Source organism: Chroicocephalus ridibundus, chromosome 6, assembly GCF_963924245.1.
Source record: "Chroicocephalus ridibundus chromosome 6, bChrRid1.1, whole genome shotgun sequence".
NCBI lineage: Eukaryota > Metazoa > Chordata > Aves > Charadriiformes > Laridae > Chroicocephalus > Chroicocephalus ridibundus.
Genome location: NC_086289.1, coordinates 11,971,874 through 12,094,892, shown reverse-complemented (window position 1 = coordinate 12,094,892; position 123,019 = coordinate 11,971,874). Strand labels below are relative to the sequence as shown.

Genomic DNA, 123,019 nt, shown 5'->3' with positions numbered 1-123,019 from the left:
TGTGTGCAACTGCGGTGAAGCCTGGCCGTTTGCCATGTGTGCTCCCTCCCGAAAGTACCTTCAGCCCCTCTCCTCAGCCCCTGGCGGCGCTTTGCAGGTGGGCTTTAAGTCAACCCTGTTGACAAAAACGTGAGGCTGCCACATAACGGCAAAAACGAGACGATCACCACCAAGAGAGGCTACAACAAAAGCAAAACAAAAGCTGCTTTGTGACTGCCTCCAGGCCGGAGGGGTGTGCTTGGGACCCCAGGGACCCTCCGGCAAGGCTGCAGCCACCCCTCCTCCGTGGGGTTCCTCACTGCACCCAGTGTCACCGTGACTCTGCAGAGGATGAATAGAGGAGGAAAAAGTGGTGCTCAGTGGGACCCACCGTAGTTCAGGGCCTCCCCACACATCCTGGGGACCCAGGCGAGGTGGGGGTTGGTCTCTTCTCCCAAGTAACAGGCAATAGGACAAGAGGAAACGGCCTCAAGTTGCGCCAGGGGAGGTTTAGATTAGACGGTAGGAAAAATTTTTACACTGAAAGGGTTATGAAGCATTGGAACAGGCTGCCCAGCGAAGTGGTGGAATCGCCATCCCTGGAGTTATTTAAAAGATGGGTAGATGTAGTGGTGAGGCACATTGTTTACAAGTATCTAAAGGGTAGGTTTAAGGAGGACGGAGCCAGGCTGCTTTCAATGGTTCCCAGCGACAGGACAAGGGGCAATCGGCACAAGCTAGAACATAGGAAGTTCCGTTCAAATACACGGAAAAACTTCTTTACAGTGAGGGTGACAGAGCACTGGAACAGGCTGCCCAGGGAGGTTGTGGAGTCCCCTTCTCTGGAGATTTTCAAGACCCGCCTGGATGCAGCCCTGAGGGATGTGGTTTAGGCAATCCTGCTCTAGCAGGGGAGTTGGACTAGATGATCTCTAGAGGTCCCTTCCAACTCTGAAGATTCCGTGATTCCGTGATTGTTTAGTGGTGGTTTCTGTCAGTGTTAGGTCGATGATTGGACTTGATGATCTGAAAGGTCCCTTCCAACCTAGACAATTCTATGATTCTATGACTTGTTAGGAGAAGAGATGCTTGGCTGGCTGCATGGTGCTCGGGACCAGGCCCATAAAGATGCACAGGCTGGGCGCTGGACCTGGCATCCTGCTGGTAAAGCAGCCTCTGGGGGTACGTGGCCAGCTCATGTCCCTGGGTCCCTGGTCCCTCAGTCTGCATGCATTTTTACAGAAGAGAAAAAGTACAGCCAGCAGCTACTCTGCCCTTCCTCCTTCCACTCCCTCGGTCCACATCAATGCTGTAGCCTGCAGAGCTTTACCCACAAACTGCCAAATGTTTGCTGCTGCATCTACCCTGCCAACACAAGCCAGGCTTTTACCACACCACCTGGGCCTCCCTGACTATTCATTTATTTCCAGGGGAAGCATGAAGCAAAAACAGGATGAGAGAAATGTAGAATAATTCAGGGGAGAAGAGGCTTTTGGAGGTCTCTCATCTAAGCCCCTGCTAAAAGCAGGGCCAGCTTCAAAGCTAGAGCAGGTTGCTTAGGGACTGTCCTGATGGGTTTTGAGTACCTCCAAAAGAGGAGAAGAACAGGCTCCTTGGGCAGCTTGTGCTAGTGCTGACCACCCTGAAGCAAAAAGGTTTATTATTCCCTGTATCCAAGCAGAATTTCCTCATTGCAGCTTGCCCCTTGCCCTTCTGCTGTGCACATCTGGAAAAGGTCTGGCTCCCTCTTCTCTCTGACCGTTCTTCAAGCTCAGCAATTCCAGCTTCTCCACCATCCCCAAATTCTGCAGCCAGCCCTGGCCAGCAACTGCCACCTTCTGTGGCTGTCCACATTGTGAAGGTCTATCTCATACATTTCTGGAGTAAAATCTAGGGCATAACACAGCACAGCAAAGCTGGCAATCCAACAGAAAAGAATAAAAGGTCTGTCCTGCAACCAGCATCCCGGCATTGGGAAGGGTCCTTGGATGGTGATGGGGCTGCAGGCTGTCCCTGAGGAGGGATGGGAGAGAGAGGAGGGGGAGGCTGGTAACCACAACCATTATAACAGGAAGACTTTTCTTTCCTCATTAATCTCCTTGGGTGAAGCTGATTCCTGTTTCCCAAATATTGTCACCCCATCTTCCAGCCCTGCCCACAAGGGACCTATAGAATCCCATCAGTCTGGGCTGGAAAAGCATCATCACATCACTGTCCCCCTCAGGCTAAACTACAGCCGTGTTTTGCATTTGTGTTACAGACCACACTATGCTCACCCTGCAGAATATTTGCTGAGAAGATTCATTTCTTGGAAACCAGCCAGAATCCAGCGATGCTCATACTGAAGCACATGTCAGGATATTTTAAAAGCACTGCAACATTGGCACAATGATTACGGAGATCATTTGCCAATGGTGAACTCTGCATCTGAATCCAATCACGGTTGTGAAATGGTCCTTTCAGCCTCCTCTGACTCATAATAATAATTCGGGGTTAGATTCTGCATTTGGCTGCGGCTCTTAATAAAGGGTTGTGGAGAGCTGCACCTGCTGGAGCTCTGTGGTGGCCCGGGGAAAGGGGATGGATTGATCTGAAACATTTCAAATGTTCGTCACGTGCCTTTCCAGCTCACCGAGCAGTGCTGCACTGCAGGGATGCCTTTTCCTCCCCTGTGCTTCCCAGCTTGTGCACGTGGTACCCAAGGGAACAGAAGACTCACACCCCGCCTTGGCTTGGTCCACATGCTCCACACTGTCTTCCCAGGGTGGCGCTAAGGGTGTCCGTCCTTGTCCCTTCCTGCTCTGCAGAGCTTTCCGTTTGGCTGAATTTAGCACAGGGGCTAAACGCGAAGATAATGTTAATGCCTGTGCTAGTGAAATTGTTTGTTTGATTATTTTTTGCCAGTGAATCATTATTAAATCAGTTTGGGTTAGCTAACGGACCGTGGGAGCAGTGGCCATCAAATACAGGGAGGAAAGAAAATACATCTCCTGTGTGGGAGTATGACTTGGGGAGTGTCCACAGCGTGAAATTACCAGGCTGCTCACAGAGCCCAGCATACCAGGGGAAGGACAGGGCAGGGGAAAGCTCAGCATCTCCATCAAACTTGCCTCATTAATTGCTCCAGGTCTGGAGATGCCATCCTGCCTGTCAGGAGCCGGTCCAGGGAGACCATCTACAGCGTGAGAACAGATCTGTCCTACCTCCTCTTGTTACCCTACAGCCCCAGAGCAAGAGGGGAGCAAACCAGGAGGATTGAATTTGATTAACTTTCTCTAATTCAGTCCCAGCTCAGAGCAGAAATAACAAGCGCTGCTCCGGACAGACTATCAATGTGATATTGACGTCTCTCTGTACTTTAAAATGAAATAAATTAAGACACCACTGAAAACACCATACTACTATTTTGGTGACCAAAATGTGTCCCCATTCTGTCTTCCCAATCAAGATCAAGATCAGGAAGACAGATTAAAGGTTAAAAAAAAAAGTCTGCATTCCCATCTCCCAAAAATGTGCTAAAGGAGGCAGAAAATAGAAGGGTAAATATTGATGTTTGCAAGATCTTAGTTGCTATTGAGTGCCTGGTATTTCAGAGCCATGTTGTGAGGGCTTCTGTACCCAGAGGTGACTTCTAACTGGTTTTGACTCATTCAGCACTAAAATTTAGACTAATTTCCTTTCCTTCCTGGTAAAATTAGTAACAACAAACTGATGGGTATTCTGCATAGGAACCTCATTCCAGAAGAGGAATGGTCTTGTAAGAAAAGGTGTATTTGGGCCAGAAAGTATTTTGCACACATCTCCTGGTTATGCTCGTGACAAGTCCTCTGCAGTAAACAGCCACCTTACAGGTAGAGGTGTGACAGTGCCATATGGGCTGGTGTCCCGTCTGTCTGCAGAGACCTAGATCTAAACACTGCGAGCATCCCAGTACCACCAGTGGCCTGACCCAGCAGGACCGTGTCAAGCCCATGGATGAGCCCTGGAGGGGTCTGGGTTGCATGGGGGACTGGTGCTGAGACGTGGTCCATGTGGAGGCTGGTGGATGCCCAGGCTGAACAAGCCAGCAGAGGATTGCTGCTATAGGCTTTGCCCGGATGAGCACGGGAGGCAGCACTATTTATTTCGTTTGAATAATACATGACTAATAAGTTAAATAAGAGAAAGTGGAATGAGCTTTCCGGTTAAGCCAAAATGTTTGATGCATGTTTCCTGGGTATTTTGGGTCTCTGAGAAGCTTTGAAGTGGCCCTAATGAACTTGCCAATGTAGATAATGTAAAATACTTTAATAATTAATTTAGCAGGCAGTGCTGTCTATGATATATAATCTGAAATGCTTAAAGAGATGAAACTGTCCTTTCTAAGCACCTTTTGATCTCAACTAAAATGGTGCAAGTTCTGTTGCAAAGACGTTTTATGAAAGCACTTCAATATACCTTGCTTTTAATTAAATTGTCCTAATTGGGCTATCTTTTATGTTCTTATAGTGCTGTATTTGCATCAGATTACAAAAGAGAGGGGAGACAAGTAGCAACCAAAATTGCCTGAGACCATCCTCACCAAGTGACAGAGCCATTAACTTCGTCGTAATCTTGATCCGTATCAAGCGATCAAGGCCAGGAAATAAGCCATAAAAGAACACCTGTTATCTTATCAGCCTCCCTCTACCCATGATACCTTTATTGCAGTTGTAACTTGCATTTTGTTCACCTTCTCTTGTTGGGCACCTGTGAAATTTAGACTCCTGTTTTGCAATCTAATCTCCCGAGATGCCCCCTGCCCGCAGGGCAAGCCCACAGCCTTTTCATGGCAGGAGCTGTTCGGTGCCTCGGTGAGAACACGGCGTTGGAGGCCAACCCAGGGAGCAATCTGCAACCGGGACACATCTTTCTTCCCCCCAGAGCATTGTTCACGGTGCAGGGTGCTGTGAGAGACAGCAATAGGAAACAGGGATTTGTAGCAGGGGGCTGAGCCTCTGCACAGCTCTCACCGAGGACACGGGATGCTGTGGCTCAACTTTTGGACCACAGCATCCTGCCAGTGGCTTGGGACATCTTCTGGACACCGGACAGGTGAAAGGATGCTCTCAGCCCCACTTTCCCACCACAGGGACTGGGGATGCCAGCACTGTTGGGCTCTCCCATTGCCATGGTCTCACAGCAGCCCCAGCACTGCTTACAAGCCAGGGAACACCTTTAGGAGACCCATGGGGTGTTAGAGTCAGGGAGGGGGATCACTTTCCCTGGAGCAGAGGGAAAACACGCTTTTACAAGGTTGCACACCTGGCCAAACTGCCCTGTCCATCCATGTGACAGTGCCGGGATCACCCAGACAACCACTTGTATTTGTGTTTGGCACGGGCTGTCCTGCAACTTGTCACGTTCACGTTATTTTACTCACAAAAGCCCGGCAGTGAGTTTGGTGGCGGTCATGCCTCTGCGCTGGCTCGTCAAGGTCACATCCTCCCAGCCCGGAGGCACGCCTGTGTCCACGTGGGAGAGAGCAAGTCTTTTAACTACGGTTTTCTTCCTATTTCCACCTTAGAAAATTACCTAACAACTAATGCCAGCATTTTGGTAGTATATAACAGCAGCACTGTAACTTGCCAAGGCAAGGAAAGGGTCTGAGAACAGTTCAGCAGAAAATTGCTTTTATTTTAAGCTCTCAGCTCCGAGTTAAATGGAGGTTTCAAACACGTGGCACAAGTCCTTTTGGATCACATTTTAAATAAATTTTGTGTGTTTGGAAACACTGAAACTAGAAACTGCAACAACAAATGGTGTGTTTGGGGGAAAAGATAGCAGGGAAAGAAGGAACAAGCATATCTTGAGATCTTATCTTAGTTTTTCTTGGGAGGACAATTTATCCAGCCAGCACTGGAAGTTGATCATGGTTGGGTGGTTCCCAGCAGCTGCATTTGGAAAGGAAAGGGAGGCAGCAGCAGGCCAGGTAGATATCGGAGTACTTCCACGTCTGCTCTTTTCAGTTAAATACCAGATGTTAGGACTTTGCTTGTAAACCTTTAATGACAAGGATGAAAATGAAATGTTTGCTGAGTTCCCTGCCTGGCTCTGTTTCACACTAAACAATGCACACACATCCCTGCTCACCTGTACTTGCCTGTTTGCAAGTGAAACGTGAGCCTTGCGGCGGTTTCCAAGACTTCTTAGCTTTCCCTTGTCTGCTCTAGCAGGAAAAAATATGGGAAAAGCCAGCTCTCATGGATGGAAAAGAGACCACAGTTGTCACTGGTGCCCTGTTAGGTGCTTTAGGAGATCATTTGTTCAGCTTGCATAAAAATTCGTGCTGCTAAGGAAGTATAACCTGATGAATTGGATATATTTATGGCTATTTAAATATGAAAATCATGCTTCTTGCACAACACAGGCTTTTATTCAGTTCATATGATGCCATTCTTCCTCAAAGTCTTCACTAGCACAAACGTTAACAGCGTGCAGTGGCCTGTTAACCTGTGCTTTGGCCTGACACCTGGGAAGCATTTCTATTACACAAGGTTTCCTTATCTGCTCCGGCAATAAAACTAATGGAGCCAGGTGTCTTCACACACATGGCCTGGATCCAGGGTCTCCGCTTTCCAACTCGCTGCTGGGTCCCACTGCTCTCCCCGTCCCCTTGGGGGGCAAGCGGGAGCCCTGCGAGCTCCTGCCAGGGCTTGGGTTAGTAGCACGTCTCCTCTGGGAAACGCTGACCCGAGTCTCTCTCCATTGTCGGTCCTGCTGCCAGGCTTGGCTGGGGCTGTTTCAGGGGGTCAGGAGTCTCTGTGGAAGTGGTGATGGACAAATGGATATGGGTAACGCGCACAACCTCATTTCCTTAGGAAGCCCGTTACCACCCAGCCATATAGTTAATTTTGCATCGCCACACCTTTGAGATGCATCTGGCATTGCCAGTGAGGGACCAGATGTGGATTTTTTTTCTAATTAACATTTGCAGTATAGCAGAGATTTATTTGTAAATACATATATATACATATATATATAAAGGCCACACTTTACAAGCCCCAACTCCCACCCGAAGTCACCGCCCCTGTAAGCGAGGCCCGCTCACCTGCCCAAAAATCCCTTGGGCCTGAACGTGTTGAAACAATTTGACGTCCCATGCTGCGCAATATAATAAACGAATCACAGTACAAGAAACAGATGTTTATTCCAGTGGGTACAGGAGTCCAGACACAAAGTATTGGGTTACTGTCTGTCTCAGATAACGGGACAAAGCGGAAAAGTTGGGATTAAACACTCTACATATGTCCCACGTAGAAACTGTAAACCTTAAAAATGTAGCCCAGATCCTGCACTGGCCTTATGGGAGCGAACCCCACAGTCTCCGCGTGGCTGTCCCAGGCTGCAGCATGCCTGGCATGTTACACTGAAATCTCAGGCTGTTTGAGTGCTTCAGTTCGGTGCCTGGCCACATTTTTTAACTCCCATTCCCAAGGGAAGGTGGTCTGTAGCCCATGTCCATGAGAGGTTTGAGGCCATCTGAGACCCCATTTATGATATTTCAGGTCTATAGGCGCTGCCACCCCAAGATCTAACTGCAGAACTGAGCCCTGGGCTTTTCAAATGAGCTGTTTTCCTTAAAACAAAGGCTCGTTATGTTTGATTGGTTGTTTTTATATGTGAAACCAGAATTCTAGATTAGGAGTCAGAAAAAACAGGCTGAATTTTTTTCCAAATGAAACATGAAATGTGAGGAGCTTCAGAGAAGTTTGTGGGCTGGGGCATCCCTGTCAGGTCAGCTCCTTGGCTCATAGCAACTCAGTTCGGGTAAAGTTTACTCAAAACTCAGTGCAGGAGAAAGCATGAGCCTGAAAAAGCAAATGAAGCAATGCAAAGGGTTCCTGTAGAAAGATGGTGCATATCCAGGGATGCCCCTTCCCTGCAACTTTTCTGCCATGCACTAATTCTGTTACCATCAGCTGGAAATCATTACCCATAAGGGTCCTGTTTCGTCATCTCTAAATGACCTGGGGGTCTGGGCAGTGCTCTGTGCTCATGGTCCTTGGGGGATCGCAGCCCCTGGCCCCCAGCGTGGCAGGTCACTGGGAAGCAGAGTGAGACCAGACCTCCAGCTAAATACCCCTGGTTTAGACCCACTGTTCCTGCCACCTGCAACCACTGTCCTTCAGCTGGCAGCAATGGTGAGAAATGAAAAGGACCATTTTTACATTTTAAAATGTGTCTAAACAAACAGCCCTTTGCTCAGGCAGAGCTCTGCCTCCTCTTGCATCTCCCCAAGTGCAGTATCACCGCAAGTGCTTCCTGGCTGCCGGAGCTGAGCTTCACTCATAAAGGAGGAAAGATCTGCTGCTTCTTTCCTGTTCCTGTTTGCATCCCTCACCGCGCTTGAAATGTGCTGTATCCTGAGTTATTCTTAAACAAGCCTTCCTATTGTTCGACTCGCTGGTTACGAATTCTGTCCCTTTGAAGAAATACGACCCGTGCTATGGAAAAGTGAGAATGATGTTAAGTCTGCACGAGATACTCATGGCCGTGACATACAGGAAAAGGATGAGTGCTTTGCACTGTCCACATGAATGAAGGCACAGGAAGGAGGTGTGACAGGGCAGGGGCAAGCTGCTGGGAAACTTCCACGGTTCCTGGTGCTGCACTGGCTTGATTTACATCATCACCCCCCTGCATTTCCATTGACTGAAAATGTTCCTCATTAATTAAAGGGCTCCTCCTTGTCTCTGCTAAGAGATTTATTTTTTTTAATACCTAACACCAGTAATTCAGACATGTTTGTGACATTTGTGTCGTGACGTCCTGTTCTGAGCAGGGCTGGATGACATGGGGACAGTCATTGGTCCCTTGCACGTCTCTCCACGCTAGCACTGCTACTTTATTCTCGTCAGTAATGCCAGCTGACTATTAGCAGGAGTGGGACAAAACACTTGAGCTGAGAGAGACCTAAAGTGCCTCTCTGGTGGCTGCAGCCTCCTCCCCAGGATGCTGTTAACCAGCCGTGCAGGGTGTATTTTGCTGTAGCAGGGGAAAAATCAAAATGCCGCAGCTGAAAGCCTGGTGTGGATGGGCGCTGCACATCGCCAGGCGCAGCCTGCAGTCCAGAGCGTGTGGGGTTTGCTGCTGGGGCTCTGTGCCCCGCATTGTCCCTGCGGTCACTCAGCCTTTTGTTCACGCAGTCCCGCTCTCGGCACCGGCAGCGCCCACGCTCGCTCATGGCCGAGCTCCTTCCCGCGCCTCGGCGCCTGGCTCCCGGAGGCTGCCGTCGTGCAAAAAGGAAGAAGAAGACAAAACAAGCACAGCCAGGATTCACATAATGTTGCCGCAGCTCTGCCAGGAAACAGACTGTAAAAGTTCCTGCATTTAAAGCTGGGAGATGAGTTTTATTGTTAGTAGTTGTTATAGCAACCTGAGGTGCCGGAGAGTAATACATGCTCAGCGCGTTGCAACAGACTCTGACAAGTTCAAGGCTGTTGCCTTGCTGCTAAATCTTGTTGCCAAGGCAATGCAACATAAGGCAAGAGCCTAGAGAAATGAACACTGCTGACAGCTCGTGCCAGCAGGCTCGGTCTGATTAAAACGGAACTTTTGAAAGTCATGTTAACTTAAACAGCGCAGCAGCAGCAGAAGTGAAAGGGGAGCACGGCGATGGAGGAGAGGATCCGGAGGAGGAGCAGTGGGTTAATGTCAAGCAACAGGTAAAGGAAAGTGTTTGATTAGAAAGCAATGTGGCTGAATAGGATGTCTTAGCCTGTAATGCAAGAAAGACACCACATTTTTGGAGGGAGTTAAAAAAAAAAGTAAATCACAAAATTCTAATTTTTTACATTTGTTTAACTTGGGTAGTACCGGTGTAACTTGACTGGGAACTTTGGCTTTTTCCCAATAGTGTTGACAGCAAAAATTGTTTTCTCAGTACATTTGTTCTGCAAGGCAGGTATTATTGCTGCTAGAGTAAAAACCATAAAGTAGCTCAGTTAATTTTCAATTTTGTGTTCATTTCCAGCCTTTTTAAACATGGCAAAATGTTAGCTGGAAAAGAGATGAGGCTGCAAGTTGATTATTCTCTCCTGACTATGATTCACTGTTAATGATGACAGCATGGTCTGAGTTGAAGGAAGAGTACTACCCCAAGGACCACAGAGTCAAAACAGATGATCAATGCTGAAGAAATCAGGTAATCAAGTTAATTTCAACTACCAATACAATATTTTGACATGTGCTATGGGATACTAGGGTACTAAAATGGAAGTACTACTGAAGTGCCTCAAAAAGATACACAACGATCTCAGATGAACTTGTTGACTTGTCTATTGATTCACCAGTGAAAGCATAATATTTCTTAAATAATTACTATAGCAGTATTCTGATCCACTCCTACATGCGTCCCATCCATTTTACATTTTCACGGGCTATCGATAGCTAAAAATGACCTCACGTTTTCCTGTTTAAGGACTATTTCAGCAGGTGCATCTTGCAGTACAGCAGCAGCATACAGAGCTGAGCATACCTGAGACCACCAAATGGCCCATGGTGGAGTTTGTTCCTCTGGCACCTGCTGTGGGTGGTGGAAAAGTTGTCAGCTCTGCGAGTACTTTGTACTATTTAAAAATGGGAAGCTAAATCATGGGAAGTGATTTGCCGACTGTGCTTGAGATTTTTTTTGTGTGCAATCACGGGCAGAGACATCTCTATTGACCTTTGTAAAAGTAAGGCTTTTTATTAACTGTGAAATATTTTTGTACTAATTTGAAGTTCTTAAGCCACAGGCTGGGAAGCAGGCACGTGACTGGTCATATGCTTATAACCATAATTTGTTTTTCAGCAGCTAAATTGTATTCAAAGAAACTAGCAATGTGTTACTTGCAACCTTACAGCTGTTAACTGGCATTTTTTCACAGTCGCTATAGCTAGCTGTAAAAGAGATATTATATGATCAGAAAGAAGAGAAAACCTGGTTCAGGCAGTTGTGAAGGGAACATGACATTGCCCCAGAGGATGCTTTTATTTGAAGACTGTCCATTAGATAAAGAAACATGAGAATCCTAGAACTGGGCATTAGCATTTTTTTGAATATGAAAGCAAAAGGAAACTCTATTTTCAGTCTCAGTTGAATTTCTCTGCTGGTAATTCCACACATGGTGTTACTTCTTAATATATCCAGAAGGAGATTTCAAAGCCATCCAGAATATCCTTCCTTTTTCTGAAGAGATGCACACACAGAAGTCTGGCCAGTAAAAAGGCAGAACCATATGGGCAGGTCACGCAGCAACATCGACACTTACTTGATCTGCAGGATCCTAAAGCATTTCCAAGACCTGGCTCTCCTATCTGCAGGTCCCATCTGCCCTTGACGCCTGTGACGGTAGGACCCTTCTTGGAAGGTTTCTAGACCATCTTTACCACCCCTAGCGTGTTGTGTGATGTCTCCTCCAGGACAGATGGGACGCAGAGGGGAAGCTCAGACCCCCCCAGAGGAAACCGCTGCTGAATCACGCTGCAGCTAAGTGCACCTTGGCACACACTCCATAACACGGGGGCACAACCCAAGGGCATCCCCCTCTGCTTTGTTCTGCCTCCTACCCCTCTCCCCGGCTGTGCACCTATTTAGTCACTCGAGAGCCACCCCCAGAGAGCAGGGAAGCAATGTGGAGCCGGGACAGTGTGTCATCAAGATAGCTACTGATAGCAGAGTAGACAGAGCTATTTCCAGAATGATTAATGCTATTAGCACATGCTGAAGCTTAAGGCTGAACATAAGCTTTAGAGGAATGGATTTTGATGTAAAAAGTGAATAAATGAGACAACTGTCAGAACAATGAGTGGTGAACCAAGTAAAGATCCTTAGCGTAGGAGAAGCAAAGCACTGCCTGCTGGCCTGTTTTTGCTGAAGCTGCTGGTAAAATTCCTGTTGCCCTTCAGGCTGGAGAAATAGCCCAGCAATGGCGTGTGGCACAGAGGCAACCAAACTAGCAGGCAGCAAGGCTACTTCCACAACTAATTAGCTGCACAGCATTTTAGCAGGAGGATAGGTATGGTAACACCAGGGAGCCAAGGAACTGCTCCCCCCAAGTCCCGCATCACCACTCCTGGAGCCTGTTCGGGGGATCTTTGTACTGCCCTTTACTACACATACCCTGAGTGCTTGCAAGAGTCCCAGTCTGAGGGCTCGGCCTGTTGCTGAATAAAAAGCACGTGTTAAAAGGGCCGTCTGATTTATACTATCTGCTCATAATCCCCACTCCAGAGGTCCCAAATGCCATAATTGAAAACCCGCTGTTCATCTTCTGAAAGTCAGGTTTAACCTCCTGTAGGCAGCTCCCAGAAGGACAGTATTTTGCATAATCAGTTACTTTGCAGGGAATACATTTAGCTTTTCTCTGTTTTTCTTTTCCTGACGCTTCTCTCACAGGAGAGCAGGCAAACAAAATACAGTCACAGCTGTGGAATATCCTCTTCCCCAATTCCTTTTTTTTTTAACCCCAACCACCAGGGCTACTTGTTTTCTGAAGAATATTGCACAGTATGGGCAGTTTTTAATTTCCTTCTTGAAATTTCCTCCTTCTTACGTGAGACATCTTGACAATAGATGTCTTGAATGGATTCACCAAAATCTGGTGGGTTTCATTACCTTAGATCTGTGTCTGCAAATAAGTCACGTGCTCAGGGTGTTTCTCTGAAGAAGCTAATTCAGCTTGGACCGAGCCACATGATCCCCTTCTCCAGCCTTGCCTTATGGCCTCTGAGGAATGTTGCATTGGCTGCGAGGGAATTACTAGGTCTTGGCAAGACATGTTAATATCCTCGCAAAGACTTGTTAGGGACCAAGACTTCAGCCTCCAACTATTTCCTCTGATAAAGCAGAGTATTCACAGCAGTTTGTCAGTCTTGAGTCACCAGTTTTATTTTGTTTGAGAGAAATGAAAGTTCACCACAAACCAGGACTCTGCAAGTAAAGCTGGCTTCGAAACAGAAGCACAAAGTATCAGAGGAAAAAAAAAATTGGAGAAATTGGAGACATCAGTGGGTCAAAACACTTCAGTCAAGGGCTGGGAAAATAAACACCCGAGTGGATGAGCGGTTATGAATTATGGCAACACCTGCTGCACTGTGATTTGAAAGACAATATATTAAGTCCATCAGGACATCTGAAAACTTGGACTCTCAAATATGCAGATGCAAATTTGATGTTTTCGCCCAAAGACCTGCCATGTTCATACACAAAGTTTGTAGCAGCAACAGAACTACAGTCCCATTTTATTACATCTGTTGTTTTGGGTTTTTTTTTAACACTCAGTGTTATCTTTCCTTTATCGTCCAAAATTACACTGATAATCCTTGAAAGCACCAGAGCGTGAGTATCATATCTGCAGCTGGATCTCTCCGCTAGGAAGCTAGTTACACAGCATGGAAAGTATTTTTGCTATCTCATTTTGAATCATTGATAACAACATCACAAGTGAAGGGATCGTATTGTTCCTTCATGAGATAGGGAGGAACCACTCCCGCAGCTCCAGCACGTTGCTGTCCCAAGCGCCTGCTTGCAGGGCAGAGAGGGAAGGTCCAAGTTACACGTTTGTCGTGGTTTGTAAACCAGGAGCAGTTTTCTCAAAATGTGGGGAGCACAGCACCGGCATGAGTGACAGAATGCGGGTCCCTCCACGATGGCTGTCCAAAGCACCCATGTCACTGAGCTGAGCTTCAGAGGAAACCATTAACTGAGCCATTTCCCTGAGAGCTGACCCCCATCAGCAGCAGCCAGTCCCAGCCCCGGTTCGATCCAAGTAAGGGTATCAGTCAGATGCTACGAAACTCCCAGCTGACTCATGTCCCCATTCCTTGGCTGCGTGCTGGCCTCTTTACACCTCTGCTGTTGGAAAAGGAAGTGAAACAGCCGGTTCTCATGTATACGTTCAACAGCTTTGAAAAGCCCCCCGATTGTAGAAAAACAGAGCAGAGCTGCGAGGTCTGGAGCTGGTTTCCTACCCAAAAGGCAGGCAGGATGCTGGATCTGTAGCTGCAGTTTGGCTTGACTCCAACACCGCCATTCTCATTCTGCTTTAATGTTGGCTGTAACGTTCATGTGCCATTTTCCCACCCAGCACCATCCAAGCCTATACCAAAGACTGAAGTCCCCCCAGCTTTCTGTGAAGCGGTGCCACAAATTGCAGTCTTGTTCAGTGCCATTTGCTGTCACCCAGTTCACATATTTGACACTGGGATACAAATCAGGACCCCGGTTCAGCAGCTACACAAGGACATGTCTCATCCCAGCCTCCCTTGGGGTCTGTGCATATCCTCAGGCACATGTTTAAATAACCCACTACAGCCATGCTTAAGCCTTGAGAAAAAGTATCCCAGCAGAAGGACAGAGGACCGGCTCATTCAACCATATGCAACGAGATGTGTTCAAGCCAGCTAATGGGTAATCCTGTGTGTACGTACCACAAATCCACAACATAACTCACTGTCCTGCTTGGCAAAAGAGTGTTATTGCCTCTTGGGAAACAAGCATTCCTGATCAAAGACTATCCTTGCAGAACAAATAATCAAACCAAACTAATGCGTGTGTATGTGTATACATATAGTTCACATGGATTTATATGACATGTTGCATATACTAATGTCAGTTCATCTGAGGGGGTAGAAACTGGTGGGGAAGCTGTAGCTACATGGAAAGAACGGGAATTTTCCGGTGAACCTCATCATGGCAGAGAGACTGTTCTCAGAGGTCGTAAAAGACTTCTGCAGCCTGCTAATTATACACTACCCAAATCTTATTACAAACAAGTAATAAGTATAGGCACGTTTGTTAGTTTTGCTAATGACATTAATGTCTTTTTGATGATTTGCAGAGCTACAGGGGGCCAGAGACTCAATTTGTACTGATGTATTTCCCACTCTGAAGCCTAGGGAACCCTGTTATGTTTGATATCTTTTCACCATCTATCTTTAGACAATTCAAGGTCTGTTCTCTGCACAGTAGTTTGAGCTGCTGCTTCTGCTGTGTAACACGCACATTCAAAACTCTACTTAGATAGTGGATTTATGTATTATTTTCCGGTATATAAGTGATGGTACGTAGAATTACACATTACAGTTGTTAAAGGAATTTGTGCTTTTACTCCTCCACAGTTTTCTTATCTCCCTTAGCAAAATGTCTGTGGCACTGAAGTCTGCTGTGTATATTCATTTATCGTTCCCCCACGGAGTCCCAGAGAGTTCAGATACCCCGGTTAAAACCACTGACTTTGCAATTTATGGTAAGTCATCAGCAGGGAAAGAGACAGACTTGGAGCTGGCTGAAACATATTATGAAGAATCACCAGGATTTGCCAGGCAAAGACAAGCAAAGGTTTTTCTCTCACACACTATCCACGAACCTTTGCGACTGATTTGTTTTGAGTTTCCAATGTCTGTTTGCACAGACCCGATCATTGCTCCCGCTGCCCTTCTCCGCTTCCTGTTGGAGAACAAACCGAGACAGTCAGCAGAAGCAATCTCACGTCCTTTAGTATGAAAACCACTGAACACCGTTTGTCCCGCCAGAGAAATCAGTGCTTTAAGTATGTGAGCAATCCACTGACTTCATAGGAATACCTCTGGATGGCTTTCTTAAGCGTTCTCTCGATGGCTGCAGCGACCGAAGGACACTGCTCTGAGCACTTGCTTGCAGGCTGCAGGGAGCTCCACGTAGCTGCTGCCGGCCCTGGCAGCTCTTTGGGGAGCCCTGCCGTGCTGGGGCAACGAGCTCCTGCCCCCCGCTTTCGATCCGGCCGTTCCTAGCATTACGCATCCCTGGGAATACACTCAGAAACTACAGATGAAGTCATTCCCAAGGGTCTGCTTAGGTATTTGGGGCCCTGGACACTGAGAGGAGCTAAAATCTTATGCTCTATGAATGGTTTTTAAAGGGAAAGTGGAACTCTTTTTATAGTACCTTAGCCGTTTGTTAATCTTGAATTGGTAAATGATTGACTCCTCTACAATTTGTTTATCCTTATCGTTAGAGATTGCGCTAACATATGTTCTTCAATCTTATTTGCTTCAAAAGAGGCTTTGGGAGTAACAATTACCTATGCAGAATCCAAAATCAAACATTATTCGCGAATTAATATAGTTTATGCATATTAACAAATTTGAGGCTGATTTCATCTCTGTGCTGTCCTTTCAAGTGATCCATCAAATCGTAAAGGCAAGAGTTTGCCCAAAAGGCCCTGAATTTGACTCGATGCTCTAAACTTCAAAACTTCTGCCCAGGAAATTACGCCACATGCTCCTCTGCAGGTCCAGAGTTAGAACAACAAGCACAGCGTGCAAAGATACATCACCACTGAGGGCAGGGGGTGACTCTAGCTTTGTGCTATGTCCAATTTGTCTTGGGATAATGAAGAAGAGAGTGGCAGCTTACCCCAGAGCCCAGGACAGGTACAGAAAGCTACTGAATCAACACTCACATCCCCCAGACCATGACCTTATGCTCCTGTACTTCCATGCTCCTCTCCCCCAGGCAGTTGTACTGGGCTCCCCACCAGGTGTGGGTCAGGTGACAGAGGTGGCAGTTCAGCTTCAAGTCACAGTTAATGTGCTGACAAAGAATTCACAACTTGTTGTTCAACCAACATAAACCTTTTGCCCAAGTGTAGTTAGGGCTGAGCCAACAAACGTGGGTTTCTTGATGCAAAAGGTTGTGCTGTGCTCCAAACGCATCATCAGAATCACAGATTAGAGATGTCTTTTTAAAAATGTGCTCTGAACACGAGTTTTTGCTTCCAAAAATAACTTGTATTTTGCTCATATTAGAAGAGCAGGATGTTCTTTCCTGTCCTGAAGGGATAAGGAGGAAATGAGAACTATGGGTTTTTTATATGATATGAGCTACTATTCTTCTGGACTAGTGCTGTGAATCTGCATTTTTTTTCCCCCCAGCCTTAGCATTTTATTCCCCATGGACCTCATTTTGCTTCCATTCATGCTGATGTTACCCCAGCGAAGCTCTCTCTGATTTCAAAGGAATTCCTCCATATTTACAACCTCTCCCATCCTGAGGCAGTAGGCATTAGAAGGGAGGCAAACTACTGAAGACAGCAAATGCTGAATGTCTCAAATCCCTTTTCAAATGAGATAAAGTCAGTTGGGAGACACGAGTGGGGGCATAAAGCATCCTTTCCTGTCCTCTGCGTTTGAAGGAAAGAGACGGCTGTTTGGAGGAAATGTGAACGTAATGGACTGTACATTCGTGTCCCATTGTACTGAGATCTGACAGGAAACACTTGGGGTTTGATTCAGGAAAAAGTAAATAGTATTCCTTTATAATACTCCCATAACCTCAGTTATCCTGCAGTATTTGACTACACCCCTGTCTTTAATGTATATATTCTCACAGCTCTCTCCAAAAGACCAGAAGGAAATCTGGCCACTGGGGAGCAGGGGAGGCATGGGAAGAGATCGTGCAGCATTTTCCAGCCGATGGCTCTCCTAAGTGACAGCAAAACTCCGGTGGCTCTCTCCCTTTTAAACCAAAGGGACACCGGAGCAGCTGCCATTACTGACTGCCACCATGGCGGTTCCTTATGGGAGGAGAGCTGCAAATACTGAACTTTGGGTAATTTCTGAACAGACTCCGCCAAGCCCATCTCCATCGGCTCTCACCGTAACGTATAGGTGGCTGTGGCGAGGTCTCCCCCCACATGCGCAGGGCTGCAGACTCCTCAGCAGGCACTGGGGAATCCTTTGGCTGGAGGTTCACCCTGCAGCAGCATGGAAAAGGCTCCAGCCCTCAGCATTTAGCAACTTTGTTCCTCATACAGCCAGCTGAAGCTGAAGTGGTCTGCAGGATCGGTGCTGGCCCCTGGAAATGCCTTTCATGGCTCCTGAGGGAGCCTGCCCCCCAGCATGACGGGAGTCGGGGAGCTGTTACGGTCCTTTGTCCGCGGGGAACATGCAGTACCACCAGTGTTTGGCGTTTTGCTGTGTGGCTCTCGAAGCTGCAAAGATTGCAAAAGAAACCAAAAACCCCCACACATAACCCAGAAAAGACGGATTGAGGACACAATGCCCTTGATTGAAAAAGGAGGCACCCAGGAAACATTGTGGTATATATATTTTTTTTAACTAGAGCTAAAGTAATTTGGCATGCACGTCCCCTGAGCTGCTTCCTAAACCACAGCTGCACAAGGAATTATCTAGCTTTTAGCTGAAGTAACTCCTTAAAAAAACCCCCAACATGTAGGTCATTAAAGTGCTAATAAAAAATGTTGATGAATCTCTGAGCAGTGCTGTGATTATCTCTCTGTGGGGAATGAAGAACTCATTAACATGAGCTCCATGCCACTCCCTCCTCCTTTCTCAGAGTTTGGCATAAAGCAAGGAAACAAATGTTTGTGGTTTGGCCAAGTTTCTAATGAGTAGCTCAGCTAGGTCCACTGATTAGACACATGGCTTTATGGAGGGTGAAAAGGCTGCAGTGCTGTGTAAAGCTGCAAAGTATTTCTGCCAGACTGGGTCCTCAAAAACAAAACGCTTTACCTGTTGTGTGGATTTTTTGCAATGTATCTAGCAGGAAATGTACAGAGAGGGGGTTTCATTGACATGGCAGACAGGGAGCAATGCTGTGAGGTCCAGAGAGAGTAACAGCTGGATGTTATGTCTGAGGATCCACACTCCAAAAATGCGATGCTGTGATAGCTTGCTAGGGGGTTGGTTTCACTTTTTAAGTGTTCGTTTTTTTTTAAATACTATGCTACAGTCTGACCCCAAAAGAACAGTCCTGGCTATTATCTGTCCTCCCTGCTCTAGATGTTACCTCTGCTGTTCCACAGAAGGAGGTCTATGCAGCAGCCCCCAGGCACAGCAGGAGCCCGCAGGCAGGCAGCACAGGCAGAGATCTCCATTTGCTGCTTCATCTGCAGGAGCTGCAGCATGGAGACCTGCCTAACTAGAACAGGCCGAGGCCAGCAACTCTCCAGCAGCACCTGGCAGTCCCTTCGAAGGAGGAACAAAACCTCCAGAACTAATAGGAGAAGCATCTCCCATGCAGGAAAGTTTCTTCCTGATCCTGCTTGTAATCCACACATGGCCTGAATCATGAGACTTGTCATCTCCATAATCTTTCCAGGAGTAAAGTAAAACTCATCCACATGCCCAGGAGAAGAAAACTCACCCTACAATAAACACGAAAGGCATCTTCGCATGCCTGAAAGCATTCTGCTGGGACAAACAACAGCTGCCTCTGAAATTCAGATCTCAAGGTGTGTGATCAATGTCATGCAGCAACTTGGTGCTCAAGTCGAGCTCCTGAGACATCCAGTCTGTCCCCTCCCGTTGCAGACAATGCATCGTATAATGACTTTAATAAACTTCATCTCAAAAGCAGTGAGATTTTTCCACTCCCAACACTCCCCCTGGAAAAGGTGGAATTTGATTGCTCTCATCATTAACAACCCTCCTCTAATTTCCAGCTTAAATTTGTGTGTGGCCAGTTCATACCCAATTACTCTTGTGCCAACACCATCTCCAGCTAAGCAGTTGTCTGGGCCAGAGCGCAGAAGTCCCAACCCACTAATTTCATTGCAGCATCACACTCACTTTCAAAACCACACCTGAAGTTTGTAATTTCTTTGCCTTTTCAGGTTAAAAGTTTATTAAAACATGATACAGCTGTAATTTTTTCTAAAAGGAAATAGAAGGGATGAACATGCAAGGAACAGCCCTACCAATTCCATGAGTTTTATACTGACTAAATATGCAAATTGGAGAAAGCCAATTGCTTCAACCTTCATAGCGCACTCTGCATGTAGGTATATATTCTTCCTGGGCCCAAGGTAAATTTTAATTTCCTGCAACCACCATATAGTTAGAGGTCTTGTATTATAACATCTAAATAACAGATGCTGTACCATCTCATCCCATTATTACTGGCCGGTGTCTACAGGTTTCCACAGCGCTGGTCCAGTCAGGTGGAGCCATCTCAGCGCTGGGTATAAATTTGCAAAGTTAGAACATGTTCTGCATCCTCTCCCTATCCAAATCAAACAACCCGTGGCCGGATAGTTTGGTTCCTCAACCAGATTTTTCTCCTAAGACCTCTCTTGCTCCCAAGGGGCCTTGCTTGCCTTTCTGTGTGGTGGACGTGCAGCTCCTATACTGGTGTGGTGGCACCAGCCAGCAGAGCTGGAGCCTCTTTGGTGGTTCCATCAGAAGAGGGCCCCGGGCAGGCGGTGTCTTCACCCTACCCTTGCTCCAGCCCAGCTCATTTCCCCGTGATCACAGTCCCCAAGGGGATCTTTAAAAGACAGCAGTACGCAGAATAAAAACGTTTTGTCCCCGAACCTTTGCGCAAGTGAAGCTAGTTGCGCAAGTAATTTTACACCTGTAAGCAGTATTGCTGATGTCAAAGGGAACTTTTAAGACTTCCGAGCATATTTTAGACGACTTCTGAGTTTTAGAAATAATTAAAAATGTAATTAAAATATAGACTTTTTTGCATATAAAGGACAGCTATCACCCAGGGCTTCTGTAACTTTGGATGGCTGGTCAGAACGGCTCAGAGGTGAGCAGACCAGCCCCGAAACCGAGAAACCAGTAACTTTGGGTGGGGAACCAAGACGGAGATGACTTCAGCTGCAAAGCAGAACAATTACAGAAAGCCAAAAAAAAAAAAAAAAAAAAAAAGGACAGTTTTTTTTTTTTAGCCAGGGCTGCTTTTCTCCCTGCAGATGGGGCGAGAGCCTTCTCCTCAGCAGCCCCAAGCCATCTGGAGAAGCCTTCTGCCGCCTTTCAGCCCCAAAGGATGTTTAAATCTCTCAAAAATTCACCTCAAAGCTGGGTTGGTTTTTTTTTTTTTTGGGGGGGGGGAGGTGTTTAGTCACTATTCCCACATGCACCTCATTTTATCCCCCTCTCCCTCCTCAGCTGTGCCCTGGGCATTGCAGGCTCCATCTCCTCAACAATGGAGGGCGGCCGGGAGGAGGACACTGGCGCTGCCGTCGCCGCCCCTCGGCCAAGTTGGAAGCCGGGGCGAGGGTGAGGGGGGGCGGCGGCCGCCGCCCCCCCTCACCCTCGCCCCGGCTTCCAACTTGGCCGAGGGGCGACCGCAGAAGGCGGGCGGGCGAGTCCCCCTCGCTCAGCTGCTAGATAGTGAGCCACAGCGGGCGGGCGGGCGCGGGAGGAGGAGCCCAGGTGTCCCTTCCTGCCACATAGTGCGCCGCCCCCTTTCCCCCCCCCCCGCCGCCCTCCCTCCGCGGTGGTGCTGGGGCTCCCGCCGCCGGCCAGGAGGGATGGACTGAAGCACAAAGGCGCCGGCCCGCTGAGGTAACGCTCCCGCCGTGTGGGGAGAGGAAGAAGGAGAAGGGGGATCCTCTCCTTTCCCCCCTGAAGGCGGTTATGGCCGAGCCGTTGGGGAAAGGAGGGGTGGCTGGAGGCCTGGCGCGCTTCGTCCCCCCCCCCGCCTCCCCCGTCCCCTCAGCCGCCTTACGGCCCTGAGGCGAGCGCGGGCTGAGGCGGTGTGTGGGGCGAGCGAGGGGGGGGACGACGCTGCGGTCGCCATGGGGCTGAGGCGATGTGTGGGGCGAGTGTGTGTGTGTGTGTGGGGCACTGCGGTCGCCGTGGGGCTGAGGAGGGGAACTTCTCCGTGGGTTGTACGCCAGCTCCGGGGTGGGGGGGGGGGGAGATGCTGCAGTGCTGCCTTTCTGCCTCGGAAAAGGAGCAGGGCTTTAAATAATGCGCCCGCTGCTCGGTAACTCTGCTAATCAAATAAAACCTTGGGAGTAATTATTATCATTACGGACTGCCCTTGCTCCATCGCGAGGCTCCGGAGTCCCTGTGAGTCTCGGGGAACTTCTTAAAATCCGTGTTCTTGAGGATTTCTGGGGGTTTTTTTCCTGCGTTGAATCGCGCAGGGCTCCACCTTCGCCGCGGGTAGCGGTGCGGGGAGCCCCGGAATGCTGTTTCCCGGGAATGCGGTTTCCCGGTGGAGGCGCGGGAATGCTGGTCACGGCGGGGCCAACCTGGCCGGCGTCTGCCCCGCTCCTGCGGCGTTCGCTCCCGCTCCGGGGTTATTTTCATTGCGCCTTTATATTAGCCAGGACGAAATTCAACCATTGCTGCCCCTGAACTTCAGGCTCCAGAAATGAGGGTTACGACAGGCCTTTTGGGAGTTTGCGCCTCCGTTCTGGTCTCAACCCAAGGCAGTTTTCATCTCGCGTTAAAAAGCTTATTTAGGAATTCGTAGCGGATTTATCCGTCGGTGTTCGTCCCGTACTTCAGGGCAGGTGGGCAGGGTCTGCGAGGCTGAACGACATGAATTTAGCAGGGAAGCCTTGGACTGGCTCTGTAAGGAGTGCAGAGCATGCCTCAAAAGCAGCAACTGCCGGTCACGGAGGTGGGTTGCTTCTGTTTCTGCCTTCTCAGCATTGTTATGTTACAGGTGGGTTGAGGCTGTGTCTGCTGGTTTTCATCCATTGGTCCTGGATTCGTGGCTGGAGGGTAGTGATGTGATACCAAGCAGAGGAAAAATGTGTAGGATTATGCCTCATCTGTGTGGTGCCACTATGTGGAGGAGTTACGTTTTAAATAGATAATAGATAAAATCAATGGCAGTGAATATCTGGGCAAAAAATAATTGGCCAAGGGTTATAAAAACATGACTGCATGAAATTGCTGAATTACTAGTTGTGCGGGAGAAGTTGTTGCTTAAATCGGCTTTGGTACCACAGGGAATGAAGCTGATAAATGTGACCTTAGCCTTTAAAAAAGGGCTTTGGTGTGCCTGGGGCAGCTTCAGGCTGTCTCACCTGCCTCCTGGTCTAGTTGCTGGTGACTAGAGTAAAGCAGAGGTGTGGTGGGCGTATGGCTGTGTGTGATCTGCTGGGAAGGAGCAGTGGTGGCTTTGGGGGGAGCAGCGGGAGCCGGGGCAGTCCTGCACGTGGCTGCTTTGGCAGCAGATCCGCTGTGAAAGGCTCGTTTTTGCCTCCCTGCCAGGCTTTGCCAGCATGTCTCACATACCAGGGAGTTCTTTGGTCTGCACACCCTGTCACGTAAGTGGCCTGGCTGAAGACAGCATGTGAACTCCTCATTGGAGCTTCCTTGGTGGTATCCAGTACTTGCAGGGAAGGAAGGTGTGAACTCTGGGAATGCTGTGGACTCTTGGGCCGTTATTGGAGGAGCTCCTCAATGCTACTTTGAGTAAGGAGTGCACGTGCTCCTCAGTGAAACAAAATGATAGTGGTGTGATTAATAGCATAGACCAGTTTTAACTTTAGAAATTTTCACGTTAACACTTCTAATGATACTCACATTATTTTTCAGAAGACATTACTTGCTTTGAGTTTTCACTGGGAGAATGTGAAGCCCTAAGCAGGGAGGAAGGGGTGGGCTTTTCAGGGCCTGAGTGTTTAATGATCAAGGTTAGTGCACGATGATGATGATGAAGCATGTCCTTAATTCTTGACCAATAGATGGAGTGCTGCTACGCTTTAGGATATCTGGGGGTTTAATGGTCTCTTGGTTAAATCAGTCATTATCTTTGAATCTTGCCTGAGGATTGAGGCAGATGACATTTTTATTTAAGGAAGTGATGATTTTAGGGTGGTGCAGTCCAGCTGTTGTGTGTGCTGTGATCATCTAACCCTAAGAGGAGGTCCAGGTGGTGCCTCTCACATCAGAGACTTTGTATTGCTTGTAGAGTGGGTGGACGTGAGTGATCTGGGTGAATGGGGATGTTGCAGGTGTACTGCAGCTCTTCTGTCGAACCTTTGCTGGTTATGAAATGAGCATCAGTCATTCGACAGGGCTGGATGAACCGAGCTGGGTTCAGTGTAACTGTGCTGGAACTGCCCCTGTTGCATGTGATGTTAGAGGTGACATTGCATGCAGGGCTGCCTGCTTTTGTTCAGCTCAACTGGTTAGAGGCCAAATGACCTGGCATAAGACAATATTTGCTGTGAAAATCATCAGAAATTAACACCTGTTAAGAGACAAAAAATGAAAAATATTTTAAGACAGGCCAATGTTAGTTTGTTTCCTTTTGTAAGTGGAATGTTTTACAGATCAAAACTTGAAATGAACGAAGGCAGAAGGCTGTTAGTTTTTTCTCTTGTTAAAATCATTGCTGCTGGTTAAAACTGCAACAAATGTCCTTGCCGCACTGTGGATGGTGTTGGAATGGTAATGCTTTAAAAAAAAAAAAAAAATTAATATAGGAGAATAACTTGTGTGACTTTCAGCTGGTGCATAAAATCACCTTTGCTAGCTTTTGTTAAACTGGATAAAAATTATTGTTTCTTTAAAAATGTTCTATAACTTCAGCAGCCATAGCAACCTCTAGCTATTATTTCCCTTGTAAATCAATTTTGCATTTTCATAGTGCTGCTGTTTGAAAAACTGAGTCGGTCATTGTTTTGGTATTGACTTAGAAGAATGCAATCTGTATTATTTAATAACATTGCTTCCCATTACATCACAGGCTTTTCTTCAAGCTATGTTTTGAAATGCTGGTTGCCATATGAGGGATGGTGGCATGGCTTCTAGTAGGGTTCTTGGGGGGTGGTTGTCTTTTTTGTAGCATTTCTTGGCAGATTAAGATGAATAAAAGCTAGTTGAGTTGACCCTTAGGGAATAAGCAGTAACTTAGTCATTGTGTGTTAATGTTAGATCTGTTTGCCACAGAGTCTATTCTGCTTCCTATATTAACTTTGAGTCACTTGGCATATGGGGGAACACTTTTGTTTCTTTTCTGTATTCAAGATAACCCAAGTTGTACGTCACTGCAGATGACATTTTGAGGTGTTTCTTTTAAAGATATCCTAGCAAGGATGTGGCGATTTTGTGGATAACTTGTGGTCTGGATTATATAGTTAAGACAAACCAATTTTTATTAAAAGTGGTTGGATAAGAAAGTATCTTTACTTATGGCATGCTGTTCGTCTAGGCTATGGGAGGGGCGTATCACTTCAAAATCATCAGTGAACTGGAAAATGTTTACTACTAAAAAATTGAGGTTTCCTTTGGATTAATTGAAGTTAGACAGTGAAAGAAGGCTTCAGAGCTTCAAACCTCAGTGTGAGTTGGTTGGGTTTTTCACCCTGGATCTTCACAGTTTGGCAAATGTGATGTAGGTATCTATTTAGTTAGGACTCTGGGTGCATATTAAATGTCGTATGTGTCTTATGGTAGTAATATCAATTCTGCTTGACAAGGAAGCAATCAGCTGTTACAAAGTGCTAATTAGGGAAATAAATAATAAATAGCCTCATTCATTGTTCCAGTCTCTTAAACTGTTCTGGTCTTAGCTGGGCAAAGAAACTCTCTTCTCGCCTTGTATTGTTTAACGTGTTAAAACCCTAGTGATGTCAAATCAGCAGGTAGTTTTCATGTGAGTTAGCAGGTTGAGGTGAAGATCAGTAAACTGCAGCTTGCTTTGTAGCTTTTCATGTTGTGTTGTCTTGACCCACAGCAGCTAACAGCTGGTAAATCCCTTTTCCCTTGTGCAGTCCATACCTCCTGAAGTTATTTCTCCAGCTGAAGTACGTGGCAGTCTTGAATACCATAGAGTTGATGGCAGCTTGCTGCTGCTCTTATTGTCACTGTGCTGCCCTGAATTAGTGGGTAACCTAGCACAGTGTTGGTGTTAATAGTAGCTGGCATTTCAGCCAAGAGCTAAACTGTCTGCTGCGTTGACCAAAGTAAGAGGATTCTGTTGAATTGCTTTGAAAATCTGTTCTTGCTGTCTTCATCTATACCTGTCATAACTGGTCTCAAGATAGTATTTTTTTTATTGTTGCATGTATTCAATTATTACATGATATGGGTTGTGGTTTGTTTTTTTGTTTGGGGTTTTTTTTTTGTAGAAAACAAGCATTCCTATGCATATTGTCCATAGCTATTACATTAAAGATGACATAGTTTAGAGGCCAGTTGAATCTGCATCTTGTGTTTGCTGATGCACAGTAAATGTTAGTTCTGGAAATAGGGTGTTTACCACCCAACCAAGCATTGGTAAATAGAATGCAAAATAGGGTAGTTTACTTATTGGCTAAAGTTGCTTTACTTGTTCTAATACAGTAAAAACAAGAAAGGAAAAATATAACTTGAAATATCCACCACTCCACACCCCCCAAATGGGGACTGTCTTTCATTAAAGAAATGCTTTTTTTAACAGCTCTAGAAGTCGTGACAGAATGCAGTGGAAGCGATTTGGTACTGAAGTTGTCTGTGTGATTCAAATAAATCATTTCTAGATCAATGAAAATTATAAGTTGGCTGGGTTCAGAGAGATTGCTGATATAACATAAATTGTTTCATATAATCTAGTATGCTGGTACTTTCTTAGCAACCCATATGACATTTTAGTCTTTATGGATTTATATACAAAAACCTCTGTATTTATAAAGAGCATCAGTAAGGCCACAAAGTCAAGTATTTGAAAGCTGAGTAGTGCTTTCCAAAGAAGATATTCTGGATTTAAAAATGAAAATTAAACTATAGCCTTGGAAAGCATACTTATTAGCCTTTTTGTCAGGAAGAGTAGAAGTGTTTTGTCTCAAGTGCTTCAGATCTAGCAGACACTTGGTAGAGGCAACCTTCAGCCTAATAAATGAAAAATTAGGTGAAATTGAAAATAGGATTTTGGGATGGAAACAGCAGACAATACTGGGCAGTGCATCCAGCTCTGTCTAGAACTGAATACAATGACACAAAAGTAGTGACCTCGCAAGTACCTTTGTGTTTTCCTCACTCAGATACACAACCATTTTTAGGAGTGCTAATGAATTGCTTAACACTTTCTCCAGGCTCCTGGTCAGTGCTAAAACAGGAGTAAAGCACAATTCAAGCCAGCTCTCTTTTAATATATCAGTTATTGCTACACACCAGCCAGCCTACCATATCTGCTGGGCATCCTAAACCACCAAAACTAAACTAAAAGACTTAATTCTTAGAACATACAAATTCTATTTGGACATTGCATGATATAGTAGCCTATACAGTGGAAGTTAAGATCGAGTATTCTCTTGTGACTGTTTTCACAAGTATTATCTGCAATTTCTATGATGGTACTGAAATTCAGGGTGCAAGAAGCTGTATATGAAATTAATACCTGGCACTCCCATGTTAACTGAATACAATATTAGCCCTACTGATGTAGTATTACTGCCATAATAAATGAATAACTAGTCAATAGATATTTTTGTTATCATGATTAAATTGTGATGGTGCCCACAACAAGCCCATCGTCCTGTTTCAGATCTTGATTGCATATGAAACATTGTACTAAATGCCCAGTTAAGGAGTAATTTTTTTTTGTAATTTCACAGTTAATCTGTACAACTTTTGGATTTCAATGGCAGCTGGCTTTAAATGCCTGTTTGTCTAGAAGTATATGCAAAGGCAAAACTCTTCTGGTGACTCAAATTTTTTTTGACCCAGCTGTCAGGGTAGAGAGCAGAAGATGTTCATGGTGTTTAATTCATTTACGAAACAAAAGCTGTTGTGTCTTAGGGCAAACTGTGTATTCTTACGCCAAAGGTTGTGTAATTTTCTAATTCCTAAAGTTGAGGTTGTAAAAGAATCTGTAGGTATGTGTTGACTTTATTTTTTCTTTTTCCATTCCCATCGATGGGCACAATACTGAATACAAATTAGATTTCTTATTGACGTGCTGATTGTTATGGATTGACTATCCAGAGCTATTTGTCTTTGATGCGTAGCTGACTTGGCACTCAAAGGACGCGTGCATGTTCTGTGTTAAATGGCTTAAGGACTGGAGTGACACAATCAGAGAGCTTGGCAGATAACTCTGCATGCACATGATTTGGAACAAAAAAACTCCCATCTTATAAGACTAAGTGTCCAAAGTAGATCACTCACTCAAATTTTCATAAATATTTTTATTGCAAAGATTTAATCCTGAGCAGCTGAGGAAGAAAAATGAAGTTGTGATACATGCTTTAATAATGGCTAGTGCAATGTTTTGTAAAGCAAAGCATGCCTGTAACCAGCAAAGCCCTCTTTATATGCCTTGTTTCTTATCAACCTGACCAAAATCAGAGTTCTGGTATCAAGCAAAAAAATAAGAAATATGCAGAAGAAGTTGCAAATACATTGAGATTTGTTTGGTTGGGTTTTTTTTAAATAAAACAAAAAAAACCCCAACAACCAAACCCAAACCAGAAACCAAACCCAGGGGTCTGGCAGTCAGGTTCTCTCCTCCTTTTTTTTTTACTCTGTTTTGAACTTAGTTTAAATAGTTTTGCAGCATGCAAAGAGATTGAATACATCTGTGTAGTGCTAGCATGAGTGAGTCTGTACTCAAAAACAGGTTAGTTCAAAAAAAAAAAAAGATAACTCTTGAAATGAATCCAGGTAGCTTCCTAGTTAAAACATATCAAATAACATAAAGCATGTGAACTCCAGACAACTCAGTTTAACTATATAAAACGTTTAAGCTGTAAAACATCAGGAGGTTTTTTTTTTTATAGGTGCCTGGATAATTTGCCTGTAGGTGGCACAGGGGCAGTGTGGGTTCCCTTTTTACATCAGATGTTTTCCTGTGAGCCAAGCACTTGGGGAAAAACTGAAATACTGCTTCCTCTTTAAGTGGTTGTTGCATACATGTTAAGCTCTTTGTATGTGTTCACTTAAGCTTAGGTGTTTTTAAACAGCAGTGTCCCTAATTTTACATGCTCTAAGACAACTCCTGGTTAAAGGCTAGATTTCAAAGGCTGCTTAGTTCTTCTCAAACACTGCACCATTCAAAATGGAAATTTTTGCTGTCTGGTCAGCAGAAAATGTTCTTTTTCTTGCCAATCCTAATGTGAGTGTTTTATTGCATGTCAGTGCTTCTAATCAAATCAAGTGACTTGTAATGTATTGCCAGGTAAGATCCCATGGCCTTCAAAATATCTTAAATCTGAAAGTGTCCAGTTGCCTGGATCAAGACACCGTCTCTTCAGCGATGGACACAAAGTGTCCAATGGAGACTTAAGTGTGGTGGGATGTCTTCTACACCAGAGAAGTGCCATCCAGCAACGGCAGTCAACATTTCAGTCCTATGCTTCGTGAAATCTTTGCTTAGATGTGAAGATTGGCAGTCTCTCCTCAGATGGCAAACACATACAACATAACTTGGAGTGAAAAGGAGAGAGAAGTCCGAGTGGAGACACAGGAGGTAGGAGCGCTCTGCTCCATAGACAAGGTGAGCAGAAGCTCAAGCTCACCCAGTGGTTCCAGTGCCAGGAGCTTCGGCTGCCTGGTCTTTTCTTTTAGCTGGAAAAATAGACTGCATAGCCCATATGTATCTACAGAGCAATATCAAGCAATATTAATATGGGGAACATTTTCCAAGAACCTTACTTGCTATACGGCACTTCTCACAGACCCAAGCTTTAGAAACCTGTTTCACAGGAGCCCACAAGACACAACAAAGTACAGTAGTCTTATTGACCGAATACTTGTGTTAGGAGAACCTATCTTTCTGTTGGAAAAATTCTGTTTCCTTGTTGAAAAAGGTTCATTGAAATCCTCTCCTTTAGGGAGAAAATAATAAAAACTTTTAAAAATCAGGTGTATTTCTCCCTTTCCTATTAATATTGTTGCATAAGGCTCTGCTGTATGTGCAATATTGAATAAAAAGAATTAGCTAATGGTGGGAGTAAGAATAACAATGTCATATTTATAACCTGGGCTAGCCTTTAACAAGAAAAAATAGCTCGAGGTATACCATGTAACACCAGTGTCTGGCTACTATCAAACATGCTGCAAACGTATAGTAACAGGTATTGTGTGCAGTAAATCTATCTTTGTAGTAGAAACTTGATGTTGTTGCTATTCCCAGGGGGTAAGTTGAATTACATTATTACTGAGGCTGAGCTAACAGAGCTTTGCTTATAGTATATATAGAGACAAGATGGTTCTTCACAGAGAGGTGACCTTTGCTGTATTTTGGTTTCAGATTTCACAGGGACCTATTTCAAAGTTTTTAGCTTCAGTCCACACCCTGCTGGTAGTTAGCTATAAAAATCTCTTTGAAGAAAGTTTAAAAAAAAAAAAGGAAAGTCTACACTTTATTACTTTGTTAAAGTTAGATAAAGGTCATTTGTTTGTTCCTTTTGTAATATACACTGCTGCTGCTGTTACTTGTCAATATAACTGATAGTTCAAGGATTAAATTAAAGCTACAGAATTACTGGTTACAATGTGCAAATGCATAGTGTAAGTAATTCTTTTTTATGACTCTTCTGTTTATTAGTTAACTCGAAGAATGTGTACTAGCATATATTTGTCCTGGGGAAGCTATTATGGTTTACATGGTATAATGTAGTGTACTCCTTCCAAGGTTATTCCATCCTCTCTCTAAACTTTTTTTGGGTTCTCTAAAACTAATTTAAAGAAATAAATTAAAGCCCTGTAATCCTATTTAAGAACTCGGGCAAATAAGAAGTCTGTGTGTTCCAATAAATATAATCACCTCTTTAATACAGTCACTCCTCTCTAGAACTCTGATTTCCATCAGATTAAAATATTTGGTTTGTACATTACAACTAAGCTAAAGGGGATATCCTGCTTTTCGCTCCTGGCCCTGTTGTCCTGCCCCATCCTCTCTTGTGTAAGCCCTGCTGCTCGCTGAACTTCTGCAATTCACTATAAATTGCAGCAAAATACTTCCTCTCCCCTCCACTTCTGCATTAACTCTCTTTAATAAGTTGAATTAGCTCAAGAGATGGTTGAGCGAGCACTGGAGTGGGTGCAAGGTGTCGAAGGCAACAGTAAGAAGCTGCGGGGAAAGGGAGGAATAGGGAGATGGGGGACTGTCAGTGCCGAGCTCCAGGTTGACTCTAGCCCTTAATCCTTCGGTGGTGACAGTCTGCAGGGTCGTGCCTGCAGTACTGCGAGGCAATGCGAAAATGTAACTGGAAGGTGTTTGTGAGTTGAGCCTTCTGCAAGGGGACTTGTTTGTAGGAAAGTAAGAATGAAAAAGCTGTTTCTCTAAGCTTGGAGATATGAGGGAGCAGCCACTAAGTTACAAGGTTCCCCTCTACCCTCCCAGTACTCTCAAAATCTGAGGGGGAATGGTCTTAATTAAGGGGAGGCTTTTCGAGTTAAACACAATGTTTTGGAGAAACTATGTAGACCTTTAAATTATTTTAACTGAAATAATTTCAGCATGCTGGGCTGAGCTGCTCTTTGGCTCACGTGTCATGCACCCATATTCCAGCTCTGTGAAGCTGCCAGTGAGTGACAGTCCTGACTGGTGTGGAGGTGTTGGGTGCTTGGGGTTGCCTTCTGTAACAGCATTCCCTTGTCTCCAGCGCCTGTGGTATACGTGCACAGCACAAGACGCACCCCTAAATTTTCTGTTGTAAAATAAAAAGGTTTTCATTGCTGAACAGCACGTGCCACTGCTGCTCTAACTTTTTGGTTCTATTTCATAGTTATGTATAAGAAATTGAGGTTAAATATTGCCATAGGAAAACTTCATTGTGTCAGGTAGACCACAGTGTCTATATGTTTAGGAACATATAGAACAAATAGAACAAATTATTTCTCTGGTGAGAGAAAAGGATGGGGTTGCACATTACTGGACGTAATGAACTTATGCATATGTTTACAAGACAACTTCATATACATAAAGAAGTAAGAATTACATTGAGGAAAATGCATACAAATAAGTTGTTTAGTGTAGCTCAGCCTGCCTCCCAAAACATTAACTATGACTTGCAGTCTCTTACATCCCTTTGAAAATGGTATTGGCTCTCTTCTCTTTCCATCCAGATTTTCATCAGTTAAATGATGTGTAAGAAAACCTAGTGTTGCTACCAAAAATTTGGCAGAAGAATTGTTTTAGAAATGTAATGCTGAGTTTCCAACAGCAGAAAGCTGTTTGCTGTTTAAGTTGACTGAAATCGTTCCAGTTAGTTTTTGTGCAGGTGGGGAATGATACAAATTCACAGTGTGAATAGTGGTCCTGCAGATGCACTTCATGGTCTTCGGTGCTGGGTCCTCCTAGCTTTTTCCTGCACCTCTCCTTTTTCTTTTTTCTCTTTTCCTAGCTGCAGTGAAGCATCCATTGTCTTCAAAAGTTTGTATTTTGTTTGATGTGATGTGCAGGCTTCAGTGCAGATACTTAAGGAGTCTTACCAAAGTAATACTGGCTCAGTCAGAGTAAAGATGCTTTAGTTAAATAGACTATGGCTATGTTTAAAAATAACAGCTCTGTCTGTGTCAGCGTGTTGGACGACCTGATAGTGACTTTCAACAGAAAGAGCTTCTGAAAATTACTTTGCCCCCAATTACGGATTGCCCCCAGTGTGATCTTGTTTTCTTTTGGTAACATTTTGGTGTTAGATGAACCAAAACAGCCCCTGAATTCTAAATGTGATTCTCCAAACAGCTTCAAAGAGAGCTTGTTGTACTGGACACCTTTTATATGCACAAACAGTAATAGCAGCACTTCTGCTCTTCTTCAGGTTGTCAAAACAGTGGTGTCTGGGGTTGGGTGCACACACTATCCTCATCTAAGCTTAGTAGTTTTGGGTTCTCAGCCATTTGATTTCTGTAGGAAAAAAAGTGGTGCGTGTACTCTACCAGCCCGGGCTCTGTCTGTGTGTGACTGCCATGCTTGTATACGTGTAGGCTGTTGCTTTCTCGTAATAGTAAAGTGCATGGAGGAGCTCATTAGTAATTCCCATGTAATTGTCTTGTCTCACCCCAACCTTGGTTCGTCTCTGATTTCTGCTGCCTTTCTGAAGACTCATTTCAAGCACTGGTATTCTTAAAAGTCTTGGTTAATGAGATATAGGCCATATGCAAAAAAAAAAAGTAAAACATTTTCAAAATACTATGTGTATCTGACGTTTATTCAGTTTCCTGTGGTTCTTGTTCTGTGTGGGTTTTCTGTCCTTTTTTGTTTCTTGGCAAGGAAAGCAATATTACATTCTTGTACCAAGAGGAAGGGTATTAAGCTTACTCATAAAAAGAAGATTTATTATCAAATGTAGTTTTTCATTTTGTCCATTGGAATTTTTTTTTAAACTCTAACCATACCCAGATTACTGGCTTCATTCATAAGGTTGTTGTATCAAGTTTGGATGCTGTCTTTGTTAAATTGTGGCTCCTGAGGGTTTTCTGTTACAGAGGTTTCTTCAGTCAGGGGAAATGAGGGTATAATAAAGAGGATCTAAGGACCGGACATAATGATTCTATATAATTGAATCAAACAATGCCATATTTGGCTGATGTTGGATTTTCCGTCATTTTTTTTTTATTGGCATTTGTTCATTTTGCTTTAAGCAGAGTTTAAAACTGAGGCAGCTTGAGTGCCTGAAGTAACTGAAAGACCAATAGCAGGCTATTTGGGCAGTACTTTTAATCACTGTATCCTAACTTCATGCATTTAGCCAGAATTCTGGCTTACTCAGGAAGTCTTCTTGATTCAAATGCCACTAGAGCAGTAAATTCAATGGGAGACATCCAGATTCACAGAAAGGACTATAGCTGAAGCCAGTATAATAGACCTGGCTGTGCCTGAGGTTCCAGAAGTCTTGTTCCAAGTGCTCAGTGAGAAGCAGTGCTGCTTTCTGGCACAGTGAGTACCTGACCTTCGTTGCTGCTGCCTCTGACTTGCTGCAACTGTCTGCTAGCTGTTAATGGTAGCTTTGGCTTTCTACTACAGTTAAAAAATATTATTAATTGTAATATGCTAAAATAGGGACAGAATCATCAAAACATACTTCAGGATGCAAGCAAATTTGCTGAGAGATTCTATAAATAAATGTCTGTGCCTCTTAGCCAGAAATATGGTGTGAAGCAAGAAGGCAGACCATGCTGGTGGCTTTCGCTCTTTCTGATGCTGAATCTGTTTCTCACTGCCTGTGCTATGTCAGAACATTGGTCTTTCAGGGCAGAGAGCATGCAGTACTGCAATTTTCTGCAGATACTTCTCAAGGGGAGAGAAGGAAAAAACATAGTATTAGCTTTGACATTTACAAACCAATAGATACCACAGTAAAGCTGCTGAAGTCAAAACTGTAGCCAACTTTTTAATGTCCTTTTCTTTTAGAATATTTTGGGGGTGTGTTTTCTCCCCTTTTTATTCTCAATAACTTGTGTCTTTGAGCAGTGATGAAATTGGGTGCAACAACTAAATCATACCCAATACACAAAACTGTTTCCTCTCCCCATCTATTTCTGCACACGCTTTTCAACATACCTTATCCAGTTCTTTATTCATAGAAATCTAGGAGACTTTCTTAATGCTTTTTCTCTTACTCAGGCTCAACTGCATAAGTTTAACTCCTTTTGTATTCTAATTTACTACCCATGTTAGAAGCCACTCTCTGTCTGGTAAAAATGAAAGCCCTTACAGTGGCTAATTATGTAGCACTTTGGAAGATGAAAACTGGATTCTTCATGGAGCAAAAAGCTGTGGATGATTTGAGATTAGCACTTGCAGTGCATTAGCACTGTGCATTGTGGTCAAATCTAACAAACATAGCTTTTTAGTCTTTTTTTGTACCATAAATATGCATGTAGTACAATAAATAGGATTCTTCTTGATGAAAAAAGAAAACTGACAGAAGGGGTAAAACTATTTATTGCCCCGAGGATAAAATTTGGGAAATATTTCTGTGGATTATGCAATGGCCATTACGTAAGAAAGGAAAAAAGTTTGCCCTGAAGTGCCTAAATTATTAAAGCATTTGTAAAAGTAGGATTTGTCTGTCCAGAAATTTATTGCAATATCCACTTCTGACCAGAGGCGAGATGAGTATAGATGCATTGTAAAATCCATCATCTACAGGAGCCTGTGGATTTTGAGGGTTGCAGGGTTGTGTAACTTGCTGTGGAAAAACATAAAAGGTTACAGCTGCCTTCTTCAAATTATTTATTTGTCTTGCAGTTGTGTGAAATTAAGTTTCCTGAGAGGCTTGAGTGACAGTATTTAGAATCATAGAATACTAGGTTGGAAAGACCTCAAGGATCATCTGGTCCAACCTTTCTTGGCGAAAAAGAAAAATTTAGTCTATGAGGATCTGATTTTCTTGTTGTTTGTTCTTTGCAGTAGATTGAGCTAGCACACACTTGACTGATAGTGTGCAGTTGTGCAGATTTCTTATTGATTAGAATGCTCTTTTTAGTGTATTTGATAGATCGGAGGGATCATAAAAGTATAACTATCTCGGTTGTGAGATGCAGGGATTTTCTTGTAGCATCTCATGGTGAGGTTGGGGGGGGAGTTTGCACTGGGCTTGGATCCACAGCTTCAGAGACTTTGTCTTGAGCTGTAGTGTCTTTGGCTCAGTCCATAAGGGAGAGGAAAGGCAGGAGGTATTCACACCACTCAGCTCAGCCAGCTGAGGCTCTCCCCTTAATCACATTGCTGTTTTGAATTGCTTTTTGGAGAACTGTCTATGGATGCCGGAAGCCTTAAAACAAGGCAAACCCAGCTCAGGCTTGGCTGGCTAATTAAGGTGCCCTGGTAGAGTAGTGTGAATTAGCACACTTAGGTTGTTAGGCCTGCATACCAATTCTTTCTACAGTGGGGCCTGGATCTGTGGGTCCTCTCGGCACCATGCAGATAACACCCAGATAGTAATTCTCTGTTTAGTTCTCAGTTCATTATTCTGATTGCTGTCATATGTAAATATCCCATCTGCATATTGGCTTAACCTCGGAAAAAACTTGGCCTGTGAGATTTATTTTTTTTTTAAACCTTTTAATACAAGCTATGCAAATGCTGCAGTATGTTATCTTTGTCATTTTAAGCTGTTACAACAGCTACTGGTGTTCACCATTTCTGGGGACAGTGAAACCCTTCATGTGAAATAGTTGGCACGTAGGAAATGAATGAAGGTTTTGCTATTGCCACATTATTAATATGTCCAGAATCTACCTGTATGTTTTGGTTTCTCAAGTAGTTCAACTTATTTGTCTTCCTTCTTAAGGAAATAAACAAATGCACAGCCATCTTAATTTGTTTCTCCTACCCACCCCCACTCCCCATCCATAGGTAGGCTTCATAATCAGTCAAATCAAAATATTCTTAAATTGGCATTTCTTTTATGTTTGAAGAAAAAGCTTTGCTAGCAGGTTTTCTGTTAAAAATAGTAGGTAAGTGCGTGTACCCAGCAGGTCTCCTATGTTTTAAGTGAGGCTGTAGCAGTTGAAGTTTGGAAGTAATTTTTAGACACTGCATAGATAGGCTGCATGTGGGCAGAGCTGCTCACCTGTATCATCCCCCCTAACCAAAGTTGCTGGAAAAGCATGGGTGAGAGCGTAGCTCAGCCTTGGCTCTTGGACACTCCAGCAGCCTCTCTCAATGAAATAACCTTTTCCTCGTGGAGCAGAAACAAGTGTTTTGCTCACCTCTGGGCTCAGATTGCCTTGTTTATCCACCCTCGCCAAAGTTTCCTTTCTGAACAAGCCATTAGGTCTAACCGCATTTTAAATCAATCTGATTCCACCACTAAAGAGACTGTTTATACAACTATATATATATACTTTAATCCTGTTGAAAATTATGCTCAATTCAAATGTAATGGATGCTTAAAGTTCTTGTTAAAGGTCATTTGGGACATTTTAAATAGTTGTGAAATAATCCAGTTATCCTATCTTGCTGCCTCCAGAAGCAAATAGAGTTACATACCTGTTGATAAGAAATTGGCTAGTCATGAGAGGATTTTATAATTGAAGCTCCATTCACATCATCTAACATTGTATTTCTTAGGTGAAAACAGGACTTTTCCCTGCTTTGATTTTATTCTTCAACTTTTTCATCATTTCATACGACCTTTTTAATACCTTGCTTGGGAAAAATAATCTAGATTAATTAAGTATCTGAGCTTTATCAATAAATGTAGGCGCTCATAAGTGTCAATGTCCTCTGAAAGAGGTGTTTAGCTTTATTTTTCAAAGGTCCAAACAAAAGATAATATGGGGAAGGAAGTTGTTTTCTTTTCAGCTGTTGACTTTAAGTGATGTCACTGGTAGTTAACTAACCTAGCTTCAAGTACTTTAATTCCTTCGATAAATACACTGCCAAGGCAATAACCTCAGTAACCGTGAACCATTTGGAGATTTTACTAGATTAATTTTATATGACCATGAATGTGAGTGAGAGTAAAATTATTATATAGAGAGGGAATTTTTCTTAAACATTGGATTCTCTATTCATATCAATATGAACTTGTCTGATCTGGTTCAGGAGTGTGCTTGTTAAGAGAAGTGTTCTTAAATACTTCAATACTAGAATATCAAATATGGTGAAAATCTCCTGGGTTTAGATGTGGAATGATGCAGTCAGTCTTTCTGTGCTGCTTCTATCCTGTTTTGAAAAGAGCTTGAGTTTTGCTCAAACTTTCTTAAGGTAAGTTGATAGTATTTTATAAATCAGCAAGGATGAAAGAACCAAATTCTTATTTAGACCTTACTAATTTTTACTTTAAAACTTACTTGTTATTTCTATTAATTTTGTTGATTGATTGGGGTTTCATCAAAATTAAACTACCTTTTATGCTCTAAGCAATACTGAGCACACAAATTAAATCTTTATGATATATTTGAGTTACTTTACTGAGAGCTCTATAAATTGGTAAGAGATTTTAGGGATGTCATTAGTGATCAAAAACTTGGGTATGTATCAGTCGATTTATTTATTTTTAACTTGGAACACTAAAAATAATTGATTAAAGTGTCTTAAGTTTCTCCACTCCTGTGGGTAGAGTTGTAGTCACTATTTTTGTACTTTGAAAATCAAAGTAGAAGTTAGGTGCAGTCCTAGATAAACATTGTTTGTAATAAAGAAACTCAGTCTAGACTTATTTTTAACCTGCGACGTTGTCTTCTCAGAGCTGGTATAGCGATGAGCTGCTGCAGAGCAGTGTTTTCCTCAGTAACATGTTCAGCTTTGCTTTGATAAGGGTATGCTTGAATTATTTGTGTTGAAAGTGTGAAAGGGGAGGGTGTGTAACTTTTTTAGTTCTAGGAAATATTTTTTGTGAGTTAAGAGATTTAGAGAAAACATAGAAGATGAGTGAAATGATTATACATAGAGAGAATTTTTCCTTAAACATTTGGTTCAAGATGTAGGCCACATCTGTAATCATGTTTTTAGAAATGAGTCCATATTAAATCAATTCTCTGCCAACAGCATCTGGTTGCACTTTATGTACGTGTTTTCTTTCATAGAGAAAGCAAACCATATGACATAACCCCAGTCAGATAAAAATGATTGTTTATAATACTTTGTTTATTTATGTAGCACCACGAGCTGAAATACGCCTTCATCTGAAAAACCTTACAGCAGATTACAAAGGTGAGCAGATGACATCTGCATTTCCAGATGGCTGGTCTGGGGTACTGTGTAGTGTGATTAATAAGCCCTGCTTAAAGGGATATAAAAATTAGTAGCTGAATTCCTAATTGAATGGGGGCTAATAATTCTAGGTGCCTTCTTCATGGGTAGTGTCCCGCATCCTGTAGTGGCCCTGCACTGCTGGTAGCACTGCTGAAGCATTGCATGGGGTCAGAAACAGCAATACTGTGGAGTGACAAATCTCAATGGATGTGGTGCCTTTTAGGACTGGTAGCAAACCTCTGGTACGGCTCACTGCCATGAGTAAAACTTGGGAGCAATGACTTGCTTTTAATAAAATAGACTGCACAGCAATCACTTGCATGAATTGTTCAGACTAATTTCAGCAGGTTGATCTTAATTATGCTCTTAAAAGTGGCCTCTTCGCTTACAAAATGAGGTCCCTCTGTGGCACTTGCAGAGAGGTCCAGCTTGAACTTGCCCTTTGGGTTCAACTTAGGAAACAGACAAAAGATAAGATTTGGAAATACCTTGCAAACATCAGTGGCACAATTTCCTGTAATAAAAAGAGTATTGGGCTGTGATGGCCAGAGAGCAGGGGGAGCTACGCAGTGGCTGCTGTAATCCTAAACAACAGATCTCTTCAGCACATGCCCACCAAGGTATTTAATGGTGTCTTTCCCACATGAAAGTTGGGCCACCTGCAGCTGCGGAAAGCACTGTAGATAAAGCAGTGTTTAGCTGAGCATGTATGGTACTGTACTTCCGATTTTAAAATATTTGGAAGGAGCAATTTCCATATAGGCCAGCATATAGTACTTTCAGAAATAGCTTTTGTGTCAAAAACTTAATGGGGGCTTTTATACCCTGCAAGACCTTGTGTGTCAGTGAGAGACATACTGGGGAGGTAGGCGAATGTCATCTACTCTAGCGTTTCTTTCTTCCCTTAACAATCTCCAATCAAAACCTGCTCAAGTGAAGGACCTTGTTGGTACCTAGATAAAATATCCTTGTGTGGTTAACAGTCTCATCTGAGATCCAGGGTGTTTTTAATTTTGTATTTTTTAATTGATTATTCATACATTAAAGTTGCTTAGAATATGCAGTATTCAACAAGTAATACTTTCTTTGACTCTCTCTATTTCAACTAATTAGTTTATCTGTTAACAGCATAACTATTTTTTGACTCAGTAATGAGAATGGTAGTGGTTTTGAATAGATTTTTTTTTTTCTGTTGCAATACCAGAACAAAACAGGAATTTAAATACTGCAGCTATTAGACCTTTTAAAATTAGGCATCCTAATTAACAGTGCTAAACATCTTAATTAGTTAATGTAATTAACAGAATACCTATTACCTTTTTAGTTGCTAGGCTAAAAGGTTTTTAGCCGAGTACAAGCTTTTGCTGTGCATGATGACCCTTTAAAGGCTTTTGGGACTCCATCCAGCTGGCAGCTTGGCATTGCTGAACAGATGTGGCTGGTCTCTGGAGAGCTGATCTGTACTGCTAGCTTTATTAATTCCTGATGTGTGTATTGATTTGTGGGTCCAAATAAGAATAAAGAGTCTCACATGGAAGTGGCATAATGTGTAAGTTCCTGTTGGTCTTTTCCTGATATGTTCAGGATATGTTTCCATAGGTGTAGTATTAGCCTTAGCGGCTCTTATTTGTTGTTTGTACATGTGCATGTTTTACTGTTTCTTGGCTTCGTGTTCTGTTCCTGGTGATTCATAGAGCATCAAAATGCACAGAAATTATGTTCTCAGCACTTTGGAAGACCTCTCCAGATAATTCTGAACGCTGCTTGCTCACGGGAAGCAAGTGGGCGTGCTGGAGGAGCATTCAAGTTTCCTGAAAGTGCTCATGATTACTGAGGAACTGCTTTGCAACTCTCTTCTGAGAAGAGAGTTCTTCACTTCTTCCAAATATTATTTAATAATTAAAATCTTGACATTGGGAGGAAGTACATTTTCCTGTAGTAAGGACAGATGGTGTTGAAAAAGCAATTGAAAATTTGTGGTGATGTACTAGAGTTTGATTTCTCCTGGAATCTAATTTATATCCACAAAAGGCAAGCCATAGTAAATTGGGATTAGTATGACAGTAAACTCAAATCACAAGTGACAGATTTTTCCCTTTTCTCTGGGGAGAGTTAGTCAGATGTTCTGTGTATGGGAAGTCTTTGTGGGCCACCCGTTAATGTATTATTATCAAAGTACTAAACTGAAGATTATTTTTTTTTTAAATCCTTATCAAAGTTAAGAGGAAACTGGAAATGGTTTAGGAGTTTATGAATAAGAACAGTATGACCAGAAGTTGGCATGTCGGAGGCGCTGATCATAGGCAGTTGCAGACAGTATTTTGAAGGTTATCAGTGGAGTATGTCTTCAACCACACTTTGGCACAAATCAGCATGCTAATTACTGCAACAAAGGTGCTGCATTAATGCACGTTACTGACCTCATCCCAAGAAACTTACAGCACTAGCCAATTTCTGATATTATTTGGGAAAAATATTGAAATACTTACTGAAAACAGATGTTTGGGAGGTTTTTGGGATTGGGTATGTTAAAGTCTTTAAAAAAAAAATAAATTAAAAAGATCCTGAACTGTAATTATAATGGCTGAATGTCTATACCTTTCCAATCCTTGGTCTCTGAGGCTGTGTTTTGGTAATTTCTCCAAGGGAAGCACTTGATGGTCAGAAAGTGGATTCAGATTGAGACCACCCAATAGGCGCTGAACAGCAGTCATGGCAATATGTATGTTTTCATTTAGTATAAACATTTTGAACTTAATGACTTCCTGTTTCTAAGAATGAGAATGATCTTGCTTAAAAAAAAAGGAGGAGGGGGACTATTAAAACAGGAAATTTGAGTACGTGTCTGTACTTTGCTAGTAAACCTATAGGTTGAGGCAAACTCGGGAGAAAGTTCATGAGATGTTATGGTATTATAACTTGCAATTCCTGAGGTTTTTGTCAAGCAGATATGTTTGTTTTCATACAAAGACCCGAACTTGTGCATTTTGCTGAACAGAAATGGAACAAGCAACAAGAGCTAATTGAATGGAACAGCAGATGAGGAAGGAGTGGATGGCTGGGAAGACAGTAAGGGGAGAATACGGATGGTATGTTAAGTAACATCTTGACTTAATAGCATGTTACACTGGATAGAATTTCTGTTCAACTAGGTAACAAGCCTCTGTTTACATTTCCAAACCCAATCTGAATAGGCAAATATTGCTATAGAAGAGTAAAAAGAAAAGCTTAGATAAAACCTCAAGATTAGACTTGAATCATTAAAACATTCAACAGTTAGACTCAAGTTGAAGATGTCAATTAATTCTGTCCTAGTTTTGCTCTCTTTTGTAACTGAATTTGATGTCTCAATGTGGCAGATTTTTAGAAGCAGCCTGTAAAAGTGACTATTTTGTTTCTTGAGTTTAGCAGTGGAAGCAAATGAGTTGCAAAGATCAATAAGGGCTTGTGTAAACTGACTGAGATGCAGATACTCAGGAAATATTACGCTTCTGTAGTACTGCTTTATTTTAGACCCGGACTTGGATTAATTCTGGTAGCCTTCAACATATATCTCATGCAGTCTTGTATCACCACTTTATGTGGCACTCTCTTTGATCAGCACATTTTTTCTTCCCTTTTTTAAGTAATTTTTGTTGAAGGGGTCAAAGTGTACAATAAATGCCCTTTGCCAAAACTGAGAATCTCTTTAGAAAAGTGGCTACTGAGAGGTGAGGAGGCGGGTGGCATGATTTGAATTAACTTCGCAAGAATGGGAGTGCGGAATCAAAACCAAATTGAGGTCTCATCCTTCCTTCCTTGAGGAAGGAACATATAAAACTAGCATCCATTTTGCGTAGCAAAAATTTACATTTGTACTGTTCTAACTGTGTGCTTGAGTATCACTTCAACTTATGGTTTTGAAGGAGTTAAAACAGTTCCCTCCCAAAAAGGCTTTGCTAGGTGTGTGCTGGAGAGGAGCCTGTGGAAGTGAGTCAGTTTGACTACGTTACAAATAATGTTCTATCTCAACTGGAAAAAAAAAAAAAGGGAAAAACTTGATTTCTGAAGAGGAAAGAAAGGTTAACTGGTCATGTTCTTATACCCCAATAACTTCTGTTTTCAAGAATGCTTGATCTGTGTTAAATTGCAATGTTCATACTAAATTGGAGTTGGGATTATGGGACTTTGGACAATAGTATGTGTATTGTGAAATGAAAGCTCTTCCCAAGTCAAAATGTAAAAATTTCCTTTTGCTTTTGATGGTGAAATAAGTTAAACTAATTAGGCAATCTTCTGAAGCTTTGCACTGTCCAGGCGTTCATCAAAGTAGGGATTTGTCTTCTGAATGTAAGTAAATTTGGGTATTGTTCTTCATTACATCTTCTGTAAACTGACTGTAAAACTTATGTATAGTTTTAATGGTCCTGTTTTGTTTTTTTTTAATTTTCCCCTTTGGAAAACTGGAATCCCTATGGTAAATGAGAAGCAAGGATTGCATCAGTAAACTTTGTTATTGCAGCAATATCTGACAGGATCTGTCTTTTGTCTTAACATGGTGATCCAACCAGGCCAAACTGTGCAGCAGCAGTGTTTTCATTGGACTGACCTCTAAATCTAGTCCAGTGATCTGTCATTTAACAAGTTTTGCATTTATTTTCCTGTATTGTTATTTTTATAGAAGTTCTTCATACCCTAAAACTAGTCTAATCTCAACATGGAAATTAGTATCTTGTGTATTACCTATAAGTGGTAAGTAAGCCAGGGGGAGGGAAGTGAAGACTGCTGTGCCATACAGTAGATCAACTTCTGTGTTGCATTTATACCTGAAGTATGTGCTGTCATCATGTCGCCACTGAAATTCTTTATTTGTTCTTTTCCAGCTGATAGCCTAAATTTATTGAGTTATGGAACTGTCTTATTAAAAGCCTAGTCTCCCCTTAATAACATTGTCTTGAAATTTATTTTTAACACATGTTGAAATTTGGCTTTATAGCATGGACAGTGGTATAAGGAGTTTCTCTAGTACGAAGCACAAAGAGGATGGCTGTGGTTCCTGCTGCCTCCCTGGCATGTCTGACCTGGACATTCTCATCTACTTCTACTTGTTCAGTTTTAGCCCTTCCTTTCACATGTCTCTAGATTTCTGCATGGTTTGTTTGCTGTGTAAAACATAGTCTGAAATGAAAATCCTATTTGCTAAACACGCCTAGAGTGCATGTTGGGGACTCATTTCCACGACAGGTGTTAGGAGGTTAGTTATGTGGATATGCCTTCCTTTCTCTCTCCGAAGTGGTAAGTGCCCCTCAGCACAAGAATTTTTGAGTGCGGCCTTCCTTTATGGACATTTTGAATACAACAGCAATCACGCTTTGCTTGAATGACAATAATGCAATAAACAGAGTATTGTTGCTTCTAGTGTTTTTTAGCAGGGCAATAAGCAGCAGTGTTGTTCTGTTTAGGGAAATACTATTATTCATCCCTATTGGAAAGTCTTGTAGGCTATGTTTTGTAAGGAAAGGCTTTGAAACTCAACAGGAAAAAATTGCTAAATATATATATCCCATTGAATACAGAATGGTATCTTAAAGAAACCTTTTATTGCCAAAGACGAGATCAAAGTTATTTTACATTTCCACATTGTGTTTACAGCTAAAACCATCATTCTGATTTGCATTCAGTGATGCATGTGACAGGCCATTATCTGGATTATTCAGTGTGTATAATTAGGCATTTACTTTCTTTCCTCTTCAGAGTACCTGTGCAGGGGTTTAAAAATTGGAAGTAATAATGATCTATGCACTTTCATACAGTATTTACACAATTAATTTGGGAGGTTGGTCAGAAGAATTTATTTTGAAGCTTCTGTGCCTAAAACAGGTTCCATTGATTTAATAGATAGAGATGGGTATTGACATGTGGTGGAATAGCATGGTGAAATAATACCCTGGCCTGGGGTTACATATTGGGGATTTCAGGCCTGGGCTGTTACCTCTGGGGTGCTGGCCTTCATGCAAACGCTTTTGGAAGTAGGTTCTTAACATTGATGTTATGATGGTTCATAACACAATGATGGAAAATGCATTGGCATTTTCCTTTTCAAAAGTGGAGAGCTGTGCAAGAAATGTCCCTTCCCAAACCAAGGTAGCAAGTATGCAAACCACAGAGCGTTCTCTCTGGAGCTGAAATTAGCCTTACTTGAACACCTGTATTGATGCTGGTTTAGAAAGATTTTATTTTCAGTTTATGGTCCGGTTTTTATTGAATGTAAAGGAGACCTGGATTTATTTGGACATGTGAATTTAAGATAACTTTTTCTTTAAAATGCTGTGTATACTGAGACAAAAACTGTCTTGCTGTGTTGTGAGAATGATGGATAACAAGGCTTATTTTGCCTTTTGCAGATACATACACATGTGCAACTTGTATTGCTAAGCAGTGGGTTATGTGGCAGGTTGGTAGAAGGAATGTTTCATTTCAAAGTTTCGGAAGTGCACCACGTACTTCTGAAGTTTGAAATTCTCCAAAGAATTCTGATTATTTTGGCCTGGAGGAACCAATCTTGTGGAGATCCCTTGCGTAGCTGCCCTTTGGGTCTGTCTGCATCCTAAGTGTGATTCCTTGCATGTGGGGCACAGCACTGCCTGGGGAGAGCATCCGAAGCAGCCCTGTGCCATCAGCTCTGCTGGCTGGGAGGCTTGGGGGGACCCTCTCTGAAGTCCAGCAGTCATCATGGCAGGGAAGCTCGCTTGGGGTTCATGGTGTGGAAACCCCTCCTGAAAATCAGCACCTGGCCCCCTTTGAGTTCTTGGAAAGAAGGAAATGTTTGCTGCCTCGCTGGTTAAAAACTTGTTTTCTCTCTCCGAAAGAGGAACCATGAGATGTGAGCAGTCAGATTTTTTTAAAAAGTCATAGAAGAACTGCGGCATGCATGAATGAGCAGGCTATAGTAAGTGCCAACTGGTTATTTTTAGTGTCTCTTCCTGCAGTGTTGTGGAGAGGAGTGGGCTGGTACTGATGGTGAGCAGGTGTGCATCCTGCTTACACATCTGTGCTTTCCCTCCTCGAATGGATGGGTGTGCCTCACCAGCGAGGTTGCTAGTTAAATTGCTAGTTCAGGATGCTCAAGATTCAATTCCTGAATCAGTTGAGATGGATTTTGCTTCCTGTGCCTTCTGCAGCTGATGCTGTGTTTGCTACAGAAGCATCACAAACCCAGATATTTTGTTCCCTCAGATTCTGCCCTGTTTCCTTAGAAACTAATTTCGTGTCATAGCTGTGGACTGAGAATCAAGTCACTTCACGTTCTCTCTGTTAGAAACATGTAAAATCAAATTGATGCACGCGAAGTGCAAACACATTGGTCCTCACTTCTTTGCAGATTCTTCTCTTCTCTGTGGTGTGTCTTCTCTTACTGATCACTTTCTAACTCGGATGCTCTAGAGAACAGAGCCCATTAGGCTGTGATTGCTATTCCTTTGACTAAGCTGCAAGGAGTTGTCATTGCTGGAAGTAAAACTTATTTTTGTAGCTTACATGAAACGTGCAGCTTGTGTCTCAAGAAAAGGAAGTTCAGTTGCCTAATTGATTATTGTCCATATCTTCAGAAAAAAATATTACAAATTCCGGGGAAAATTTGAACAGCTTGAAATCACATAAAGGAGGGAAAAAAAGTCCTTGTTAGTGGACGTATTGCCCAACTGGTAGTAGATCTCCTGGGGTTTTGTTTCTGATAAATAATTTGGCAGTGCTTCCCTAAAGCAGAGATGTGTTGCATCTTCACTGTGCTTCAGCTAATTTTAATGACAAACAGTGTTTATTCATACTGATGGTCCTTTGTGGGTTTTGGAGATGAGGAGGAAGAAACTGGGAAGGAAGGGATAATGTTGAGTAAGCCTAGAAACTGGCAACTACGAATGCAAGGAAGCAGAATGTGTAGTTTTAACTTTTCATGAAGTCCTCATTTCATACATGTGGAAGAGGTAAAAGGTTGTCAAGGGAAGTGTTTCTGCCCTGACTTTGTAACCTTAATTATGCTGGTCCAAGCATTTGTGTGGCCACAGAGCTTAATGCAAAATTTTAGCAATCTATTTTGCATTGTTTCATATGTGGTGATGTTTTGGTGAGTTACTTCAGTAGTTATTTTTCACATGGGCATGTTCAATTACGTTTTTAATTCATTGTTACCTCTATACTGTGTATTTCCTGCTCTAATGAATTTACTGTGGTGGTGGTATGCAGCCTCCCACACATCTGTAACTGAAATTCTACTCCTTGGTATTCCAGAAGAGCTGACGAAGAGACAAGAAGATACTTGACGTGATCATTAAAAATCATTATGCCTTTGAAGGGTCACTTTTTGAACTAAATTCAGAGGTTCAGCTTGAAAATGAACAACAACAGGTAGTTCTTTTTAAGCAATCATCCCTCTAGAAAGGTATTTTTCTTCTAGTTACATGTTTTCTAATTTATGTTACAGTATAGTTCTACATTGACATTTTTCTCCTTAGCACATGTATTAAATTAGCTCATTAAAGTGAATTGATTTTTGAAATTAATCAAATGTTTGGGGTAAGCATCACAAAGCATTGGGAACCTCCAATTCCTAATTCAAAAGTTAGCTGCATGTCATGCATTGCTCATGGCTTTCATTAATTTTTTCTGTAACAAAGAGGCCAATCTGGATCTCATTTGAACTTGATGCAGATTTCTGGAGCATGTCAAGTGGAGCAGAGTAAAGCTGCAAAATAGCTTTTAATGATGAGCTACAGTTCACTACCTTTTATTGAAAGAGATAGTGTGCCTTGAAAAACAGCGTTATAAAATGCACTAAAAGGGAGGCATACAGCAACTCAGATAAAACCAGATAAAGTAGGTGGGTTTTAAGAACGTGGTTGAAAGTAAGAAACAGTTTGAGGTGGTTGCTTGTCTTCTGCAATTTGCACTTTTTCTGCAAGTCTTTCTTGGCACATTTGTATCTACAGTGTTGTGAGGGGCGGGGGGGGAAGTCACAGCACGGGTATTTTGACAAAAAGTGGAGGAACAGAGATGCAGCAATCCTGCTCTAGCAGTGGGCTACCAGGGGGAGGGATACCATCAAAATGGATGTGATTTCAAAGATAATTGTTTGTCTATGTTCCTTTAAAAAATTTGTCTCTGATTTTAATTTGGGAATAGTTCATTTCATTTGCAAAACCGTCACTTTTACTGCCTAAATAAACACTTTGGTACAATTGCTAGTATTCTAATCCATCACACATGAACTTTCTTGCTCTTTGTTAGGACTTTTGGGAAGAGAAGGTGAAATTTGCGGGGTGGGGGGGAATAGTAATTTCTCTCTACATAGAGAAATAGTAATTTCTCTTTCTCTCTCCCCCCCCCCCCCCCCCCCCAAAAAAAAAAAAAAGGCAGCACTAGAAAATGGTAAATGAAGAAGTTGTGTGACTTCAGTAGATCTCACAAGAAAGATTCTGTGAGCTCCCGAGAGGGCATGATAATTTTTTTGAGAAAATAAGAACTTAGAAAATAACTGTGCATTCAGGACAGGAAGATAGTAAGGGGATTTTCTTTGTTCATGAACAAATTTAACTTTCTTCTTAGTAAAGTAAATACAGTCCAGATGGCTGGAAAGTACAAGATGCTCCCAGGGGTTAGGGTGGAGGTTGGATGAATTAAGCTTTGTAGAAGTCAAAAACTGAACAAGTGAGATACAGAGTTGAAAAAAAATAATGTAGTTGATCTCTATTCTTTTTCAGGTTTCAGGGCTGGATCGGGCTTTTCATGATAGTGATTAAATTGAAGAATATGAAGAGGCAAGGTTTCTGTTTATAATATCAGAATAAAGTAGGAAGAATACTGATAAAAATCTGTTTTTTTTCTGTCACCAGTGGAGTTGATCAGTTTGTAAACAACTCATAATCTTAGCTTCTAAATACAGCTTGTTGCAATATATACGGGTTTCGGTACTTTGTAGCTGAGGAAAAATACTTAAAGATCTGTATGTGCACTGGTCATTATTAGTTTTGCAGCAGTAGTGTCATCATGAAACCAGATATGGCTTTATTCATAAATTAAATTAATACTGGAGAAAACAGTACCATACATTTGAAGTTTATGTTGTGAAACATCTGATCATCTGTTGTCAGGTGCGGAGATTCCTCATGGGAAGTTGTGCTGTGCCTTGATGCGACCAGGCCAATTTCCTCAATTGCTATTGGGAGTGTGGGAAAAATCTGCTCGAGCCTCTCCAAACTTCAGTTGCAGGGCTGCCTTTTTATTTCCATTCTTCTCTTCCCTTTTTTGGGCACAGTATGAGACAAGTTTGGAAAGTCTCAGAAAGAGATGCAGAATGCCGGTAACCTTGATGGAAATGCTTGGAAGTAATGATCCTGAAGTAGAATCGGAGTAATGCTTCAGCTTTGTAGCTGAAAGAGAAAACTGTGCTAGAGCAAGTGTAGAGGTGCTGTAGATTTGATGGCTAAGAAATAAAACCAGCATAATATTAAAGGAAAATATGAGATTAGAAAAGAATCAGTAGTTGCTCAGGTGGTTGAAGCATCAAGTTAGCAAGCATCACTCCTTAGTAAAAGCACCCTGAATGGTTATGTTTTTAGGAGTAAAGTGACAGTTTGTTAAAAACCATGCTCTGAAATGAAGAGTAGTGGGAGGATGTGCTAGATCTTATTGTTACTTTAAATGAGAAAAGTATGAAAAGATTCCCTATGAAACTTCCCTTGCTTTTTATCCTCAGGCAGACCACTATCGCTATACTAGTATTATACCTGTTAAAGTATACTTTTTATGTGCAAGTCTAATGAGAATGGTGTATCAAATGCACATACCTGAGTTGTTCAGGAAGTTGGTCATGTTACATCATGTGAGAGAGAGAGCCCAAGGGAGCAGAAATCTTACTCCCTGAAGTGCCCATTCCATTCTTGAAGTTTTGATGCTGTAGTGGGTTTCTTGGGCAGAGTAGGAGATAGGTGGTCTTCATACAGCACCAAGAAGTTGCTTCCAATTGTGAATTTGAGGTGCTTAAAAACACAAAAATGTTCTCTTGTGGATGTCAGATTGAGAATAAAAAGGGCTAGGTAGGTGCTGGGCTGTTTACTAGTGGTAAACCAGTATATTTCTGACTTGTAGGCGGTTAGCCAAAGCAATGTTTAAGGGCAGCTCTCATACCCAGAGCACACGTGGCAATGGAAGAGGAAGAGAGGGCCAAAGATGAAGTTACGAGTGCTGGGGGATGGCGCTGAAAACTGAATGCAGGAGTGAAGCATGAAAGGAGGGAGCTGCAATGAGCAGGGGGAGGGATTTCTTACAGCCATTAGCAGTCCTGGCATTTTCAAACAGTTGCTGAGGGTGGGATCCTGCAAACTACTTGGTAGGAGTGGTTGGAGTGGATGGTTTCTGGTGAGAAGCTGAGAGCGACTTTTAAAATGTGGAGTGAGTATGACATATCAGTAGGTGAAATCTGATGACAGTAATGAGATTGTAGCAAAAGCTAATGAGTTGGAGTTGACATTGAAATGCTGGTAGAAAATGAGAAAGAAGTTTAGTTTTTGGGACAAGAAGAAAGCAGGAAACCTGTGCTAACAAAAGGTGAGAAACGAGTCATGCTGGGCTGCCACATTTAATTTTCTTTTTAAATAGGAATGTAAGTCTGTTTGTTTGGTTGGTTTTTTTTTTCTAGTAGAAATTTAAAATCTGAAGAGTCTGAATACCAGAATATATGTAGCATGGGGCAAAAAAAGTAGAGGGCGGGGGGAAAGATTAGGATGCAATTTCAGGGGCATTAAATAGCATCTGGAAAGCGCTAGGTGTTTTCTTGTTCACAATTACTCAAACTTTGTGCATAGCTTGAAAATTATTTTGCTTAAATGTACTGTGTGTAGCTCTTTCTTTTTTCATAATGAAGGCTAAAGGAGCACTATCTATCTCCACTTGTCAGGCTTTTTGAAGCCACAGTTAGCACTTGTATTTTGTCTGGCTTGAAGTACCTGTCACTGAAAGAGATGCAATATGTTAACAAATATGAATGAGTACAGCTTGACTAACGCTGATCTCAGTAGGGACTTCACCTCATTTTGAGGGGGTGAGGGGAGCAGAAGTATGTAATGCTGAAATTATTTTCCTGAGGCCAGTTAGGATGCCTGTTGCAGAACTGTACCTGGAGTCCAGATCCTTAAGGCCATTCAGATGATTTCTGAAACTGACATTTCTCACTGCTTGGACTGTATTTATGTGGAAATGTAATAGTGCAGTACTTAAAATGCCCAGCCTGAAAATATTTTTACATTTATGCTGAGAAACAGTTAGTAATTACAGTAGATACCAGAGAGCAGCTATATGCCTTACAACACTGAATTGTTGAGCATTGAGCCTTTAGTAGTGTGATTTATCGGATGACAAAGATAAAATGGAATAACAAGCGTTATTATGAACTATAAACCATACGGTAAGTGTGAATTAGCATCTTCATTTACATATATACTTAGTTCAGCCAGAAGTCATAATTAAAGCTTTTCAGATATTCTTCAATAGCTTTGATTTGTAACATTGGCTAAAATCAAAGCTTCTGCTGATAGTAGTGCCAGTTCAGCTTCAGGATGAATATTACATAGACTCTGCCCTGTAGTTTCTTGCCATTCTGAACATGCATCTTGGTGCAGCGAGTGTAGAAAAAAATAAAAATGAACTGTGCATTTTTAATGAAAACCAGCAAATCACTTCTTGCGTAGCTTGATATTACTATGTTGTAATTGTGGAAATATGTGGTGTGTTCTAACTACTGCCTTGCCTTACAGTCTGCAGAGTTTGAGTAGTTCTCTATAGCATCACCAGTAAGCTTAAATTGAAAAGCTTTTGGTGCATGTTTTTCTCTAGGATGCTGACAGTAATAAAAATAAAAAATAGGTTTTGGGTAGTCCTCTAAAGCTCAGCACAGATTTAGGCCTATCAGCTCATGCGGTTTATTTGGTTATCTAGTTAAGATAATAACTGGAAAAATAGTTTTTGCTGTATTACTTGTAATTAAACCAAGCTGCTTCTTTGTATAATTTATGTTTAGGTCTTCAGCATCATCTAAAAAGGAAGGAAGGGAGGGTTCACATGTTTGTAACTTTAGAAAGTCTGAATTCTGCAAGAGTGTGCTGTGAGAAAAGGTCAGCGCTTAAGAGAGTTTAGTTATATACTTAGTTATATGCATCTCTGAAAGAAAAGATCAAGAGATGTGACAGCTCAAATAAAACCTAGCTTGAAGTTTTTAGCTGGCTGTTCAGTAACTCCTGGTGAATGGTTTTCTATGTGAAAATATTATGGGACACTTGCATTGGCTATTTTATCATTTATAATATCAGAAGATTAAAGTACAGTATAGACACTTTTCATTTTTGATGGTGACGTCTTCCTGCATGGTGCCATTGGAACAAGTTTGTTGTCAAAGCCTTGTGGCCCTGTTTTTCCACACATGGGACACCAGAGACATGTCCCATTCTACTTTCTGAAGAGCATGGAGGATTTTTCCATGTTCTCTCCTAGATGGGGAATTCCGAAATTTGAAGTCTTGTAATTGTAAGAGTGGTTTCCTTGACTACCGGGGTAATAATCCCTCTGCCATAGATTGTAAACACCCTCCCACACAAGCAAAGTCTTTTAACAAAAAAAAAAAGTCTCTATCTGAAGTTAAGACATTTGTCTGTCTTCTCTACCATCCAAAATCCTTGACTTGTTTGGCACACTAACTCTATAAAGCTTTGTCTTTCATGGGTTTTGTTTGTTTTGGTTTTTCCTTCTGAAAGCAATTTGGTCTTTTTGTAGCACATTTCAGTTTTGTTCTGTTTTTATGACTTCTTCCCCTTGCTTTCCTTCATCTGCAATTGAGAGAATTAAGTACAGTTGTAGCCCTGATTAAAATCTTGGCTTAATTGAGCTGCAAATTTGCAATGACAGATATTTGTCAGGGTGCCGATGATTAGTACCTTTTAGCATTCCTGGTGCCTTCCTGAATTCTGATGATACTCTCTGTTTTTACCGTTGCATGTGTTCATTTCTTCTCTTTTTCTCTCTTCGCAGCATGAAGCTGGGGACAGGGTGTAAATTGCTTTCTCCATGAAAGTGACTTGTTAATTAGCTGTCAAGAAAATTAAGTCCCTTTGTAGGGCTTGTCTTGCCTTCCACTTGGGGTATCTCTGATACTTGGTCTCCTCTTGCAGCGTCTGAAGGCTGTGAGACCTTGAGTACTAAGAGTCCCATTACCTGTACCGATAACACCAACATTTCCAGCTTCCTTTGGGGGAATTCATAATATCAGTTGACATTACTCAAATGATAATCTGAAACGGAGAAGTTCTGGAGGAAATCTACTCATTAGAGTAACATGGGGCATATTGTATAAGGTACAAGGAGTATACTACCAGTAGTACTGCTTTTTCTTCCTCTTTGAAAGTTGAGTGACAACCCCTGTTTTCGTGCCAGTGCTTCTTGCTAGTGTCACCTGTCTTACTGTCAGGGAATGCTTGCAGGACTGAATCTTGTTACTGATACAATGAGTTGTGATTGGGGCTGGAGGTCTATTTCTGGTTGATAGGGATGCTTAACAGTATTTTGGGAAAATCCAACAAATAAGTAGAAAGTGCAGTAGAAAAATAAATTTTGATTAGGCAAAGATACTCAATAATTAAACATAAGTTCTCTCTCTAACCCTCAGGAAATATATTCTTGTAAAGACTCTTAGGTGCTGAGTTTTAGTAAAGATACCTTATGGTTCTGGTATGACACTTCTGTATCCTATTATATCATCTATTTTGTATGCTGAGCACTGAGAGTGGAAAAGATGGAAACATGGTTAGATTGTCAGTTGTTTCCAATGAAGGAATCTCTGTTTGGTGGAACTGTTTGCATTCCTGTGGTCAGTGGTATAAGGAAATACCATGTTATGAAAAATTCCCAATTGTTTCCTTAAGGGCTCTTAGAGTTGCACAATCTTTTGATGGTTTTGTTTGTTAAAAAAAGAAATTAGTTACGAGCTCTTCAGTTTGGAACTCAAAATTCTCTTAAATATTTACTAGGGCTTTGCTTTTTCTACTCAAGTTTTGGATTCACACCAGAACTGTATTTTTCTAATATATGCTGATCAGCCATTACAATAGGAGTAGTTGAAGAAGATTATATTTTCATTTCAGGAGGTGTTTTTTGGGGATACCCATCAGTTTCTTGACTATCCGTCATTCTGATTACTCATAGTTTCTGGATGCAGCTCTAAAATGTTGCTTCTCTGAGCAGGGGAGAGCTAGATCTCAAATAACCAAGTGGCTTTTACACTTTAATTCTCAAGAAGGGAAATGGCAGCTCTGACACACAAATCCTTTTGTCGTACAGGTTGAAGCCCGCATTTAACATTTGATTTGTACTTGTATTTTCAATATCCTATTAGGACTTGTGTAATATGTCTGATTTCTGACATAGGCATTAATTCAGATGTGTTCCCAATTTTTTTGAAGCTGCTCGTATTCAATATTTTTCTTACTGCTGTCATATCTTGAGTTAAAAAACATCTCTTTTCCTAATTTATTCATCCACAAATGTCTTTCAGTTATTATTTTCTCTGATCTGAAAGCTGGCTTTGAATTCGTTCTTTACTGTGTGACAGTCCTTTTCAGATTTTCTTTTTCTCTTTCTTGAGACGATCTGCATCCGTTGTTACTGAATGTGTATTTTTATTTTGACCATAGAGGCATTTAATTAATGAATAAGGGCTAAAATATGGCCTAAACAGCGCTAAGTGCAGTGAAGACAACTGCTGGCCAGTGCCTGCCTCGAAGAGTTTCTTGCCCATGCTCAAGGGCTGGGTAGAGTGGGATGAAAAGACCCTGATGAATTAAGCAGAGTGAGTTAGGTCATGGCACCAAAAGTCATAGACAATTTTACAATTGTCGAGGATTTTTTGTTGTTGGTGGTGGTTTGGTTTTTTTTTTATTAATGAGAATTTTAAATTGGGGAGGGAGGAAGAACTTGTGAAAGTGCATTGAGGTATTCTGTGATACTAGGAAGAAGGGATGTGAAGAAGAAGAAAGGGATTGTAGCAAAGAACTTGTGACAAAGGGCAGAAAAAATCTGCTCAAAAGCATATGATGTTTGGCATATCATGATTCCTGGCTTCAGCTGTATCCCCTGCTGCCTCCTTCTGCTGAGAGCTGTACGGTCTCCAATTTCTCCAGTGCCCAGAGGTGAGGACACAGCCGAGCAAGCCAGCCATTGCTTAGCGGGGCTACGGACCCCCTTGGGAGTGAAGGGGTGCTGTGCAACTCCAGAGGGGGCTGAAGTAGTGATAGTGTTAAACACCATCATAAATAGGCACCACTGTGTCCTGCCAACCAGTGCTATTGGACCCGGAGCTGACAAAATTGGGGAGAATATTAAATTTTCATGTCTTAGAGTGATCTACCAATGTCCTCTAGAAACAGTAGCTGCTAGCCTGCAGGATGGGATCTCTTCTTGAGAGTGATGGCTACGCTTAAAATAACGTATCAGGAACTTGCATAGAAATAGCATTCTCTTATCTCTAGCAGTGTGAAGTAGATGAAAAATAAACTGTACTCATGCCAAGAATAAACAGTCACGTTAAAGTGTTTAAATTCCTGATGCTGTGGAGGGCTCCTGCTCTAACACGACATTTTGGTGCCAATACACTTCCTCCTCTTTCCCCAGTCACTGCCATCGCTTTGTGTACTCTGCCAGGGAGCAGTTGGCAGGACAGCAAAATAAGCAAATATGCCTAAGCCCCACACAGAGCACCTGGCTAGAGCCAATTCTGTTCCCTAAATCTGTATTCCTGTCAGGTCTAAAAGTAAATGAAATAGTTTTGTGGGTGTTTACCTGTATTAATACTGAGTATAAGTACATTGTTCATTCCTAAATACGAACTTGCCGAAAATAACGCCATATTTATGGAAACACTTATTTTTCAAGTGAGCAAGAAACTGACTTTCTGTAGCAAAGTAATTCAGGGAAAATAGACAATTTGAGCACACATGCAATAACATCTTATTTTAACCATGGTTCTCTTGGATTTTTTGGTTTTTGCTCAGAGTATTTTGTGACAATGACTTATGTTAATTTTGTATAATTCTGTTTGCCTTCTTTTCGTGCTTGATGCTTCTTTGGAAGTCAGTTTTTACAGCTGAAATTCATAGAGAATGTTGAATAATCTATTCTTTAGTGATGATGGGGAATGGGATAGCCAGCCTGCTGAAATGTTGACACTGCTAAAGTATTTGAATTACAATTTACTGAGAAGACCTAAAGAGTAATGCTTGAAGGTACTGTATTAAAGTCATGGAGGAGTGAAAAGGAAAAGCTGGTGATGATTGAAAGAGGCTGTTACAATCTGGTGAATAAAAATGGATTAACAGGTTGGTGAGAAGTACTGCCTGTGCCTGATGGTAGGCTGAGCTCAGTGTTTTCACAATGCATAAAACGTCTAATTTGCAACGTATGGATCTTAAAAAAGAAAATGTAGCATATGTTTTGTATGCATGTATGAAATCAAGGATTCTGGCCCTTGTTCCCCAGGAAATCACTGTTTTTCCTTGGAGGACTGGTTGAGGGGAAAAAGGAAGATGATGGGAATAAATTTGTCAGGTTTGTTTGAAGATGACTTGTGCTCAAAGACTGAGAAGACAAAAGATGATAGTAGCAAACAACTGCTATTTAATTTACTCATTTTACTTTCATGTTTGAAGATGAAGGCAAGACTAAAACCTATAGCTGCTTAGTGGTGGGAAAGGGTCAGAGCAAGGCAGTTGTTTCCTTACGAACTTTGCACATCAGTAGTTGTTAGCCTTCAAAGAGTGACATTGTGTTCCTTCCCCTGGCTCCCCACCTGACCAGAGCCTGCCCGCTCTGCAGTGTAGCCGGTGCTCGAGAGTTCCACTTTTGCTCGGCTAGAAGAGGAATTGCAGATTCTGGCTGTTATGCTGTATTTTTAAAGTGCAGCAGGTAGGCTGGATTTTACTTTCTGGTTTGTAACCCAGTGTGCGTGAGGCAAAATGGCAAGATTCCCAACTAGGCACTCCTAAATGAGACTTTCCTTTGAGATTTTTTTTTTATATGAAAAATGCGTTATATGATAACAAAGTAAAATGTAATTCAATGAAATATTTTGAAAAAGAGTTTGAGAAATTAAGTGTTGTGATAACGCTTTCTTAAGTTTTAAGTGTACAGTATATTCCAGTAATATTGAAAACCCTACCAGGAGTCAGTAATCTCTTTCTTCTGTTTTACAGGTCAACTACGTTACTAGAGCAAGGAGAGCTGTGGAAAAAATCAAGGTACCTAAAACATTTTACTGTCTGAGTTCTTGGCAGTGTTCTTGCTTGTCATTTAGTGTAATGATTTTAAGAGGGAGGAGGGGAATTGGATCAGCAAACTTTAAAGTGGTTTTATTAAAAAGCACAGACAAACCCCACTGTAACTTTAATCTCAATAATGTTGTGCAAAGTACTTTTGTGGGGTGAAATTTTACCTTGGCTTTGGTGTGTGTGCAAGAGTCTGTACAATACTGCATAACACTTGCTCTAAAGATGTTATGGAACCTATTATGTGTAAGAATATCAAGGTGTCCTCCAGGTTTCAGCCACAGTGAGGTGGATGTTACCTATTTGTACAACTGGGTACACTGACCAGCTGGTGATAAGTATCATCAAAGATAAGTGAATGTGTTGCTTGCAGCTTTCGCATTCATCACGGTAACTAGCAGACTTCAGCACATTATTTAACCATTACGTGTACAGTTCCTAAAGCTGCAAAAGGAGGAGTATGAAGACAGCAAAAGCTGAGTAGTAGCCTGTATTTTACAAGTGAGGGACTGGGTTTTTTTCATACCTTTCAAGACACTTCTGACTATTATGTCTTACAAGTGTTACTGTAGTATAGTGAGCATATATTGTGTTGTGATCTTCATTTTGATAATACTATGCAGCATTCTTGCAGTGCAATCTTTCAGAGAGTTTAGTGCCTCATCTTTTATCTGTAGTATTTTTTTTTTTGTACCAGTGCTTTCTGCAGCTCCCCAGTCCTTGATTAAAATAAGACAGTGTTACAACTTATGTTTTCATGCCTGCTATGTAATTTAAAAGACCATATTAAATTAATCCTGTTGCTAACACCCGGCTGAGATTCCTTTTGGAGAATTCTTTTTTGAGTTGGAGAAAGTTTTTTCTCCTGTATTTCCTGTGAAATATTACCTGTGAAATGCTACTCATACCTTGCAATTGCAACACTATGAGACAGAAGCAAGGAAGGAGTCAAAACGTTACCACTTTATCAAAACGTAAAGCCAATGGCTTTTATTAATAAAAGCTTACTGCATACTTCTGTGCACTTCAAATTGGATAGTGCTGAGCTGCCTTCCTCCACTAAGAGTGCATGAAATTGTTACTTGTAAGTGATGATATGAACTCCAGAGCTTTCTGCCCTGATGAGAAGTTAATGCTAAGTTTGCATATTTTTAGCTGTGCAGGTTGCTCATGCAACATATGCAAAAACAGTTTGCTATAGATAAGAGTACAATTTATATAGAAATAATCTCTCAGAGTTCTCCTTTTAATATGGCTTTTAGAGACTGGTTTTGTCAAGCTTTTGTTTTATCTTTGTGATTGAGGAAAAAATAATGGATGTTTTCTTTTTGATTGCTGTCTTCAAAAGTGTGGAAATTTAAAAGAAATGGCAGAGTAACTTAAAGTGCTGGTAAAAATGAAACATATCTAGTTCTTGACCTACTGGTGGATAATTATGCTTACATTGCAGGCAGTGCAGAACTTCTCAGGTTAGTTATTTGCACAGTTTGCACAGAACTGAAAATACAGGAGTGAAACAGCAATATTGGCAGTGACACATTCATTGATAATGCCTTTCATTTCAAGAAACTGAGTGATTTTTTTTTTTTTTTTTAGTCTTTTGACTTTAAAATTGCTCAGGTGATCACTTCTACCTTTAAATGGAGGTCTTCTGTGATGCTTGGGGTGTTTAAAATGCAAGTTGTTTTCCTGGAAACTTGGGAGACTGTCTGCTGTACATGGAGCTCCAGCGTGGCTATGTTCCCTTCAGTGTTGGACTGGCCTCTCCTGCAGGCTCCTGGTAAGATGAGGAGCTGGCAAAAAGCTTAAAAAGGAATTCATGTGTGACTGGAAAAAAGATACTAGGGAGTCTCAGACTTTTTATCTGGCGTCTCCAGTGCTGAAGGAGAGGTTTCTATCTCTTTGCCCAATTTAGACAAGAGATTTTACTCCAGACATCTTTTGCCCCTTACTGTGAAAAACCTGTCAGATCCTTTTCCTGACACTTTCTCCCCCGTCAGTCCCTCAGAAAGACTTCAAAAGAGATTTTTCCCTATTGCAAAAGGAACCAGACGTGGCCTTTCTTACTCACCCTGCATTTGAAGCATTGATAAGTAACATGTGGCTGTCTCCAAACTGCAGACTTTCCCAGCCATTTGAGAAAACGCTGTTAATCATTAAGTTTTTAAAAACTATAGGATTGTTCGTCCTTCTTTGCAGTTGCTCTTTTGTGTAATATATCCCAAGAGTTTTGATTCTCTTCTGTCTGAAGCAGTCAGAATTCACTACTGTCTTTCTGATTAACACATATTGAAAAGAAATGTCAAATTTTTAAAACTTTTCCATATGGAAAAGGTTTCTTTATTCATAATATGTGTCACACTATTTAAGCTGTAACTTTTTTTTTTAATGCCTTTGGATCATCACTGTTTGGAACATTTATTTCAGGAGTGCTCTAGCAGAAAGAAAAATATTATTTTTAAAACTTGAGACTGAGTAAGAGGAGCCTGGAATTGAAATCCACTGTCTTGCGTAATTGTTAAAACCTGCTATGCAGTTTGGCGAAGGTACGAACTGAGAAGTCTTTTCCATAAAAAGTAGCTGGGGCTTCATCTTCAAAGACAGGGTATGCCCGAGGACGGTTTCTGATCCTTTTAATAAGAGTAGAGCTCACTTAAAAGTCAAGGCTGCAGATGAAGAAGAATGTAACCTGGGGGTTTATGGGCTCATTCAATAACTCCAGTCTGGTGCTTCGCATTATAACGATGGGAGAACATGGTAAAATGTCTGCCTTTTTATTTCCTGCTCTGTCTAAGGAGCAGTCTAAAAGCAAATGGTATAAAAGTACAGTAAGATGGAAGATTAATCTAAATCTGCGTTCATATTTATCACCTGAATTGATTTTTCTTTAAAATAATACTGAAAACCCCAAGCTTTCCCTGAAATACAGAGAAACTGGCAGCGTTGCCCACAACCATTTAACCTGGTTAAATAAAATTTGGTATTGGCTCTTTGCTGTTGGGCAAACTACGCTCCCTTCAGCTTCTGTTCTCCCACATGGTTCGTGTGAGGAGGGCTCAAAACTTGAACTGTTACAAGATTCAAGGGACCTGTTGGGGCCATCTTCTGAAACCATCTCACAAAACTCTCAAATTCAGCAAGTTTGTCAAGTTGATTTTTTTTTAATGCTTTTTGAAAGCAGTGGCCTTTCTTTGGTATGAAGCACACTTCTACGCCTCAGTTAGCATTACTCATTTTGTTAAAAATTAGACTTTTAAAATCCCCTTACACGTAGCACTGAGGAAGAGGTCAAGGTAGGGCAGAGTAAGACAGTTACCACAGTTGTGTTGCATATTACCAGTGTGGAGTTAACCAAAGTTTTTGTCTCTACCCTACTTAGAGCGTCATTCCTTAGTGTCCCATGTGCCGCCATGCACCCACACACCCACATGGTACAGGGGCACCTCTGTTTTGCAGGGTGACTGTGGCAGTGCTGGTGAAAGTCATGCTTCTAACCAGGCTGAGGTAGTTTTGGTGCTTTTGGGCCCCTGGGCTTTCTAAGCTTAGAGAGAGGCTAGATGATGTTTGTGGGACTATTTTAAGCATGCTCTTTATGCTTCTGCCTCTGCCAATGCGTCTTTCAACACATCTATCTTACCATCACCAAGTATGTATCTCTGTTTTCCTACCAGCCCTCACCCTTCCAGTCCAGCAAGGAGGAACTGGGATGAACGCTGGCTCAAAATCCATTTAGGTACACCCCTTCCTAGGCTTGAGCAAAGGAAACCGTTTGGTAAGCGTTTACTTCTGGATATATGGCATTTCATGCAAATGTGGAAAGTTTATATTGTCTGTCTTCTCTCAGTTACGAGCCCTGACAGAACCATACTTTAGCATCCTAGAGGCCTGGGATCCTGCTGCTAAATCTGCCTTTATTGTGCCCTCTGAGTTTTGGGTGGGGAGTCAGGCTGAACTTTCTTATTTTGGTCAGTTTTTTAATTGGGGACGTTTAAGTCACCCAGGTGAGGCTTTTCAGATGTCCATGTCATGTCATGTTCATTATTCTAGATAATCCTGTCTGTGTGAATGGTGAAGCAGAATATGTGATACAAGTGTATTTCTGCCTTAAATGCCTGTCTCCATAAATACTCATAAAAAGAAGTTGGTCTTGCAGTCTGTTAACAAAAACCAAACTAAACATACGGCTGGGCTCATGCACATTTCATTAAACCATGTAATCTGATACCTTGTTCTCTACAGCAATCAGTTTCAAGCATTTTTGTGTTCCTAGCATGAGAAGTTTAAGTGCAGAGTCTGAGTCTTTGACTTAATCTTCTCACTAAATATTTGTAGCTGCAGACGATAATATTTGTTCATACTGTATCTGCACTCTGCGTTTTTCTCATACAGCTTGGAAAAAGATAACTACATTCATCGTGAAGACAACTGTTTTTCTGTAGGCTTTCATTTGTTGTACTTTTTCCTTCCTGTTGAGGTGAAGAAACTTTCTGGAACTCAGTTCCTATTTGCTTGGCTGGTCTCAACCCTGTCCTGTACTGGACGTGACAACGGTGCTGTATCTCCTTCACCTCTCCAGCTTTGCCTGCTGGTGGTAGTGCTTATGCTGAACTGAGCTGTTCACTGTGACCAGTTGCATCAAAGCACTGGAGCTCTGCCCAGATACTCATAAACAAATGAAATACAATGTTGGGTGTATATTGTGCAAGCTAAAGTAATCAAAGAGAATATCAAAAGAAAGAAAAAAAAGACAAAAGGGGATCCAGTTCAGTGTTTCTACAGTTGTTGCCTTTCTTCTGAAAAAGCACTTGCTCTGTGCGTAGCTCTTGTTTCTTTATTACACATGTTGGAAGGGTTGTGTGGTTGTTGATTGTGTTTTGGCTTTAATTATTTTTAAAACACCATAATTTTCAACATAGACTGTCATTACAAGTTAGAACCTGGTTCTCTGTATCTTCAGCACCAAGCTGATGATTGTCTTGTCTCAAAAGAGCCAAACCCAAAGTTTCTCTGGCATGATCAGCTTGAGCGCTTGCACTGCTTCTCTCACTGTGATGGAAAGCTGGAGGAGAGCTTTTAAAGTAAACCAGGAAAACATCACCCTAGGATACTTTCAGAATTACTGTTACTTCTATGATCTATAGTAGTAAGGAAGATTTATCCAAATTCATGCAGCCTTTAAAACATGAATAAGGTGCTTGAAGTGAAGATCCTGCTTCTTCAGGCATGCTGCTGATCCTTGGGTTTGCGCAGAGTTTCTGAAGATACTACTTCTGTTGTGGATTTAGGAAGAAGACATCCAGGCTTTCCCAGCTAGCTTATCTTTTGAAGACATTATTTTCATTACGCTAAAATCCTGAATTGTTGGTGCTGCCTTTTTTTTTTTTTTCCCACAAGTGTCTGGAACGTGTTGAAGAGTGTTGGATTGCCCTTCACCATTTTCCCTTTCCCTTTCTGATGCCCTATCATGGAAGCAGTTTGCTGGCAGCAGATAAGGGTTTGTATCTTGTTCCGTGTCTATTTCCTTGGTCTGTGTGATAAAGCAGCTTCATGCGAGGCAGGAGGAGGAAGAGGAGAGCATTCATGTGAAGTCTCTGCACCGGGGGTCAGAGGAGCTTGACGAGTATTTCCAAAAGGAATGATAGGGAGTGGATGCTGCCAAACATGGGAGAGTAGCACTGGAGCTGTGGAGTTCACCACACAAAAAACTTGGCCTTTTTCAGTTGACATGAGCAGGCTGTTAGAAGTTAGTAGTACAGATTGTGTTATCAAATCCTGTTAATTATGAATTAATGAAGAGCATCTCTGGAAAAAAGAGTTGATATAATTATTCAGTAGCTTGTGACATGATGATCAGATTTTCAGCTCTTTCAATGCGATGCTGGAATTTAAGCTGAAAATGCTGATTCAAAATGGCAGACTCATATTTTAAATCAATAAGCTTATAATTACAAGAGAACAGATCAAGCTTATCATTAAATACTGTTTCCAAAAGGCAAAATCATTTTATTTTGCTAGCATTGTAACTATTAACAAAATGCGTTTAAATGTGGCAGCCTATCTCTAGCACGTTGTACTTAAATTTTTTAATTGCTCCTCAGCTTAGGAGTAAGTCAATGCTTAAAGGCTTAAAAATGCTGAATTTAGTGAGCATAAAAGAATGTAGCTAGGTGTGTATCAGCTCGTCACTGTGACTTTACAGTGGAGGTTCTTGGGTTTTTATCCAACCTAGTCTGGTTTGGCTTTATTCGTAAGATGAGTGGAGCGAATGAAGAGTAAGTGTTTGAAAATAGAACTTTTCCCAAAGTAGTTATAAGCCTTAAATTCGCTTCCACTCAATACTGATTTAATAATTTCAACAACAGCCCGTGTTTTTAGGAATTTTTTTTTTCCCCTTCACTCATTGAACTGTATTCAGTAATGATGACCTCCTTAGCAAATGTTGATATTTAGAAAGTCAGTTTAATAAACATACAGCTTTTTCTTTCCCCTCTGCTGAAGCTGGATTTACTTTTTAACAGTTCAGTTGTAATAACATGGGGGTTTTCTCTGCTAATGGCCAGTGACTCTTCATAGAAAAAAATGTGTTGAATGTGGAACTAGTTTTAAGATTGGCTTAGTTGTGTACCTTGGCATGTCAGGTTAAAACAATGTCAGTTGAGTTATTTGCAGCTGACGCTCTCTTAATTCTGTCCCTTCACAAGGGCTTATGCTGTTAGCTGAGCCTTTCCAACACTACAATCTCTGCTGGTTATCAGCATGGAGCACGAGGAAAAGTGATCTGTGTTGTGTCATCTTTAGGCTGAGGACAGTCTTGGTTGAAGGGGGGTGGGGGTGGAAAAAAAAATCTCTAATGTAGCATAAGTGCAAGTCTGACTTCTTTATGCTGCATCTGCATTCAGGAACTATTTTCAGTGGTGAACAGTTATCGTTATTGCCTGGTGTCTACATCTCAACTTAGAGAAAGATACATAGGGTTTCACATCAAACACAGTTTGAAGTTTGGCTATACAGGTAATTGGAGTAACCTAGAATTAGTTCTCTTAATTTTAGGTTCAAGTTATCTATGTTTCTGGATTAATGTTAGCAGAGCTACACAAATCAGTGGCTGATCATCACTGAATCAAATCAGTTTATTTTTGGCTAACCTTCTTTAATTGTAGGGATGGCATTAGACCATTTATACTTGACATAGGCTTGACATATTCTTAACATTAATTCTTCTAATAAGCTAAAGCAGTCAAACCCCAAATATTACAACCTAACAACAATAAAACAAACTTTGTTTGCATTCTGTTTGCTGTATTTGAATGTGTTCCCAAAAAAAAAAAAAAAAGACAAAACCAAAAAAACCCCCAAAATACCACACATACTGGTTATAATGTAATACAAATCATCTTGATGTTTGGAGCAGTACCCTGCTACCGTGAAGGTACAGAAGGAGGTAACTTTGAGTGTTTTCAGAGGAGGTGGCCTGTTGATACCAGTTCCAAGCTTGTACAAGGCAGTAACTTCAGAAAGCATCAGTGTCATTTTCTGTATGTTGGTATATGGGGTTTGGGATAGCAAAGCTGGTTTTTATCTGGCTCCCAGTAAGGAGGAGTTTGAGCTATGGTTATGTTTGTATGGTTGGACTGAAAGTCCACTGGTAACATCTGAGCTGGGGAAGTGAGCATTGCAGTTCCCATGCCAACCTTCTGCCTTCGCTAGTCATAAAAGCGAGAATGTTTTTTATAAGGAAGCTGAAGCTTGCAGGTAGTAAAGCAGCTCTTCATAGTTGTTAAGTTAGATAAAGTATTTACTATATATCAAAGACTTGCAACTTTTTTTGTTGTTGCTACTTTTTATTTTTAAGCGGTAAGGAGAGTTTTATAGCAGAGTTAAGGGATCTCTTAGGAAAAACAAGTAATCTTTGGAAAGTTGAAGTTTTCTCCAAAGAAAATAGAAAGGGGAGAAAAAAAACCCTAACCCCCCTCGCAAATTAAATTTTAAAGTATAAGAAGTCTGGCCAAAAGATATTCTGAGAAACAATTTGCTAAAGGTGTAAGAGCCTACAATAAATCATTTACTTTGAATCATTTCGAGTCCATCAGAGATGGACGTCCTGCCAGACAGACTGGAGAGCTGATAGATGATTGAACTGTAAAAGAAGTACTCGGTGAAGATAAGGCACAGAATGAAAGTTAAATCATCTGTATCCAGGTTGACTTTCCTGAGAGATTTTAATGTGGGAACTTCGCTCTGTAGGTGATGTTTTGAGAATTGGTCTCAAATTGAAATGTTGGTAGAGAAGACTTTCTATAATGTTAAAAAAAAAAAAAAAAAGAAAAGAAAAAGTAGCAAACTGCCAGGAGAGATAACATTTGCCTATCAGATCTTAAGGTAACTGCATGTGACAATGCTGATCTGGCAACTGTGATCTCTTACTGAAAACTGCTGCAGGATCAGAGGCAGGAAAATAGGCAAACACAATTTCAATATATTAAAAGCATTCCAGGAATAGTCAGGGTACCACAGACCAGCAGGTCTGGACAGGCAAGTTGGTATGTTTCATTAGGAACAAAGACCACAGAATTGGTAAACATGTGGGCGTATATCATTTATCTCATGATTTGAGAAAAGTGCACATGTATATTTCAAATAGATGGTCTTTAGCCTTATGGTGAGACATGCAGTTAATTGGGTCTCTTCTTTTTCCTCCCCTTCAGCTTGCAGAATTGAAACTGCCAGTGATGTCAAGTGCAAAAAGCTAGTCGTTTATTCTGTAACTGTATAACTTTGTGAAAAATATACCTAATTAATAACCAGAAACAGTATACTATACCGCAATATAACTTTTTGTTAGCTTGGATGGATTTCAATAAATAATTAGATCATAAGAAAGAGTGGACTGAAATGAACAGTATTGCATCAAGCGCACTAAATGACCTCTACATAGTCAAAATGTGTGACTACCGATGTACATTAATTTAGATGTGAATGTTTGTTCAGTTTTGGTCAAGTTCTGACCATAAGATGTAGGTGAAGCTTAGTTTGTGGTGAATGTGGCATGGTCAGTAGGTAGACTCCTATGAAATCGGCCAAGTCTGAATTTTCTCTTGTCTTCATAAGTGATTGTAACATGTCAGTCTGGATGCGTGTGACTTCTTTTTACATTGCTGATAACACACACCTCTTGGTAAGAGGATACAAAATGAATAAGGTATAGTGTCATCCTGGCTTCAGCTACAAGGGTACAGGAAAAAAGATTCTTTGGACTAATAGTGGCTTCATGCAAGTTAGTCCATGGGTACAGCCTCTCTTAAGGGGTCTAACTTCGCATGTGGACCGAGTACGTTTTAAGTTTCTTCAGTGTTAAAAAGCCTGCATTGGAATTAAGCATCATTTTTTTTTCTGCTAGTTCATCATAAGTGTATAAGTGCATGAGCTGAAAGAGAAAATGGGCATTTTACAAACTGCACTTTTTCTGCAAAAGAGAAAAATACCCGATTAAGAGCTGTTCGATACACTTGTTTCGATGATGTCTCCCTTGAAACAGTAAACAGTTGCACAAAGCAATAAGGCTGTGTGCTGTGAGAATTTTTTTCTAGCTACTTGCGATCCTAGGCAGGAAGAACTTGCATTTCACCAATTGTGTATAAAGTTGATGATAACCTGTAGATATTTGAAAAGATAGTTACCTATGGGAAAAAAAAAAAAACAAACCACAAAAACCCTCAATACTGATTGTGTAAAAAATTTTAATACCTTAATGATGGTGAAATAGTTCAAAGTGAAACAAATTTACTAGACCAGCCAAAAAGCCTCTTGCTGCATCTGTCAGCTATTTATCAATTTTGTACCAAGGAATCCTAAAATGAGGAAAGGTTACCAAAGAGGTCAGGTTACTTCCACTGAAACATTTTCTTTGACCAGATCTGTCCTTCTGACTTTGGGGCTATAGATAAATTCATGCTTTTCTCTTTAAAGCAAAAAACACCAGGTTTGCGTCATTGCTTTTTTACACACGTTGTGTCATATGGAAGAAAACGTATGCTCATAGGTGGGGGTACTGATAAGGTTGTGTGATTTAGAAAAGTATTAAAAAATCCTTTCCTCTTCACCGTAACTTATGATGTTGCATGCTTGCCCTGAATCCTGCCAATTCAACCCCAGATCATCTAGCTGTCATATAAGGAGGTGAACTAAAATTAGCTTTCACCAAATACATTTCAGTGAAATACATTCAGTACATTTCACTGCAATAAACTCTGTATTGCAGTGAGTATAGCAAGGTGCTTGTAGTGGGCTGATGTATGCGAGGGGTTTGTTGTTACTTTACCTCAACTTTCAACATAGACTATTAAAGGATTTCTAGTGTAAAGGAGTACTTTGCTCATTTACATGCTATGTTAACGCTGAGAAGTAAAGACTTTAGTACCACGTTGATGTCCAGAAGTCTGAGTTGTGTAATATGTTTCCTAACTTTTTGGCTCATTTTTCTTTCTTGACAGCAATAACAAAATACAGAAGACCGTCTATGAGATGTACATTAGCTTCAAGCATTTACTGGGAGTGGGTGGGAAAGCATTATTGTTGCTTTAACGGTCTTTTATGGGAATTGTTAAACATCGTTTTCTCTTAAACTTGTTTGCTTTATAATGTTCTCCATGGACATACATTTTCCTAATCAAGTAAATTTGCATTTTGATCACAAACCCATTAAAATTAAATCTACGATATTTCCCCCCTTCCTCCTCTCCTCACTTTTCCTCCTGCTCTGTCCCTGCATGTTGACCTTTTTTTTTTTTATTTATGTTTTTTAAGGATTCAGACATGTATTTTCACTTAATGTTTGTTATGTTAACAGCTCCTGCACTTGGTATTCTGAAAGCTTGTTTGTGCCTGGTGACGTTTTCTCACAGCATATTTTAGTCTACGCTCACACTACTGTTGCCAGATCTTCGTATTTGCTGGTACCACTACATACTCATTTTATACACTGTTGTATTGCAATGTGCAAAATTTGTATGTAATATGACTTAACTGGAGCAATGTAGAAGACCCCTTTGCCTCTGAGGCTAGTGAGATGCATAGAAAAAGCACATGCCAAAATGTACTACCAGTTGTGCTGTGTGAATTGCAAGAATATAACAAGCAGACTTCTGGTGTTCCACCATTTGCCATTTTTTTTCCCCATTGGTATTTAAAATAGCTAAGTGATCTCTTATGTGTTCCATCGGTCTTGCATGTAGCTTGCTAGTGTTTTAGAGCAGCATGTGTCTTGCATAATTTGAGATGTCTGCAATATGGATGTCTACTTGTGAATTATGTGCCTCTGTTGCAATCACTGTAAGTCTACAGTGCAGCCAATGAAGTCTAGAAAATGACTCACTTCATCCTAGGGAGAGACTTTAATTAGACAATGAATTCACACGTAATGTAAATATCTAAAGTCAGGCACAAAGAATCACACTAATGACCTAAAGAATTCGTGAACACAAATGTTGAACACGAAGATGTTAAGTTTCAGTAGTTCATACATAATGTGATTGACAAATGAAAACTATTACTTTAGGACTTAGGTATTTTCTTTTCAGACTGGGAACTTTTAGACATTGGGCAACTTTGTTCCTGATTCAAATTCAAGAGAAAAACTTAAATCATCCCAAGTGACTCAAAAATTATTTAACGATAAGGTATGAAATGTGGTAATTCACACACTGAACTCCTTTTGCAGGTTCAGATGGGTGCTATTTATCCTTAACCATTATGTAATGTAGGTATTTCTAGGCACTATCAAGCACTTTCCATATTTCAGTAACTATTCTGATGCATGTGATACGTGTTGGCTATTCATTCCTGTGGGCACTTTCTCAACATGAGTAAATGCAACTTCCTTGTTCTACGGCTGAATGTGAAAACTAGGGATTTTCTAAACACCTTTTGCAACCTTCTAGTGTGGAAGTCTTTGCTGTGTAGCAAATCTGAGAGCTATGCACCACTTGGAACCTCGCTGCTACTTACCTGTAAGTCTGTTTTGGAATGTAAGTGGTACGCAGGTTTGGAGCCCTCTCTGCATCTGAATTTTAGCCTTAGTCATTTAAATTTATCTCCAGCTTGAAGCATCATGCCTGAATTTAAATGCTAAATCCTTAAAAGCAGAAGAATTGTGGTATTTATTTCTGGGACACATCTTCCATGCTTTTAAGTGATGCATAGGATAGGTTTGTGATCTGGATAGGTTTGCTGCACGAGAAAGAATTTTGCTTTGGAGAAGAAAAAGGAGAAAGAGAAGAGACTGGTCTGTGAACAGTTATGTTTGGTTGGCCAGTTAGCATACGTGCACCTGCAAGATTCACTTGAATGATTTCTGTTTGTAGTGCTCAGCTGAGTTTTACTGACGCAGTGAAATTTACTCTGTTGTCACTTTTAACATCTATCAATATTTTCACAGCCTTCTATCAAAATATTACTGAAAACTCAGCCTGAGAAACAATTTTGAAATTGTTAGATATTGATTTAATACACATTCTGATAACTGTGGGTGGAGCGAAAGTCACTTCTAAGCTGTGTAATTTCTTGAGAGGCAGCTTGCAGCATTGTCACCATCCCTTATTTTGCTGAAATATCTTAGGCTTTGAGGTGGGTCTTAGTAAAGCCATTAATCCCTCTGGGATCTTTAGATTAAAAACGTCACATTGTTTGCTGTTTAAATAATGTTGCCTTGTATTGCCCAATATTTAGTATAAATAATATATTGAGTAATGTATAAGTAAGATATATTGTTGTTATTTGTATTGCAGTACTTCATGTGAAAAGAACTAACAGCCTCGGAGAGCTGGCCTAGGTGCCTTGGAGGTCACGGGGTTGCTCAGTGCAACTGCTGCTGTGTGCCCTTGCTTCTGCCTCCTTCCTGCTGTGCTGCCTTCCCCAATGTAAAACGGGACTGATCGCATACAGAAATTTTCTGTGTATGTTTCTAATGTATGAGAAGGTCAGGTTTTGCTGTGGCAGACAGTAAGTAATGTAAAAAATTATCCTCCAGTGGATTTGCCCAATGTTGAGCAGCTAAAAGTGAAATTACGGAAAGAATGATGAGTGCTGTTCTTGCTTTCAAGCAGCAGTGGAACTAGTCCTGTGACAATGTAGTGAGATTACTTGCAGACTAAAGTGTCCTATACTTCTGATTTAAAAAAATTGTGCTGCTTCTGTTTACCCATTACTGAGTCATTGGTTCCAAGGGAGTAAAAAAAGAAGGTATTTTAAGCCATTTGTACAAATTCATCCTTTCCAGTTAACTATAGGATTTAGATTTACTTTCCTTGCGAAACTGTAAATTACTGGGAGTCCTCTACTTTTGTATTTTCCCAGTGATAATACTGCAGGCTTGTGTAGGTGTTTCAGAGATGATACCAAACTTCCTGAAGCATAGATCTAAAATTTAGAGATCCATATTTAAAAAGGTAATGTTTAAATATTTCATCAATCTTGTTTGGTAAAAGAATGTTGTTCTCATATTTGTTTCATTACTGTATGAACACAACATCACAATCTTATTTCTGCAGAGTGGTTTTTTTTCCACACACTGGTACACAAGCCTGTTGTTTTAGTCAACAAAATATGCAAGGTGGTTCTTCAGTGTGTCTTTTTGTAAAGGGAATAGCTCTTAGATAGTTAACTTCTTACCTTAGGTACTGGTCTTGGAAATTGTCAGGTGCAAATATTTTCTTATTAGTGTTGTTCTTCTGAATACCTGTGCAGTTTGAGAGGTTGTTCCTGGCTGAGTGATTCAGCAAATGAAAAGGTGACCTGCTGTTACTACAGATCAAAGGAGCTCTTTCTAACTGGTGGTGTTGGAGCTGAAGAAAAAATACCAGTAATACATATTAGAAGAGTCTCGCTGTGTGTGGCTTTACCTAGCAAAAAGGAACGTATGTGGATAATTTGGAATTCTTAAATGGAGGCTGGCTTGGGTTAAGGGAGGGGAAAAATACATGTTGTTTTTGTTTTTTGAATATATTAGAGGGAAAAAATGAGCTGTGCATGTAGCCTGGTGAGTTTATTCCAGAGTGGGATGAAATTTCTAGGCACTCAGTGGGGCAGAGTTTGCAGACGTTACCCATAGCATCCTCCTTTTTTATACTCTGTGCCTTTCCTGAAATCCTGAGGGTGGCATGAGGGAATTATATTCATAGGAAAGACTCTAAAGGGCTGAATCCTGCCTTAAGTTATGGAGCTTTAGGGCTGCAAGCGTTGGGAAGATTACTTACCAATAAGTAATAATTGCCATTTCGTAGTAATTACTTACCAATAAATTTAGCTCTAGTATAGGTGGAGGCAAGTCTCCAGCAACTTCATTGTAAAAGCGCTGATCCCAAGTAAAAGTAACAGCTTTTGTGAAGTGCCCCCAGATCTACCTGTTTGGTATCAGCCAATGTGAAAATATCTTGGCAGAGCTGATATAGACACGCGGGTTTCTGAGACCATCCCACCTTGTCTCTGCCAGTAAGTGACAGCCACGTCCGTCCTGCACACTGAGCCTGGCTTTGCTGGCAGCTCCCCATCCCCGTTCCTGCGTCCCGCCGCCCTCTTCCCCAGACATCCTTATAACACAGATATGCAGCGCGCTGGTCTGGATTTCATTTCTTCTTATTCAGCTCTGTGCGATCTCACGCGCATTCCTAATGCGTTACCAACAGCCCCTGTCTCTGGAAGGGCTGTATCAGCTTTCAGTGGCAAAAGCTCGGAGAGGAAACAGGCCGGTTCCTCCGTGCGCAAACAGCTGGGCAGTTGTGGATGGAATTAATTGCTGATATACATTGGCTGTGTTTTTCTTCTCTTGTCATTTCCTTTGCAGCTGTGAAAGGCAAGTTTTTTAGGCTTTGAAAACAGCGCAGACCTCAGCAGTAGTGATGCAAAAGTACTGAAATATGTATGCTTATTAGGATTTACATACAACACAAAACCTCTTCTAAGCTGTAACAACCAGCACTGCTGATGTCAGTATTCAAATTCAAACTGCGCCTTCCAAACTCGAACTGCACTTTTGGATTTCCATCTTGAAAAAATCTTTTAGGGAAGGTTTGGCTTCCTGAAAGCAACAGTCAGTATTTTGTGGAAACAGAGAGTCTGAAGTTGAGTGTTGAAAGTAATATGTTCTGAAAATGGTTGTCTTCCATCCATAGTCTTGGAGCTATTATATCAGATGGACTGATGCTGCTTTAGCCAAATGCAGAACAGTCAAGTTGCTGAAAGTTGTATTCCAGGCCAGCAGTTATGGGAAATTTATCACGGGGTTGGAAAATACGCATGTTATCAACAGGGCTGCATGTCTGCCTCGAGGCTTCACCCAGCCCATAACAATGCAAAAACAAACCACCCATCACAAATGAAAAAATGCTGTCAAAAGTAGATTCTGAGCACTAATGGTGTCAGAACTTTCAGCGTGCTGGTTTTAGTTGTAAAATCAGTGGAAAAATGTGTACTATCTGTTGTTGAAGATAATATTTTGCTAGCTTCCACCCTGTAAATCCCACAGATATTTTCCTCTTGTTTATTAAATTCTTCTAAATGCACTTCTTTTTACAAAAATCGTTATGTTTCCCTTACTACAGGCTTATGCTGCCATGCAATTTACTCAAGGGGACATCTATAAGCTCTTTTGCCAAAATAACTACAACTCTCCTAGGGATCTTACTGATACACAGTAATTGTGTATTGTATATTTATAAGTAGTCTGATACGTAGAATGGATTGTTTATTTAAATAAGTGTTAGAGAAAGTTTTTGTTGTTTTAAGACCTGGTTCTAATAACTAAATAAATGTAGTTGTACAAATATGCTGAAAATGTCCCCACCAGCTTGTGTTGTGCAATTACTTCTACCACAAGATGAGTATTTCAAAGGTCCCACTGAAACCAGGGCCATTATTTGTGGTAAGAAATACTGTGCAGGGTGAGGAAGGGTTGACAGACCATGATCTTACAAAAAAAAAAAAAAAAAGAAAAAAAATTTACACAACTCTTGAAAGGGGCCAGGCTTTCAGTCACAGCACCCGCATCAGCCAGGCTCTTGCAGAGATCTGTGTGACTCTACTTGCAGCAAATACAAAGGAGTGAATCCAAGTTTAGCCCTTCATGCAAGGGATTTCCGCTGCGAACTTGCATCTGTCATGGCTAATAGTGCGCAAGGAGACACCGAACCAAGCCTGGCTCACGCAGGGCGCAGGAAGTTCAGCTGTAGTAACTTGATTGTAAATCTGAGCCAGAGAGTCAGCGTGCTTGAACCGGGGCTGTTACTTCAAAGAATAAAGGCTGCCTCTTTGAAAGGCTTCTAGTTTTTATAGCTATACAAAAGTTAAGTGTTACATAAGTTGTATGTTATATGTATGTGTGTGTATATGCATGTTCATACCTTATTTTAAAAATACATGTATCATAGGGACACTGTCCGGTGTATGTCATGCTAAGTACTTTTTTGGCAGGTAATAGAAGTTATGGAAACAATTAAAATTCCTGTGCAACATCGGATTACTTATTTGTTTGGAAGAGTGGGTGGTGTTTGGTGGAGGGGGAAAAAAAGGCAGATCTGTACTTTAAAACCAAAGCTTAAAAAGCATTCTGGAGTGTTTTTACCAGAAGGTCTTTTTGTCAATTTATGTTTTGACAGGAAGGTCTGAATATCTGGAATACAGTTCTGCGTTTTGTACTCTGGTGTATCTTACTAGTAAATATTTAAGAAATGTTAGAACTGCAGTTGTTTTTATGGCCAGTAACCAACTGTGTCAATTTCAAGCAACTAAACAATGTATGAGAACAGTGCTCTTAACTGCACCGTAATGCAAGAAGTTGTTAAAGTTTAGAAACTGTTTGCTTTCTGCTCTGGCTTCATATTATTTCCTAATTCACTTTAATCAACTGTCTGTCTGACTGAGAGATTAAAAGTGTCAAAAAACCCCAACCAGTTTTTAAGAACTCATACAGTAACTGGGCAATTTAATTTCAGAGAATAGCGAATAACTTGACCCAGAGACTCTGCAGCTGCATTTTCCTATGGGTTACGTGACAGGCTGGTGGCATGATTTGCTTTGCAAACCTGTAAATGAGTTTGTGTTTATGAATCTTGTAGCTGTGGTTTCTTTCTCCACCCTTTTCTCATGAATAAACTTGAAAAATATTTAGGACGAGATTTCTCTGGACTCACCACATCTGATGATATCTTTTTCAACTATGGTCTTTGTATATATGTACTTCTAAAACAATTGGGAGGTGTGGTGCAGTGTGCTTCCTTGGAGGGAGGAACACTGTTAGTAAAGATTACTATTTCTGTGAGAAGAGTCAACCACACAAAATGCTAATACTGTAGCTGGGAGGAGTCTGTGGCTTTGGTTCTTAACTCCCTTTGGGGTTTTGCCAGTGATTTGGAACAGAGAAGCGTTTGGTCAGTTATGGTGAAACACCGAAAAGGTTTCAATCTTCCTGACAACTGTGTATCTCAGTATACGAATAAATTCAGTGTCTTAATCAACCACCTGACTTGGTACATGAAGTAATTACATGCAATTAATAAATAGTTCAGATTGTTCTGCATGTGACTTACAAGCCTTCATTGACTAATCAAATACATGATCTGGCAGTACTAAAACTCGAGACATCGTTGTGTGAACTTTGTGTAAGAGTGGGTTCATTCAATAAAAAATAAAAAGAGCATTTAAAGAGCCTTTTATTCCTGTCATAAAGATGCTTTGTGCTATTGCTGTTGTGTATTTGACAGAATGGCTGGGGCTAGATGCTGCAGAAAGTTGTCTTGTATTTTGATTTTCTCCTATTTGAGACTTGGGTGATTTTTATCTTCAATGTCGTGACATGACTGGTGAGTTAAAATTTCTGTGTTTGAGTGGGGTTTTCCGGAGTAGTTAGTATTTGTGTAATCCGTAAATCAGTTACTCTTTTGCCTCAGTTGTTCTGCATATTATGGTGGGTTTGGTTTTTTTCAGGAGATGTGATCTGGTTTTGCTTCCACCGAAGTCAAGGAGAACGCTAGCCTGGGTAGGACTGGGCTCAGAGTTTTGAGTATATGCTGGCGGCTGAAGTGGGCGCAACCACATTGGGCACGGGGCTGATTCTGCTGCGGTGTGGTACCATGATTTCCTGTACTGGCCTTTGGGCTTTTAATTTTAATGCTATGAAATAAAATAAATCAAATATGTTAGGTTTTGGTTTGTGGTTGGGTTTGGTTTTGGTTTGTATATACAGCTGAGCAGGAATAGGTAGGTAGTCTTGATTTAATTTGGAAGATACCTTTTAACACGTGGCTCTAAAACGCAGCACAGCACCAGTCACACAGTTACAGCAATTGTTGCACTGCAGTTCCCTATCTCAGTTTATTGTATCAAAGTAGTTCAACTTCTGTGAGTGTGTGTGGTAATGGACTTGTATCCTGTGTGTGAGTAGTAGCAGACGAGATACTCTCCTTTATTAGTCATTGCAGTGGGAGGTAATAGAGAAGCGCGTTCTCATTTAAAGCTGTAGCAAAATGCATGAAGCAGCCTTCATCAATCTATACTATAATAGCAGTGAAAGTCTTAGATTACGTCAGATTTCTTATGATAAACACATGACCAACTATTTTTAAATGGCCTATGAAGTTCAATTTTCTGGTGTCCAAAAAAAACCCAACAAACCCCCCCAAAAAAGGTAAAGCATCCACATATTTTAACATGTATAAACTTGAACTGGGGAGAAAAGATGAAGAAAAAGCTTCTAACTTTTAATTAATCATGCTTTCGCATCTGGAATTAAGGTTTTTCTTAAACACAGTTTTGAGATATGCAGTATTAATCCCAAAGTGTTGTGAGGGCAGGCAGAGCTCAGCCTGGGAGTCAGATACTCGGTTCTGGCATTAGCTTTTTGCATTGTTTCCACATTCTGGCACTCCATTCCATTTCCTCGCCTCGCTGAGCACTGAAAGGGACATAAATTGACATAACTAGATTTTTCTGACTGGTGCAAGGGAAGCAGCCTGAAAGATAAACTTTAACCTATCATCCTGTCAACAAATTTGCATTGTTACAGAAGTAAAAAATTATATACCGTGAAGTCAAGAATAGTGTGCAGGGACAATGCGTTAAGATAAAGGAAGTGCATATCTGAAGTTATTTTTTCTCAGCCTAAAAATAGGAGCTAAGCATCCCACTATCTGATTTGCATTTCCATAACTTTGGCATAAGAAAAGTTCTGAGTATTTTTGCTGGCCTTAAAGTGGAAAAGTCCTAACTACGATAAAAGTTGAACAGATTTATGGGAAAACTATGAAAGATTTGGGCTGTCACTGTAGTTTTGGGATGGCTAACTTCTCTTAGCAGCCTACACTGTCTCTTTGGTTCAGTTATGCAACCTTGGGAAGTTTCTCTCCCACTGAATGTGCTCTTCCTTTATTAAGGCTAATGGGAGTCATGTGTTTGTGTCAGTGGGAAAGCAGACCCTTACAAATCTTTCTGGTAGATTTGGTGGAAACAGAGCTCACGTTCATTATTGCTGTGTTCTGGGCAGTTGGGTGTCTCATTAGCGGGACAGTAATGATGTTCAGTGCACTTCTTTATTGGACCAGAGGATGTGGTGAAAATATAAAATGAGTGACTTCTCAATCTTATCATTTTCTGTATGCTTGGGTTGATTTCTGTCTGTTGTGTCCTTTCTCCCATCCCAGTACTCAAATATTATTACCTGTGACCTGGTGGATGTGACACGGGGGATGCTCCAGCCCTGGTGTCGGGCTGCTCTGCCCTGAGCTCACACCGTTGCTCCCCTCTCCCCGGAAACTTGCTGCACCTCAGTAGCAACCGTGACATTTTCAATCCTTCTACAATTTAAGGATCATAAACGTTGATCAGTTAGGAGCCAAATTTTAGCCGTGGGACTGTCAGTGTAGTATCTTTGTAGTGATAGTCGCCTGCGGAGGGAGTAAACATGGTTTTGCACACATCCGCAGGGAAGGACCTGTGGGCGGTGATGGGCAAGAGCCACACCACCGCTTCACTGGGCAGGTGTTCCTGCAAACCGCCTGCGAACAAAAACAAACCCTCCATCTCCCCGCCGAGTCGAGTGGCAGGGTTGGGCTGGCCCCCCGTGAAGCCAAGCCCTTGGCCAATGTACTGCAACGCACGGTGGGAATTCGCTTCCCCTCAGGAAACGCCGGCTTTTGGTGTTTTATCTCGCCCCGAGGCAACAGCAAGAGAACAATAGGCTATTAGAGCATTAGAACAACGTGGGCTGCGACTGAGCCCCTCATTACTTCGTTGTGCTGGGGAGGCTAAAAGGAGAAGTTGGCTGCCCTCAGAGCTAATTTGGAGGCCTGGGCTGGTGGTAGGTATGAGGTGAGGGTGGCGGTGTGGGAGCATGGAGGGCTTCCCCTGGGGGCTGCTCTCTGTGAAGGGGAAGGAAATAAACATAGAAACAGAGTGTTGTCAAAGTAAAAGTGTTTTGTTTGTTTGCTTTTTCTTCCTGTTACAAAATCTGTGTTCCTTTATTTGTCAGCTTTTAAGGCAAAACTATTACATCATTGACTTTTGTCACTGTGACTGTAAGAGTGGCTGGAAATGGCTGAATTGCAGGTGAAGTATCCAGTTATAATCAAAAAGGTACCAGCCTCTCCAGTTCCATGTGGGATGGGACAGGCAGGCTTTCAACTCCCATGCAGAGTTTGCAGACCTGATTTTTACCTTGGATGAAGCCTTTGGAGCCATCATCCTTCCTGAGGCTGTGCACATATGTAAGCAATTAGATAAATTATGCCATTGATATCTCAGAAATTAGAGTCAAACTTGCTGTACTAGGAATTTGTTGTTTCAGAGGAATACGGATGTAGGGGAATGCTTTAGTCTACAAACAAGGTGCGCTCCAGCTGTGTGTGCCATTAGTCTTGAAGGTGTACTTTTCATTTGAAGCACTGTTATTTCAATGCTGGTGAAATATGGAGAGCTGAAGAGTGGACATGCATTTTGAGGAAAGTCAGATGGCACACAACATTCAGATATTTGCCAGCAGCTCCTCCTCTGTAAAACAGAAACAAGTTTGCATGCATACCCCTAAAAACAGAAAAAGAAACCAGCCCTCCTGATGACATTTCAGACTGTGTTGGTGGAGTTTTCCTGCCTCCGTGGCTGGAGGAGGAGCCCATCCAGTATGTGAGATATTTGTAGATCAGTTGGTCTTTTCCATGATAAGAAACAACAAGGTGATCAAACTAGTTTTCTCTTCTGGACTAGTGTACCTGTTGTATCCTGAGAATTTTATGTGGATTTTCTTAAAGTGTTTTTCTCAAAATATGTAATAATGAAGAATTGTGTCATTCCCTTTCTGGATATTTGTCTACTCATTATGTAAATGTATTCCCCAGCACCCTGACTGGAAGCCTGCTGGAAGCCTCCCAGTCAGTGCCTTCACTCTGCGGCTCTTGGTTTGCATCCGAAGGTCCAGTACTGGAGACCTTGCCATCAGTTTGACAGGGGGCAAAACAGGCTTTCCATGTGGGAAGAAATACTTAAAAGTTAGGATGTGCACCTCTTTTTTTTTTTTTTTTTTTTTTTTAATTAGTAGTAGTATATCTTTTTTTTTTTTTTTCATTTGAGGAAAAACAAGCGATGGCAGCAGCTGTGCCATGTGAGCAAGTGTGTCATGAGCCTGCTGGGCAAGGCATAGTGAAGGGCATTATTCCGCTGGGAGGTTGGCACTGGCCATGGCCCTCCAGAGTTGCCACAAAGGATTTTCTGTTCGACATCTAATGCAACAAGAACATTCATATGTTTGCAGAGGGTTTCCATAGAAACCGTGTAAACTGTGATGCTAGCAGACAGAGGCAAAGGTTATACTATTGCAGAGGCCCTTTTGTATTCTCTTTAAACGTTTCAGAGCAGTTATATTTCTTAACTGATACTCTGAGCCTATGTAACTATTCGTTCAGATATTTGTTTTGGTTTGAGCTTTTTTTTGAGTTTCTTTTTTTCTTGACCGAGTATTTGTCACGGTTGTACTGAGGAGGTCAGATGAGCTGCAAGAATAGCAATGAAAATCTGATTTACAATTTATTTTTTTTTTTTACATAGAATCACTTGAATGTCATGATTTGAATTGATTTATCTTTTTGTTAGTGATAATAATGTGATGGGAAATAGAACAACAAGGAATGAAAGAAAAAATTTCAAGCTATTTTACCCCTACTAGTACAATTCCTGATTCTGTTGAACGCTTTTATTGCTCAGGTAGAACTGAGGTCATGGTTCACTGCCACTTGTTGGAGAATTTTGAATGCTTGTCTCCTCTCAGAAGTATGAGCCTATGCTGTTTATATATACCAGCTTTAACACTGGCTAGCCCTTAGTGTGCTTTGAGAGTTCATGCTGTTTTTAAATTTATACTACAAATTTAAATTTCCAAAACTATCTGTTGTTTTGTTTGTTCATGTTTCAGGAAGTACTACCACCACGGGCACAAATGCTAGGTATTATTAAAAGAAGTATTAGCTCTTTTATATGATTGTCTGAGTTCCCATTTGACTGTCCTTGTTTGCAAAATAGTGCTTGTTCATAGGTTCCACTTAATTATTGTAGTAGCATTTTTTTAAATGACTGAACTCAGTTCTGCACTCATGTCTGGGCTGATGCTGCATGTCAGTGAGAGGTCCAGGTACCTGCTTGGTGTTCATCTACTGCTCCATGAAAGCGAGATCTTAACCTGGATCACACTGTGCACATGTTCACTCCTGCCACTTAACTTTTGAACCTATTGGTTACTTTAAGCCAAACTTGGTACAAAGGTAAAAAATAATTCTCTTGTGCATTACAAGAGTTGGTGTCTGATTAGAAGAGATAGATGTAGGATTTTGAAGCTGAGGTTGAAGAGAGGCACAAGTTGCACATTCCATCTGTTCATAGGGTAATCACTAAAAAAAATGTCCAGTTTAACTTTACATAATTAATTGAACTTGTGATCAAGTTTGCAGAATGAAGAGGTGATTTAAATTCTCAATGTTAAAGTGTGTTATACTTTGCTGCAAAAAGTACAAGATGTATATAATATAGACAAGTAACCTAGAGGCATTGTGTTTCCAAACAATGTATTTTTGAAAGCATTCACAGCTGTGCTGTCACAATCCACGAAGCAGCACTTAGAAATTACTTTTTGTGTATGTCCCATACAAGGATGAAACAGCTGATTTGGAGTACTTACTGTTGTGGGCAATAGTTTCTAATACAGAATGAAAAGGTGAAATGCACCGTTAACTCAGGATAGCTGTTGACTTACTTTTGGGCAGCCAGGCATGCCCATAACCTTCTGCACCATGCCAGGAGGGACCAGGAAGGGACGGGTTTGTTTACTTGTTTATCTTTCTCTCTCTCATGTTTTTGTTATTTAGATTTTAGATGTATAATTACTAAAAGCTTTGTACCCAGTGCCTCATTAATGTGACAGTTAAAAATAACTTATAAATAAACCAGTTGGAATAGCTCTGTCCATTTTAGTCTTCTAGAAACCACTAGTCTTCTAGTCCAATATCACCTGATTACGAACAACACTTTGAATATAACATGAAAATGAACACAGGATAGACATAACAAAAACCTATCTTCAAGTTTTGTAATTGCACTCTGAAAGACAGGGGTTGTGCACCAGGTAGGAGTGTTTTTCATAATGGTTTCTAGCTTTCTGAGTTTGAAGCCAGAGGTTTCAGAAAAAAGTCTGTTCATATAGCATATGCAAAACTTTGCATGCTTTTCATCAGTTCTTCCTGACTGCTTTGCAGTACAAACTCTGATTAGTTTTGATAATTTATCACAGAGGGAGAACATAATAGTGATGAGGCAGGCAGAAATCAAAATCCCGTAGCAATTTGCTAGAGAATTAAAAAGAACAAAACAAAAAACCCACAGCAACCCATAAATGGCATCTTAAATGATTGTTCCAATACATACCGTGGAAGCATCACTCAATAATTAAGATAAAAAAAATAGAAATCCAGCCATCTCCCTGCCCAAAATAATGCAATAAATTAGCAAGCTAGAATAATGCATCTTAAAGAAAAAAAAATCTGAATACTGCCCAACTTTAAAAGCAGTATCCACTGCTACTCCTCCAGAAACCTTTGAGACCAGACTCCTGAGACCAGATTCATCCTGCAGATTCTTTTTTTCCCTTTTGAATTAGAGAATGAATTCAAAAAAGATGCAATGCATCCATGTCCCTACTGTGGCTAATGCAGAGCTCTGGCCGCCCTGGGTCGGTCGGTGTCCTCCACAGCATTCCAGCGTGTCTGTGGAAGCTGTTGTGAATGAGCCTTTGGCAGGCATCTAATCACCTATTATTCGTCACTTTGATTAATCAAGTTTTGTGGAATTTTTTGGCATGTTCTTACATTAATACAGAGATCCTTAATTCCTTGAACAGTGTTAGGTTTTTATGGGCATTTAAAAAACATACCCCAACACATAAGTGAACAAGGTAACTAAAAGCCATAGAAAAGATTTTGTTTACTTTCACTCATCAAGCAGATGTAATCTCTGTATCTTCAGACATTTTTTTGTTTCGTCCACAACTTTCTTATGGTATAAACTGAAATACCATCTTTACCTAGGATCATTTCTGTGAGTTATTAAAATATTCAAAAATAAGCATCACCAAAGCTGAGAACACAATGTCACTTTTACAGCAATTGTAAATTAGTTGCTTTTGATTCATAATGATATAATTGAGAGAAAAATTTGCCCCTACATTTCTATCTACTCAGACTCTGAACTTTAGCCCATGGGGAATATCCCTCAACAGGTGTTGTGTCTGACACTTGCAGTCAATATAAACATAATGAGGTTTAACTGCCAACAGGGAAATGCCATTTTCAGGCCACATTTACAAACGAGCTTTGGAAATTCGGCTAAACCAACTTTTATGTTATTTTATGAATTTTTGTAATAATATGATACATTGAAATAGTTTTATCTAAGAGATAGATCCATCTAATGTATTTGTTGGCATCGGAATATTACTGAAATTACAGACAAAAAAACAGTAGAAGTCAAAAATAGAAGAATTTTTTGGGGAAGGACTCAAGGGAGAGTCTTTCATGCCACGTGCGTGACTCATCAAAGGGTGCACGTGCCTTCAAAATTGTAACCTAGGTCTTCAGAACTGGACTTCTGAGTCGCTGGTGGTGTAACTTATTCAAGTGCCCAGTTTGTTGCTCATCTAAGAGAAACCAAGCTTTTCTTCACTGCAAGACAATGCTTTAGTAGCAAGTAAGCATCTCCTGCAGCTGTCTGTGGTGGATGGTGTTTGTGCTGCTTTGGCTGCTAGGAAATTCTGTCCCTAGTATGTTGAACTGGCTCCTCTTTAAACATGAAAATCTGCCAGTTTATTCACGCTTCATGCAACTGCTTAGGACAAAAGGGAGGACGTTTTAAATCTCGAGGAGAAGTGTTTAGTGTCAGGCTGGTTTTGCATTCTAGAAACAACCATCACAGGTGTTCACAAGTCCCAAAGATTTTGTGCAGCGTGCCAGGGAGCATCCATGCTGGATGATACTGGAGTAGTCTGTTGTGAAGTGTCTTTTATTTTATCCACACTGTCAGTGCTTACGAGTGATCGAGGAAGGAGAATTATGGGATAAAAGTAGATAATTGCTTGCTTGCACAGAAAAATAATAGTAACCTAATTATGAAATACTTATATATTCTGCTTTTGGCTTTTAAAAAACTAATCTTTCTACTGTGCTTAATGCTGACTCACCATATCCTTCACTGTGTGTCCTACCAAAGCTTTTGCTAGTAAATTTTCATCACTTGTTCAGGGAAAAGCTGGCTGCTGCTCTGGGCATATCTCCTTCTCTGTTCAGTGCTGTGGCACTGAACAACAGTCTAGAATGACCCACTGGCTTCAGACTGGCTTACTTGAAATTCAGTGGAGTAATTTTCCATTCCTGAAGGTGTAAAAGACCTTTGGCTCTCTAAATTCAATTTGCTTTTCTAGTACCATGAGCAAAGGATGGCAGAGACAAGAAGCAGGTCAAATGCAAATTAAGCCAATTGAGATTAATGTACATGTTTATGTAGGTTAAACAATGATTGCAAATGAAACTTTTTGTTAAGTAGTTGGTTGAGTTTTTTCATTATTTTGAAGCGAGCTGAAGACAATATTAGCAATGTAGGTAAACACGGAAAAAGTGTTGCTGCACCACCATAAGTCCTAGGGATTTCCTTGGGAAGGATAATTAAAGCAGCATGCTTTGAACGCAGCTAATTAAGTAGCTGCCTTTTAAACTTTCAAGAAGGAGGGCCTGGCTGCGCCCTGAACTTCCGCGTGGCCCTTCTCTGCTCCATACTTTCCCTTGCCCTCCTCCCACAAATTAGTTTTAACCCTGATCAATTTGTGTATCCAATTTAGACCCCAGCTGCATGGAGAGGTGCACTGGCACAGCTGGGGATGGCATTTTGAGCCGTGGGGAGCTGAAACAACTGAGTTGGGAGGGGCAGGATTGCCTCAAGCCAGCCAGAAAAACATGAAAAACTGTAGCATAAGGTGTGCTTAAGTCTTCTAAAGATGGTAATTTTGTATGTATTAGGCATGCGACCATAACCTTGATCAAATTCTGCATGTTTTTTAACTTTTTTAATGTTATTTTTTAATATATGTTAACATTTATGTTTGCGAATGGACCAAGGAGGGGAAAAGTTGTCCCATATGTTAAAGCAAAGCTAATTCTGCTAATGCAGAAAAAAGCAAGATCCTTTAGAGACTGCATGAGGTGAGAAAAGACACTGTCAGCATAATTTGGGAATAGTGATTTACAGGTTTTTGTCCTCTGTGCCATCCCCTAAATGATATAAGCTGCTAAAAGTCCTACCAACAGAGCTTTTCCTCTACACCTCAATTTGTATCTTGCTTGTTTGGAGCATTTACTAGAGTAAATGTGTAGCTTCTTTCTCAAGATACCTTGGTATTTTCCAGGCTTCTCATGGCCAATCAGTGGCAATATGCCTGCTGCACAGTCAGGCCTGAGCTTGGCTGACATTGTTTGTCTCATACCTTCATTGATCCCTAAAATTACAATTAAAAGCCTTAAGACAAACATAATGTTCCTACTATGCTTGTTCTTCATATGTGAAATTGGTATATGCAATTTTGCTATTGTATCTAAAACAGTCTTAGTTTTTGACGATAACTATCATAAATCAGCTTTTTTGGAATGCTCTTGTTTTCTGTTTAATGGGAGAATGTATGTATAGGTCAGTAAAATGTTAAAATTCCTTTTTGAGAAGCTAGCCAATTTATTTTGACATGGTCAAGCTGATACTGGTGTCTTAACGTGATTTATGTTATTGCTCCTTATTAAAAATTTATAGTAGAGTGATTCAGAGATCCCAAGATGAACTGAGGGGAATTGTGCAGGGTGTGGTGTATAGCATAAATAAAGATACAATTTGTCCTGAAGACTTTATGATCGAAGGCCTGGCACAATTTCATCTTTTCTTCAGGTCTCCAATTACAAATGTCCACAGTCTGAGATTAGCTGTTGGCTGGGATTCCCATTCCTCGCTTACAAGTTACAAAGGGCGTTGAGCTGCAATTCTGTATGGTCAATGCATGGTGGTGGTCTTAAACGGGGTCTGCACGGAGTTGTCGGTGGTGGTAAAGGTCAGGATTTGATGTGAAGAGGAAGAACTTGATGGGTTTGGGCTATAAAAAGGTTTCGCTGCATGCTGCCATACACGAGATCGGTTGTTCGTGTAAACATTTGTAAAATCCAGCAGTTGCCTCCTGTCGATCATCTGGGTTGCCCACCATCGCAGCCTCTGACCCTCCAGCAAAACCCAGGAGGCAGCTGCTTTGGCCATGAGATTTCTCAGCATAATCAAACTGCCATAAATCAATAAAGCTTTTGATGTGCCCTGGGATCAATAAGAGTTTTCCCTGCTATCTAATGTCACACGTTGTACCAGTGACCGAGGAGGGCTCTTGCAGGTTGTCAGAAGTAGCCCTCGTTACTTCAACTGGTGCTTTCCAGGTTGGTGTAAATCAGTGGGATTTTAAGAAAAATTATTTACATTACAAACTTGGTTCTTCTACTCCATAACTCTATGTAGGTCTGCAGAAAGAGTGAAATTCTTTTCCCCCCTGCATCTGTGCAGTTCAGAAGAAGCCCAAGAAAAAAGTCACCAGAGGAAGTTGGAGGCTTCACATTGCAAGAAGGAGAGAAATAGTGTTGCAAAATGTGAAAGATTTTGACTGCAATCAGCTTTTCCAGTTACATGTTTTTTCTCACAGTTGAGTTCTTAGTTTATGTTGTAGAGGAACCCAGGTTTCATCTTTTTCGAAGGATTTAAGGAGATTTTTCAGCCATTGCTTGTGTATGTGGGGGGGTTTTGCGTTTGTGTACTTCCATGGCTTAATACGGATAAGTACTAAGAGAACGTAATCTCTTAATTTAGCGCTCAGTTGTCTAATGACTCGTGAAATATTTTTAGGTAACTTAGCCACAAGTGAATATATAGACAAGTCTTTTTTAAATAAAAAAAAAAAAATGCTTTTTTTTGTCTTGAAGTTGAAATATTTTGAAAAATACTATCTTACTTTTTCATTACCAAAATCCCAGATATCTCTGACACTAGATGAATTCAAAATACTGTCCTGTCCCATAACCCCATCCCTCTTGTGTTCTACTCTTCTCTCTTTGTACCATGAATAAGAGCTGGATCGTGAAAACCAAAAGCTGAAGCTGCTTTGGTGCTGTAGCATTTGCATTTCATCAGAATCCTTAAAACCAAAAAAGACAAGTGGTTATTCCTATCGAAAGCTGATATTTATGTCTTATGTCTTCATTTGTGGTTTTAAAGTAAAATCTAAATATATATTTGGGGCTTAAATTCCCTGAAATTATTTTGAGGGGTTCTCTGATTTAAGTAAGGTCGAACACAAATAACCTGAGTTTTGTTCTGCAAGTATAGTTTACTTGTATCCAGTTTTGATACTAACTCTGCAGGGTATCGGTTAGTGTCGGGAATGGATAAAGACGGGATATTAATACCCAGTAAGTGCTGAGATCACTGATGCATTCTTTGAAATATATAAATATTTGCTAATAATATTTGACTTTTGTTCCAAGCATCCAAATGGGTTTAACATGGGTGGGTAAACGCTGTCGTCTGTAAAAGGGGTAAGAAAACAGGGTCGGTGAGAACCAAAGTGCACTGCTGGTCCGGGAGAGCCCATCAGGGCTGCACTGGCCCAGGAGCCGGCCTGGTGAAGCGGGCTATGCTGCTGGGAGCTGCTCCGGAGTGCCTGAACCTTCCCATGGTCCCATGGTCTGCTGGCACGCCGGAGTTACGCACATGTTTGTGTGCTTTCAGCATCCAGAACTGCTGTTTAGAGATTATTTTAATAGGTATGTTCTTAATATACCTTTACAAGTGATTAAATTTGGATGCATAGTTTATTCTCTCTAATATCTAAGCTTCAAGGTGGCATCGGGAAAGAGCCGGTGCTTTTATCTTCATTTCAATTTGCCAAAAGAAGCAACTTCCAGAGAAGATTGAATTCTTGCAGGTGGAGCGCTCCTGCTGCTGCCTGTGAGTTGGTTGAAGGTGCATGAGCAAAGGGGCACTACGGCCATCGCTGTGCTGGCCGACTCTTCTGTGTTCAGATCCCTCTTCTTTGTAGAAGTCCTAAACGCTGTAAGGGAATACAGCTTCAGAAAGCTTTGCAACTTGAAAATCTGCAGCAATTCATGCTGCTCTGGACCTTACCAAATCCTCTGGAGCAGTGGAGGTGGGAGGGGGTTTTCTGAAAGCAGCGGGTGAATTTTTACTCTGGAGCAAAGGGGGAATGAGCGGAAAAGCGCTGAAGGGGGGGAAGTAATTTCATTTCCATTGTTGTCATTCAGTGCATCTGTTCTTGGTGGGAGAGCAGCTTTTCACATACGCCATAGAGAGAGATTTTCTTGTCCCTGGCAGCACCTCTACATCTCCTTAGCTTTTTGCTGCGGTGAGGACACTCTTCCTGGACAGCAGTCTTGCCTTTGGATAGAAGCAGGTTATTTAAGCTCGGTGTTCATATATTTTTGAGTGATCTCATATCCTGGTGTGAAATTTTAATTTAATGCTACTATAGAAAAACAGCTTAAACCAAGAGAAACTTACATTCTCATCATAGAGTTCATTTTTACTGTGCTTTTTCACGAACTTCAGTATAACATAGAAGATGAAAGAAAAACAAAGGAAAGGTGGGTGTGAGGTAGGACTGACATGCTTTTCAAGTCTAGTAAGTACAGAAGCTATTTACAGTTTAGCAAATAATATGTTAGCTGTTCTGGTGTTTTTACTCTATTTAAGGAGGTGCTTTTTTTTAAATTGCCTTGGAAGTAGTCCCCATCCACAAATTTCATGCCATTTCATAGCACCACTCACCCCGTGTACCCGAGCAGAGGTGACGACTATTGGCACTCTAAAGTGCAGCTTAATATCATTTCAAAATATATGCATACACTTACATATGTAAATAAAACTATCTGAGCAAAATATAACTCAGCTTTAAAACTGTTTCTGGTAAATTGCAGTGAATCAGGTACTTGTTAAAAATAACAAATAAATAAAAGGAGGAAATAAAACTACCACAAAGAAAAATTTCTTGCAAAGGAACAAATTTAGGGAAAGGGAAAAAACAAACCAGTGTGATATCTGTGGGTGACTGACCTCCTCTTAAAGCGAGGTTTTAGTGTCAAAATCTATTGTGTCTCTTTGAAGTTAGAAATTAATAGTTCGTATTTGCTTCTGTCATACTGTTAGAGATAACTGGTATAGCAAACTGTGTCCAGCAGTAAAAGAGAATTTATAGTGGATAATCAACATGTGACATGAATCCCCCTTTTCCGCTCTGACGTCTCAGTGCTTTCCTGTGTTTTTTGTGGTGCAGCCACCCCCTTCCTGGTGCAATGCAGGAGTACCTGTGTGCATCATTTCACCAACAAACTCTGAATTCCTCGTCTATTAACTTCTCTGTAAGCAGTTTGCTTGTGTGACTGGGTTTGTTCTGACTTGAATGTTTGTGTAAAGAGCAGTATAATCTCAAAATGTTCTTATTGTCTGCACAACCATAACAATATGCTGGTGAAACCAGAAAACATTGTTTTATGGAGCAAAGCAAAGAAGCGCCTACATTGCTGACTGCTTAAGGGTCATGGAATATAGCGATGGAAACAGCCCAGTTACATACAGCCTTTCCTCAGCACAGGAGGTTCGATACTGGGCAAGATGGACCTTGGATGTGAACTAGAGGTTGTGCTTTTGCGACTGGTTTTGTCTTCTATCAGCTTGTCACTGCATGATAGTAACTGGATAAGTCGCTCATCGAGAGTTCTCTCCGTCATTAAAAACAGTCACACAACAGTGAAGGAATACCAAAATGGGAATGATTAAAGTGTTTTGGTTTACAGGGTTAAGCATACAAGTTCATTTATGAGACTTAACACATGCAAATAGCATTTAAGGCCATGTGGTAGAGCATATTGGATACATCAAACCATCATTCTAGGCTTGGGGGTTTTTTTTCCCCCCACTGCTTGTGCTGCAAAGTGTTGGCAGGCTGGCCTGCAAATGTGGAGGTGCAGACTGCACCTGCTACAGGCTGGGTGCATGATAAGGAGCCTTCCTTAACAGAGAAGAAATGTCACGTCTTCAGTTAGAGGTAAAGGCATAGCCCTCACCTTTTGGGTGGTTGTCAGCAAGCCACTACGTTATCTCAGCATTTTGACAGTAGAAAGTAGCTGGCTCAGTTCTAGTCTACACTGAGTAAAGTGTGAGTTGCACAGCTTGAATATTTATGTTGACTTTAATATCACACTATATATTCGGGCAAAAGTAATGCTTTAGATTTAACACAGAAACACAAAACCAAGGTTCAAATACACTCAAGTTCTTATTTCTTAGGAAAAATATATACTGCAGCCACAGTCTCTTTAATGTGGTGTCTGAAAGGAGATGATGATTACTTCATTAGCTTACTCGGTTTAAAGCAGAAGGACTTAAATTAAATTTGTAGTGCTGGATTAGAATATTTGATTTGTAACCAGTTTGGGCTGTAGTATGACAAATTGTTTATGCCTGCATTGCTACTGGAAGAAGCGCTATTAGACACCCCCGTATTATCACCGTCTTTGTTTCAGAACAAACATTTGTGTAGATATGCAGCTAATTGGCTGGGGGAACTGATACAGCTGAAAACATATTAATTTTAAAAACCACAAAATTAAAACAAAAACTTCAACTCGGCCAACGAGTAGTTTGTCCTACCCATTCCACCATCAAACATCTGCTGGCATGCATCTGAAGAGGTGATACAAGGAGATAGATTGAATGGCTGGGAAGGCTGGGAGAAGGTGTGACTGCTTTATTTTTTAATGCAAATACTACTTTGTGTCAACTTAAGGGTATAGTTTGACAGTTTGACTTGAGTGCTAGTGTACATTACTGTATATTAGTAAAATCAATTAATATATTTTTGAACAAATGCTACCTATCTAGTGTAGCAGAAGTATTTTCAGCTCCACAAATTGTATGATTACTCAATTATATGTCATTACTAAAATTCATAGGAGGGAAGATAGACAGTCGACTTTCTAATGCCAGAAGACAGCAATGGTGACCCTCATCTCAGTCCATATTCTCCTGCATATTTTGCTGCCCCTCTTAACCATTCCCTCATATTCCTTAAGCGTGTTTCTTTCTGCCAGCTGATGGTGTCGGCTAAAGCCAAGGCTTTGATTCAGACTGGAACCTGCCTGTTTCATAGGGAGGCTGGAACTGAGATCAAGAGACACCCAGTTTGCTTCCAACAAGTCTCCTGGCAGACAGGATACCGGATGGGGGAAGGAGGAGCAGACTGTTCTTTAAAAAACAAGCAGGCGAGAAATCGCAAGAGCAGAATAACACAACATGCTCCTTAAAAAAAAAAAGAGAAAAGCTCAGATGCAGTACAGTCTAGCTCAAGTGCTCAGGCGTGAAATCAGTCGTACCAGTTAATGATGCGGTGCACACGCTGCTGGTTTGCAGTGCTGGAAGCTCTCAAACAGATGGATTGTACTGCATAGAGAAAATGGGGATGTCTGAAACCAGCCATAAAAAATCAGCATAAAAGGTAGGTTAATGATTCATTGCTAGGTGATCTAATGATTTGATCTCTTTTCTGATGCTCTGTCTTTCTCTCGTGGTGGTATTTTTATATACATTCTATTTATTATGAAAGATATAAATATGTCAAGTCGGTGCTTTCTGGGGTGTTCTTTGGCAGGATAAATTTTCCTTGCATTTGGTCTCTTGCTCTTTTTTATTTCCTTCAGTACTCCTAGCTTCTCTGACCTCATTATTATTTTTGAGCTGCTTTTGTGGTTTGACATTGAAAACAGTTATTCCAGCAAAAGCAGCACAGCATGTTACTTAGACTTTACAAAGTGTCAGATGGGGATGCTCAGGACTCAGTGTTGCAGCCTAAAGTCAACAGTTCCAAGTTCCTGGAATAAATTGGAAGATTTTGATAAATAGAACTTACTTCTAAGTAAAGAGATGCGTAGTCTCCTGACAGAGGTAGAATGTTCTACTTTCTCTGTGTAGCCCAGTTACGGGTATAAGATACAGAACAGAATATGGAGGCCAAACCCATGAGCTATATTAGGCATCAAAGGACAGGAGGACATGACCTGTTTTCTTTTGTAGCAGTATCAGAGGTCAGTTCAGCATGAACCAGGAGAGCATCACTAGACAGGGGAAGCAGAGTTAGATTAACAAGTTACCCTGTAGCAAGAGCTTTGGAGCCTCCTTGTTTTACAGATCACTAGAAGTATTTTTAGCAGAGATGGGGATTCTGTGTAACAAAAATGTATACATGCTGACTTGCTCTTCTTAGTTTCTTTTGCCCCCCATTGGAGTAGTTGAACCATAGGTGGGGAAACTGCTCTCCTGTAGACTCTGAATCTCTTTCTGGTGTGACAGCATATGCATGTTAGGCCAAAATACGGGCTAAAGTATGTGTCTCAGCTAAGAAAGAGTGATGGCTTTCACCAGGAAAAAAATCATATCCTACTTTAGGTTTGATTTCTCTGCGTGTGTTTGTTCTTTCTCACCAGTCTAGATATAGTGTCTTGTTGCTATAGGGGCATATGGTCTCTCATTTCCACCTGTGTCTCTGGGACCACTTATACTTACGCAGTATAACGTGCATAAGAAACATCAGCTAGTACTGCTCAGGAAGGTGATCTCTCCCTTTCTTGTAATTCATGGACATCATTGAAAGGGGTGGAAGCCAAAGGTAGCCTTGCAGTAAAGCTGATTTTTCTTTTAAGTGAAGGGGAGAGAATCCTTAATCACAATTCATAGCTTTTGAGATCTGTTTTTTCTGCAAATACTTACTTCTATGTCATTGCCAGTCCTGTGCTGAGAAGGAGGTACAGATTTCTAGATCCCAAAAAGCTGAGCGCTTTTTTAGCAAGTGTCCCTTTAAAAAACAAAAAAAAAAAATCAGTGTAAGATGCAAATAAATAATAAAAAGAATGGCTGATTTGTTTGAAAATGTTCCAGCCGAACAGTAGGGGTTACATGAGAGTCAGCCTGGGCCCAACAGAGCAGGCATTGAACCAGACCTAATAAGAACAACTGGACCCAATACCCATATTATGTTCAGTAATGGAGGTTTTTTTGTAGTACAAGGACTTTAATGTTGTAATCTTAATGGCTAGAGGTAACTAACCAGTCTGAAAGGAAAGAGGAAAAAATGAAGTCCAAAGCAATTAGAAAAATCTCTTGCAGATTTTAGGTATTGCCAGCCCCATTTGTGCCTTTTACAGATGAATGGGCTTTTCTGTCACTGTAAGAATGAATTGTAAAGTAACAGACTTGAACTAATTATGTCCTGTAAACCTATAATAATAACAGTAAAGGTTTTTTGAAGTTCAGACATGCGTGTAGTTGCTCCAGCCAACCAAGTGGATCAGCACTTGCCACTTGGGGTTAACGGGATTCAGGATCATTTTAGGAAAAACAGCTGGATAAGGCAACTCCTGGGAAAAAGTAACTGAAGAGCAGGAGTCACAACTGGTTGCCAATGCAAGTAATTTTCTTGCCATCTGCATTTCTAGACTGCTCTTAGTTACCAGCAGGTGCTGGGAGGTGTCTGTTCTGACTCAGATGGAGGTATTTACCCCAATGCGGATGGAGAACAGTGTAGGCTGAGAGGTCTGGTCTTAGGCTCTATGTACCTTGTCGCATTTGGAGAGTGGGCTTATGGTCTTGCATCTTCTCATGATGTTTTTTTTCTTTTGCTTCTTAAACCCCGCCGTTTTTTGGAGAGAGGGAGGGGAGACATAATATGTGGTTACATTTATAAAGGTATCTCTTCTAACCTGAACAGAGGGAAGCTGAACTATGATCATATCCTCAAATGCTGTCCCAAGAGGTTTATCCTTCTGCTTGAATCCTCCCAGCTGGAAAAGACAATAGTTCATTCTTTAGAAAAGCTTCAGCTCCTTTTATACTTCTAGACTTTTTGCAAACTCCCACTTCCTTGATGCAAGCCCCTTGCCTTCTCCCCAGCATCCCCACATTGACTGCATGTAGCAGGCTTCCCAGTGGTCAGTCAGCAAAAGCTGAATGAACTTGGACTGTGCACAAGCAGCAAATGCAAAACTCACAGGTATGCTTCCACATCCTCCGTAACGCAGCCATCAGAGTTCACAGAGCTTGCCTCCAGGATGCAAATTTTATGTCCCGGAATGTGGTATGTTCATCCAGCATGCCAGGTACCTCCTGGAAGCTCTGTGCCTGCAGCTGGATAATGTTGCATCCCAGAACGTGTTTTCTCCCTCAAAAAAATAAAAAAAGAGGGTGTAAATAACAAAAGCAATTACAACTTGTAGTGATTGTTTTTAAGAAGACTGTTAGTTGTATTTCATCTCAATCCCAAATTTTATCTTAATCTGTAATGTACAAGAAAATCATAGGCGCTTATCTGCTTATGCTTTCCTGCCTCTGTAGGTAATATCTGTCTTGTTTTCTGTCTGCAGTTTCGTACTTGGTAGCAGGGCTGCAGTGCCCCAGGATTTCATCCTTGCGCTCTCCCTTGCAGTGTGCCAGCAAAGCTCTTTGGGCGTCAGTGTGGGAAACTGGATGAAAACCAATTTACATCCTCTTGCCAGCCTGGTTGGTGGCATGGTTGCAGCAAAGGATGCAGTGCAAGGACTGAAAGGGCTTGTCGCAGGCAGGAGGAGAGTGTGAGTTGCTGAAGCTGGTCTTAACAGGGCTTCCAGATGTTTCATCTGGAAAATACATGAGGTTATAGTTGGAAGAGTTCAGATGCTCCACGACAGTTCACTGTTCACAGAATACCTCAAACAGTAGTTGCGCTGACCCAAAAGAGGGATTGGTGAACTATGCAAGGACTGGAGCAAGGACACTTTAAACCACTGAATGTCAAACTACACTGTTCAGTACTGCTCGACAACTCTCATTCCTTCATGTTTGGCTTTTTTTTCTCTGAAGATGTCAATTATTTACATACCAGATACATTTGCATGCAAATATTTTTATATTAAATATATTATTGAACGTAGATATTTGCATGTTAAAATGTATTTTCATAATACGCTATCTCTTCCTTCAAACCTGCCTCCTCTTTGTTCCTCAAACCTGAGAAAACGTCCCTCTTCAGTACCCATTTGAGGAACACTGTTCCCGAGTGTGTTTCTTAGCCTGATTCTTTATATGAAAATTCAGGTGTCTGCTTTTTTGCTTTTGATCCAGCTCTGTTTGTGTTTACAACTGCTTATCAGGTTTTTTAATCAGGTTTTAAGCGTAGCTTTCTAGACATGAAAGGGTTTGGGTTTTTTCCTAGTGTAATGAGCTTCAGTGAGAATCTTTGCATACAATTGCACACAAGAGGAGAAAAGCTAAAACTCAGCTATTTGCAGTGGATGCAACCTCAATCCTGCACACCCCAGCATACAACGTTCTCTGCAGTTCCCTCTGTGTCTCCGACTGTCTCCTGAAAGTACATGCACCAGCCTGTACTCTGTGGAGATCCCCTGGCAGTCTTTGAGCAGCCTGGCATCTCGGCTTCAAGCTGGGGTTATGAGATGCTTCGGAAATGCTGTAATTGAGGAATGTCTTCATTCAAGTTGGAGATGAGCTCTGAGCGGATGTTAAACAGAGGCCCCGTCTTCTGGGTGTGTTTGGTTGAACATGTCAGGAAGGAGAGCTCTATAAAAACCTTGGGGGGAGGGTGATGAGTGTGATGTAAAATGATACAGGAAAGTTTGTCTTAAAATATATTATGGTCATTTCGAATGCCATAATTTTCAATTGTGTGCCGTTGGTTTTTTATTTGAACTTGGATAGAGATGGTTGTGCACTACCAGCAAACTCATTAATGGTTTCTAAACACTTTTGTAGAATTTTTCCTTGGTTTTCTGATTATTATAATTATTCCCTTGTTCTCCTTTCATTTTAGATGTTGTTCTGCAGAGATTACTTGTGCTCAGACTTGAAGTTATATTCAATGCCTTCCTTTTAATGGTTAATCATTCTTCCCTCTTTTTCATTTGTTTCAGGTGAAGCCTACCATTGTCAGTGTTGAAGCATGAGTACTGATGCCAGTCAGGTGGTGATCACCTCTCCTCCCCCAGCCACAATGCCTCACAAAGAGCGGTACTTCGATCGCATCAATGAGAATGACCCGGAGTATATTCGGGAGAGAAACATGTCTCCTGACCTAAGACAGGACTTCAATATGATGGAGCAAAGGAAGAGGGTCACTCAGATACTGCAGAGCCCTGTGAGTAGGATTAAGGGGGGATGGTAGTCAAAGAGTGTTATTTTCTGAGATTCCTGATTAACTTTTTGAGACTTAAAAAAGGAAATCCACGTCACAGCTTGCTGGAATAACTCTGGGCCGTCTTCTAAGAAGAGTCACCGAACAGATTATCCAGCATTTTGTTTGCAGTTTTTTTATCTGTGAACAAGCAGCCTTTATTGTGTTGGTTTTGCTCCTGATGCTTTTATATTCTTATGCTTCATTGCACTATTACAAAAAGATCTGGCTGGCTGCAGGGTACTTAATTAAAACTTAGGGGCTGGGAAGAAAGTGAAGGAGTCACCGGTCAAATGGGAAGAAATTAGGGCACTATGTGGTGTTCTGCTTTCTGGGTTTGAATATTAACCTATCATTTGCATCAGGAATGCTTTAATTAACATTTTAAATTGGGTTAAGTTTGTTTAAAAGCCAGACTATATGTTCTTTTCATGTCCGTGGGGGTAATCATACCCATACTTGGCCATATTAGCACTCATCTACTGGTTGTGTAAGTTCAGTACTTGTGTAGGCTACGTATAAAACTATTAAATCTATTGAACCACTCTCGTATTAGTTTGAATTTATATTTTAAACATGCATTCTTTGAGTTTAATCTGATGAATACATTGGAGAATAATACTGTTGCCTTGAGTATTTTGAAGCCACAGGGAGTGAGTAAGGCCTGTGTGAGGGTGAGCCATTGTGGGTGTTGGGTTGTAATGCGAGTAATGAGGATAATGGGACTGGGAAGGGGTTAAGCACCTTTACAGATCCTTCTCTCTTCCTCTGTAAGTTGGGGTGCTTCTTCTGTAATTTTTTTTGAAGCTTTTCCATATGTAATGAGATTGCAAACAGCTGTTAGTAATCACCCTATTATAGTCATCCATGAATAACAGGATTGTTTGGTAAAGTGTTGTCGTGGAGTGCCTCTTGGATCTGTGTGTTGCTCTGAGTATAATGTGAACCTGTTGACTAAGGAATTTATTACTTTCAAGTCAATTTGTGCAAGCTCAGTTTTGCAGCCAAGCTCTTTTATGAAGAAAATACTCTAAGGAGGTATTGCATAATGCTTTAATCATGATAATTTTATGTTAAACACTCAATTGTAAAATGTGATCGGAGTCTGCTCCTTCCTGTTAAAATATTCACATTATGAGTAGCCAGGACTCACAGCAAAGACTAGAAATTTAGCCTAACAGATAAAAATAAGTTAGACACCTTGTTTGGGTTTGTATGTGTGTTATTTTCTAGTCCTTTCAATGGCCGTGTCGAATCTGATGAGTGTAACTATTTCCTTAACATTTTGGGGGGACCTTTTGCCAAATCTGCCAAACGTAACAAATGTCCCTGCAGTGTCAGCATGCAGATTTTAGGAAGGGGGATGAAGAGGGGCAACCCCTGTGTCTAGGTAACCATTTTAACAGAAGGTTGGAGGACAAAGAGCCTCTGGGCTGGGCTGCTTTAGTGTCCTGCCATAAGAGAAGTTGAGCCCAGCACTCTTTCGAAAGTGACTGTTCGGAGCTGCCAGTAAGTTGCAAGTTTTTGTTGTGTAAGGGAACAGTTGTCCAAATACATGGCCTGCTCAGCTCTTGGCACCTACCAGGGAGAAATGTGGATGTGGGAGCTGGGTGAATGATCAGGCATGAAGAGGAGGTGTCTGAGCTACCAGTTCCCGTCACTTAAGTATCTCCTTTTATTGTCTCTTTTCTTGAAGTAGAGAATTTAGGGGAACCCTGTTCTGAATTCTTGTGTGAGGAAATAAAAGCATTTTTAATACAATATCTGTGACTGAATGTCCATCAAGCAAATTTCATAACTGATTTGGGGATAGAAACTGCATTATTACTTCCAGGTTCCAGCTGTGATGTGCCACAGTGTTCCTGAGAGTCAGGGCTGAAAAAGATTACCTTGTCTCCTGCTGAATGTAGTATTTGTTACAAAAGGGCCAGAAAGCATTTTCCTGTCACCAGTCTGTGTAACACAGGCTCAGGATTGAATTAGTAAGTATTATGCATAATGTTTGTGTTGTATAGCTGCAGAATTAACATTGCATAGAGCTTTGTTGCCTCTCTGGTTTATTCCAGTCGACAAGGAAGAAGTAGGTTGAAGGTGTTTGGAAGAAGAGGAAGAGAGATTATCAGACACATTTTAAAGAAGAGCTTGCTGGCTGATAAATCTTCACCCAGTCTCAGATATATGTATTCATATCTTCACCCAGTCTTTCTGTATGCATTCAGATCAGAGAAATAGTCATTGACTCATCTTCTGGCAGGTATTAGTAAATATGAAGTATATGTAGCAAGGATAATACCTTTCTTAAAAATAGATGGGCATGTATGGACTTGGTGAGCTTGTTTGAACATGTGCTTTTTCTGAGCAGAGGATTATGATGTGAAACTAAAGGGTTAATCGCTGTCATATACTAGGAAGTTTAGGTACTGATTTAATCTGTTTTATTAACAAGCTTTTTTCTTTCTTTCAAGTAGGAAAATCTAAATCATTTAGCAAGAAAATAAATTAGAGAATATATTTCAGGTATATATTGTGCAATGCATGTTACTGAAAGGGGCTACAGCCCTGACCAGACATCTTCAGACATCAAACTGCTGCATCTCTCTGATGTGCTGTTTGATGCACGTATTGATGTACAATCTGACTACTCCTCTCTGATGTGCAATTTCCCTTTCCTAAATTAAATAATTTAAAAGCTACTGAAAAGCCATTCCCATTGCCTCTGATGCTTGCTAATGTCTTAGAGTCTGTTCATAATAAGTCTTAAAAAAATTATAGGAGTTTTATGACCGCTGCCCATGAAGAATATCCTGACATTATAAGTGAATTCTCAGACATGTTTGCTTAATGCTGCCTGTAACCCATGAGCATCTGACAGCCTGGAGAATCTGATAGGACCTGCATGTTTGTTGTTCTGTGTCTGTTAGAAAGGTGGAAAGTAATTAAGATCAGCTGGGCCAGAGCAGCCTGATAGCATCCAGAGGTACTGCTGGCCGATCTTTAAGATAAAGCTTTTTAAGTTTATTTCAGTAAAGTCTACAAGTTCAGAAGGTTCAGGTACTGTGTCATTATTTTTAAAGGAAAGGTACTACATTTATGCAGTGGACCAATTTTATTGCTTTACATTGGATCTGAGATAACTGTAGTATATATCCAAAATTTGAAAAGATGGGGGAATTTTTCAGATTTTGCAACTTAACTCTAAATTAAAAACAGTTTTGTCTTTTTATATGCTAAACAAACATATATTGCTTGTTACACGGAGTAACTATGTCTTTCAAAGAGTAAACATTTATTTGCTGTATCATCAAACCCCTTATTTCAGTTAAGGTATGCAAGTCTTCCTGGCCTTCATTTCCTTCTGGCATTTCTCTGGTGCCTTCACCATGGCAACCAGAAGCTTCAAAAACACTTAAAAAAAAAAAGAAAAAGCAATGGCTGCACAGTTGTCATGTGGAGACTGAACAGTCAGTTCAGCCTTGAGGAGCTGCATGAATGTGCAGCAGGGAGAAACTCCCTCCAGCCTCCTGGAGCAGCCAGGGAAGGTGTCGGGTGTTTCTGCGGGCAGGCAGCAGTGCCAGGCTGCTTCCAGTGACATGAGACCATGTGAAACAATTGTCTAACCAGCAGGACAGCTAACTACAGGCTTTAGCTAACAGCACTCCCCGGTTCAAGAAGGACAGGGAACTGCTGGAGAGGGTACAGCAAAGGGCTACAAAGATGATTAGGGGATTGGAACACCTCTCTTACGAAGAAAGGCTGAGGGATTTGGGTTCTTCAGTCTGGAAAAAAGACAACTGAGGAGGGGACCTTATCAACACGTATAAATACTTAAAGGGTGGGTGTCAGGAGGATGGGGCCAGGATCTTTTCAGTGGTGCCCAGCGACAGGACAAGAGGTAACAGGCACAAACTGGAACATAGGAAGTTCCACCTAAACACGAGGAACTTCTTTACTCTGAGGGTGGCAGAGCACTGGAACAGGCTGCCCAGAGAGGTGGTGGAGTCTCCGTCTCTGGAGACATTCAAAACCCGCCTGGACGCATTCCTGTGCAACCTGCTCTGGCAGGGGGGTTGGACTAGATGATCTCCAGAGGTCCCTTCCAACCCTACCATTCTGTGATTCTGTGACTGTGTGTGTAACTTGACAGGAAATTAGGACCGCTGCTTAAACTGCATCGAGGGGAGTGCCTTACATCCACTTTGTATCACTGTATTTGAATAAAAGCTACCAGTCAGAGTGGAAATGGGGAGAGGATGCATTCACTTATTTACTTAAGACATACTGTTACATGAAATATATTTCATTATTTTTACTGATGTAAGAAAAAGTTGGAGTAGTCAAATTTGTGTATAAAGTGATGAGTTGAACAGATGAAATATGTAAACATAAAAATGCCCGCATATTGGAATTTAAATGCCTGGTTTATGTTTTGAATTTACCAGGGAAAGTTTTGTGCAGCTTGTCGAGACCTATTGAGTGTGTACTTGCCAATTTTGCATACAAAACACCCAGTTATTTGCAGCTTGCTTGATTTTAAGTTGAGTGCTCTGCTGACAGGATCTCATCATGCTTTGCTTTAATTTCACGTTGGATGTAGAGAGCGCACGCACGATCCATGTGGCTCTGCAGGGCGTTCGGGGCGATTCTGGCTCAGCGGTGCCATTACATGAGGGCACTAGTTCAGGTCTAGCCATCTGGATTGCAAAGTCAGGGGGTTTTTTATGCTGAGGTTAAAAATGTACTTCTCTCCCGTGCCTCTCTTCCTTCCTGCCTTTTACATGCACACACGCCTCTGCCTCCCACGCCGGCGGCTGGTCTTGCCCAAAAAAGTGGGGAGATAACAGTCCTGCTTAGCAACTCCTCTATTCAGAGGTCTGCCTTAGCATGCAGGCAGATTTTTCTTCTCAAAAACAAGCAAACCCACCCACACTTGAATTTTTTTTTCTGGCTACGTTATTTTCAAACCACCAGGACAGAGATGAAGGATGGTTTGATTTATTTTTTTCCCCAGCTTTTGCAATTGTCTAGCTTACTTTATTTTGTATTGAGTGAACATGCAGTATTTTCCCTTTTGGGGCAGTTTATTTTCTTAAAATATCAAAGTCCTTTCAGTTCCTCGCATGTTTCAGCTTCCACTGCTCTTTCCCCACAAGTTCAAAAGCCTTTCAGATCCTTCAGGAGCATCACCCTTTGGCCAGGAAGGGCTTGCAACCTCATATATCCCCTGGGGACCTCCTCACTGGGCAGGCCTCTCGCATTGCAGCTCCCTCCTCTGGCTTCCGTCTTCTCTGACATCTTCATGACTTCTTCAAGGGAGTCATGACCCTCCTCTCATCACAAAGGCTTTTTTCATGGCATGCTTTCGTCATACGACCTGTGAACATTTCATTCACAGGGGAGATGAGCTCAACTTGGCACATCATTTAAGACACTTTGGAAAAGGTCTCTTAAAAATCCCTTCAAGATCCCCTCTGAGCCATGACAATATCCCACTGAGCCTGGGGCAGGCCGGGCAAGTTCAGTGTTTTAAGTGAGGGGGGATGTGTGCTCAGGGTAGTGCTGTGTTAATTCAAGGCCAGCCACTAGATCTCTATGAGAAAAACCAAGTAATCCCATTGCCGTAATTCCATTTCTGTAGCTGCGATGGTGCAGGGTCAGTTCATATCCGTGTTCTGATGCATACCAGCACAGCAAGAGCGCTTGAGGGTTTTGTGCTGTTCCCTGCTTTTTTATGTTAAAAATGAAAGTTACCATTAACTCCTTTCTTATTTCCATATTGCTGCTTTCCATTGAGTTTGAACTGTTGTTTTCATTAGATATTAATGCCAACAGTTTCCAAATTTAATTATTTTTTGTTGTTGTTCCCCCATACGTATTTCTAATCTTCCTGCTGGTTGTTGAACTGTTTGGGTTTGGGTTTTTGTCATTTCGGAGACTGTCTGCAGATCCTGTTGTGCTTTTGGCACCAGGTTCTTTAAATTATTCAAATCATTCAACAATCGGATCCATTCTCCTTTGCCTGATAACTTTCCTATGGTCCTTTATGTATTTGAAGTTATTCATTGCAAATAATTCTCTGAATTAATTCTGTAGGAAAGTGATAGGGAGATAGAAAATAAAATGCATTGTAAAGAAATCCACCATTTTTCTTTCATTCACTAGCCTTGTAAATTCTGTCCGATGAAGGCATCAAGAGTTGGTCTGGTGAGAGCAGCAAGAGGGGTTTCCATTGCAGTACAAGTAATGAATAACAATTAAAAGGACTTACTTAGCTGTATTCTTTTTTAAGTCTTGGTTTTTGTTTTTTTTTTGCTGTTAAATAATCTTTTAGTTTAGTACAAGCTCTTAACAGTGCCTGGAAAGTCATGCCTGATGACTTTCCTCCCTGGCTGCAGGAGCACATGCATCCAGAATGCCCTGCAAGAGCTCTGCCCGTAGTCTGTCCTGGGGGCTCCCACCCTCCCTACTTCTGCGCTTACTGAAAAAACAGTTAATTATGCTCAGAAATACGTAAGACCCCTGACAAACTGAAATACGACTTCTTCTACCATTTGAAATTTCAGTGGTTATATTCCGTCTAGCAAGATGCATAGCATGGCTTTACTCCACAAGAAAACATGAAGGAGGGACGCAGACCCCACATTCCCAGCAGCAGTTGTGTGAGCGTGGGGATTGCTGGTGCTGGGACTTCGGGAGCTGGTTGTGCTGAAGCTGGGCTTTGCAAAGGAGTTCAGTGCTTCAGGTTTTGCTTTAATCATAGGGTATCTTGAGGCTGCTTATCGCAGGAGGAAACACAGCTTCAGCTCACGGAGAGGAAGGCTGGTGTGTACCAGGTTAGAGGAGCTGGAAAAACTGGCACAGGCTGAGCCCTGTATGGGACCAGCTTGCTGTCAATCGAGTCACTGAATCCAGCCCAGATACCCACACGCTTCACTGCAAGTGAAGAGCTTATTATAACTTTACCTAATTCCCCATATTTAATACAGTGTCTATTTCTTTCTGTCTTAATGCAGAAGCTCCCTGTTTTTTTTTCTTTCACGGTGTTAACAAACACTTTCTGTGACTTATCTTCTCCCCGCCAGCCTTAACTCACTGGCGGTTTTTTTTGTGGCCAGCTCCACCCTTTTCCACTTAGGGCACCCGTTGTTTGTATCTAAACCAGCCTGTTACGAAGCCACATTGGCTGTTTCAGTGAAGGTCTTCCTCTCCGTAGGCAGCTGCGTTTACAGCACAGGACTTAAAATTAACGTCTCTTCGCTCTCAAGGACAAAATATCAGTTAAGTTTTTGAAACTTTTCTTCAGTGGTGGTGATTTGGCTTAGAGACTTTTTGTGGGCACATTTATATGTAGACGAGTTGAATTAGACCCTTTTTAAAAATGGATTTAAGGTATATAAACTGATCAAAAAAGGGCAAAAGTGAAAATGGGTAAAGGGGTTTCTTGTGTTGTTCTGCAGCTCTTAGGCTAACAGCAGTGCTGCTATTAAACATAGAGACCTCATGTTTTCTGTCTACTTTCCTGTGGATTGACAAACTGTTTGGACCTTACTGTAATTAGTCCTGATGTGAGCTCATGCTTTCTCCTCTTAAAGGTTTGCAATGGTGTGGAGTATTTGTAGGTGACCTGTATACCATTGTTTTCTCTATTTACAGTGAAAATTTTTTTCTTGTTATTTTATTTCTAATTCTTTTGAGTGGATAAGGAGTACGTGGAGAAATCAGTGGTCAACAAACAAGAAACAGCATAGAAAGATAGTCAAAATACTTATGAGCCTGCATACTTCTTAACATCCTCAAAGAGCTGCCTACCAAGATGAAGAGATTAATACCATCATTTTCTAGCAACCCTGATATTCTGTGCTACATATAGAGGTGTATTCATGTAAAATAGGTTATTCTAATAAGTTAGTTATTCTAGTTTTGCTGCTTGTGTGGACTGAAAAATACCAGTTGTCAACTGGTACATGCAAATGTTGCTTTGATTCTTAAAAGCCCCAATTTATGCTGTCAGCTCACACTTAGACTTCCTTCTGAATGAAAATGGAAGTAAATGAGTCAGAACTGAGGCTTGTAACTTCACTCTTGAGTTTCAGAGAGCCCTTGCAGCTCTACGTTTAGAGATTTTTGCATGTAAACTGCTTGAGTTTGTGATGAGCATTTGAAAGATGATTGCAAATATTTCTGGAGAAGTAATTTTGTAATATTAGAAAGACGTTGACCTAATCATGCAGCTAATGACTCTATCAAGTTCTGTTCTGCAGGCTGCAGTACAATGTAAGGCTGGCTAAGCTGGTGTAAAAGAGCTGGCTGGAGGTTTAGAAATAGTTAGAAAGCTTAGAAACAGTGAAGTTCTAGAAACAGTTTTAGGGACAGGCTGAGCTGCCCTGTATGTTTTTACTGGTGAGTTGTGGGGAAATTCATGTCTCAGTGCAGGTAATGGAGTGGCCATTCAGAATGTGGATGAGATGGAGGTGGAGCGGCCAGGTACCACCAGCTCAGGGCAGTCAGGTCAGCAGCTGGCGGGCTTGGCCGTGCAGGGGATGCTTTGGTTCATGATGTAAATGCAAAACTGTGTTTTCTTCTGGCCTAACTTAGTGTACTTCAGCTCACTGCAGTTTTGAAGAGAACAAGCTCAGTCCAAAGTAGTCAAAGGGGAGTTTGCAGCCTGCTGCATACTGAGGTCAGGATATTCGCTTAGGTGTCTGTCTGCTGCCAGGTGAATAAAAGTTCTACTCAGCATCCTTCTAGTTGTGCATCTTGTCTGACATGTTTCTCTACCTCCTTACCAATAGCTGCCATGGGCCCAGTTTTCATACCACGGGCTGTTTTCTATGCAAACTTTCAGCAGGATGCTTGAAGTGCTGTTCCGGCACAAACAATGGGGGACACTGGTGCTTGGCCGGGGAGGTGAACTCTCTGAAGGCAGAAGGATGCTTGTGCAAACAGGAAACAATTCTCAGCTACGGTGGCGTCGGTTATCCAGGCAGCAGCTTTGCTGTAGCACTGGTGCAGGCACAGGCAGGGTGGCCGGGTCCAGAAGTGGTGCAGCTGTGTTGATGGGGCAACTGTGTTGATGGGTAGCAGCCATGAGGTGCTCTGCTTCTCGCTTTGGGACTCGGTACCCCACTGTAAAAAGTCTCTGTTCTTACTGTATCATCGTATGTCTAAAGTTTGTGTTTTAAAAGAATATGAAAAACCAAAAACACATGTACCCAAAGAGCTGTTTAAATCCCAGAGCTGAAACTTTATTGAGCAATGCTGAGCATACAGCTGAATAACATAATTTTTCATTCATCTGACAGTACGGCTTTTTTTTTTGTCAGCATTTTCTTGTCAAATACTACATCTGAAATTACTAGTGACCTTTCTGCTTGAAAAATATCTGCTTTGTGCCAGAGCAGAGTCTTTGTCATCTTTTTGAAAACATCTCTCTCAAGCGTGACTTTTACTTGGTCACTTATGGGCAGTTGCAGTGTAATGCTATGTATATACTGCAGTCTTGTGAATTAACGCAAAACCAAACTGCTTGGTTTCCAGGCTGCAGTTAGGTTTTTCAGAAGCAGATTCCTGCTGCTGAATGGGTCAGATCCCATCCCAAAATCGGAACCCTGCATGGTAGTGGTTTTACAAAAAACAATGCTGTACAGTGAAAGCTCCTATACAAATAATTCATGTAATGGCTAATATTTAAGGTAAATTGTTGTCCAGAAGTAGGTGATGCCCTTCACGTGAGCCCATCAGGAATGGAGGAAGGTTGTATTAGCACATGTGGGATGGTTATCTAAGGACATACAGGTCTGAGTTTTAAAGGTCTGTAGCAGTGAAGAAAAAGTATTGAAATATTCATAAATATGTATGGAGGAATGCGCGTGAGTCATGTGCATGACACACTGAAGGCTGCAGTCTGCTAGAAAACATTGTTGCGCACTGGCACGTGGATAAATTGCGTATTTTATGCACTTCATCCATATCCTCACCTCTGTTTTACAGCTCATCCCAAACTGCCATATTTGCTGCTTGCCCTGGCTCTTTCCTATCTTTTGTTATTTCTGAAGTAATTTTTAAGGAAAGCTTGTTGTTTGGTTTAAGAAAATTGTTGGTACAACACTAAATCTGCATTTGTAGTAGCCTTAGCAAGTATATAATAAACTACTGTTAGCATCAGAGAGCAAAACTAAGCTCAGAACAATAAAAACAGCATGATCAGAAAGCAGAAGAATTAAAAATACAATAAGAAATAAACCAAAAACTCTTTCTGTCAAAAATTGCCTAAAATGTATTACACTACCTTTTTTCACCTGTACAAGTAACATTACTCGTACAGGTTTAAAAAAAAAAAGTCTGAATATGACTAATAAGAGATTATTGTGAATGTTTTTGCAGATCCTTTTTATAGTCCTTGTTGAATTGAAGTGAGAGTGATTTAATGTTGTAGAGATAACCGTTTTTCTCCATCTCCTCCCAAGGAAATACTTCCATAAATTTCATGAATTCTGTCTTCCACATGGCCCCCAGGAGACTACAAATGTGCTGTTTCCTTATATACAGATTGTAAACAAGAGTGGAAGAGCAGTTCAGCCTTGCAGAGTGTGAAATGGCAGAGCTTTCTTGCAGGGGGCCTCTTTCAGGAATATTTGAGAAGTAATTTAATATCTTGGAATGACAGAATTTGGAAGTAAGTGTTAGTAGAGTTTGTTGATGAACTATATTGGCCAGTCGTTGTCTCTGCAATTTTAATAGATCATGGTAACAGAAGGAGAAAGTGCTGTAAAACCATAGCCTCATGGTGAACCATTAGCGGAAAACTGAGCTGGTGCTGGGATGGCTGGTGCTTGAACGTCTGTTTCATGTGTTTGAGGGGTTTTTAGGGCGGGGGGGAAGCATTCTGTAATGTGAGGGATATGATGTGCAAAGGGCCAAGGATGTACCTCTGTTGTTATCTTACATCTCCCAGACTTTCAAACAGGTTGGTAGAACATAAGGTTTGGAACTTGGCTCATTTTTCTATGCACTTGTGAACTGTTTGACCACCAAAATGCTTTCTTCTAGTTACGTGAAAAATCCTTATGTCTTCTACAGGGGATTGTATAAATCATGTGCATCTGAACTTCATTCAGAACCACTTTGGTTGTAGTGAGAGATGCCCAGATTTAGGTACTAACCAACCTCAAGCATTTAATCTGGGCTCTCAGTGATGATGAATCATCAATTTCCTGGATTTTCAGATTGTGATTTTTCTGTGTATCTCTCATTAAACACCCTGTGCTGCACTTGAATAGTCACTGGGCATTGTGCTTGGAGTATGTAAGAAGCTACTTACTGCCCCAGTACTCTGCAAAGGGGGCTCTGGGCCTCTCAAAATGAATGTCCCAAATGGGTGGAAACATCTGAACTCAACCTCCACATTGCTGTTCTGTGGAAACGATGACAGGGCCCTGATGCACCTTAAAGACATGTTTTGGGCATTAGTAAGTTAATGCTTGTGAAGTATTTGGATTTACAGTAATTATCTGCCCAGAGAAAATTTTGTCAGATAAATAATAATTGTCATCTGAACAGAGTATGAGTAGCGTGCACAAAGGGCACAGGGCCACATGCTGAGCCGTGAGAAGTGGAAAAAGTACTGAATTTCTTTTCTAGTGAGAACTAGCCACTGTATGCCAAATGAGGCACGGGGACAAGACGACTGTGGTATGCTTAAAGATTATTATCTGTGTGCAAGAGGGGCAAAGAAACAACATTTGTGTGTCTGACTTCCAGCAGTCCGGGCTTGCAGCCATGTTTGGGTTCCAGACTGGGGACAGTGCTCGTTATTTTGCCAGTAAGGGTGGTGCCCACATTGCCGTTGGAACACACGGAGTCATGATGATGATGGCCATCCTCAGAGCTGAATCACATTGAGAGGGAGTGGGTTTCACAGTCATCTACAGATGGACAAAGGAAGAGAGTCGGGGTATTTTCTCCCACCACTTGCGGTTTTCCACAAATCCTTGTTTGCCTTTCTGGCAATTGCCTCCCATCAGTTTCCCTTATGGACTCCCAGTGCTGATCCACTTCACATACCTCCACTTCTTTTCTCCCAGACAGGTTCCTTTCCTCACTCCGTTCCTTGTTTCTTCCTTCCTTTTTCCACATCTGCTCCCTTCCCCTGCTGCACAGATCTTCCCTACAGCAGCCACTAAAGAGAAAAAACTGACTTTGCCTGTGTATCTTCAGGCTGGCAGGAGGTTGTTCAGCTGTCTGGGGGATGCTGCATGCATAGTCTGGTCTGCACCAAGAGATCCACGTAACAGATCTCTGCGTAGTCAGTCCACGTGAATTCTTAGAGGCTTTACTTACGGAAATCTGGCAACTCGCAGGTACACATGATCCTGACAAAATTACTTTAAGGAAGAGCACGGGTGTCTGAAAACTTGGAAATAAAGGTGTAGTTATGGATGTTTAGCTGCCCAACTCAGAGGCCATATCAAGTAGAGTCTCAAGGATGTTTTTGTGGGGTCTGGTAGTCTCTTTTAGAGTCAAAACTGTTGGTGAACAGACTGTGTCATGAGATCAGTGGATTTTACCCAACAAAGTGGGTGTTTTGGAGGACTGAATTAAAATTCAGTGAAGAAATTACATTTGTCATACAGAACTATTTCATTTTTTAATTGGGAGCAAGTACTCTACTAAGGAAGGCAAACTGAAAGGAGCAGTTACATACAGGGAATAGCCTGGAGTTATAATAGGAGTCAGCTGTGTGGTAAAGGCACCAAATGTCTTTCTGGAATGAACCAGCAAGAGCATTCGCAATACACCTCAGCTCGTGTTGTGTGCAGCTTTGCGTACTGCTGGTTCAGTCAAAAGCTGGAAGATGCTGCCAAGAAATAATGAGAGGCTTAGAAAATATAACCTATAAGGGAAGTTTGAAGGAACAGGATTTACTTAGTCTAGAAATGTCAAGACTGAGGTAGTCCTAGGACAGATGTTTGTGGTGGGTAGTGGTTAATCTGTCATCTGGAAGGGACAAGTTTTGTCCACAGTGCATAGTATATTATATTTGACACTGTGAAAACCTATTTCATTATATGTTCTGCAAGAGTTTATCTCTTGGCGTTGCAGACATTTTATACAGGAGAAGAGGGAAGGTTTTTTCCCTTTGAGAGAAGGAAAGACATAGAGAGGAGATGACATCGTGGCGTTTCTCTAGTTTTTGCATGTCTGTGATACTACTTAGGGATGGATGAGCTCCAGTTTTCCAGTTGTTTATAACTTAATCAAATTTGGATGGATTTTCAGAGTGATTACAGAATTAAAAAATATCCAGCACTAAAAGCAACACATCCTGATTGAATTTCAACTACCTCTTCCAAAATATGGAGAACTCTTTAATTATTGATTAAAATGGTTTTTTGTTAGCATTTACAAAAATACATTTTATCTTGTTTTGTTCTGGGAAATAGTTAATACTCTATGACCAAACTCCTTCCTCCTGCCCCCAAAATTGCCAATACTTACCATACAAAGTTTAGGTCAAATGGTTGAAGTCTGACAAAGTCATAAGCAGCTAAAAACAAGGTCTAAGGGGAAGTGTCGTGTAGCATTAATAATAGGCAAAGCTACCAGCCCCACCTATAATAATCTCATTTCTATCAAAGCCAGGTTTCCTTGATGATTCTCAAATGTTTCTACAGGCTTTTAGAGAAGATCTGGAATGCCTAATTCAAGAACAGATGAAGAAGGGCAATAACCCCACTGGACTGCTTGCATTACAGCAGATTGCTGAATACATTACAGCAAGCTCTTTTGCAGGTTTTTCCTCATCTTCACTAAGTAAGTGAATTACGCATATAATTACATTTTTTCTCTCTCTTTTTTTAATTTTTTTTATTTTTTTTATTTTCACCAGGGCTTAGCGATGCTGGGATTTCCTCTTTCTTTGAATAAAAGTTGTGTCAGAGCTTGCTTTGCTTGTGAAGTAGTACAGATGGTGGCCTTAACTTTCCTTTTTAAGGGTCTTTCTCTCAAACTCTTTGATTTATATAATGATATCCAAAATGTTTGGAATCCTTGCATTCAGTTATTCTATAATCTTCTAATAAAAGTTTAACTGAGATGGGGAACAAAATGCTGCACCCTGTTACTATTAGCAGTCTAACATGAGCATAAACTGAGATGTGAAATACATAACAATTTAGATTGTTTCTTTTTCTACTCTTGCATATAAATTATTATTTTTAAAAAACGAGGCGGGGGATATAGCCTGGCAAACTGAATTGTTACACAAACAGCTCCCACAGTTAAAACCAGCTTGTAGTATGCACTCTAGTTACAAAGATGTCATTAGGATCTTTTAGTTAACACCTAAGTTTTTCTTTCCAAGTCGTAAAGCACTGAAACGTTAAAGTCAGTTTAAGTTCTGTGGGTGGACATCATATGGGAGCTTACAAGCCTGAAGTACAGTGGCAGCTGTCAGCATTCAGCGTCTTTTGAGAACTGGTATCAAACTGGCTCTTCAGAGCTCATTTAACAAAACAAGTGGAAGAAGAGAACAACAGAGAGCCCAAATAATCTTATCTCCGGGTCTCTGGCTGGGCAGGGAGACTGTGGGTCCAACTGTTGTCTCTACTGCGTTTGCCAAGGGACTCTGACAGGATGACTAATCTCAAAGTGCATACTTTTTTTGTTGAAAACCAAAATGACTTTTACCTCTTTTGGTCTTAACTCTCCCTATAAGCAAAGGCTGTAGCTCTCAAGAGGATATCATGCATTCGAGAGGGGGAGAAGCATACGTTTGTGTAGTCACAAGTCAAAGAGCGAAATTGATCTTTGTGCTTTCTCTGTTAAGAGGTGATCTCTTCTCTCCCGCAGTTTGAGAACTCTTGCACTAATCCTAATTTCTTCATTACAACTAAATTAAAGTGCTCAGATTGAGACTTCAGATTACTTACACTGGTGTCATCCCAACAGTCCAGAGGAATGTGTTTTCCTGTAATTTTCAAACATGTAAAAATACTTCATTAGTGGCAAATATCTTAAAGCGCAGTTCCAGTCCTATATAGCATCTTGAATCAGGAGGGAGCTCACAGTTCAAGTGGTACGTCAAAGGAAACTTGTATTTTCCTTCTCTCATGTTTTGAAAGAGAGATGAAGACTTAAATTTGGGGTATGGTTCCTGCTGTCCTAAACAGCAGTTTCAGTAAAGACCTTGGAAATCCTAGCAGTGCAGTTCCAGTCTCATAATTGCTGGTACTGCTATGCTAACAATCTAAATACACTGCTTATGGAAGATCATAGCATACCTAGAAGTTATTTAATTGTCTGACTGGCCATCATCTTTTTTTATCTGTTTTTCAGGCCATGGAATGATTACACCCATCAATGATCTCCCTGGGATAGATACCTCCTCATTTGTTAAGGGAGAAAAACTTACTCGTTGCAAGTTAGCCAGTTTATATAGATTAGCTGACTTGTTCGGGTGGGCACATTTGCCAAATGCCTATATCACAGTAAGTATTTTAGAGAATAAAAATTTTTATTTGGAGTCTTACCTAGTCATTCAAATTAATTTTCCCTCTGAATAATATAAATTCAAAAATAGATCAGTAATCCATTTTCTTCCTCCTTTGCAGGTAAGAGTAAGCAAAGAACATGACCATATTCTAATCATTCCAAGAGGTCTGTCCTTTTCTGAAGCCTCAGCTTCTAATTTGGTACGTGATTCACCTGCTGCAATAACCACCAAGGCTCAACCTGTTTTCTGAAAGACTTTTGTGGCTGTTAAAATGGACTTCTGAACTATAATCATGCTGTTATTTGTTTTTTAATGTTTACCCAGCAGATTAAATGCTCATTAACTATTTCGATACTAGCATCCTTTGTCCTCAGCATTTCTTTTGGGGTTCAGTTTTGCTTTCTGTTGCTTTGTCTTCAGCTTCAATGTGGAGCAGCAAAGTTTTGTTTTCCTGTCTGCTGCAGCTCATCAAATAGCCACAGTGTAACAGCAACCTTTTATAACCTGACAGTATGCTAATACATATGAAATGACTCTGTAGGAGTCGTGTTAGCAGAATCAGCTCTTATCTTTACAAGTGGGGAAATAAACTTGAATAATCTTCCCCAGGCCTAACAAAAGAGCTGGGTGAAGTTACAGATTGGCACTTAGGCAATAGGAGCTGCTAAATCATGCATCTTTTGGTGCAGAACCTGCCATATGTTCTTCATGTCAGTACGTATCTGTAAAGAAACTACATCCAGCTGGAAGGGGTAGCAAATTGAGAGTGATCGCATTACACCAGTGAACACGGAACCAAAATACAAACATGAGAATAAGGCCTCATGTGACCTTGCTGTTGTTTTTTGTTGATCCTGGAATTATTATTTTAATGTTCCCATGAAAGTGAAAATTCCCTATGCATTTAATTTTCTTATTGGAAATTTCTCAGAGACTGAATTTTCTTCTTATTTAAAATGTAGGAAATGTTAACAAAGTTCATTTTTGTAAGTCAGCAACAAGGAAAGGTCAGCTAGACCAAAGAGGAATATATGTTGTATTAGGGACTTATTTTTACTTATTCCATGGCTGGACTTCCAATAAATATGAAGGGCTAGAACAGCAGGATGGTTTATTGAGACGCAGATTCATGGCTGCTCTCCTACTTTTTTTTCATGCTCTGAGCCCTAAACATGTTGGGGGAAACTTGGCACCAAGGGAGGGTAGTTTGCAGATAATGGCAGTTGTCACAAACTTTTTGAATATTGTTCCTTTGTTTGACTTTTTCAGGTTAAGGTAAACATCCTAGGAGATGTAGTTGACCAGGGAAGTACGACTCTAAGTATTGACAATGCAGGATTCAGTCCACACGTGGCCATCTACTCCACGCGCCCTGACGTCAGATGTGTGATACACATACATACCCCGGCAACAGCAGCTGTAAGTCTTCTTCTGTCTAGCATAGAGAGTAAAAGAAAACAGGTTTGCCTTATGAACTTAGATCATCTCTCTGAATCTGAATCCTTGCTCACAGCAGGTTGGTTGGTTGGTTGTTTTTTTAACATTGACTCTATACTAGTAAAAAAAGGTGTGACGTTGTCAAATAAGCAGAGTAGGAGGCTGGGCCACCACAGTGAAATGGATAGGAACAAACTGATGCTCAGATACAGTTGTACTCAGGTTGAGGCAGCTGTAGAGTATATAGTTTACACAGGCTTAATTTATAGCATCTTAGGCCATACAATGTGCTGTATACATCATCATTTGCATTATGCAGCTCCATTTTTAAGTGGCTTAATTAGTAGTTATATGTTCAGTTTGGATTTACCTCACTATTAAAAAGTCATAGTTAACATACAAGTTTAAAATGGTCTATATAACAATGATAAAACTGTAAGGAGACTTGAAAGAATTGGTTTGAGATAAATAGATAAAATCTTATTATTTTACATTAAATGCATATATGTGCATTCCTTGACTACAGACAAAAAAAGGAATGGCTTTTATATTAGCTTTTTGAAGTTATAAATGTGGGAAAGAAGGCAAAATCATTAAGTAGGCTTATACTGAGAATTAAACACGGATAAAATTCACAAAAATTAACTTAGTTGGGATAATTTATGTGTTCTTATAATGAATCTGTCCCTAGGTTGGGTGGCAGCAGCTCTGTCACCCTATTGCAAATTAGACTCGGGAAAAAAATATATTGTTTCTTAGCTTTCACTAGTGAGAGTTTGTCTCTCTCCTGGCAAAGATACAACGTACAGCCTGCTAAGGCTTGGGTGGTTGAGAATGTCATTCTTTTCTAATTATCAGTACTTCATTTTCTTGAAACAGGTTTCATCTATGAAGTGTGGCATCCTTCCCATATCACAAGAAGCTCTGATTCTGGGAGATGTTGCTTATTACAACTACCAGGGATCTCTTGATGAGCAAGAAGAGAGAATTCAGCTTCAGAAAGTTCTTGGACCGAGTTGCAAGGTATTCAGCCCCACTCACGCTCTTCATAAACAATTTTCATGTACTGCGCCAGTTTCTACCATTTAACATTAGTGTCTTCATTTACTAGGTATTAGTCTTGAGAAACCATGGTGTGGTAGCACTAGGAGAGACACTGGAAGAAGCATTCCACTATATTTTCAATGTGCAACTGGCCTGTGAAACACAGGTGAGAGAGAATTTATCTGTATTTAATTTCAAATGCTTGTGTTGCTAAGTTATAGATTATATCCCAGATGGAAGATCTCTAATATTACAAAATATTTGGGATTGTGGAATCCAGTAATAATATACCAGATCAAAGTCAGGGAAATTGGAGTAATCGAGAAAACATAGAAGGAACAGCACAAATACTGTATCATTCTTCCTAGAGTGAGTACCGGTGGTGTTACACTCTGAAGGGTACAGGTTTTGTAGAGTGCTGTGAAGAGTGAGCTTCAGGCAGGGGATCTGTTAGATGATAAGATTCGGTGGTACTCACTGCATCTGGAAGTGTGACTTAAGATCTCTCGACATCCAGCTCATGTATCAAAGCTGAATGTTGTGACAAGGAAAGAAACTTCTCCCTGTGATCGCAAAGATCTGTAAAATTAGATAAACAAAAGGCCTTTGGAGCAATGGTAGAGGGTAGCATATTTAAAAATGACTTGAGTCCCAAAATGGGTTGTTTCTGTTTTGGCTAACTTTAGCTACCTACTCTAGGTATCTAGGTATTATCTGTATATAACCTGTGGGGAGGGACCGCCGAAAGCGTCCTTGCCCTTCATAACTCCTAAACCCATCCCCAGAAATTTCATCACTTTGCTCTTACTAGTACCCCTGTGATCCTGTCCTCCCAAGTAGGTGTTTGGAGGTGCAAATGGCAGTCTCCCACTCCTTTCCTCTCCTCCCTCACCTGCCATTCATTTTGAGTTCAATCACTCATTCATTTTGAAATGTATATAAAAATGAAAAATTTTTTGTCTGGTGATGTAGAAAGACGTTTTTAAGGTACTCTTGAAAGCTAGTGTTTGAGTCTATCCCTTTAAAGTGCAATTATTAGCAGATATTATCATTCTTTCCATAAGAATCACTTGCTATATATTTAATACATTTTAACACAGGAAAAAAACAGCATGAGAAATAACTGCAGCATGTGTTTAAGTGTTTCTCCTGTGAATTCAGAAATAAAGAGAATCCAAAAGCTTTTCCACAAATGGAATGCACTCCTTGATGTCTCTAGGTTCATGCATTAGCTGGAGCAGGTGGGATAGACAATCTCCTACTACTGGATCTGCAGAAGTTCAAGCCTTCCACACATGCTGTGGCAGCAACCGGAGGAGGTGGAGTTAATATGGCTTCGCAACAAAAATGGAAAGTTGGGGAGCAAGAATTTGAAGCGCTCATGCGGATGCTGGACAACCTGGTGAGAGCACATGGGTGGCATTGTCCATACAGTCCTTGTAAGCTGCTGAATGCAGGATTAGCCTCTGTGAAGCAAATGATTTTTTTTTTTTTTAGTTTATTTTTCTTGTTTCTTTGTGAGGTTGAAAATCAAGATGGAGTAGCTTTTAGTGTATACAAAATCCCTTCTGCTCAGTTTAGTTTTTGTTACGTCAGTGTATCTGACAGTAGTATTCTGTCTTAATAAGAATTTATAATGTTTTGAACTTAAATTTTGTTCAACCCATCTCACAAATGTATTTGCTCTTTATAGTGGCCTCATAGTAATAATAAATTTTAATCACACCCTGGCAAGTAGGCGTGGAAGATTACCTCTATATTTTGTTAACAACTCTACTATTAAGAAAGATGATGATAATTTATTATTTGTTTGAAGTGTCTGTTTCACCGCAGTACGAACAGCCTTTAGTACAAATAGAGTGAGGAAGGGGAGAGTGTCATGAACTAGGATGTGCTGCTGTTCGAGTCAGATAAATGTCCTCACCAATGCTACCTGGGTCACAACCTGAGCAGGTCATTTGGTCAGACATTCACGAATACGGGAGGAAGGTGCAGTGTGAGTGAGGTCCTGTTCAACTGCTACTGTACAGGGTATTTTAAACAGGGTTCCTGAATATTAATAGTATGAATGATGAACGACACCACTGGCCCATTCTCTGTAGAGCTCAGTGGACCTGTTTAATGCACATAGAGCAGCGCAAAACTTCCATGGCTCTCTCTGGATACATTTTTCTGATTGCTTTATTTCTTTTAATTTTTTTGAAATCATTTTTCCATTGTTTTTCCTCCTCTGTAGGGATACAGAACTGGCTATGCCTATAGGCAACCATTAGTCAGGGAAAAGCCCAGACATAAAAGTGATGTTGAGATCCCAGCCACTGTGACTGCCTTTTCCTTTGAAGATGACACAGTCCCGCTTTCCCCCCTGAAATTCCTGGCGCAGAGGCAACAGAGGGAAAAGACAAGATGGCTGAACTCTCCAAACACATACTTGAAAGTCAACGTGCCTGAGGAGTCCTGGAACGGGGAAACCAGTCCCAGGACTAAGATCACGGTAGGTAGATACTTTAGGCAGTTGCTTGGTTTTTACACTTGAGAGAAAGTAAATTATGCACAGGAAATCTTTAACAGGATTAGCAAATAATTTTACCAAGAAAATCAAAACAGGCTTTTGGGAGATTTAATGACATAAGTACTAAGGGTCCCCTCTGTTTGGGGCAGCAGGGGGTTCAGTTTGGAATAGTAACAGTTCATGCTAAAATTTAGCAATGATTTCCTTGTTGTTACTAGCTCTTCTGATTACTGAAGTAGAAAACATTTTTTCTACCATATCTTTTTGTACTATTAATTATCCACCAAATATAGGAAGGTTTTAAATAACCCATGGGTTGTTCTCTACACAAGGGAGACGCAAGCTCTAATTAGTCTCTACCTGTCCCTGTTTGTGAGCCTGCTGAAAAAAGATTTCGAATAGTCTGTTCATTCTACTACTTCTAATGATGATCAAGATTTTTCCTCCTCCTTCGTCTCACTAAGGTGCTTCCACTGTGTTTCCAGCCTGGAGAGAGGTGGCTCTCATGGGACTATGGAACATGTTATTTGCCACGGGGCTACTCCCAGTTGCATAGTACAACTGTAAATGCATCAGCTCCTCCTGCTGGCAGGCTATGGAGTTTCTAAAACTTTGGAGAAACACCCTCAGCAACTGATGTAAAACCTTACTTACAAAGGAAAAAAAACTCCAGACAAAGTGTGTGGTTAGCAGCGGTTGAAGTTCATGGCATGAACAAGGGCTCTGGAGCTGGTGGATCTCTATGCCAGTTACTAGGAAGCACCATCCTTTCTAAATATGACTTCATTAGTACACAGTTAGTTAGTGCTGCATTTTTCAGGAATATATTTTGGTGTTTACAAAAAGTATTCTTGATGATACCTGTTCAAGGCAACTTAAATCCTCTTGGGAAAACATAAAAACTTGTAAGGAGTCGGGATTATATTGTGGGTGTCATGTGGAATTGAGAATAAAGTCAGAAAGTCCTTTCTTTATATCTCCTTTTTAACAGTAATAACAGTAAGACAACACTGAGAATTTTTTTTTTTCCTTAAAGTGGATGAAAGCTGATGACTCCTCCAAGACTAGTGGAGGAACGCCAATCAAAATTGAAGATCCAAACCAATTTGTTCCTCTAAACACAAACCCAAGTGAAGTGTTGGAAAAGAGAAATAAGGTAAAAGAAGTGTTATGAAATGAAAATTGTGACATTTCCAAATAAAATTATGTGTTCAAGTAATTATTTAACACGGCAGTAAAATTTCATTTTCTAATGTTCAGATTTTACTAAGGAGTTTCTTACGATGTATGTGATTTTTGGCACAAAAAAGCATGTATTTAAATGTATGATATACATGGAGTCTGTAGATACATACGCACTATATATGTGTGTATATATATAAATTTTGAATGCAATGGTTTGATGAAGGATGAGTATTAACTCTGGAAATGATAGTTCAGAAATGGTAGTCCCTGCTATTTAGCATTATACTTAGTGGATAATTAGGTGTTGACTTGAACCGAATTGCCGTGCGTCATCTACAGCATGATTCAATCTCGGACTGTAATCTCACTCTGTTCTCTATTAATTCTCCTAGCACTTATTAAGCGGGAGTTTCTGTGGTCCACTCTGCTTCCTAATGGCAGTAAAAAAAAGAAAATGGGAGGTTATTGTTGGACCTCTCTCTAAACACAAATATCTCACTGCTTTTCCCTTCCAGCACATAAGACTCTAACTGTCAGACTGACAAAATAACTCCACCCTAGGCATAACTATATTAACAGATATTCAGGGCGCTTTCCATTTGATTACTTGTTGTTTTTTTTTTCTTTCTTGGAGAGCATCATATCAGTGTCCATGGGGACTGAACTGGAGTCAGAAGGAGCAACTCCCTTCCTTAGAACTGGAAAGGCACCCTCTAATCATCTAGAGATTAATAACACTAGTCCCAAACAATGATTTTTAAATTCGTGCACGTAACTGTATCAGTAGGTAGTTTATTCTTATTTTGCTGCAGTAGATTTTTTTTTTAATCTGATCTGTATTTGCTGTATTTGTATTTATATCTGATCTGTCAGTCTCTTAAGCACTGACAACGTGAAGCTAGAGGCTGTTGGCTGGGGAAAAATAATGAGGTATTCACAGAAGGAAAAACTTCACCAACATTTGTGATCACACTTATTTTGGGGGGATGGAGAGGACAGGTTGAGACACATACTATTCCTTGGTGCTTATTTTTAAATAGTGGCTTGCATGAAGTGCAAGAGCTGGGACTAGGGCGGATATTCGGGAGTACTCAAAGGGCTAAACAACGTATGCAGTGTATTCAGAGCTGAAAGGAGAGTTCTTAATTTTTAGGTTCAGTAGCATAAGCTTGATCCTCCAGCCATTCACTGCTGCCTGTGTTACTGGCTTTGCAAAGCTGATGGGTATAGGATTTATTAAAGAGAAATATCTGTTTCTAACCTGGTTTATTTTTTTCTATATAGATAAGGGAGCAAAACCGATACGACCTAAAGACAGCAGGACCACAGTCTCAGCTGCTCGCTGGGATTGTTGTGGATAAAAAGCCGAGTCCAGTGAGTAGGACACAATTAATTGATTTACAAATCTTTGGGTTATTTGGCTGCCTGTCTTTCAAACACCAGTTTGGGTCACTTTCTTTCTAAATGCTTTGTTAGAAGTGATTATTTTAATTCCAAATTTTGGATGCGTGATACATTCTAGTCGTGTTTCATTTCAGAGGTTTAAAATGTTAGTTTCAAATGGAGATATGCATGGTAAGTTTGCCTGCTGTTAATATTAATGGAGTAAAACCTCTGTCTGTTCACTACTGTGTGAATGCCTATTAAATAGGGTCATTTTCAGTCTGGATGCATCTGTGTTTTTCTTCTGTATTCCCAGCCAATCTGGTGTCACCAAACTTTGGGCAAAAAAAAGCGACATTAATTGTGTATATCTTGCTTGCCTGCTTCAGTTTTTTTTAACTGTTAAATTTTGTGGTTTTCTCTTTTCCAGCCAATGCAATTTGAAGATGATGAGCACGCACCACCGGCACCACCCAACCCGTTCAGCCATCTCACAGAAAAGGAACTGGAAGAGTACAAGAAAACAATTGAGCGCAAGCAGCAAGGGTTGGAAGGTCGGTGGTGTGTTTTTAAATGTTGGGGTTTACATTTTAATGATGAGTTCATTATTAGTTTGAAAAGATCTACTGTAAAAATGCATACACGTTAATTATTAGCATATACTATAGGCAACTACTTTAGAAATAATCATTCCTTGAGATGGTAGAATTTTTTGTTAAATGTTTTGGGTTTTTTTACTTTGGTTAGTGCTAGAATTAAAGCAATGAAAGGTTCGCACTGAAACGGGGTTGACAAAAGCACACTTCAACATGATGACTGGTTTTGTCAGAATCATAGAATAACTTAGGTTGGAAGAGCCCACGAAGGTCATCTTAGTCCTACCTCCTCCGCAAAGTTGATATCAAAGTTAGATCAAGTTGCTCAGGTCTGTGCCCAGCTGAGCAAAAGTTTACTGAGATGCTTGGTCTTGGCTTCTTTAATTTTTCTTCTGTTCTCACAGTGTGCAAGACTCACCTACTTTCACTTTTTACATCTTCTTCCAATTCTACTATTCCATAGGGAATTACTAATTCAGGGTCAATGAGTATTTTTTTTAGCAATAACACTTAACTATGCGTTCTTCTTCACTAATATTGTGTAATAAAACAATATTGCTATATGCCACATTCAGGGCATGATAGCTTACGATAACAGCAAACTGTGTGACTTAGGGCTAGATAAAACCACGGGGCATGCTACCCGGAATGCAACTCTGCCGCCCTTTTTAATGCTTTCTGTTAAAGAACTAATATATATAGTGATTGTTAGCAGATAAAATGTGTGAATACATAATTCTATAGAGTTTAAACTGCGTATTCTAACTTCTTGATGTTGTCAGCATGAGCAATGTAATGCTAACAGAGCTGTAAGTCTTGTAGCACTAGCACTGACACTCTTGCTTGATTTTTTTGCCTTTTGCGTGGCTACTAATTCCAATCTTGTCCTGCAGATGCTGAACAGGAATTGTTCTCAGATGACGGTTCATCTGTGTCACAAATTCAGTCACAAACTCAATCCCCGCAAAATGTCCCAGAAAAATTAGAAGGTATTCCATGCAATTTCTGTACCATGCCAATGGCCCTGAAAACCTGAGTCATCCACTCTTCTGTTGCAGTCTTACACTTGCATGAAGTCGACTAAGCCAAAAAGAGCCCTCCTTTACCAAGTCTGGCTGGGGACTGTCTGGAAAACTATTTTTCCCAATTTTTTCTAATACATAATTCTCACAAACAGAAAATGACACAGGCATACTGAAACTTAATATGGTGGAGGAAATAGATATATATTTTTATTTTACTGAAAGTGTTAAGATTAGGGTTTTTGCCTAAGACTTTTGCAGCAGAGTTTAAGAAGGCATTTTGAAAGGCTACTTCTCCACAGATTTCTGTATGGAATGGCTGTGTTTTCATAAATTAGTCTCTTGCAGTAAAGCATAATTCTGAGTGTGCTTGAGACTGTAGATGTATGTGCTGTGTACACTGTCTTTACATATACTGTATACAGCTTGAGCTGTATATGTACCTGGCAGAGATAAGGTTAGCTTTTTCAGCCTGTTTTCCTTTAATGACGCTTTCACAGTATTGTCTGCTTACAAGCAAGAGTGCAAATAAAGCGGGGAAAAAAGCCCCATATCTAAGCACTTTGGGCTTCATTCTTTGGATCACAGTCCAGACTTTGTTTCAATACTGGGTTTTTTTGCATGATAGTGTACATAAATAATTGCAAAATTGTCTGTTCTTTCAGAAAATCATGAAGATCTCTATACCCAGAATGCTAACCTAATATCTGTGGAGTTGCCAGTTGTGGTGGTGAACGGCAAGGAAGATGCTCATGACGTGGAAGAAGATCTCACCAAGAGGGTCAGTCAGTTAACCACTAGTACTGTGGAGAGCGTAGAGATTACGATTAAAAGCTCTGAAAAGATAGAAGAGGCCCTGTCCCCTGAAGGGTCACCTTCCAAATCCCCATCAAAGAAGAAGAAGAAATTCCGCACCCCATCTTTCCTGAAAAAGAGTAAAAAGAAGGAGAAAGTGGAAGCGTAAGTGCAGTTCTGTTGTGAGGAGACATTGCACATTTTAAGTGTTTAAGTTGACCATTAACAGCGTAGCGTTAGGGGTGTGCAGTAACTGGACTTTTAACCTAAACAAAAAGGAACTGGAAGAGGTTTTGCTTTAAAAAAAAGAACCAAACAAAAAAACCTTTCATGTTAATTGAAAATTAATTCATCTCTCACTTAACTGTGTCCAAAATTGCTATGAGGGTTTGAAACATTCATTAGTTTCATGTAGAACTACACTGGCAGGTGCTCAATTACCGTCATAGCAAGATGGAATACCATCACAGTATGCAGCAGCAAGTTCTGCTTGGAGTATTTTGCAGACCTTAAACTTTTCAGTACATTTAAAGTCTTTGTTAAAGTTACTGATGAGTGATCATATGACTTTTAAAACTGCTGTCTCATTTGGTAACCAGATCATACATTTTTGTATTGTGATTCTGACCATATATTTTATGTTTCTGTACCCCTGTTTGAGTGGGTGCATATGAACAGCACACCTTTAAATCTTTTTAAGATTAGATCATATAGAAATATTATACACTGGCACATAATATTAGGGGAAAAACTGTGTAAGAGAAAGTTTATTTGGAATTATACAAAATGTCGAAAGAATTCCATTCCTCAATAACTTTTTTGCCAAATATTTCATTTTAGTGAAATATAATTTTTGAAGACTTCTTTTTTATTCTATCAGTTGGGGGGGGGGGAACCCTTATTTTTCAAGAAAGGGGATTTTATACACTTAACATTGATAATTTAGTTTAACTGGCAAAACAAAAAGAAGATTTTATATGTTCAAATGTTTGTATACCATTCAGTATAAAGGTATTATAAGCATGTGAACCAAGCATTTAATAGTAGAGTGTATTTAAGAATGCTTGGTTTTGAGTATACTTAAATATAATTCAGGAATCCAGGGACTTAGAAATCAAAAGATAAAAGCATATAAAATTGAACTGGATTCATGTTTAAAAATTACTTGTGGGGTTTTTTTTTCCTCTCGTGGTATTGCTAATGAATGAAGAAAAATAATCTCTTAACATAACCAAATGAAGGAAACAAAACTGTTAAAAGGGAAAGTGAAATAGTAAGAAAATAGGAGGAGACAAAGAAAGTAAAAGTCTGGTGATTATTTTTTTTAAATATATGATATGGATTGTGGGATATTTTTATTAAATCAGCAAAGTGACATTTCCATATTAGATGTTTTAAATAATTTGTATGGATTCATACAGAGTGCAACACTTCCTTTTTTTTTTTTTTTTTTCTTCACTTTCATTTGAATTGTAAAAGGGTCTCATGAATCTGTGTTGTCCTTTGGATGAACCCAGAGCAAATCAGAGCCTAGTGCCATGGGTAAGGGTGGTACTGCCACTTACTCATTTTTACTGATATTGTCATTTTAGTACTTTTACTGTATTGTAAATACAAACTAAACATAGAAATAAACATAGAAATTAACATAGGGTTCTCTTCGCTGTGTCAAATTGTCTGTAAATCAGTCATCGCAATAGAACGTACATTTTAAAGATCCATGTGATTCCCAAATTGCCGGTTGAAATATTATACAATATATAATTGTTAAATATGGCTGGAGAGTGGTTTGGCATGCAAAAATGTTGATTATAGCATGTTCGGGGGCTGGTAAGCTTTGACCGTGTTAAGTGTGATAATGCAATGTTGGAATGGATCCTGGAAACAATTTTCTAGCTATCACTAAATACTGGAATCAGTGTTTTTAATCATAGTGGAAACTTTCAGTTGCTTACTTTGTTTTTTATGTTCTACATTATTTGTGTTGTATTACAACATATGTAGAAACAGTAACCTGTGAACTACGCTTTTCATAACTTTTTAAAAAATATATCTAAATGAATGCAATGTGCATAAATATTTTTTAAAACGCAACCGTGAACTATTTGCACCTTTTGCTAATGCCTCTATTTACTTGCTTTGGCATAAAGAATGAGCCAGCCAACTCTTGTGTCCTGTGGAAAATATATAAATGTTATCTGAAATTGCTCATAGATGTAATGCTAATTAATGTTAAATCACAAATAAACAGTATTTTAAATAGATGGATTTTGTAGAGCAGCCTCTTGTTTATACGGTGCTCTTGCATCTCTCGCTTGTAGAAAAGATGCCTTGATTATGCACATTAGTTCTCAAGAATTTATTCTGAAGATGGCTTCTTGCTTGCGCTTATTCTGAACGCAATGCAAGGAAATTGTCTGATCTTATTAGAGAACAGTTGTTTTCTCTGTCGCGGATCCTGGAGATGAAAGAGGACAGGCCCATGGTAAAATATGCCGTGTTGTCAGGCCATTGTTTTGAACCCTGGTTGAGTTTGTGCTGCAGGCTGCCCTCTCCCCGGGCGTGATTCCCAGCTTCTTGGTCTGTCTTCTGCTCTGCACCATGGATTTACGTATGCTGGCCCGAGACATGGGACTCGGGTGGTTTGAGTGCTGTGTAAGTACAGAGCAGGGAAATAGCTTGGGGAAATAACTATTTTTTTCATTTTGTTAATGAAAACAAAGGGGTTTTGTAGGGATAGCTTTTAATGCAAAGTTATTTGAAGACGTCTGTGTCATGCCCTGCCAACTTATGGTGTGCCTCGGAGTCTGAGGCTGCGGAAGTTGCAGTGTTATGTTTTTATAGCTATATCAGCTCTGTGAAATGTCTTTAAGGACTTTGACAAATGTTTATTTTCATTGTCCTTCCACAAATCAGCCTTTTGTTTCTGTTTACAAGAAAGGCAAAGTCCAGCCCTCCCAGACTGGTGACAGTTTCATGAACTCAGTCCCTGTGTGGGAGGATGATTTTGGTTGGTTCGGCATTTTAAATAAA

General features: G+C 40.8%; 1 protein-coding gene and 1 long non-coding RNA gene across 10 annotated transcripts; both read left to right on the top strand.

Moving 5' to 3' along the window:
• Nucleotides 1-9,342: 9,342 nt before the first annotated feature.
• Nucleotides 9,343-17,616, top strand: LOC134516884 (uncharacterized). 2 transcript variants are annotated; one of them, XR_010071476.1, is made up of 3 exons: nt 9,343-9,665; nt 9,974-10,144; nt 15,121-17,616. It is a non-coding gene; the product is annotated as an uncharacterized LOC134516884 (long non-coding RNA). The 2 variants fall into 2 exon arrangements; XR_010071475.1 differs by having other exon boundaries at nt 15,103-17,616.
• A 3,545-nt stretch (nt 17,617-21,161) lies between these two features.
• On the top strand, nt 21,162-122,250 carry ADD3 (adducin 3). Of its 8 annotated transcripts, XM_063337633.1 has the most exons (18): nt 21,162-21,279; nt 56,581-56,625; nt 58,249-58,432; nt 60,324-60,424; nt 94,263-94,486; nt 108,193-108,331; nt 109,856-110,007; nt 110,131-110,211; nt 111,282-111,431; nt 112,329-112,472; nt 112,561-112,659; nt 113,713-113,895; nt 114,730-114,987; nt 116,042-116,161; nt 117,475-117,564; nt 118,004-118,127; nt 119,063-119,158; nt 119,857-122,250. In XM_063337633.1, the coding sequence occupies exons 5-18, from the start codon at nt 94,292-94,294 to the stop codon at nt 120,153-120,155; spliced, it is 2,130 nt and encodes a 709-aa protein (XP_063193703.1). In that variant the 5' UTR covers nt 21,162-21,279; nt 56,581-56,625; nt 58,249-58,432; nt 60,324-60,424; nt 94,263-94,291; the 3' UTR covers nt 120,156-122,250. The 8 variants fall into 8 exon arrangements, with proteins under 8 accessions (XP_063193703.1, XP_063193701.1, XP_063193704.1 ...); XM_063337631.1 differs by lacking the exon at nt 58,249-58,432; XM_063337632.1 differs by lacking the exons at nt 21,162-21,279; nt 58,249-58,432 and adding an exon at nt 22,329-22,348.
• The last annotated feature ends 769 nt before the right edge of the window (nt 122,251-123,019 follow it).

What these genes read in the sequence shown, in the direction of transcription:
- ADD3 (XM_063337634.1), top strand. Translation starts at nt 94,292, where the DNA reads ATGAGTACTGATGCCAGTCAGGTGGTGATCACCTCTCCTCCCCCAGCC. An exon ending in ATACCCCGGCAACAGCAGCT is followed by an intron (nt 111,432 to 112,328) that starts GTAAGTCTTCTT and finishes TTCTTGAAACAG; the next exon opens with GTTTCATCTATGAAGTGTGG. An exon ending in TGTTGGAAAAGAGAAATAAG is followed by an intron (nt 116,162 to 117,474) that starts GTAAAAGAAGTG and finishes TTTTCTATATAG; the next exon opens with ATAAGGGAGCAAAACCGATA.